This window comes from Porites lutea, chromosome 7, assembly GCF_958299795.1.
Source record: "Porites lutea chromosome 7, jaPorLute2.1, whole genome shotgun sequence".
Classification (NCBI taxonomy): Eukaryota; Metazoa; Cnidaria; class Anthozoa; order Scleractinia; family Poritidae; genus Porites; species Porites lutea.
In genome coordinates, this window is record NC_133207.1 from 12,142,911 (window position 1) to 12,246,821 (window position 103,911).

General features: G+C 38.6%; 8 protein-coding genes across 12 annotated transcripts in view; 6 read left to right on the plus strand and 2 right to left on the minus strand.

Annotated features, from left to right (window-relative positions):
* Positions 1-9,061: 9,061 nt before the first annotated feature.
* Positions 9,062-17,663, plus strand: LOC140943765 (XK-related protein 6-like). 2 transcript variants are annotated; one of them, XM_073392878.1, is made up of 5 exons: positions 9,062-9,209; positions 9,992-10,053; positions 15,556-16,035; positions 16,612-16,765; positions 16,879-17,663. In XM_073392878.1, the coding sequence occupies exons 2-5, from the start codon at positions 10,013-10,015 to the stop codon at positions 17,569-17,571; spliced, it is 1,368 nt and encodes a 455-aa protein (XP_073248979.1). In that variant the 5' UTR covers positions 9,062-9,209; positions 9,992-10,012; the 3' UTR covers positions 17,572-17,663. The 2 variants fall into 2 exon arrangements, with proteins under 2 accessions (XP_073248979.1, XP_073248978.1); XM_073392877.1 differs by lacking the exon at positions 9,062-9,209 and having other exon boundaries at positions 9,823-10,053.
* A 4,148-nt stretch (positions 17,664-21,811) lies between these two features.
* Positions 21,812-46,873, plus strand: LOC140942657 (malate dehydrogenase, cytoplasmic-like). 2 transcript variants are annotated; one of them, XM_073391603.1, is made up of 8 exons: positions 21,812-21,915; positions 27,513-27,607; positions 32,322-32,418; positions 37,066-37,241; positions 44,004-44,126; positions 44,494-44,673; positions 45,370-45,480; positions 46,507-46,873. In XM_073391603.1, exons 1-8 carry the CDS (start codon positions 21,909-21,911, stop codon positions 46,717-46,719), a joined length of 1,002 nt encoding a protein of 333 aa, XP_073247704.1. In that variant the 5' UTR covers positions 21,812-21,908; the 3' UTR covers positions 46,720-46,873. The 2 variants fall into 2 exon arrangements, with proteins under 2 accessions (XP_073247704.1, XP_073247703.1); XM_073391602.1 differs by lacking the exon at positions 46,507-46,873 and having other exon boundaries at positions 21,817-21,911; positions 27,509-27,607; positions 45,370-45,582.
* Positions 46,874-46,968: 95 nt separating this feature from the next.
* LOC140942658 (small ribosomal subunit protein uS10m-like) lies at positions 46,969-58,496 on the minus strand. Of its 2 annotated transcripts, none has more exons than XM_073391605.1 (8): positions 58,409-58,496; positions 56,818-56,879; positions 53,561-53,604; positions 51,633-51,706; positions 50,792-50,931; positions 48,032-48,140; positions 47,621-47,710; positions 46,969-47,022 (listed from the first exon to the last, which is right to left on the minus strand). In XM_073391605.1, exons 1-8 carry the CDS (start codon positions 58,457-58,459, stop codon positions 46,984-46,986), a joined length of 609 nt encoding a protein of 202 aa, XP_073247706.1. In that variant the 5' UTR covers positions 58,460-58,496; the 3' UTR covers positions 46,969-46,983. The 2 variants fall into 2 exon arrangements, with proteins under 2 accessions (XP_073247706.1, XP_073247705.1); XM_073391604.1 differs by lacking the exon at positions 46,969-47,022 and adding an exon at positions 47,185-47,453.
* Positions 58,497-60,842: 2,346 nt separating this feature from the next.
* LOC140943989 (5-hydroxytryptamine receptor 7-like) lies at positions 60,843-62,481 on the plus strand. The gene has a single exon (XM_073393097.1). The coding sequence runs from the start codon at positions 61,094-61,096 to the stop codon at positions 62,279-62,281; it is 1,188 nt and encodes a 395-aa protein (XP_073249198.1). The 5' UTR covers positions 60,843-61,093; the 3' UTR covers positions 62,282-62,481.
* A 4,712-nt stretch (positions 62,482-67,193) lies between these two features.
* LOC140942995 (retinol dehydrogenase 13-like) lies at positions 67,194-69,267 on the plus strand. Its single transcript, XM_073392021.1, has one exon. The coding sequence runs from the start codon at positions 67,198-67,200 to the stop codon at positions 68,176-68,178; it is 981 nt and encodes a 326-aa protein (XP_073248122.1). The 5' UTR covers positions 67,194-67,197; the 3' UTR covers positions 68,179-69,267.
* A 952-nt stretch (positions 69,268-70,219) lies between these two features.
* On the minus strand, positions 70,220-71,864 carry LOC140943390 (phosphomevalonate kinase-like). Its single transcript, XM_073392469.1, has 2 exons — positions 70,564-71,864; positions 70,220-70,513 (listed from the first exon to the last, which is right to left on the minus strand). Exon 1 carries the CDS (start codon positions 71,857-71,859, stop codon positions 71,254-71,256), a length of 606 nt encoding a protein of 201 aa, XP_073248570.1. The 5' UTR covers positions 71,860-71,864; the 3' UTR covers positions 70,220-70,513; positions 70,564-71,253.
* Positions 71,865-71,945: 81 nt separating this feature from the next.
* On the plus strand, positions 71,946-91,966 carry LOC140943608 (dipeptidyl peptidase 3-like). The gene is made up of 17 exons (XM_073392728.1): positions 71,946-72,248; positions 73,356-73,445; positions 73,755-73,892; positions 74,267-74,341; positions 75,867-75,957; positions 79,640-79,788; positions 80,372-80,502; positions 80,979-81,037; positions 81,527-81,721; positions 81,973-82,079; positions 82,632-82,724; positions 82,814-82,876; positions 83,178-83,302; positions 85,412-85,532; positions 90,142-90,321; positions 90,642-90,792; positions 91,758-91,966. Exons 1-17 carry the CDS (start codon positions 71,958-71,960, stop codon positions 91,892-91,894), a joined length of 2,196 nt encoding a protein of 731 aa, XP_073248829.1. The 5' UTR covers positions 71,946-71,957; the 3' UTR covers positions 91,895-91,966.
* Positions 91,967-98,604: 6,638 nt separating this feature from the next.
* Positions 98,605-103,911, plus strand: part of LOC140944127 (transient receptor potential cation channel subfamily M member 2-like) — a 21,040-nt gene continuing 15,733 nt past the window's right edge. The window contains exons 1-4 of one of the 2 annotated variants that reach the window (XM_073393250.1): positions 98,605-98,661; positions 100,468-100,539; positions 101,100-101,145; positions 102,827-102,894. In XM_073393250.1, the coding sequence (XP_073249351.1) occupies positions 100,479-100,539; positions 101,100-101,145; positions 102,827-102,894 (175 nt within the window). In that variant the 5' untranslated portion in view covers positions 98,605-98,661; positions 100,468-100,478. Of the gene's footprint in view, positions 98,662-100,395; positions 100,540-101,099; positions 101,146-102,826; positions 102,895-103,911 lie in introns of both variants that reach the window. The other variant, XM_073393249.1, reaches the window with a different exon arrangement.

A 103,911-nucleotide genomic window follows, 5' to 3' on the forward strand; every position in this document is an offset into this window, starting at 1 on the left:
GGCCAAGACAAAGACGTTTTTGAAGGGGAATTTATGTATTTTTAAATGTTTCATAGACGTTTTATAAATTTTTCTCTTCGGCGCTAAAGAAAAATTACAAAATATGCCCTGATTTGAGATGGATTTTGTGTTGAATTTTGCGATGTGCTTAGCCGATGTCACTTGCGTGAACGGATCCACGATCCAGATAGTGTTTTCCAAATTGCTTTAAAGGATTAACTTTTTGGACTTTGAATAAACATTTTCAAGAAACGGCTTCTCTGTCTATTGTTTTGAGTTTGTTCAGTCATAAAATTAGCTCAAAACGCAAAACACGATCGTGACTACAGCATCCAAGTTTAATTTAAGCTTTTAAAATGCTTCTCACATTCATTACAAGCATCACTTTTTGCGAAGATGTCAAGTTCAGGTTTTGGACACTTTCGATACGCAGCTAATGAATTTTATTCGAAAATATTTTTCACTGTTTATTCTGGACTTTTAACATAAGAATTTTAAAAGCCTATTTGCAGTATAAGTTTACTGTGAGGAGGGTCAACGAGGCATCGTTTTTTGAAGTGACAACTTCAAGAAGTTGCGAGGCCGTCAATGGGTTTCATAATGTTACGTTTGGCCAGGGTGGTAAGGCAATAATATCCTGCTCAGTGTTTCGGTAATATTCCTGGTTTCAACCTTTGAAAGCTTTCTCGGCTTTCGGCTGTTTTTCCCCCGTTTGTCGGCCATTTTTTTTAAGCGGGTGCGGGAACCTGAAGGAAAATTACGTCACGTTGTTTACGAAGTTTGATTGGTCAGTTATCTCTTCTTCTTGTTTCAAATATGGTACTTTCGAAAATGAATAATCACGAGTATCGGACAAAGCAAACATATGAGAGTTACACGTTTCAACCCCTTATGAGTTTCTGGCTCACAAGAATTCAAGGTATAGTTTGATTGACGTCATCAGCGTGCTCAATGGCAATATGAAGTACGCTCGCACTATTGAATTTGTTTTGGCGAATACTCTAGCTTTTATAATATAAACTGAAAATGTGATAGAATTTAGTTGTACTTATTTAGGTAAGGCAAATCATATATCTTTAATATAGAGGAAATAAACTTTGTATGGAAAACAGCGATCACATCACAATGTCTCTTTTTCCAAATCTAAATTCTGACAGACACTCGGCAGGGGCACCCAACGGCAATTTTGGGGAAAATATCTGTTCGGAAGACGCTTTGAGATCTAGAATTTTCGGAGCATTTGTTGTAAAATTTCTTGCTTGCCTGCCTCTCCTAGGATTTTCGAACATCTACAAAATGGTATAATTACCCATTTTTAACGGATTTAGACCCTAAAAAAAGGCCACCTAGAATTTTCGGGAGCCTTTTCCTGGCTGAAATTTTCGAGAAGGTAAGTTTTTATCCCTACAATTTTCGGATCACTAGACTTTCAGCTAGGAAATCCGAACAGATGAAAAGTTTTTCGGGGATAAAAACATGCCTATATCTACCGTTTGAATACTAAAATACGTTCAACAATGCTATGTTAAGTGGTTTTGAACTATATCCTCGTTGGGTGCCCCTGACTCGGACTCGGTTATCTCATTCAGGTTGAAAGTTGAATAATCTTCGTACGGAAAGCAGGTGTTTTTCCACTCGAAAAGGTCAGACAACACAAAAAATTCTTCATCGTCGATGAAATTAGACGTACGGCTTAAAAAAGATAAGATCTTGCATTGTTTTAAACAACAAGAAAAAACAAGAAAAACTTTGTTGCGAACAAGCATCGCAGTTTTACATTTATGTTTACATTCATTGTCGTCGTCGTCGACCTACCGACGAGATTTTTTCCCGCCGAAACTGACGTTCTTGTTCCAGTCTTTTTCCAGTCAACAGACGTCGTTGTCGTGAACTTCGTCGTACTTCTTAAGTTTCCTATTGCCTCGTCAAAAGCCTTCTTGCCTGCATAACAGGCGCTTTATGAGCCAAGCGAGGCGAACGCGGCTTCTTGCGCGAAACGCGAAACGAGTGCGAAGCGCGAGACGAGGGGAGGAGAAAAATATCGTTTCGCGCTTCGCGCAAAATGCCGCGTTGGCCTCGCTTGGCTCATAAAGCGCCTGTTATGCACGCTAAAAGCCTTCTTGTTTGTATTCGCTTTTAAAACTTGTTTACGTCCCCAGCCAGTTACGCCCTTCCTTTATAGTGGTGCACACCCTTTAAGAATAATCCTGGGTCCGCCCCTGATCAGCATCCAAATCTTGTCTAGGCCGATGAACTACATTAATATCAAGATCAGAGCGGGTGTTAGATATTTTCTGGATGGAGAAATTTTTTATATCGTTTGCAAGTTCGTGGTCATCATTATAACTGGGAAAGGACAGCTCATCTTTCTGTACTAGCAACTTTTTAACTTCATGAAAAAGTTTGCCTTGATTTGAACTGTATACATTGATAACGGCAACGTTCCTATAAAAAGAAGACTAAGTGGGTAATTACACTGATTACATAAGACCGAGACGAACTCAGACCGGTATGAGTTCGTATCGCTCTCCATACATTTCTTTTCATGCGCTTACATGGGACTGGCCTAAAAACGAACTCAGACCGTGTCGGTCGCTGACCCGACACGAGTTATTTTCGTACCGGTCTGAGACTGTACCGTTCTCAGTCTTCTCATGCAAAACGGAAACGAATCTCAGACCGGGTCCATGAATAGCATGTTTGTTTGTATGGCTCCATCAGTTTTGCTTTTTCGTAGCAAAATAAGAACACTTCGATGAATAACTGTAAACAAGACTTGGAAGTAGGTTCAATTGAATATATGCTTTGGTTTATGTGAGGGATTGCACCAATTATTTTGAGAAGCTGTGCATTTAACATGCCACCAGATGAGCGTAATAGATGAAGTTTCTGGGAGCAGCAAAATCCACGGTTCTCTACTCACTGACTTAATTGGTGTAAATTGTGTACCAGTTAGGACAGTTAGTGAATAATATGTTAAATAATCGACTTTAGAAAGTTATTGCCAACGAAGCAACCGAGCTAAGAAGCGAGGTTGACTCGGCGGCAGATTATAACGCCGCGCAATGTAGGCAAAACCCCTCAAATTCTGCATAACCCTCTAAAATTTGCATTTTTGACTATATTTGGGTGTAAGTAAGACCCCATATTTGGGCAGTGACGTCATGGTCTTGTATTTATAACTCGTGGTTTGAGATTGCGTGGTCCAGTGTGCAGCTGTTCGTTGTCCATCAGAGAAGGTGGATGACCTAACAGTTGAGCAAGTTTTAATACGATTTCTAGTTTGAAAAGGCTATTAGTGGTTTGGTTTGCTTTATAAATTGCGTTTGAAGCAGCAGCTGATCAAGGAATAGGGTTTTACGCTCAAATTTTTGTCAGAGCCAGCTTGTTCTTCGCAGGCTTACATTCGAACCAGCGTGTTTGCTTTATACATTCTCTATTCAGAACCAGGGTTTGCAGTGCTCTCTTTTTCTTTGTAAATTGAATTTTAAGCGGTAGCTGATCAAGGAATAGGATTATACGCTCAAATTTTTGTTAGAACCAGCGGGTTCGCACCTGTGTGTTTGCCTGTCAATTTCGAACGGGGTGTTCTTTCGTCGACTGAGACGTTCTGAAGACTTACGAGAAAAGAAGCGAAGTGATTTATTTTTACCTCTTTTAGCAGAAAAAAATCCTTAAACGCCAGCGTTGCGTATTAAATCAAGACAAACACGTGGTTTCCTTTGCTTGATCACTGCGAGCGTTCAGTCGCATACCAACTTTGTCATGTTTCATGTTTACTGCTTCATGCTGATTGTATTTGTGGAAGCAGTTGCTCCATAATTAAACCTCCGCGTTCTTGTTTAAGTGACGATTTACAATTACACAAAATTAGATGTTGTGGCCCGTGCTTATATACGGTCACCTATTACAAACGGAAATATTTGTCTAGAAGAATTCCGTATGCTTCAAATGGTAGTTTTAATCCCTACATAATAACAAACAAGGAAGCACATTTGGTCAGATCAATGGAAATCCAGCATTGTCAAAGGATTCAAACTCCCGTAAATCTTCCCAAACCAAACCACATTTACAAGAACGTTTTGGTAAAGAAATATCGCAGTCATTGCCTCGTTCATTCCTCCCCGTTGAGCAAATGCATTTCAGAAATTACTGCCTTGATTTTCCAGGAAAATTCTCATGTGCAGTTGATTGTTTTATGGAGTTAAGCTGTTACATTTTTAAAGATGCTATTGAGTCTGTGGAACGTAATGAATTTTTTTGAAATGTTATACACAGCATGTGTGCAAGTAAATAGTGGTGAAATCCTTTCCAACCAGTTACATTCAGTCCGAGAACCCATTTGGGCCTGGATGAGACAGCACTGTGCCTCTTTTACAGGTATGTCAGATAATGCTGTATTCAGTGACATATTCCAAATCAATACATTTGGAGAATTAACGTTTGGTTTAAAATCATTATTTCTTATTCAACATACCAATCATTCCATTTGTTCAGAGTGTAACCAGGAAATCACCAAATCCACAGATGTTTTTGTCTTGTATATTACCTATCGCCATATAAATCAGAATGGTTTTGAAAGTTCTGTATCAGAAGCTATGCTGCCAAACATCAATAGACTTTTTTGTGTTTACTGCCAAAATCATTCTGGAAGTGTTGCTTCACTTCGACACTTTGTGTGCCTGCCAACCTTTTTAATGATAGAATTGTCACCTGATTGTATAACTCAAATGTTTTTTCCACATGATATGGAAACCTTAGGAGTTTGATACTGCCTCAAAGGAATTGTTAGGTGTTTAAATAGACATTTTACTGTTGCCTTAAAAAGTGAGAGCGGTTGGATCTATATTGATGAATTGTGTGTTTCTGTAAGGCGTTTCTTATGTTTTCAAGAAGTATTGTATAGTTATCCGGATGGCTGGTTTTTTGCCATATTTCAAAAGTCTGAGTCTGTAGACATCAATTTACATGAATCTGCAAATCAGGTTTCCACTTGTATAAAAATATTATAACTTTCTGAGGTGATTCTCACTGTGGTGCTTATTTTATGTGTAACTGAAAGATGGGCTTATTTGTAAACTGAGTTGCTAACACGTTATTGTTACTTTAAAACATTACAGTTCATGATGTCAGCAAGAAAGCAGTCTAAGGGTAAGTTGTAAAATTTTATTCAAGTTGATGTTCCCTATGAAAGAGCTTATATGTTTGATATGATGGGAAAGTGGGGGCAAAGATGGAAAACCTTTTTTAGCTCAAGACACTTGACAAATGTTCAAGCAAACTATGCTAAGATAGCATAGCATGTGTTATTGTGTTAACTATAATGATGATAATAGGGTTATTGTTGCTGTCACTGTAAGCGCATTGATGATCATGCATCCTGATTTTGTTTGCTTTTCTTTCGTTTAGTAAACATGTATGGGTACAATAAATCCAAAAAATATCCCCCGTCAAAACCGCTGCAAGATCCAGACATGATTGGTTTGACTTTCACCTGCAAGTTTCACCGACTAAAGTGCAAAAAGAGTAGTTGGATTTGACAAAACAAAACATCCCAAGATCAAGCACTTCCAAGAAACCAAGTCTCCCGTCTTGTTAAAGAACCTTCTTATACTAGATCATGAAGACAACAACTGGCTTTTCAACCAGCAATCTTATGTTTCGCAGTGTGCAAATGCTGATGTACCATTCTCCTATGTACCAAATTTTGTCAAGTCAGAACGTTCCCAATCAACATCACAGGAAGCGTCTGATGTCTCTTTACGAGAACTGAAAGAAATGGCGCCCAATCAGAAAGTCAACGTCCATGCAACTCTGTCAGTGGGAGCCCAGGAGCCAAACAAGATAGAAACCAAATCCAGTCAAGCTTTATCTGTCAAAGAAGACTGCATATTGGAAGACGAAACGGAGCTAAACGGGCCAATGGAACTCCACATATGGGAACCGTTATTTACACAACTGAAAAGCAACAAGGCCTATTACTTTCAAAACCTCACACTACAGTATTATCAAGGATCAAAATTCCTTAGCACTAACAGGAATACAAATTACAGTGAGGAAACCACAACTCTCAAAAATTAGTGGGCCCAGAAATATTGACAAATCCAGAAAGAGAGATCATTGCAAGTCAACTAAAATATGTTGCCAGTTTAAGCATTTTTAGTACATGCCAAATTTGCAAAAAACGAATTGGGGATGAGTCGGGCGAGTCAGTGAGATGCCAAAACTGCAAAGTGCGACAAAGGATCATCAACTGCAGGCGGGAAGGCTCTGTCAAGCTGTGTATTCAACACAATGAATCGGAATTGTGGCTCACTGCATTTACAAATGAAATCGAAAACCTCCTGAAGAATACAACAGCAAGTATGAGCAGCACCATAGATGAAATAGAAGATGCCCTTATGAGCCTAAAGGATGTCAAATTGAAATACAACTCCCAACGGAACATTGTCAAAGAAGTACTAAACTTGTAATTTCCACAGGAAGTACTGTGTTACTAAAGAAATCAACCATTTTGTGGACAAAGTTAAAAGAATTTCAAAAAAATGACATGTGAACTCTAGTGAAACAAAGTGGAAAAGAAACTGTTATTTAAGTTCGTGAACAGACCAATACAATCAAAGCGTTCATAGTTTTGTTACCTACATTTTTTGCTATCTATAAGAACGTTATAAAACTTTGATATTTATTACTGAGACGTGCTACGAATTTAAAAAAATTCGTTTGTACAAATTCAATTGTTGTATTTGTTGTTTCATACCATGAAAGAAAACAACCATTTAGGCACTTAATACATTGATTTCAATAATTTCAAACAAAGCACTGCTGAGGTGTAGACAGTAGACACAGCTTGTTATTAACTTGTTCAAGTTCAATTTTCGAGGATTGTTTACCTAACGTTTATCGTTTAAATAAAATGAAATTTGCAGTGAAGAGTTGCTACCAAAGACGCTTTAAGCTTCTGTGACCAGGTTAACCTAGAATGTACCAAAGTTGTTGTTTCAAACCCCTCAGGGGGTTACTCAACCAATATTTAGGTATAGGTGAACCGCCGAGGTTTGAAACCCTGACCCTGTTTAGAACAAAAATATCCTTAAATACATACCCTTTTAGGTCAACAACGCCAATTATATACTCCGTTTAGGATAAACGAAAAAAAGGGCCGTCGTGTTTAAAGCTATTTATGAATTGATTGGCAATTACTGTAGAGCAAAAACAAAATAGGGGACGGAGAGGTCAAAAACCATACCCTGTCCAGCGGCACATTCCCGTATAGGCAATATAAGGGCGTACCACCCCACCCTTTTACAGTCCCTTTACAATCTCCTGTATTAATTCTTATTTTGGCTTTATTAATAATAGACAAATCAATTTAAAACCCCTAAAATTGTTCACCGATTCACGAAGGACCGTTAGGCACATCCCACAAAAGGTTATCGAATTCGCCTCGTTGGCACTTGCCGGAAGGTACCCCTAGTTTAGCTACAAGAATCTCCTATTGGTGGGTTTGTACCCGTCTCATGTAATGAACGAAGTGTTTCATACGGGTCTCATGTAAACGACTGCAAAACGGTCCAGGTCTCATGTAATTACCCCTTAGAGCTTTAAAGTAACGTAGGTCAGAGTCTTTGTTAGTTTGTCGCCATTTCCTTTCAGCTTTCCTTCTCAGCTCATCGTTAAACCATGGCACGGCAGGTCTTTTTGTAATTTTCCGCGATTTTAGCGAAGTATGGTGCTCAAGTAAATCAGACAGTGTGATAGTATAGCAGTGAGCCATATCATCAAGCTGTTGAGGCATATTTTAGCATAACGGAGAAGCAGACAAATCATCCAAAAGAGACTGGTCATTAACCTGGCGAGTGTTGACATTCAGACATTTACGATTCCCCTACAGCAAAAAAAGGAAGACAATGGAACTTTAACCGCGGAAATGCGGCGTTTAATCAAGTAGTCTTGGCAGTGTTATCTTCACATCATCAACAAACTGTTCAATACACTATTCTTCCCAATTTTAACGTATTGCTCTGAAGTTTGGGGAATCTATGATAAAAATGATTATAGCCGCTGGGATAAAGACTTGATTGAGAAAACGCATATACATTTTTGTAAGATGTGTTTAGGTTTAAACAAACGTTCACCGAATGTTGCATCGAGAAATGAACATTCAGTATTACCATTTTGTACAGGTGTTACCGATTAAAATAACAATAATAAACAGCTAAGTTTAAGGAAATACAGGTATGATGGAATGGTAGAATTAACTATGTTTCTTTTGTCTTTCAAATGCTTGAAAGATGAAATTAGCAGCTAGCCTGCTGATATGTGAATCAGTATTGTTAAAAAGAAAACAGACTTTATCATGGATATTGTAATGTGTAAATAATGTATTTCGGTCGTTGATTTTAATAAAAAGAGTCTTTCTCAAATCATTTTATTGATCACAGTGAAATAATACGTGCAGTTCATTTTCAACCGAATTTTGGTTGCAATGATCACAGATTCTAAGGTCCTCAGGCGTTTTGGGGATTGTAAATCTTCCACTTTCTATTTTTAAATTATGATTTCCTATCCTAAATTTGGAAGCTACACGCCTATGTTCAGGATTCCGGATATGATTGATGAATTCAGAGTGATTTGTTTCATTTTAAAAGATGGAGTATTATTTTAGTTTTTTCTTTGTTCTTATCAAATTTAGCTGGTGGCTTTTCAGATGTTTTGACAAATTATTCTCAGCTTTGGATAAGAAAGTAGAAGGGTCAGTTTAAAGTTAACTGACTGTTTATGAATATTAAGTTGTGAACTCAAAAGATTTATTTTATTTATTAGACCTGATTTATTTTCTTCGGCCATTTTATCCGATATGTTTAAGCAGAGTTTAGCGATGCTGTCAGGGGGTTGATTTTCAAGGTGAATCCAAAATTTGAAAATGTTTATTGTTATTTGTAAATTTAGAGATAATCTACCAAATACTTGTTGTTGTCGTTGTTGTTGTGTTGTGTGACATAAAAAACCGCCTCGTGACATTTGTGAAACCGACAGAGCGGAAGTGTTACTAGCTTTTTTAATCCCCCGTCGAGACCGAAAGGAAGTTTGGTTTTCGCTCTGATTCCGTAATTATCAACCAAATTGACCATCTATTCTTCACAGCAATTCGTTTCAAGATTTTTAATGGAATTAGCCAAGAATCATCGTGAAACTGGTAAAGTAAGGTAAGTCTCGAAAAGGTGAAAAATGTGTGTTGTCTAGTTAAATTGATACCATTGCATTGCCTTTGAACCGAAGATATCACAGTCTTGCCAGTCTGACATCATCGTTAACCTATGGCACGGCAGGTCTTTTTGCAATTTTCCGCGATTTTAGCGGAGCATGGTGCTCAAGTAAATCAGACAGTGTGATAGTATAGCGGTGAGCCTAATCATCAAGCTGTTGAGGCATATTTTAGCATAACGGAGAAGCAGACAAATCATTCAAAAGAGACTGGTCATTAACCTGGCGAGTGTTGACATTCAGACATTTACGATTCCATTACAGCGAAAAAAGGAAGACAATGGAACTTTAACCCCGGAAACGCGGCGTTTAATCAAGTAGTATGGTTATAATAGGGAGCTTAAGCGACAGCGTTTTTGAGCGACGGACGTCAACCGGAAAAGTGGACTTTTTGCATCATTGGGGAGTGGTTTCGTTGAAACTCTCGGGTAAATCGTCTTTCAGCAATACAAGTTTGTTAGCGTCGAGGCATATAAAAAGGGAGAAGGCCTCACTTCCGGTTGACGTGCGTCGCTCAAAAACGTCTTTGCTTAAGGTCCCTAATATTCGTGATATTCGTTCTTGGCAGTGTTGTGTGACATATAAAACGGCCTGGTGACATTTATGAAACCGACAGAGCGGAAGTGTTACTAGCTTTTTTAATCCCCCGTTGAGACCGAAAGGAAGTTTAGTTTTCGCTCTGGTTCCGTAATTATCAACCAAATTGACAATCTATTATTCACAGCAATTCGTTTCAAGATTTCTTATGGAATTAGCCAAGAATCATCGTGAAACTGGTAACGCAAGGTAAGTCTCGAAAATGTGAAAAATGTGTGTTGTCTAGTTAAATTGATACCTTTGCATTGCCTTTGAACCGAAGATATCACAGACAGCCTTTCTCTGTCTAAACGATCGTTAACACGAGGCGAGTAATAAAGTAAAGACGATATTTCGGTCGGAATTTGTAGGGTACGCTTGCCAGTTAGGCCTTTTTCAAATCCGTGCAGATGAGCTGAGAATTGAAGCCCAATGTATGAACTTTACCTCAACCAAAAATGAAAACAAATGATCCCAAATAGCATACAATGACATTAAATGGAATGAAAATAAAGCTCTCTGGAGTAAAAAAATCAAGAGCTTATTGGAACAGATAGGAATAGGAGAACTCTGGATGAAATTAAAGCGCACTATGAGGACATAGACGGTCATGACCAGGCAACGACTTAAGGATATCGAACTACAAAGATGGCTAAGTGAAATAAATAACGACACTAGAAAAGATGCTAACCAAAGCAACAAAATGAGAACCTACCGGTTATTCAAAACGATAGACAATTACAAATGTGAAGATTACCTATATCAGGTCACCAATACGCAACACAGAATAGCTCTAACAAAACTGCGACTTAGCCATAGAGACAGGACGTTATTCGAGACCGTTTAAGAAACCCGCAGAAAAAATTTGCCCAATTTGTAAAATAGAAATGGAGGACGAATACCATTTTCTAGATGTATGCCCTGCTTACCAGGAAAAACGATGTTCGTTACTAGATCATTTGGAAAAAGAATATAGAATAAAAATAAGCAGAATGTCACCTTAACAAAATATACCCCCTAGCTAGCGGAAAATGCTAAAATACAAAAACTATTAGCAAAACATATATTCGAATGCTTTGAAAAAAGGAAAGGGAAAGACGGCAAAAAGTAAATACTCTAGGACTTAATTAATTAATAACTTATTAGCCATATATGGTTAGGAATTTTTTGTTGTTTGTAATGTTAGTTATTTGGAAATAGTTGATATACTATTTATTGTATAGGACTCCAAATAAATAAAACATGTACGTATGTATGTATGTAGGTAGGTAGGTAGGTAGGTAGGTAGGTAGGTAGGTATGTATGTATGTATGTATGTATGAGCTGGCTCGACTGTAGCACGACTGTAACTTGGGCAGTGACTTGGTTTCTGACGTCGAATTTAATTTAGTTGAATTATATAGCTGTTGTCGAAAACAAGGCATATACTTATTCTAATGCGTATTATATATGAATTGAGTTCGGCACGGTAGTAGTACGAAGTTTGAAACACACCAGCGGGTGCGGGGGGGGGGGGGGGGGGGGGGGGGGGCGTTTGGGGTACTCCTGGGAATTCTTGGAGGGGGTATGCTGCCCGGTTCTCCAAATCCTGACCCTATTTAAGACCAAAAACTGTCATTTTCCACACCCGTTTTCAGACCAGTAATCAGCGCAGAAAAGTTATTGACAGCTCGCCCGCTTCCAAACATCCTCGGAGACCAAGGAGCAAGTCAGTCGGGCCGGGTTAAAAGGCGCGACGAAAGTTTTCAAGCTTGGGCGGAAGAGCCCCTTGGTACCGACTCTCACCGGACCATTTCCAAACGGTCAAGCGAATGCTTGCTCCTGATTGGGCACATAAAATGCTTTGTATTATTGTGCTCAATCGGCGAACAGCATCTCCTGAGTTCTTTTCGTGAGTTCGTACACGACGGCTTTTGACTCGATCACGGCTTGTCTGGCTCATGCACCAAAGAAATGCACGCAGCCAGGAGTCTTTCAGTTTGACATAAACGCTACATTTCAAAATACTGGTAGTCTTTACACTAGAGCCTAAATAAGCTAACAAATATTTCAAGACAAGTAAATTTTAAATTCTTCAAGTAAAAGAAAGCTTCACACATAACCTATCTTTTTTACTTCAGCTGAAGTGCTTGAAAACTTTTGTCGCGCCTTTTCTCCCGGCCCGACTGACCGCCCCTGGGTCTCCGCGGATGGCTTCCGAAAGCTCCGCCCCAAGTGAGACAAAATGTCTCACTTCTCCGAGTTTGTCTAGGCCTCAAAAACTTTCTCGGACCACGAGACCCGAAACGCATCGGCCGCAACATCATGCAACATCATGCCGAGAATTAAAAACTCTAAAAAGAAAATTGCCGGGGTGTGGAATGGTATTCGGGCGAGAGAGGAAGTTCACGGAGAAGAGATTGTGTAGCATTTCTTGATTTTTTTGCAAAGGCACAAGAAGCATGAGAATTGATTAAAAATCGTGAGTTAAACCTATTTGAATCACGCGATCGCCTGTCTCACCGTATCAAAATTATCATATCTCGGTGAGAATTCGGAAGTCAGCCAAAAGCGGTCATTGCACGCGTGCTGAAGAAGAATGCTGTATCATGACAGACTAGAAACAATAGAAACCTCCCAAAGCACAAACTCAGCCAAAACGCTAAAAATCTTCAATGTTTACTCAAGTTTGGGCTCATAGAAGATAATGTCACAGTTTTTCAGTGACCATGAAATTCAGAATCCGGGTAATTAGTTAATCAATTGTGGCCCTGAAAAAATTTGAAGGAAAAAAAACTACGAGTTTTTAAGAAAATGCTTTTTTCGTCAGAAGGACTCTTTAACGCTAACAAACGTCAACAAATTGCTAAAACTATAATTTCTATATGTTTGCATTGCTCCAAATCGCGCGCATTTACAAGGCCCTAAATCTTTTAGACTTGCAAGGACCCATCTGTTATAAAGATCCCAAAAATAAAGGGATAAATCTCATAGTTTACTAGATATAATCGTGTAGAGTTTGCTTATCATTTTCACATAAATAATGACCTAAAATTGGAAACCGCTGAATTTCTCGCATGGGTCTTTGCGATTTTGGTGAAACTCTGTTCAACGTAAGGCACTAATGCAAACTATATGTAGCAGAGAGATTTTCACGAAAAAAATGCCGGCAAGAGTAGAATTTCGACTCAGACCCCAAAGAGGCGTGGTACTATAACCACGTGACATTTAGTCCGATCGCCAAAAATTTTATGCTATATTGTAGATTGATCAATATGTTATCCATGCTATATGTTGGACTTACGATCAAATTAAAGGTTGGGATACCAGAGAGCTTCAAAGTAGGATGGTACCCTCTCAAAATAACTGGGTCGAGTCACCTTAAACGAACGAAACTGTGGTCAGCTTTTATTATCAGGATTATGGGCTCCTCATCCTCCTTCCCATCGTCCCCTCCCTCCCCCCCCCCCCCCGCGCTTTCTTTTTCTTTCTCCCCAGCCCTCCCTACAATACAAAATTAAGCCTCTGCGGAGGAGAGATTTATTCCCCCCAAAAGAGAGAAAGAGTGTCTGGTAAATTGTTTCCACTGATGAAAGATTTGTGAACTCGTGTCTGGCAAACTCGCCAAGTGTTTATATATACACAGTTATACCCACCTGATAACTTCATCTGCGCTGAACGCGTGTCTTTTGGTTCATATTTTCCTGCTCCACAGATTGTCACTGATGACACGCAAAAGAGTATCGAAAGTATGGCTGTACAATAAATGTCACAAAATCTACCTGAGCGGTCCCCTCAGGATTTTCTGTTTTACGTCATTCTAACCATCTCTTACTTGCGGGCGTGAACAAGAGAAACGTCATCATTACCCAACGATTGCATGTCGCCCCTGTTTAAGCAAATCGCATACATTATTGCATACTGACGGTATATTTCAACTGTAAGTACGGCGAAATGCCTCCGGGGGCACCAAAGTGAATCTGCCATAAAAAATCGATTCCTCTAAACAGGATTTTCTTGCTGTAAGTCTTTCATGCCTTTTTTATCGACGGTCGAGTAATCTTCAGGGTATTTACTTTTTAAATAGTTTTCGGCAAAACGTGATCAACTTGGCGTGTCACTTCAATCATCGCCAAAAATAAACTGCATGCTTATCACAAGACTCATTTGCATAAAATGAATATTTACCCAGCCGCACCATCGACGTTTTGCTCATTTAACATCCACATCTACATTAATTTTCGTTTGTAAGGTCGTTAGACATCACACCAACGTTAAATGACAATAATAATAATAAAAGTTATGTCTACTCGAGCGTGAAATGAAAGAATAAGAAAAATAAATAAAAATAAAAATGGCTGAAATTCATAGATTATTCTGTACAATACTTGGAAATCTTAGTCTTAAACGTCCGTAAAGAATATACTTTCAACAATGTCTTTTGGTAGTTTACTCTACATCCTGAGGGTTCGTGGAAAAAAGGAATAAAAATACACATCCTCTGTGGCATTTACGTTTAAAAATTGATACAGTTATGACAAAAACAGCTTGACTTGAAGTGTAGCGAAGAAAAAAAGCCCGGAGGGGGGACTCCGCATATGAAAAGGGTTGGGATGCTTGTCGTCTCGCTTAGGGGTGTAAATTTCGGATTTTGCTCTCACTTAGGGTGTTCTGGGCAAAACGCCATCATTTTTAGCCGTGAAGGTCTCGTTTAGGGTCGCACGTGAAAAAGTATAAAAATATCTATATTGTCTGTGTTTTAACATGGTCTCTTTTAGGGGTCAAAAAAAGCTTGGGCCACGCCCAGATCGGTCTCCTTTACGGGTTTAATTCAAAATTTCCGACGAGCATCCCCACCCCTTTCATTTGCGGAGTCTACCCCCGGGAAAAAAAGGACCCAAAGTAAAATATTTTACACATAAAACATCATCAACATACACTGATCCCATGAGAATACGGCTAAACTAAAACAGGAGGATGGGCTCCTGGGCGAAAGCATTACCATTTCTATCGCTAAAACACACAAGCCAAAACACACTTACCTCCATCGATGTCAAGTTCATCTTCGATTGTGAGTGGTTATCGGCAAGTTTCAGTGGCGAATCCAGACCTTCAGATAAGGAGGGGGTGGGGGCGGTCATCCACTCAAAAAAACTTTTTGGCCCTTCGGATCGGGCGTCAGTTTGGTCCAAAAATAAGAAGGGTGCACCCCCACCTCCCGGGCCCTTCCCCTGGATCCGCCACTGAGTTTAAGGTTGTTTAGTTCTGCAGATATTCTCCAAATACCAGATGTCGTCCGTCGAGTTGTCTTCTTGCTGTTCTTGCTATGTTTTAAGCCAATGGTTTGCCTAATTCTTTCTCGTGAAACGAGTGAAATGTTCCCCCATTTTGTATTCACTACCAAAACTTCTCGACGTCGTCCCGAGGTCTCCTTGGTTAACCGTTCAATAGTCTGGCAATTTTGCTGCACGATTGACGTCATCAGTTAACATATCACAAAGTTCTTCCAAATTTGGTCGACATAAAAACATCGAAGTGAAGCCAGTGCTGAATTTTAAAATGAACTGATTGACATCGTTTGCATGATCTGTATTAGAGAGTGGGCAGGACGATGGGAAATTGTGGTACATTATGGAGTACTCACCAATTATGAAAATACTCTAACTGCTTGCTTTGTGCCAATCCCATGGTTTAATTCTAAAACCTCTTGACCCATATTTTTATTTCCCATAGCTCCGTGGTCTGCAGTCACAAAGCAGGCACAGACGCTCCTACCCAAGATACCAAAGAAGTAAATGAGCCGTTTTGTAGAAAATTCAGCGGCTGTTTTCGTGAAATTTGGAAAAATATTTGTGATAACAGGCCACCCTTAACAGGTGCAGAAGATGAAGAGACACTATTCTGGAGAAAACGTGGAAAATGTGGTCGACAACAGCTTCTCGCCCCTTTATGCGCTCTTTTTCTAATTCTGTTTGATGTCGGGATGGACTTTAAAGTAGCTGTAACTCATTTTATGCAAGGGCATTATAACTGGGGCGCATACACAGTGGGCGTCGTGATTTTCTCCCTTGTTATGATTGAAGCCCTCTCAGCAAGCTTTTACATATCCGACCAAAGAGATCTTAACAAAACATACTGGCTAAAGCAGAACTCATTGGAAGTAAAGAATTGGTTCTATTGGTTGCATTTTGTATTTTGCGGACGTATTTTGAGGTAAGCGCTCTCTTGATCGACAAGTGAAATACCAGAGGAACCCTTCTCTACGGACACCTGTATATGACGGACAGTTTCGTTTGTCCCGACGAAGAAAAAGCTCATATATTATTTGTTTCTCTAAATTTTATCTACTTAATACGGACACCCGGTAAATCCGAACTCTTTGGGATGCCCCGTCGGTGTCCGTAATAACCGGATTCCACTGTATCCACTGTATGTAACAACGCGCATATTTATTAAATTTTTTGCTTAGTTTATCGCCTTAAGTATTTTTCCTCGTCACTTCAGAACGCCAGCGCGTACGTCACCGAAATCACTTGTCGTAGCGGCGTAAGAGAAAGACTGAAATTAAGACTTTAAACTTTAAATCTGGGTGTGTGGTGCGTCTAAAGAGATTTTAACGTAGTTGGCTTCACCCTTGTAAACCACAGGGAGTCAATAAACAGAAAGTTTAGTTGCAGACTACTACTTAAATTCATACTATCTATAACTGGAATTTCCATGTGACGGTTTAGTAAGCAAGACTTGTAGGTATCATTTCTTTTTATTTGATTTTCTTTGGTTTTTTATCAGATGCTCTCAGATCTTCAGAACTGTTCGACGTATACGAAGAATCCAAGTTCATCATCCTGATAATCAGATTCAGCTCTATCGCTTGTACATCTCCCAGCAGCGGCAGTTGAGTATACTGGGTGTCGTAGAGGCTTTTACTGAACAGGCCCCTCAGGTAAAGAAAAAGGTGATACAGTTGCAAGAGCTTTATGTTTTATTAGATCTTATTAGAGGTTCTGTAGATATTTTGCAATAATATACCTTTTCTGTTTCTTTTTTTAAATCTAGATTGCTCTACAACTATATATCCTTCTCGCAAAACGCGGTTTTGATTGGACTTCAGAGGATATCATGGTGTCATTAAACATGGCCAAGTCTTTGGCTCTTTTTTCTTTCAGCCTACTGACTTTCATAAGATATCTCCGTCTTGGAAACGAAGAAAGCAAATTATTGGAGCTGTTTAGTTGGGCATCTTTACTTAATTTCTTATGGCGCCTGTTCATGCTCGTTGCTAGGATACTGGCTTTAGTACTTTTTGCTTCTAGTTTTAAACACATGGTTTTTGTAATTGTCGCAATTCATTTTCTGTTTTCGTTTTTCCTTATAATTACACAGCCGGATAAGTATTTCGCTGAAGGTTCAGCTCGAGATAAGCTCCTAAGGTGCGCTTTCACCTGCATTAATACATTCTGCTTTTTTCCTTTGGCCGGTAAGAATACTTGGAAATGGGCTACTCCTTACTATTTTGTAACCTTTATCGAAAATTCCATAATGGTTCTTATCTGGTACTTTTATAGCGATTTCGGTCAAGGCTTCAAGAACGTTATGTTGGTAACAGAGTGGAGTGCGTTTCTGCTTGGTTTAGTATCAGTTTTACTATATTACAAAAATTTCCATCCTTCTAAACGAAACCGGAACAACACTGAATGCAGCCGACCAGTGGCCTGCAGGACAGTAGATGAAGAACGGTGTGTAGTGTAGCAGCTGAAAAACGAACTTTTCCCACAATGACTCAACAAGCAGTACAACAAACATTAGATGTAGAAAATGAGGAATAAACAAGTCTGCATGAACTACTGGTACAAAACTGTTATAACAAGTTATTAGTATTATTTTTCGTAATTGTTGAACAGTTGATTTTGCTTTGCAAGTAGAAAATTATCTTAGGCGTATAACCACATCCTATGACGGAATAATAGAATTGATTCGGTTTGTTTTTATCAACCTTAGTGGTTTTGATTGTAATCGGTTTATGCGCGGTAAATAATAATTAAGGTAGATAATGTGGGATATGTTAAGGAAATAGGTATCACGCTCATGTTTGAGATCGCAAGAAATAATAGTGAGCCTTTGCCAAGTTCGGTTTGCGGCCGGACATACGTAGTTAAGGCGTTTACTTGTGGTAACCATAAAACTAGTGAGCATTGTAATTTTGAGTAGAACGTTTAGAACGATTGTGATGTACGAATAAACGAACGAAATAAAGCGAAAAAAGTGAAAGATACAGTCCTGATTGTTTGTTGAACCAGTACCACAGCGGACGCGGAGATATTCCAAACGCAGTGGAAGATTCCGCAACAAAAACATTGTTGAAAAGAAACAAAATTATTGTTTATCATAGTCGGATGTTGTTATTTGTTTAGACTGTATACTACCTTTTATAACAGTGGTTCTCCACGATACTTCGAGATACGCTCCCCTAAACTATATATTTCTTGATAGACATCTTCCTCCAACCCTTAACAATCTCCGTGCAAAACACGTTAAATTCACGAAAATATTATCATTTTCAAAAACATTATCACTGTGTACAGTAAATATTAATGTTGTTCAATGATTCAAATTTAGCTCAAAAAATTGGATAACTCCATTCAAATCAGTTTCAAGTTTACTGGTCACTCATGACGGAGCAAAGTTGTCCCGGGTCATAGGCGGGTAAAGCGAGTTATCCCTATATTTTAGCAGAGCGTTTACAAGGGGGTAACCCCCCTAGCAACAGGCCCTTAGCTTGAACAGGATTTTTTCATCATCATTGTTGTGGTTGTCGTTTTTCGTCGAGCTTGCTTTAGCAGAGCGAGACTCTAAAAATGCTAACCTGTTCACAGACGCTCAAAATCCGTCGGGCGATAAAATAAACCGCGCTGGCTTACTACCTCATCGAATGCTGTATTCAGATAATCATTGGGCGTAGATATAGGGCCCAATAACTCCACGCAACAATATTTGGGGTTCGTTCCACGCCGAAGTGTACTCTCCTATAGCGTCTTGTTTTATTCTAAAATGGCAATGTTGTTTTAACTCGTGGGTACGCGCGAGCGTACCACGAGTTATTGCAGGGACAGGGATATGCAAATGAGTCACTCGCTCACTCGTAGTAGACGCACTTCGTAATTCATCGGGTCCGAACTCGAGAGCGCGAAGATCTATCGTTTCCAAAGAAGCACGCGCTCGCCGAAGTTCGGTGGCATCAAATTCCTCGCTGACAGCGTGCATCGTGCGCTACAGCACTGCTAGAGGATAGAGGTCTTACCAAATTTAAGACACGTAGGAATCTTTCAGATTAGTACGATTCAAGTGCATTTTACTCGTCCAGGCGTTAATCTTGACGAGAAGATGAGCATTTGCTCGTCGACTCCTTCAACTTCGACGCTGGCTTGATCTCCTACCTTGTGGTAACGAATTTTTTTCATTCAACTTCTCTCCGCAATGTAGTAGGTTATGGGTATGAATGAATGTAAGGTAAATAAAGGCACTTCTTCTTCTTCTTCTTCTTGAGGACTCCCGAAGATCACGGGGGGAAATGGAGGTGATTTTGAGCATTAACTTTAAAATGACAGCGGAAATCGAGATAAGAAAACATAAGCTTATGTTTTGCTTCCTACCTCGCGGAGGAGTGTGTCGGCTTTGTATCGCATATATTCTTTCATTGCCATGAAATGCGTTTACATTGTTAGCTCATGACGTAGTCATGCCATGGGCTTTTGGAGGCACTCGAATGGCACTCGATCACTCACTCACTCACTCACTCACTCACTCACTCACTCACTCACTCACTCACTCACTCACTCACTCGATTCTCATTAATTTATTCATCAAAGTCAGATTAAACACGTTGCTCCAACCTCCCTTACTTAGTATTACTTTTTTTCCAAGTGCCTTTTACGTATATGTTTGGAATATTCTAGAGGGTACTAGTAAGGCGATTTTTTTTTTCCGATACATCAATTATAGAGATGTATAAATGGAAATATTCTAAAGAACACTGATAATATCATCCGCAAGAAATGGACTTAGAATTGTTAAAAGGACATTGAAATAATTGAGCGTGGATCATTGTTGTATATTTGGACGAATTGTGCACATTTGTTCCCGATATTGTACTTGATATGGAGAAGATGCGATCACGGCAGGAGTGTGAAAGAGCTATTACAGCCTGACGATGGGATTTCGTTCAGCGAAAAGCGAACAAGCCAAAGAGCCTTACAATCACTGCAAAAAAACGGTCCTCGAATTGTTAAAGCGACATTGAGGAGTATCCGTTGAGGTTTATTGAGTTATTTGGACGAATCCGTTCGACCATTTGTCTTCGTATGCAAACAGGGAATGAATTAATGTTGTGTCTACTAGAAGCACAGGTTTCAGAACCAACAAGCGTTACGCTATTTCGCTTGAATTCTTAGGTGATCTTTGCCTTAACGTAGGCTCTTGTTTGTCGGTGATTCCATTTAGCAGTGCTATTAATGTAATTTCTACAATAAATGCTGCGCTGGTATAAACAGGTCTCTGGCGAAAGGCAATCGGATACTTCGACTGCGTTTAGGGTATGTGCCGCCCAACGGGTCGTGATTTTGAAGCTCCTGATTTAGAACGGGGTATCTATTTCAGAGGCGTTTTCTAGAACGGGGTATAAAAAATTGTGGATCACGGCTTTATCTTCTGCTTAAAATTGTTGCTGATTATGAAGAAGCATTTATTTGATGTATAAGTCGAACAAATAAAGAAATATCTTTTTTAAAAAACAGGGCTATTTCAAATTACAAACTTTCTGGAACGGAGTGTAAAAAATTGGCCCATTTCTAGAACGGGGTGTCAGTTTTAGGGCGAATTCTAGAACGGGGTATAGAAAATTAGCTCATTTCTAGCACGGGGTATCAATTTTAGAGGAAATTTTTTTTAGAACGGGCACAGGTAGCTCAAGCTCACTATGAGAGCCCTGAACAACTTATCCTACTTAGCTAATTAATTATTCATACAGCAAAAAAATTATAAGACGTTGTATAGAGAAATATTCTTTGCTCACTTCAAACTTCCAATCCGAACCTCGTCACCTTCTTCACGTATTTTGGGAATAGCTTGATTGATCAGTTGTGAAATTTCTTAGTTTGTTACGGCAGCAAACCGGGAAGGCATTTTGCTCGCAACTTACGCGAGTTTGGCGTCGTTCGCTCGGAGGAAGTGGAGGTGAATCAGTGAATAGTATCGTGTTTCCAGAACAAGGATAGTATATTTATAATCTGAATTTCTATTATTTCCTAAAATTTACTGTGGGAAAACCAGAGGTGATAACTAATTGATTATTTTCTAAACAACGTACCCACGAGTTGACGATAGTCTTTTTTTGATAGTTGTTTTCATAGTAAGTATTGTTGTTGTCATATTATATATCATATTATATACCTATATAGGTTTTTTAAGTACAATATTTGTAATTTTAGTTAATAGCACTAGTTAGAGATGCAGGCGAAGAGCCTCATAGAAATATTCAGAAAACATGATTGATGGAAGGCCTCCCTGCGTTTGTACGCTTTTTCCTGGCACGGATTTCGCATAATTCGCCATGAAGGTGCAGCTGAAATTTCAGACGGACAGAAAAAGTTGACTCTAATCTTTTAGGGCTAGGCATTGTCGCACGTCGGATAGTGCTCAAGGAGAGTGGGGCGTACAAGCGGACATGCTTCAAAATAGCCAGGAATCTTCTGAATAATACCGAGAGTAAATCAGAGGCGCGCCTTTCCCGGCCTTTCCCAGTGACATAAACAGACCACTTGTTTTTCACATACAGACTTTCTTATCTTACCTGCTATGAGATTTTTTTTTTTAGCGTGAATATTGCCGACATGACCGTGACTCAATCGATGTTACAATCGATGTCATATGTGACAATTATGTGATATACCCATAGTTCCTTACATTCGTCCCCAGTCCCTGTGTCTCATTTCAGGGACGTGCGGACGTGCAGCGTGGCACGAGAAGGGTTTTAGTATCCACGAAGCCAACATCGTCGGAACTTGCTGCTGTCTTTTGTACTTCCAAAAACCATGGTAAGTTATAATTAACACGATTTGTTAGGTCATCTGTTTTGTTGCTCACCCGAGAGCATAGTTGGCAAGTTTCGCTGCATTTTAAAATTTGGCCGAGAAAAGTTAACTCGGTCGTTAAAATGGCTCGATCAACTCTTTCGAATGTTAAAAGCTCAACTTAATTTACACTATCTAGACCCAAGCTTTCGTATGTGAAAAAGCGGTGACTTGTTTCGTTATTTGGAGTTAGAAAATCGTTCTTTGTATGATTCGTTAAATGAAAGAAGACATGCAAACGTGCCGAAAAGAACTGTGCTGCCATGCACGAAGGGCATTATCTTTTCGGGTGGTAGTGGGAGGGGGTTGGGGGTTGGGGGTTGGGGCGGGGGGGAGGGGGGAGGAGGAGAAAGGTGTACAATCCGAAACTCTTTATTTTTTTAACAAAAAAGCTCCACTTTTGATGTAATTTTGGACCATTAGTTTTATCACAATGCTAAACACTTTTTTCTTGGTTTTCAAGTTTTTCAAAACAAATTTAGGTTACCTCTATTTTTTAATGTGTCTTGTTTCACAACGTCGTCACTTGTGATGAGAATCACAAAGTCAGATGGTTAAGCCTAACCTTGTAAGGTAAGATGTTCTGCTGTGATTGGTTACTATTTTACTGTTGTGATCGACTGGTCTATTCCAATCGTCGCTGTTCCAGTTGGATGGTCAATACTTCCCAAACTGTGGCAGTCGAACCCTTGAGCACCTTTGAGCACCTTTGAGCACCTTTGAGCACATGCCTCCCATCAATGTGACCTGGGTTCCCATTGTTGAAGCCATATGTGGGTTGAGTTTGTTGTTGGTTTGCTCCCTTGCTCTGAGAGGTTTTTCTCCATGTATTAGTGGTATGTCGATCATCAATTATATAAGTGATCGTTGATCGAAAATCTGTAAGTGACGCGACAACCAATTATAGATGATGCAGGGGTTTCGTTAAGCATCGGACATTGGAGAATTCTCCGTCCATTACACATAATTCTCCAGCTAAATTTCAATGAAGTATAGTTATTTCATTCAGACAAATCACATGTGGATAAGTTATGTAAAAAGAAATTATTTCCAGAAATGCGTAGTTTTAATCACCCTCTTTACATTCCTAAATAAATAGCAAATGCATAAAAAGACCTTATTTAGATTCAAGCAGTTTTAATCCCAACAAAACTAACAGAGGATGTAAAAAATATAAGACAGTTTGCTGAAGTGTGGAGAGGTGATTGTATGCTCGATGCTTTTTTATTTGCACGTGAAAAATTATAAAACAAATAAATACTAATGAAGGCAAAACCGGAAACAAAATAAAGTAAATGATAAACAAATTCAAGTGGCAAAGTTACGACAAGAAAAGTTTAAACGATAAGAATCAAATTCCTTTATGAATAAAGAGAACGACTTCTTGGTGAACTGCCATGGAAATAAATTTGGCGATATTTCCCATATATAAATGAGAGATTATCAAATTACTATGAAGGAAATGCAAATTTTGAGATTTTTGTATTTTAACGATGACTTCTAAAACGGCACATTATAAATTGTAACTGCAAGGAAACCAAAGAAAATATATTCATCGATGTTTGACAAATCCTCTATTAAACTGGACACGCAAAGTTTTGCGCTGAGAGCGAATTTGTTCAAATGTGTTCTGTTTGGCACGAGCACATGTCGCTGACAGAGGCGGGGAAAGTTTTTTATGTCTCGTGCTTTCACTATTGAAAACATCTTTAAAATATTGTTGAATTGAAGTTAACCCATTCGCTCCTGGAGATTTTGCCCAAAAACGCGTTTTGAAGCTAGTCTAGTGGTTTTCTGGTCACTGTCGTGCTATAAAGAGCTAAAACTTACCACAAACCGGTTTACAGGTCGTACACTTCACAGCCTTCTGATCCAGATGCAAAATATCAGCTTGCGAAGTTCGGGCATGCGCAGAAAGCAAAATTTAGAGATAGTTTTTGGGTTTAAAAGTGACACAGCAGTCTTGACTTTTACTTTTCGCTCTCTCTCCTCCCCTCTTTTTTCACTTTTCTTGCCTCATTTTTTTTTTCTCTTGCTGGGCATTTAGTAGGCTTCATTTTGGTGGGACTAGTTTTTAGGAAAGCTTTTAGGATCTTAGGATTAGGTGAAAGGAAAGGTAGGTGGGCAATGGAACACGATTTTCATGGAGATTTTCAGGTCAATGTTACATGGTTTTTTGCCTCTTTCTGGGGTGTCCTTGACTGTATTGTGCTCATTCTGGTATGGTTTGAAAGATCTCTTTACTCTGCACAAGTTAACGGAGGAAGTTGTCCTTGACCGTTAAAACTGATGACGTCACAAAGGGTAGAAAGGACGTGGATCTGCACGGGCAGTTACGGGCGGTTCAGGGGCGAATGGGTTAATCAAAAAACCTAAAAATGGCCTTTTACCAACTTTTTCACCTGATTTGACATGAAATAAACAGATTTGGTTGTTTTATCCTGTAAAGTGGATTTTTTTCAAAAAGTTTGGTACTTTGCTTAACCATTCGCTCCTGGAGATTTTGCCCAAAAACGCATTTTGAAGCTAGTCGAGTGGTTTTCTGGTCACTGTCATGCTATAAAGAGCTAAAACTTACCACAAACCGGTTTACAGGTGGTACACTTCACAGCCTTCTGATCCAGATGCAAAATATCAGCGTGCGAACAGGGTTGGAAGTTGATCATAATTTAACAATATGCCTGCTAATTTGAAGAAAAAATATTTTGAAACCTTGTGGAGTAGAGGTATGCAGTGTTTTTTGTTCCCTGAACCAGCTACAAGAAATAAAATTTGCTATCAGACAGTAGGTTTCCAAATATTCTCCTGTTACAAGAGTAGATGAAAGCAAAACAGATATAAACAGCCTGCGAAGATTGAACTGAAACTCAAGTTTGTTCCCATGGTCCTCTCCTTGTTGTCTCATTTTCATGTTGTCCACAACAAACATGGCGGCTGATTTTTTTATCAAAAGATTTTTATCAATAGATTTTCTGATTATAATCAATGATCGATTGGTTGGGTCAATCCAATTATTTCCAATGATCAATGATAAAATCTCAGCCAATTCCCATCATTACCGGGTACTCCGGTTTTCGCGGCCCTCTCCTCAAAAACCAACACTTCCAAATTCCAATTCGATCTGGAATGCACAGAAACATTTAAACGAGTTCATAAGAAGTAAGATCTCCTAAGTGCTTTGTGGGTAAACAAAATACAAATTACCAGTTACAATTTTTTTTTTGTCATCTATAGGCCACTTGCACTAAGAGGTCACGTGACCAATGCTTCCTTTAAACAATGAGTTGGAATCTTGCTGATGCCAAAAATTGACAGAGCACTTAAAAATTATCTTACACTCGAAATTTGAGAGGAAACGCATTTAAGGGAGACATTTTATGACACTTTGATTTTTCAACAAAGTAGTATCATTTGTATTGGCCGCCATGTTGGAGGGCATACTCTTGCCCTCCAACATGGCGGCCAAATTTACTTTTTGCTTAGATCTTGTTAAACGTTTGATAGCTACGCTCAGATGTGCTGTAAACATTCCCACATCAACTTTTCAACATTTTCCATGAAGTTTAAGTGCAAAATTTGTGTTCAGAAAGAGGTAAGGGAAAGTTCATTTAATATGACAAGGGGGGGGGGGGGGGATGAAGATATTGAAACTCGAAGCTTGAAATTTTAGCAGTCCCCCTCGCTAGCGGTTCAATTTTTTAGGAGCCCCCTCCTTGGTAGTCGAAAAAATTTCAGAGCCCCCCCCCCCCCCCCTCCTCCTTCAATTCCTTTGCTCCCCTGAAAAAAGATCGCTAGACTGTATTAAATATATTTACCGTTATTGTCTTCAATGGTTTATACTATGACAAACTTGAGATACAGTTGTGATACAATTTTCTAAAGCATTTTTGGGATGAACAAGAGTATAATAATTACTGAGACTACATTTGTTATATCTGTAAACCACGTGATATAGCTGAGGTGCACAGGTCATTAAATTGTTGAGTTGAAAACCATCCGATCTGTATGATGATGTCATGTGTTGGTTTTGAAGTATACAAATTTTCGGAGCCTCCCCTCCTAGCGCAACAATTTTTTCAGAGCCCCCCCTTCGGGTGTCTAAAAATTTTCGGAGCCCTCCCTCAATATCTTCACCCCCCCCCCCCCCCCTTGTCATATTAAATGAACTTTCCCTAATTCATAATTTTAAAAATCACATTTTGGTCACGTGACCAGCTACGAACTCACTCATTTTAAGAAAATGGTGCAGGTTTGAAAAACCAAATCACTATTATTTTGTTAAAAATAGGACCCACTAATCGTTTTTTGAAGAAAAAATCACATAACTTTCATTTTCATAAAACGATGTCACATGACCTCTTAGTGCAAATAGCCTATTGACACTCTGTTGTATAAATCTTCCATTCCAAATCCCTATTCCTCAGCTTCTGAACCTTTTGATTGGTGTCCAACAAGAAAAAGAGCTTCAGAAGTTAAGTGCAGTTCATTACAGCTATGGAACCTTGCCTCATCCTCAACACCATCATTCCCGTCACTTTCATCTGCATGTGTCAAATTTAATATTGTCATCTTCATCTTCACTTGTATCACAGTCTTGCCATAACCTTGTCGTAGCATCACCCTATTGAATTGGTCAGCTGGTTTCATAACAAGCGAATGGTAAAGTTCCTGCCTTTGTCATGGGTGTCTCTCGGCTCACGGACCTCTGCCTGACTGCTCTCCTGTAAACTCTTGTGAATTCTGTCAGCTTCTGGCAGGTCATGAGCAGGAAGGGATTTCATCTAGTATGGGCATTTCTTGAAACTGGATCGTGCCTTCTGGTAGCAGATACCAGCTCCAAGTGGGTAAAGAAGAATGCACTCCACCTTGACAATCTCTTCACACTCTCTTTCATGCAGTCTCCGAATGAATGACACTTTGCAACATGGACAAACCGCCACCAAACATACAAAATCTGAAAACCGTGTGATAAAGTTGTAATTTTCAGCAGCCACATGATGATTTCTTAACTGTAAATCGCCACATAAATACGACTGTGACCGCCAACCGCCAATCAAAATTGGCTAAAACTGCCAAACCAACAGAGTATAATAGAACCTCTGTGTTGTGCTCTTACCATTTTTTATTGGCTTACTATGTCATAAGCATGAAACATAACCTAACACACAAGATGATGCTTATTTACGTACCTGAAGCAACAAGTTACGCTGTGACACCCTTATGTCATATAGCATGCCGATGACCAGCATTAAATTGAGCAAAATAATTTTTGGTCGTTAACAGCACATGCTTATTTTATCTGACGCAAGAGGTCACACTTTACCGCTTTTTTGTTTCGTTTGACTAGAAAAAATAAATTGATATAATGACCTGCAATGACTAGAATGCTATAGACTCTCCTTGTTTATGACCTGAATCATACAGTATTCTGTATCTGGCCTTCAGAATTATTGCAGCATTTCCTACTCACAGACAAAACAGCCACAATATGACTGCATAGTGTCTTAGTTTCTTTAGAAACTGTAAACACAAATAATATATCAGCTGTTTCTATGTTTTAGGCAGAACCTTTGCGTGTGTGTATCACTGGAGCTGCTGGCCAGATTGCTTACTCTCTTCTTACATCTGTTTGTAAAGGAGATGTATTTGGACCCAGTCAGGTAATTAGCAGGGCTCGAAATGAAAAAGGTTACATTTTGGCAACCAGCTGGAGAAATCTAGTTACCGGAACTTGCAAATTTTTAGTTGCCAGTTTCCATAGGTGCTCTTCTCCCTCCAGCTTTTTAATTGACTTACGATTGTAATTCCTCTTCTCTAGGTTGAAAAAAAAGCCGTCGGCTTTTCACCTCGTTCAATCCATTTGGAACATATGATGCTACCTTTACCCTTTTGATAAATGAGATCAATTTCTTCTTTTAACTTATTATATTTGTTTATTTCATTCTTAATACAGTCTGTATTAGGACTGTTAGAAATGCCTCTGTCAAGCACTTGTAGTCTATTTTGAATGTCCCTTTCTTTTTTGTGTAACTGTTTAGCTTTATTTTTAGAGAAATGAATAGTGATACCACATATTTCCATCTTAATGAGTTCACATTTCAGCCTTTTGTCTTCAATTCCTGAGTATTTGTTTTGGATGATGGCATAGCTGTCAGTGATCAATTTGGCAAGAAGTTAAAGTTTATAAACAGCTTTCCATTGAATATTTTTTTCTGGCTGTAAGACCAAAATAAAATTAAAATATGAAAAATATGGCTCAAAATGGGACCATTTTTTAACAGCTTGTGTAACATTTACAGTCAGTAACCACGCATATTGTGGGATTTCTCTGTTTCTGTTAATGGTACTTTGGGAAAATTTCTCCACAGAGGTCAGTGACTTATGAGTACTAACTGTATTAAGAATAACTGAACATAATGGCAAAACAACAAGTTTAGGGCATTTTCAGGAAGATGTTCTGTCTACATCCAATCTCTGTGTAGCGCGAACGTCAATTTAAAAGGTTGCTTTTGATTGACTTTCTTTTGTTGTTAAGAGAAGAAATAATAATTTTTGGAATGCTCAACCTTCCTCAAAGACAAACTGTTAAGACTTCAGGAAACCCATTTTTACTCTAAGATCAAATATCTAAGGTTAGAAAGCATTTTTTAACGTGAAAATTCATAAACTGTGTGTTGGACTGAAAATCAGATTCTAGAGTGTGCTTTGGCAGAAAGATTTTGTGCCTAAAATGTGCGGAAGATGTGCATAAAGTGTGCATTTAGGTTTTGAATAACGTGCCTAAGCTGTGCCTCACTTGTGCCTAAGTTGTGGCCAAACTGTGCCTAATCTGTGCACAAGTCGTGCTAAAATATTGAGTCACTCGGAAAATCATGTCCAGCCTATGGAGCTCCACAGCGCAAGAAAAGTGCGCACGGCGATTATGTCAGTTTTAAGGGTTACGAAGTGTAGAAACACGGTCTGACGACCTTTTTTCCCCTAACAAGAAATAACATGACTCAGTATACGGTTAGAGACAGCATACCCTAGGTACTAGAGGTTTTTTCTCGCGTGTGACGGGGAGCTTCGATCATTGAGTCGGCCAAAGGCCGAAGACACGAGAAAAAGCTTTTCGTGCGGGTCACTTTTTAAGACTTGACCGAAACCAGAAACCGTGTATGAAAAGCCTCTGGCACCCAGGGTAGAGACAGCAGGGAAAGCCCCGACAAACAGCAAACTGGAATCTTAAACAGGTTAGCATATTTAAAATAAGTGCTCAGCTCAATTACATGTCTATGTAATTTCATTGATTCAAGAATTTCACTGATGTTAAGAAATTTCCAAGTGGGTTTCTTCTCCCCTTCTTGACAGAGCGTTTAGTTGGAACAAAATATTTGTTTTCTCAAGAGGGCAGATTTGTATTAAAAAAAAGAATTTACTCGTGATATGACTTATAAAATGAAAACGAAAAAACTGATTGAATGCTGATGAGTTTGAAGCAAAATTGGCACATCTCATCGATTATTATAAGATCAAAGCTTAATTTGCTAACAAAGCCAGAAAACAAAAACAAACAAGCAGCTTGAATTATTTTACTACTAAGTGTAAATTCTACCTTTTTAGTTAGAGAAATATTTTTAAAAAGAAGTAACCTGAGATCAGGCGTTATTTTTTTTGCTTCGTTGCTTCCTTGGCTCGAGAGGGAAAAAAATAACGCCTGATACATTTATTTAACAAGCCATCAACCGCCCCCTAATTTACATAATCTAACGTCTGCTTGACCTGTCATGTTATTAGCCAATCAGCGTTTGCCAGAAGGGAATAATGATGATAATAATAATAATGTCTCTTTCGATTGGAAATTAAGGGCGCGATCCATTCAACCAAAATTTCCGGAAATTTCGGTCCAAAACTCAATGGATCGGTTCGGTCCAACCGGAAAAGTTTCGAAAAAACAGGTCCACCTTTTGAGGTGGTCCTCTTTTCCCGGTCGGACCGGTCTGAATGTTGGTTGAATGGATCACTCAAAGTTTAGGGAAAAGAATTGTTTAAGTACGGTCAGATGGCGCTTACTAAGAATAATTTTTTAAATGTTTTTTTTTTTTTGTGATGAAATACTGCTAGTTGGAGCTGCTGTACCTTTATTTAACAGCTACAAATAATAAAAATTTACTAGTAAAAGCTCGTTGACTTCGTTCTGTGCCGAAAGCTCTGAGAAAAACATTAGGCTGAAGCACCATATTTCACGAACTAAAAAGTGTTGTGAAGGCGAAGATCGCTCAGAGTAATTCGTAGGTTTCTGAAGGAGGAATGACAGGAATTTCAGTCAAACCTGGTCAAGATTCCATTCATGAATTAATTATTTGAAAAGTGAACCCGTTTGTCGCTTCCGTAACTTGTAGCCAGTATCAAATTGCCTTCAAATGATCGGTGAATTTTTGACTGCAACTTTTAGTATAAGATGAAATGGAAAATATTTCAATGGATGAAATTTCTATTGAGACATTTTTCAAAATGGCGAGAAAACTGAGCCGGCAGAAATTTCATAACGAACTCGCGTGTGTATTAAAATATTACGCAAGCAAAAATGCAGACTGAAATCAACAACAACTAACGGATGGCGGCGTTTTGGCCAATCGGAACGGCGCAAATTGTCCGTATTGTTTCTTATCCAATCAGAAAAAAGTCCAGATTCTGGCATTTTTGCATGTGATCTGTGAAAGAAATGTATCATGCCCTCCTTCTGAAAACAGATTACAGAGATAGAGGGAGAGGGCATGATCGCAGGCTAAAAAAGAAGCTGCATTTTGCATTAAAAAAACAACATGCGTTGGCATGAAGGTTTCAAATTACCACTTTTCATGTTATTATGCAAATTCAGGCCAATTTTACCGCAATCGCAAAAAGCTTTTTCTACAACTTTTATCACCTATTTTTGTGCCTTACTTCTTAAGCTTTGCTTTTGTTATTATAGCTTTGACTTTCTTTCATGATTTCTTTTAGAAACGAAAGAAAGCTCTGTAAAACTGCATGGTAATCGAAAAGGTTCAGACCATATATCGCGTGTGAATTTCCACTTTATCCTCAGAGTAAACACGGACTATCGAAGAATACTTTAATTTTCCCGACTTTCGCCATGGCTCAAAACTTACACTTCCTATACTTCTAACTCTATCGTGTTTGATCTGAATTATTTTTGTAATTCGTACCAAGTTTGTTCCTTTTTCCAAGTCGGGTTACAAAGATTTTCAAAAAAGTGCCCAATGTTGAATATTGGTGCCTAAACCGTACCTAAACTGTGCCTAAAATGTGCCTTAGCAATCTTTAAAACATGCCTTAACTGTGTCCAAAGTGTGCGTAGTCTTTGCCTTTGCATGTTTTTTTTTCCTTGCTTTGGCACAAAAAGCATGCCTTTTCTTGAGCGTGAATAGTGCATAAGGCACTGTATTACGCTTGTGTACACCAGTAGTGTGCACCAAGCCATGAGCCGTACAATGTGATTGTTGCAGTGGTAATTTCCAATTTGAGCGATTGCAAATTGACCCCCCCCCCCAAAAAAAAAAAAAATGGGGGGACTTCAACAGAATTCAAGCCCTTGGCCTCTGCATTATTACTGCTATGCTAATGCAGAGGCCATGGGTTCAAATATTCAAATCCTATTAAAGTGCTGAAATTTTTTTTTTTTTGGCAGGGGGAGGGGGGGGGGGGTTCAGTTGCAATTGCTTAAATCACAATTACCACTGCAATGATCATATCTTCATTTAAAATTTGTTTGTTCGCATGAGTTCACATCATCTTCATTGAGCCATACATTCTTTGCAAACTTTTGAGTTTTTAAAAGACAATTTCTCCGAAACCATTTGGTATACCGGGCTTAAATTTTCAAAGATAATTGAACTTGATTTTATCAGCTTTGTCTGATAACAACAAGCATATGTTAATGAGGCAAAAAATGTAAACAAAGATTCATCTATAACCAAAAGAATAATTATTTGAGGTTGGTTGAAAGTGTTGAAAATATTGTTTGATTATCCTATATCTGCATGGTTGCATGGAACACATTCACACTACACGTAGTAAGTACGAAAATACAAAACTGGCTTTGTTAATGTAATTTGGCATTTTTTTGATGATTGCAAAGCAAGATAAGATGAAATGTTTGTCTTAACTTTACTCTCTTGATTTAAATCTTAATCACAGAGAAATCTGGTTGCCACTTTGGCAACCAAACCTATTTTTTTAGTCGCCAACAAGAAGCTGTTAGTTGCACTAGGAACCGTATCGGTCACAATTCTGAGCCCTGATTAGTTTTTCTTTTTTGAAAAATCAGGAATCTTTTGAAGTCTTTGTTTAGGACAGACAATAATATTGTATATTATGCACTTATTCTTCTAGCCATTGGTCCTGACATTGTTGGATATTGAACCAATGATGACTGCCCTAGATGGTGTGGTTATGGAGCTGCAGGATTGTGCCTTTCCTTTGTTACAAGGTACTGTATTGTGTTACTTATCTCTTGTCAAGGAACCGGCCAGAATTTTAACCAAAATACAATCATGGAACTTGTGCCAAGCTTTGAAAATTCATTCATTTTGTGGCAGGCTTCTATGCTTATTCACCATCACTACGCTCAGCTGAATAGAAAAATTTCTGTTACGACTATAAACATGCAGACAAAACAACGCAATAGAATTATACATGGAGAGTAATGTAGTTTATTATAGAGTTAAAGTTACAACAAAAGCACCAAAGTGAAGGATTTTATATAAAGAATGGTACATTAGCACTATAATTTTCTAAAGAAACAATTTACTAAGTGAATGGAGTAAGACAGCTAAGAGCAATGCAATAGTACAAGAACAAACTTAGGTATTACAGATATAAGCCTTTGTTATATGAAAACAAAAAAAGCAGCCTCAAGTAAACTGGTCAGTGTCAAGTGGTGTGAATTTCACACGTAGTGGCTTATTAAGGGTCTTTAGTCTCAGTGGGAATTAACTTATATAACTAAACAATTAATCAACAACTAAAAGAAGTCCATTAGCTTGCTCCTCGCTGTTAGGGTTGTTTGACAGACGAGATGTGTGATCTGGTAAGCATGGTGTTCCAGATATAAATTGGTTCAAGTTTTTCCTGGTCTATTATCATAAAATTTTGGGTGAGGATAGAACATTGACCCAGCGTACGTCCATTGACCCTCTGGCCATTTTGGACCAGGTCCATGGTCACTTTTTTTGGTCTCCCACCCCAAGAAAGAAATTAATGAAGGACAAATGAACATTGCGATGAACATTACGCAAATAAAGAAGATCAAACAATGGTGATAAACTGTATTTGACAAGGTTTAGTTTGGCCTTTCATATTGACCGGTTAAGTGCATGGCTGTCAAATAAATAACTTTGGTAAAATCCAACTAGTGGTCTATTATCAATGCTGCATTCTGATTGGTTGAGCTACTACTAGGCTATATGTTATAGCCTACTAGTAGCGAAAAGCGCGCGCTTTTTGGCGGCAAAAAAGGATTTAAGTCTACAATCTTGGACAAAATAAAATGGAACAGCAAACTCCCATCCCCCCCCCCCAAAAAAAAAATCAAGGATGAAGCCACGCAAAGGGCAAAAACGCGCCATTTTCCCATCCTTGATTTGGGGGGGGGGGGGGGGGGTCCAGGTTTTCCATTTATTTTGTCCAAGATTGTATCAAAGGTGTCTAGGTCACGAAATAGTGGTCACTCCTAATTAGTGAGTCATCTTTCAATGCATTTATTGCTAGAAAACACTGGTTTCTGACGCAGTCACGCACGTCACCGGTCTATCCCGGGTCTAAGTGTAGGCATTACAAAAAAGATATTCTCGGTAACACAGAGCATATATAATGCGTAGTTTAACTTTCCCAAGAATTACAAGAGGTGAGAAGAGATATTCAACTAGTTGTAGCTTTTGCTAAGTGCCAACGAAAGAAAAAGAATTTGCCTACATCACCGGTTTTAGTTCCAGTGTTTATAAAACCATTTCAGCTGCTGAGGCGAGAATTTCCACTACAAGCACTCCTCATTCCTACATTTCTGCCAGGCCAAGATAAAATCGCTCTTATTCTTCTGCTTAGACATTTTTGAACCTTAAACTTGTCGAGTTTTAAACAGTGAAAGGGAAATAACATTTATAGGTTAGCGCAAACTTGAAATAGCAAGTTGTGGTTTGTACAAGTACAATAGTGTGGCAGAGAACAATGTCTGAACTTTGAAGGTTTGTTTACAACATAGGTCATTAAAAGTCACGTGAAACTACACATGAAATCTAACGTTACTAAAATCCCTAGGGAATCTACACCTTACATTACACTTACATTACACTTTTTTACAGCACGATCGATAATTTTTCGCCTGGTGCAATACTTTGCGTGGCTTTAAGCTGGCCGCCTCGCAAGCTGACTGTCTTCACTCGGCTTGCTCGTTGGCAATAATTTGGGCAAGGCAAATAGAACCCCATAGCTAAAAAAATTTGGTTATCTATCTATCGAAGAAATTTTGGTAGTGATGTAGTCACGTGACCATACACCCTTCTGTCGGTATCACAGGCATACCAATGTAAAATAGCTTCAACAGGTATGGCAACCCAAATGCATTTCATGTTTTTTTTGGCAGGAAATCGCATGGCCACCTGCGTCTTGTGAAGCAGAGACAATTAAAGAGAAATATAAAGTATTGACCCTTTAAGCCCTAAGAGTTATCAGCATCATAATTTCTCGTTGTATTTATCAATGCTTGGTAAACGGAGTGGTCATAAGAATTACAGACATGATCACACAAGATAAATTTTATCCTCTTCTCCCCTCTACTTCTGTAGGAAATGAATAGGGGCAACAAATGAGAATTCAAATTTTGATCTTAGGGTTGAAAGGGTTAAGCCTAGATTAATATTTATTGTCATGTCCACAAAATTTGGAATATAGAGAAAGAGAAAACAAGAAAGTAGGCAACAGGCTAGCAAAGCTCAACGAGAAAAAGAGCGACAGAGAACTAGAGTGAGAGGTAAAAAGTAAAGGAGATGAATTTTGTTGGAAGAATAATATGAACATTTTGTAGCGGTGGTGAGAAAAGGAGAAATGCTAGCGGCCAGCAAGGTGAAAAAGAGCAGCAGTGAATAAAAAGGGAACCTGAATTTAAGCAACAAAATTTTTTGTGAGCACATTTGACTATTTCTCCGTAAAATTTGTGACTACTGTAGGAAGTTTCATATTGCCACAACAATGGCAAAAAAATGTACAACAAAGTGTGCTGCACGTGTAAAGTTGGTTTTTGCTAATTAGACCTATTGATTTTTCTTTGCTGTTCTTGTTGCAATCACTGTTTAGCATTACACTATTTTGGTTTTTGAGTAAATTGTAAGTATATTGACGAGAGCTTCACTTTTAGCCCTGGCTATCATGAAATTTACGATTATTAATTGTGTTTGGCAGGCTTCGTAGTTCCCAAGGTTGTCAATTTCTCTGGAAAAGCTAACTTCAAAACTAACAGCCACCATTACAGAGAAGAAAACAAACACAACCCTGTCTTTTCAAGGGGATTGTTTTCACAAAAATACATTGCAGAAAACTTTTGAGAGGTCAAAGGTTCCATTCGCTGTCATTTTTTATCGAATTTTTTGTCTACAGTGGCTGGTTTCTTTTTCTCCTCAGGTAGGCCACCCCATAGGTATCACTGGAAATTGGAATCAAACTTTCAGGGGTTTCAATAATGAGCTACTTTGCTCAGAGCAATAGGCTACTTTTCCCCGAAAGAAGCAACTAGTTTTAATAATGTCTTAAACAAAAAAAATATCATAAAATCTGAATGAAAATGTTAGCTTAATTATGATGTGTTTTCAAGGACCTCTGGTTTTATGTTGTGCTTCAGTTTTTTCAAATGCTGTATTTCAGTCAATTTTTCTCATGTTTCTTCATAAGTTTACACAAAATTGTTTATGTGCAAATGTACTCAATTTCAAATATTGACATTAATTTGTTCATTGCTTGTAAGAATTATTGATAAAATTTGTGTGGCTATGAAACCTGAATGAAAGCTATATTTTCTTGAATGAAAAACACACTATTTTGTACTCAATTTAGTCCCCAGAAAATTGGAAATCGCATTTTAGGGCTTTGAAATTCCAAAATGTTCTTGCAGAGCATGCCCCCAGACCTCCCTAGAAGGAGGGGACCAACGGCTATAGATTCAGCTACAGGCAGTTATTCTATTCAAACCTGCTGGCTTACTTCAATATAGTTATTGAAACACCTGATGATTTTAAATTTTTGTCTGTAAAGATTCCTTGGGCTGATTTGTGTAAAATGGGTGTTAAAATGAGGAAATGATGTTTTAGAGAACTCAGCTTCTAACACTTTCTTAGCAAGAGCAGGGCCATGTCCCTCACCCAACCCAACCCCCCCCCTCCCTCCCTCTCTTACTCCCTTTAGGAGAGTATGCCTCACATATTTTTGCCACCAGTCAGCAATGGTCCCCTACCTGCTGAGCTAAAATTTAGGGATCGATCGTGCCTATAGGCATGATGGATGGATAATAAATGATCATGAGTTTGTGTACTTGATGGTAATGTATCTAGGTACATGAAATTTCTTTTTTGACCTGGTACTATAATTAGAGCTTGTATTGAAGGGAGGCAGCAAGCTAAAGAACTTGTGTGCCCCCTTGGTCCATACTATATCTGATTAAAATTAATAAAATAAATCATTATTAACAAAGCTGTTCCCACCGGTCATAAACTCACTGAGATGCTTTGACCACAACTATATGTATATGATCGTTTCATTAATTATTTTTAAGAGCTTTGTTAAATTGTTCAATAGAAGACCCCTTTTGTACAGGCAGGACATGTGGGAAAACTTTACGAAGCAGCAAGGAGATATGGTTGCTATAGCAGCCACCCTCACTGTTATTGGGTTTGCTGGGTAACCGTGCTATATACATAAAGGTCTATGAAAAAGGACATGTTATCATTTTTACAAATTCTAAAATTCTTTTTTACAGGATACAAAAATTATTGACAGTATTGCAATAAACTACATTTTGAAGTTATGTTGGTGGCTTTCTCCAGCTATTTTGGCATCCTGTTCTATCAGTTGTTTTATTTTTTTCTTTTAGAGGTAATTCCAACTGCTGACCCAAACGTAGCTTTTAAAGACATTGATGCTGCAATCTTGGTTGGGGCTATGCCACGAAAACAAGGTATGGAGAGAAAGGACCTACTTAAAGCCAATGCCAAGATTTTTGTTGTTCAAGGAAAAGCTCTGGATGAGAAGGCTAAAAAGACTGTTAAGGTATGTTTAAATTAATGTACATATTTTTACCTGGTCTCAACTCCCAAATAGGAAGTTACTGTTAGTCCAGTTCTTTTAGTTCTTTTGTACATGTAGATAGTTCACTTTTACTGAAGTAATAGACTATTTTCCTTCTCTGTAGTTATAACGATTTGAAATAATATTTCAAATTATTATATTTTGCTCTGCAAAATCTGAAATATATAACAATTATTCACCGAAGTGGAGGTGGCTAGTCGTGAATATTTACCGAACTGCGAAGCAGTGAGGTAAATATCCAAGACTAGCCACCGACACTGAGGTGAATAATTGTTTTAGTATATACTAAAACAGTGAGATAATTGAACACAAAAATGACGATTTTTAACTCAAATACTGTTGCCAACGATTACAATTGGCGCGTAATGACCGGGCGGCTGCGGCCGTCGCTTTTTCTTGCCGACAATTAAAACTTTTGAAGGCATTTGTTTAGCTCTTGCGGGGAAATTTCTTCAAAAGGAGTTGTGAATTCTTTTTGTATTTAAAATCATTCTATAAAAATAGATTATTAAATTTAGTTTTAAGCTTATTTATGAACAACTCAACTAAATAAAGTAAGCAAGACTTAAACTTAATTTGCATTTGTAAACAAAAACTTTTTCACCGGTTTTATCGATAAATTCGTGTCAAAAAGACAAAGCTTTACCTGTTAAAACTTCCAATCCGAACTTCATCACCTTCTTCGTGTATTTCGGAAACAGCTTGCTTGATTAGTTGTGAAATTTCTTTGTTTGTTTACGGCAGCAAACCGGGAAGGCATTTTGCTCGCAACTTACGCGAGTTTGGCGTTGCTCGCTCGGAGGAACTGGAGGTGAATCAGTGAATAGTGCAGGATATTCACTGAGTGAGTAGCCAATCAGAGCGCGCGAAAAACACTATCCACTGTTTTAGTATATACTAATATAAATTATTCTTCAAGACTCAATATTATTATTGAGTCAAAGTGTTATAATATTGTTTTAGATTTTTGCAGAGCAAAATATTTTGAGGGCATCTCTCAACACCTTCCACATCAACAGTTTATGAGAATTGTAAGGGTGTTACAGTCAAGCCAATAGATTCTATTATCGAAATGATCATTTGGGAATTAAATAGTGTCAGTTGTTGTCAGTGCTGGTGTTAAAAGAGACCTTTATAGTCAAGGACAGGAAGACTTAAAAAAGGGGAAGATTTGACTTACTTTGTAAAAGGTTTCGCATACAGTGAAACCTGTATCAAGCAGATACTGTATTAAGCTGACACCTTTGTTAAGCACATGCGGACACCCACAATGGAAGAATTGGATGTAGTGGTCATTCCTATTGTTACAGACCTGTATTTAATAAAATGGACACTTGTCATTACATTCCACCAACAAGATCAGTCACTTTGTGATGTGTACTTGAAGCCCTCATTAACCTGCGGATCAGTTTCACAGTTCTTTTTCTCAGTTCTTTTTGTTTATTGTAGATAGTCCGAGAGCATGTGTAATGCCATGGGAATTTCGTGAAGAAAGGAAGTCACTAGTCTAAAATGTGTTAAGGGGACCCTAAATAACGTGAAAAGTTTTGGTGGCAACTTAGTAACTTGCTCAGACGGGATTTACATGTACATATAGGGTCAAAAATGTGATGTGTATATCCCAGCATGGAAATGATACTCCACAGCTTGCCATTATTTCCATACTAGTAATTAGTTGACACTACAGCTGCCCCCGTTCTGTATATTGTCGGTCAATAGTATTCTTGCTGGTTGTGTAGCTCTTTGAAATATACCAATTCATAATGAAGATTTTCACACATTCCATACAATAGGTGAGATAAATACAGGAAACGCAAGGTCCCATGCACAGTTTCAGCTCGATTTACACAGCTTTGATCAAAACATTCTCAGTTTCGAGAACAGTTTATTCTAAACCATACGAAAAGATTTAATTGGAAGTTGAATTTTTCGCTATTTCTCTTTCACTTTTTACATTCAGTTCATTTTATTTGCTGGAAAGTAAGCCCTAGAAATTAAAAGGACATTTGATCGATTCACGCTCGCGCATTCTAGTCTTATTTGAAACTTTATAACGCAAGGACATCTGTGAGCAGGGAAAAAGTCAGCACAGAATTTGATTGGCGGCGAATTCATGTAATTGTCCATCAATCTTCTAGTGATATGCTAGCCGTTGTTCACTCGTCTTCCTTGTTTGGGGCTGAGTCTTATTCTGGTCAAAGAGAGAGAAAGAGTGTCTGGCAAGGTTTCCAATATAAATCAAAGATTTGTGAACTCGGGTCTGGCAAACCTCCAAGTGTTTATATATACACAGTTAAACGCACCTTATAACCTCATCTGTGCTTAATGAGTGTCTTTTGGCCCATAACTTTAAAAACAACTGCTCCACAGAATGTCACTGCGTAACGCAAAAGAGTATCAAAGTATGACTGCACAATAAATGTCACAAAATCTACCTGAGCAGTCCCTTCGGAATTTTCTGTCTTTACGTCATCCTAACCATTTCGTACTTGCGGGCGCAAGCTCTCAGGATTGCCTGGTGCAATGCTGCCTGTGTTGGTGGCAACCTGTCTGATTGTGCTTGTCTTTTCTTGAAAAGGCTACATCATAGCTCTTTTTAATTAACAGTCGTAAGTTTTGTTCTTGGTTGGTATAGCAGACAGACAAACTTCTCAATGGCTGCAACAATTTCTTCATTTGGATGAGCAGCTTGCCCAAGTTCTGCAAGGGCAGCACTTGATAATGGATGAATCCACTTCTGCAAATATCTTCAAGCAGAGAAGCTTTCCCTGTCTTCCTTTGTTGTTGGCTCTGCTTAGGGTGTGGAATGCTGGAAGTGTTGCTATCTTATCTGGCCCAAGAGTTTGAACAGTTGGTTTCAGCTCTGTCAATAATACGATGGTGTTGCCCTCCTCCGGTGTCAAACAGAGTTTTCTCACACAGTTCCAGATAATGGTTGAACCTGTATACGACAGCCCTGCATTAAGCAGCCACTCTGTATTAAGCGGCCAGTTTTCAAAGTCCTGATTTTCCACTCATGCAAAGTTGATGTTGGTGATGTATCAGTGTCAGAGGGAAGCTCAACAGCTGCTGAACAGCTCAAAACAAAAGAGAAACAACTAATAGAAAATGTCACTGGAAAATTCAGATATGATTGTTTTGGATATCTTTGTATGGTCTATTTATATGTTACTGTTTTCAAATAATTTGTCATTTTCAAATTCATAACAAAGTTTGACGAGGTTTTTCTGGACTAACACAGGTTTTAATTGGAAAATTCTAGTAACATGCGCATGGCTGAGCATGTAATGTGACAAAACCAAAATGGTGCTCCATTGAAGTTACCGCTCAAAATAAACCGCCTCCTCATCACAAGGCTGATTTGCATACAATGAAAGTTTACACCAATCAACCAACCAACCGACCAACCAACCTTGAGTGCTTCCTATAACCCCCACAGTAAATTATATCTGTCAAAAATTAATCCCACTTCATTACTTCCAGTGTACCTCTGCATAACAAAGTTGCTGAAGTGGTCAGCTAGCTGTGCACAATTTCTGATCCACTCGGGCTTGCCAAGTGAGTGGACTTTTGCCATCCCATCTACAATAGCAACTTTCACTTGATCTTTGTTTGGACCAGCTACTCTCCTGTTGTTTCTGTTGTCGTTCACCTTCTCTAGAATGCTCATTAGATTACTCTTGGATAAACAGTGAGCGCCATCAGCAGCAAACAATGATCTATCTAAAATTCAGCTGACTATGGAAAATTCGTATTGGCCTACAGTCTCCTTGATATTGATTTGTGGCCTGCTCTTGCACACCATCATCATACTTGCGAAAAGGGACCTATCCTCTTGAAGCTCCACAATCTTGTCTGGTGCAGTCACCTTCACGGCCTTTGCAGTGGTTTTCGATGTTAGGAGTTTTCTCTTCTTCATGGGTGACCAAAGATTAACTTTGCCAGACTGGACTCGTTCTTTCAGAAAACAGTCGAACAGTCTCTGGCCAATTTCACTTTGTTTACCCAAATCTTTCTTTACTGTTTCTGGCATAACAGCCTTGTTTACGAGGTTGAACAGGTCAGTATGTGCATCAGAGAATGGATTCATGAACCTTTCAATAGTGGCTGTTAACTGTGCTCTGAAGCTATCAGAAAAGAATTTTGTCAGAGCGGTTTTATTTAGGGTGATGCCAGCCAATCCTCCAGAGACTTTCATGGAACAGTCCTCATGTTTGAGTGCATTGTTGGCTCCTGCGCAGAACGGTACTTGAGCATTCTTGTTCACTAACCAATTTCCTAGGATGAGCTCTTTGTGGATTTCTGGATCTCCTTCATTTAGGGATGACATCTCAGCAAGGTACACAGGAATCATAAGTGCATGGTCTCTTCTGTTATGGGCAAAGAAGTAGTTGGTGAACATCTCTACAGCAATCAGAAAATAATTATCCTTTTTTATAACTCCTTCGAATTTTTGTGCCAGCCTTGAGCAATATCCAAATCAAAACATTATTCACAATCCTTGGGTATTAAAGTGACTGAATGAAACACAATGCAAATGCACTATGTGGGCAAGGTACAAAAATATTACTATTCATGCAAGGGAAAATCGTGTGAAATAATATGTGAGAACATCGTTTCTCAGTCCCAGACCTCGTGTCTTCCTTCCTCCGGGTGTTAGTTTTTCTACACAGATGACCGAAAACCGACTGGCCTGCCATAGGCAGCATAGCCCAGTAATAACTCTCAACCTTATGATTAGGTTCAGAATTATTTCTGTAATCCCCCATGTTTTGCATTCAATGTTAAGTAGAATGCAACACATAATCTTGCGATTCCTTTGGTACTCGGGTATCCTGGAGTACTCAAGGGTGACCTTTTCAGCAAGCACTTTTTATCGTTTGTCTGTATTTTCTACACCATTTTGAATAATTTATCTCGCACTACTTACATCATATATAATTATGTAAATGGCAGTCGCACACCTTGTGGTGAGTACTTTTACGTAAGATGCAAGTAGGCAGTATTTTTGGTTCCAGCAGGAGGATGCAATGTGTTAAAAGTTTGGCAAATGAATATAAATTTTGGAGGTGTTTTACTGCTGAGCTGACCATTCTGTTAAACCTTTCTTAATGGTGAATATTTCAGTCAAATCGAGCTAAAATTTCGCAGAAAGAGACAAGTAAACACCTGGTAACATTTGTACTGTAAGGAATTTGGTTGGCATTTGAGTCTATTTATTTATCTATTTGTAGTTTCACTTTTCACATGCACGAAAATATTCTGGAAAGAAGTACATTTGAAAAAAACAATTTTACCCCCATATCAGTGATTATGCTTATTATTGCCCCCGCGGGGATTTCGTCCAGAAGGCGAAGGGCGAAATCCCAAGGAGGCACTCTAGTAACTCGCGTGTTTTTTAAGGAAAGTACTTACAGTTGAAATATACAGTCAGTGTGCCAGAAAAAATCTCGATTTGCTTGAACAGGGGCCGCGAGGAATCGGTAGGTAATGATTACGTTTCTATTGTTTGCGCCCGCATGTACAAAATAATTAGGATGACATAAAGACAGAAAATCTTGAAAGGACTGCTTAGGTAGATTTTGTGACATTTTATTTCTTACGCTTACTTTCCGGCAAACAAATATTCCATACAATAGGTGAGATAAATACAGGAAACGCAAGGTTCCATGCACAGTTTCAGTTCGATTTACACAGCTTTGATCAAAACATTCTCAGTTTCCGACAATAGTTTATTCTAAACCATAAGAAAGATTTCATTAGAAGTTGAATTTTTCGCTATTTCTCTTTCACTTTTTACATTCAGTTCTGAAAATCTTTATTATGAATCTGTATATTTCAAAGGGCTACACAACCAGCAAGAATGCTATTGACCGACAATACACAGAGCGGGGGCAGCTGTAGTGTCAATTAACTATTACTAGTAGTAATACATGTCATGCTTTATCTACATCTGATATAATGTACACAGGAGTTTGTTGGCATGACCCTCTCACTTGCCGGGCAAGATAAGATTAAAACATGATGAACTGATCATAAACTATACGGACTGAGATTATGAAGATGAACAGTTTTACAGAATGGCAAAAGATATTTTCTGGTTCACTGACATCCTTTTTTCGCAAAAACCTAATACGATTCTTTTGCTTCTATCAATGATGATTGTTTTTTCACTTCAAGCTGTTATCTTTTGGCTAGATTGCAGAATACCCAGTAACCAAATATCTAACTTAAAAAACTACTTTCACATTTCCCCAGTCATATGATTTGCATAATAAATTCTGACATTGACTGCGGGAGTGCGGGACTGAGAGAGCACTAGTTGGATGCCCACTTAATATTCACTTTTCAGAGATTGCAGGAGTGTGGGACTGCAAGAGTACTCATTTTACTCATTTAGATTTAATAACAGAACACGACTGCCAGGTATTCTGCAAGAGTTCCTATTTTTTAACAAAATAAAACTTTTCACGATGTACTTCACATTTTTATCAACCATACTTGAGGAAAAGTGAGACATGTTAAAATTTGAAGCTGGTCTTCCCGAAGAGCAAAGAAAGCATGTTTACTCTGTAAAAAAAAATTCATGATTTCCCTATTTTGAAATGACTAATGCTTGATGGTAAAAAAGCTAACCTGCAACTAAGAAAACTTGAACGTACACATTAATTTAATGTTATGATTACCACCAGTTTAAGTGTTTTATGTTTTGATGATTTAAAGGTCCTAGTTGTTGGTAATCCTGCCAATACTAACTGCATGATCACACAAAGGAGTGCACCATCCATCCCAGCATCAAATTTTTCATGTTTGACAAGACTGGACATGAACAGAGCTAAGTCTCAGGTAAGTGCAAGCACAGTTATACCATTCTGTGATGACTCTGTTCTTCTTCAAAAGAAAATAAAATGGAAGCTCTGTTTTTTTTATAACATTCCAAATTAAAGTCAATGTTAATGTTGTCTTGCTGTGCGAATTCTACATGACCAACTGAAATTACAAGTGTATGACTGAGAATGACTTCAAAAGTTTCTTGCAATCCACTTGTAATACTGTAGTGGTTCTTTCTTTAGCAAGTACACCACCAGTCCCACATCAAAATGTAACCACCAGATTGTACACGCCATGTTCAAGTTCAGAAGACAGTACTTGTATTGAAACCATTGTTGACATTTACCAGGTAAAATAGATTATCTTTTCTGTCACATTGAAGATTGCATCAAAGGCTGGAACTAGTGTGGAAAAAGTGAAAAATGTCATCATCTGGGGAAACCACTCATCAACTCAGTACCCAGATGTCAATCATGGTACAGTCATTTTGCCTGATGGCCAGGAGTCATCAATCAGAGCGACCTTAAAGGACGACAACTGGCTCAATGGAGACTTTATCAAGGTAAGAAAAAAAAAACATTTCTTTTACTGGCATTTGTTTGTGAGGTGTTACTGTACTGACCTTTGCATCAGTCATGTAACGTATTGTATAATAGTATAATCATACTAACCCTTATGGTTTAATATTAAAAGTCAAAATTAATTGCATGTGTGCAGTACTCACATGGATGTTTGGGGTCTGTTTTATTACCTGCAAGAGAGGGCCGGTCATTTTGCAGGAGGCCATTTTCAAAATCTTGAATGGTTTCAGAAAGCATTGCCTGGGGGGTGATTTATTAATAAATTTCATGAAAGTAGTACAAAGCAGTAATCAGCTAATGTGAATTGAAATTGAATGTAATAGCCGTGAATAGTAAATGCCGATTTTATAAACATGACTGAAGATAAGGTATATGGTGACCTTTGGCATTCTTTGTATCTAGAATAATCATAGTTTCCACAGCAATTAGGTGGGGATCACTTTCAAATCTGTATGTTAACTTTATGTGGGGGTTAATAAATATTATAAAAAGCTAGGATGAAGTGGGGGGTCGATTTGAAAATGCTCAAAATGGCAGGCCCCCCTTTACAGCTAGAATACATGACCAGTACCTTGGTTAACCCATAGTCCTTTTGTAGGTGTTGAGGACTTGACTTTTCTTATTCTAATCATTTTATATCGTCTTTGTTAATACTACTATTTTGATGAATTTTGTAGACTGTCCAGAAGCGGGGTGCTGCTATCATTGCTGCCCGTAAGTTGTCCAGTGCCATGTCAGCTGCGAAAGCCATTTGTGATCATATGAGAGACTGGTGGTTTGGAACTGAGGCAAGGAAATTAATATGCCCCTTTCTACTTCATTTACACACTGCTAGGAATTTTTTTGTTAGCTACCCAAAAAAGAAACATCTTTAGTAGATAATAAAGAAAACCAGAATTAAGAGACATTTTCTGCAAATGTATGCAGTGCATCAAAGACACAGTTATACAGAATGCTAAAAACTATATCATCACAAAAGCATGTAGTAATTTCCAAACTACTTTCAACTGCTCACATGCTTTCTTTGAACCAATTGGGGAATAATGTGACAGGCAAGACAAGAGGGAAATTTTTATTGACATAATGATAGGAAGGTTGAAAAACTCTCATTTGTAGGTTAAACTCTCCTTTCACCTGTCCTTGTAGCAAGAAATTCAATAAAGCTTGTGCTGATTTAGCAGTGCTGCTATTTCATTTTGTTTCACATGGTTAGTAAAAACAATTGTGTCTGAGTACCAATATTACTGTCTGTGTGGGCCATTTTGCTTGTGTTTTCAAATTTCTTATTCCCCTACTTTTGTTTCCATGGAAACTTCCTTATAATAAATAATACTGAACAATAACTCTAGTTTGTACTTGATTTTGCTTTCCTCATTGACCAATTGGAAACTTCATATTATTTTTGTTGAGTATATTAATTTTATTAACTAATGGTACAAAATAATAGAACTTGCATTGAAATAAAAACCATTGATTCTTGCCAAAAGGCTAAGTAATGGTTCTTTAATAGACAAGGAAGTGGTTCTTACATAGAGTGTATGTGGTACCTATTTGGCCATGTTTTAGCGTGGTTCTTCACCTGCAGTATCTAATAATTATACAGTTTCTTACTGTATTCATTCTGACCTTACATGTACTTCCCATTATATTGGTTACAAGCAAAAGCTTTGCTTTGGTCCAAAGTGTAAGAAGACCAAAACATCTCCCTTTAGCAGTATTCTACAGTAATGCTATTCCACAGGTAGGGCAAGCTATAACACCAGTTGAGGGTTGAAGATGATTTCATAATTTTATTGGTGTTCCAATTTTGCTAGGATGAATTTGTGTCCATGGGTGTGGTCTCAGATGGATCATATGGCATTCCTGAAGGAATTGTGTACTCTTACCCAGTGACGATTAGTAAAGATAAGAAATGGCAGATAGTTCAGGGGCTGACCATTGATGACTTCTCTCGTGAAAAGATGGATGCCACAGCTAAAGAACTCTTGGAGGAGAAGGAAAGCTGTGACTCTTTTATGCAGGAATGACTAGTTTCTTCAAGGCTGTGAGCAATATAATACAACTGTGTGAATGCTGAACTTAGGGTAAATTGTTGTGCACCACAAAGAATATAGGCAGGATCATTTTTGTCATGTTTGATTTATTTTTAATGAACTGAAATTAAAGTGAAACGAGTCAAAATGTGTCATGTTTGCTTTCACCAGTGGTAAACAATGATGCAAAGGCAAGCTGCTGGGTTGTGATTTTGTCTTACTCAATACTGTTCTTTCAGTCAGCGATGGTGTATAATTTCACCATTGTCTCCTTTGGAATGCATTTTCTACTGGATACTTGGAAAAGATAAGAACATTAGGGCCATTTATACGAGGAAAAATAAGACGCATCTTACATAAGACGCGTCTTTTAGACGCGGCTTATAGCTAAGACGCATCTTATTAGATAAGACATGCTCGTATAAATGGTACACTTCGCGTCTTATTTAAGACGCGTCTTCCTCGTATAAATGGCCCTAATGTGTTGCTGGTCATTCAATAGTTTATTTGGTATAAGTTACACTCTTAGTACTGGCAATCAGATCCATTTTTTCCTGTCGTGTAACTAGTTTACTCCATAAGTTATTCCGCATCTACGTTAAAGGTGTTAAAAATGATTTTTATGTTTCTTGTTTCTTTCGTTTTCTTTCTTTCATCCTCTCATATTGAAGTCTTTTTTCTTCCAAGTAACGTGGATCCGGGGGACACACGTAATCTTGCCATTTTTTCTGTGGATGAAAAGCATTACAGCTGTATGTATGAGATCAGAAACAATGTACTAAAAAAGCCCCTACCATGCATGACCATTTAATTAATAACTCAAAGGCTTAGGTACATTTATTGAAGCACTGAGATTGAGTGTTCAGTGAAAGGAAAGTATAAATCCATTCCCTACCAGTTCTAGTTGAACTGTCACGCCTACTGGAACATTGTCACGCAAGTATTGAACAAAGATGTCTGACTTCTCAACAGGAACCTCACCAATCTGCAACAACAAGAACAACAACAACAAAAAAACAGCAAGACATTTGTAGTTCAGCTACCTGTAATCACCTGTGACATTATCAGTTTTAATGGTCATAGACAACTTTTATGCATATTGAAATTCTACACAGGAATAAGATCATTTGAACCAATTTCAGTGCATGGGGGGGGGGGGGGGGGGAGTGTTGCATGACTTCAGCTTGAGCAGCTGTGAAGGAGACTAAAAGTGGAACCAGAATAAGACTAAACTACAGGTAGCTTTGAAAAGCAATTTTTGGTAAAATGGGTTACTAATCCTTTTTACTAAGCCTTGTGTACTAACCTCAATCATTCTTCCATGTCTTTTAAACTGATATGTTTCTTTGTGTTTTTTGTAAGTGTCTGGAGGATGGGCCAGTGTCTGACTAAAGGTCTCAGTTGCAAGGTTGAATCTAAATTTAAAACATTCCATACCACATGTATACACTGTATCATCAATATTTTGCACTAATAACTGATTTTATCCACATTAAAAATACTTATGTTTTTTTCCAAACAACCCAAGATTATGATTTGATGAAACTTTTCCAATTTTTTCAACCCTTCCCTGCATCTCCTTGAGGAAGTTACTAAAACAGGAAACAGGGAGGGAGGAATGAGCAACGAGCACTGGAAACTGGGAACCAAACTTTAGCTAAAACCTAGCCCTATCAGTGACTTCATTTTTAATTCTTTGTTTTGTTCCCATGTTTCATTTTTCTGTTCCCTGTTCCCCGTTTTAGTAACATTCCTTTTAAAACCACACAGGAATGCTTTTCACATTGTTAATCTTCGAAGGAGGCTCATCCTCGGTGTAAGGACCTGTAAGGCTCAAGGGTAAAAATAAAGAAGACAAAGAAGTGAACACAATAGGAAAACAAAGAAAAAGTTCACAGGTTCTTATACCGAGGTAAACCCTCGAAGTACAAGTAGGTGTACATGTACATGTACCCTCAGATTACTAAAATAATAACCCCCTCCAAATGTAACTCCCAAATTCATCCACAAAAAAGTTTCCAATAATTCCCTCTTTATGTAAGCCTGGCTATAGTGTGTTGATCAATAGGCTTGAGGGTGAAGCTACCAAGGCTTTGATCTGATGTACAGAATCTTATTATGGCGGCTTCCAGACCCTGCTGTTTTAGTAATATCCATTTAATCCATTTGCGTTTGCAAGCTACTGTTCCAGTCAACCTTCCTGATAAAGTAATGATTGAACCACAAAATGTAATAAGCAACACAATCAATGGTCATGACATTCAAAGCACAGAGGGCATCACACTTCTCGGATTTAATATGATGGTCAACTTATATTAATGACAAGAACGTTCTTAATATCGGCGTTAAGTCTTGCTTGCCTGGAGATTAGATAAGAAATGAGGAAGCGATTAATTTTAGACGAAACTGGATTTACTCACTAAGGGTTTTTACTCATCACTTTATTGACAGTCAAGTATTCTTCAGGATGTTTCCTTTTTATATCGTATTTGATGATTAATATTATTTTGTTTCAGAATTGATTTAGTACGTGTGCTAGTGACAGCCAGAGATACGTCTGCGTCTATAATAATAATAATAATGATAATAATAAAGGTGCTTAGTGTACGAACAGAATGATTGACTTGAGTGACTGATGCTCCAGGTGCATGGTTTGCGCCTGGCTGATGTACAAAAAGAACACCAGCAAAGACTGTGACAAAAGAGACAATAACATTAATACTAAAAATAGTATACATAATCTCAGCGTGCTTTACAAATGTAAGAAATAAATCATAAGAAAATTGATTGAATAAAAAGGAGAGAAATTACATCATTGCCAGAGATCAAAAACGTAATGAGAACATGGCAGGTGATTTCAATCATCGCCAGAAAATAGCCTGCAAGCTCATCACAATATTCATTTGCATAATAAAAGTTTACAACAACCGGCCAGTTAAATTACCTTTGCTAAATAAGATTCTTCTTTTTTTTTTTTGACCACTGAAGTGTTCACTTGTTTCACTGACTTAGAGCGATATAACTCGTGGACCGACCCGTTCCAGATAAGCTCTAAATCGCATTTATTAATCTTTCCTAAGCTTTCTTCGCAAAACAGGTGTGGCTTCAGTCATGCAACGATTCTTATTCCCAGTCTCCACTAGGAACGCCTGGGACCCCAAAACCCCTTTTGTGTCCTAAATAAAGATTTTATGAGTCTCACTGCTTACGCAAGCAAGACTAATAAACATACATAATGTAGTCACTAATTACTCCTGAATTGTATAATATAAAACAAAATATTAAAATAGGAATAAGGAAAAAAGAACAGAAGTGAAAAGTTTTGCTGTCAGGAATGGTGCGTGTTTGAGTATTCAATATTGGTCTCTTTTCCTTGGGCGGCAGCATCTCATAAAAAAGCACTCACTCAGCATTATTTTGTACTCTTTTCAGCTCTTCAAATTCCATAACTTTCCAGTGTTCCATGACCTTTGGAATACCTGGCACTTTCGAAAATTTTCAAACCCATTGTTGTTTTAGGGTATTTTTTACCAACGGTAACTGATTTCAAAAGACATGAAACTCTAGATCTGGTGTTCAAATAAGGAGTCCACTAAACTAGTGCTGTTCACCCTATTTAATAAAATTGTTACTTGTCTCTATTTTAATACTTCGTTGCTTTGACAACCTGCAGAGAGTGACTTATCTACCAAACATAACTTTAATTTTCCATTACTTTCAGGTTTTCCATGACCTGTACAAACCCTGTCACTTAAACTTTCCACAGCATACATGTATTAATTTTAGGATCTGAAAACCAAGTCATGTTAACCTTTCAAAAAAAGCCAGGAAGACACTATCATCATTTTTGTGGGCATTTTTATTAAAACAATGTTTCCACTCACACTTGTTGGATACTGGATGATTATAGCCAACTTGGCACTGTGCACCTCAATGGCTATCTACCATCTTATCCAACATGCCCTCATTGAATAATTTGTCATCACTCAAAGGAAAAAAGGGCTTTTGTCTATTTCACTGTTGCTGTACAGCTTGTTCTCAAGATTTGAAATAATTTCCCACTTACTTTTTTGTTACTTTTAGATCCATCATTCTGCTTGCACTAACCACAAACTGACAGAAGTTATCAAGAACTGCACTATCCAAGCCCTCCAACTTGATCAGCAAATTAAAATAGGTCAAGTAGCGTTTAAGGAATTGTTTACTCTACAAACATAGCAAGAACAATAAAAATAGCAATAAGTTACAGCATGCAAAGCTTGGGCTGATCATGAAAGTTGGGAACATGTTTAAACAACACTACAATGCTAACCATTAAATTTAATACACAAGATGAGGTTGATCAACAGTTAAACTAGTGAAGAGGTAATTGAAGTAAGTCTGAGGTTCTTAAGGGTTCTCCCGGAGTTCTGAGAATAAAGAACAGTGGCTAAAAAGATGAATAACCAGAAACTAGCAGTGGTTAATTAACACTGGAGATTAATAATTAAGTGTATTTTAACAGCCTGAGTTGGTGGAAAAAGGTAATCTGGCATCCAATAAAATTAATTTATAATGATGGACACCTGCCATAGATACTGTACAGTGGTGGGTCCAGACCCTCAGACAAGGGAGGGCCTGGATCTCAAAAAAAATTTTCTGCCCTTTGGGCCTCAGTTTGGGCTAAAAATAATGGGGGAAGCCCAGGCCCCTCCCCTGGATCCACAACTGCTGTATGGGACTGACATGAGGGGAGAAAGGTGAAAACAGCACAAAGTAAGGCATTGCCCTCGGTTACTCAGATTAGAATATTTATTTATCAGCAATACTATGAATCCAGTTACATAGTTTGCCCAAGTCAATAATATTATAATGTCTGTCAAGCTACATAATTGAATAAATTTTTTAAAAATCACTTTCCTAATTACCTCAATTTCTGCTAATGTTGCCAGCTTACAGTTGTTAATGGCTGCTACTTGTGGTGATAACTTGTAAGGCACATCTGAAAACACAACATACTGCATCATCATGTTTTATTTGATGTGGAATTATTATTACAATCTCGCAAACTTTCAGTTTTGCCTTGAATTATTTTAGAGAATCTACTGTTCATCTGAGAAACTTTACAGTGTATCACAGGCAAGTTTACATCTAATGTCATTAACCAAATACAATGGAACCCCATTGTACGGACACCTGCTTAACACCCATTTATGTGGACAATGGACACCTGTTTCTAGCCCGATCAAGAGATTCTCATAGAGTGTTAACTTCACCAGGGCAGGCAAGTCATTTTCAGCTGTCTCCTGTAATGAGCCTTTAGTTTTACAAGAAGTTAAAAAAACCTTCTGGCGACTGTGCTACATGACAATACACTGGATAGGATGGATTGAAGGAATCCGTGCAAAAACGCCATGTGATATTTCTTTAATTTTCAAATGTGCGCTATTTACCTGTGACTTTATTTTTTTGGGGGGGGGAACATACTGTTAACATTTTCTTTACAGTTTTCACTTTATTTGGCAGAAATCACATTAAACATTCTGCTTTATGCACCTTCCTGGTGGTTTCCTTGGTAACACATCATGGTCTTGCATAACAAAACAATGTGTTTCTTTCACCAAACAATGAAGAAACTTTACAAGTAATAACTGCCCATATCTGTGGCTAGTATGCAGCTCAGAGCTTGAAAGTGGCCTGAAAATGTTTCATGTCTTTTCTCAACTAGTCACTTTTACAAATGGAGTCCCCCTCTCCTGTCTCCACAGCACAATGTTGTAGAATAAGTGTAGTGGCATACAGTAACTCAAGCTAAAAACCTTGTTTGATCAAGAATATTATGCCAAATGATATTCCCAACATAATTTTTATTAACTATCCAAACATCAAAGAAGAACACTGTCTGGAGGTGAGAGGGGGGGCTGTGCTTTCCCTTGGAGAGGGGGGATCCATTGTTGCTGATCGATTGTGAAATGGATAGGTTTTTGCACAAGTTATTTCTGGGAAATGAGACAAATTGAGGATGAAAATGTTTGCAAAAGTAATTCTATAAGAAAGGAGAAACCATTTAATAATAATTGTGTACCATTACAGCACTTTCCAAAATCACCACGTTTTCATAGTGATGTTCAAAATTGTAGACGTCAATGTAAGACTATTTTGGCATCAAACAAGTTATGCAGAGAACATGAAGTGTTTCTACAGACGCAGTTGACCCATGCAATGATGACCTTGTGAGGGCCAAGTTAACTATGTTTAACTTGACAATACTAATGTCCTGGTAATTATTTCTTTTGTATTTAGTTCAAATACAAGATTATTTTGGACTTAAAGGTGCTGTGTCACGAGGATATTGCTGTTTTTTGTTAATTCATTATTCAGTGCCTTTAACCCTACACAAAATGCTCCTGTAGAGTTGTAGCTGTAAGAAAAACAATCATGTCAAACAAATTTCATCAGGGAACACTAATGATAGAAGTTTTGGTGATTTGTGCAAGATAGCATTAAAACTTGAAAATGTTGGCCAGAAACAGATGTCGGGGAACAGTTTCAGTGCTGAAATAATTATAGTCTTAAAAACAAACCAGGACCATTATGTTTGGAATTCAATTGATGTGAAGATATGTTTTACAGCTCCTTTAAATAATATGACCTGCTTAATACACTCCAGACACCTTATTTACAAAGTATACGGTCACTTTTTATTGTCCCTTCAGTGTCCATAACAACAGGGTGTGACTGCACCTGAGAGTAGGTCCAAAATACTTGAATGCACTCTCTTTTATTTTTGCAACAACTACTTTTGATAAGTGCCTGGATGGTGAGTTTAAACATGTGTAATCATTATTTTTTGTACCTGATTTCTGCCAACACATCAGAGGAAGTATCCGTGAGAATAGTCTGTTAACCAAACATAACTAGAATCAAGCTCGCATGTGAGTGATATACAGTATTATAATCTTCACTCAAGCTCTTATAGCGCTTTGCACTAAAAATAGGTTTTGTCACCTTACAACCCCGAAGTGACTCAGACCAACTTTGCATTCTGCTCAAAGGCTTTGTATGAGCAACATGCGTTTCCAACATGAAAATTGTTCACAAAATTCGCAATAATTGAGCTTTGTTTTGACATATAAAAGGCATTAGTACCATAGGGAGCAAAACCTATGGTACTAAAACCTGGTCCAAGTAACTCAGATAAACGGTTAACATCAGAAAATAAAGCAACCTGGTCAAAGAAGGCTACTGAAATTAGATCCCAAGCTCTGTCTTGGTCAGATAGCACTCTATGCACTAAAACATGACATACATGTATCATTATTTCTGGCTGTGTAATACTCCAAAACCGAATTTGCTTTAAAAGAGGAAAAAGAGTTTGTTTGTGCCTCTCCCAAGTCTGTGGCAGAATTTCTGAGCTGAAAAGCACACCAACAATAGCACAAACCGAGAATTGTATACAGTTTTAAGTTTGTTCTGTTGCTGTGTGGCCAGGTAGGTACCATATAGTATTTTATTTACATCCTATAGTACTAAGTAGCATGTAACATTAGCACTCGAAAAAAAAATTGAGCAACATTTGCCTACAAAACAATAGGGCATCATTCTCAGGTTTATTAACAACAGTTTATGCTACCATAAACTTGAACTGAACACTGTTTTGGCAGCTTGTGAGTATATGTCATTCGCCAAATCATGTCAAGAAAAGGTTGCAGCTCACAAGCTGAAACTTGGCAAGTGAAAAATATACTGATGAAAGATTTTTATTGACAGGTAAAATTTGACAATTTTGTAGTTTCCATGGCAACTTGTACGATTGAATACAACCTTTAAATTTCACTTTCGCTCAGTTTACATAAAATTTGCTCATTAGATTTTCCCATAAACTTGCACACAGCTTACTATAATACTATTATTAATCATTTAAGCAATAGAAAACGTGTTCCGTGTTTGCATAGCCTGATATAAACACGAGAGGGGTTGGGAGAATTCGAGACAGTTATGCAAACCCGAGATGAAGTCGAGGGTTTGCATAACGGTCGAGAATTCTCCCAACGCCTCGAGTGTTTATATCAGGCTATGCAAACACAGGAAAACGTTTTCTATTGCTTTTATAAAATAACTTTCACGAGAAAAAAAACAAAACTGTTTGTATGGCACTGATTAAAAGAGAAATTCTTCCCAGTCGCAAAATCTTGTCCACGAAGTCTTGCATGCGTAATCAGTTCTTGTTTTGCAAAAAGATGCTTTCCAAAATATGGATTTTTCTCGCAGAAAATGTCAGCTTAAGCGAAAAAAAATTGACACACCTTCTTTGTAACGATTTTCCATGTTTCAGCCAACGAAGGAATGAGTAAATAAAGTCAAAACTTGTCGAGTTTTGAACTTGAAAACTTTTTCAAATTTGTGCTTGCGTGATTAGCGTGTGAAAAGCAAAACATCTTGACGCCACAACCATGTTTACATACTCTCATGCAAACACTCCTCTCAGCCAATCAGAGCGCGCGTACTATCTTAGTTATTTTATAATACCATTTGAAACTTATAACAGACGGGTTTTTAGATAATCAATAATATAATAAATTGTACTGTAATTATTAAATGTAACACAAAATTCGTCTTTTCAACTCCCATTTAAAGTTCTCATTATATAAAATATGATAAAAGTAAAAATTCTGCCAAATATCGCAAAATTTTAATGAGTAGATTTTGAGAAATTGTCTTCTGTGTACCATTGCTTTTTTCGCTGCCATGTTTGTTTGTCCAATTTGAAACACGTGCTAGCGCTGACCACCCACAAAACTGTGTTCAACCACCTTAATCAAGTTTACCGTTTTATGAACAGCTTTGAAACCCCCCTCTCCATACATTTCTGAGTAAACTGCCTGTAACATAATTTTACCCTCAGTAATGACACGGCATTAGTCACTCATCTGTACAGTTTTTTCCATGTTTAATGTTGTCTCTGCACACAATGATTATTTTCTGACAGGATATATGTCATCGAAACCAAGCTGGATTTTGTTTCTTTTGACGATAAAAATCTTCAAAGACAACAAAAATTTGTTGGTGAACGTGGCTTTCCCATACAAACTCTTAAACTGGTCAGGTTCAATGTCTGAGTCACAGCATATGGACCAGAAATTTGTGATATTATTACTGCAAAGTGCTATTTATTATTAGTCTAATGCCCACTACTTTTGACTTGAAAGCAACTCAGATAAACTAGAGAAGCTGAATAAACAAGCTCTAGTGTATTCCAGGATAAGACATCCAGCAATATACAAAACTCTGTGACTTTGAAGAAAGCAAATATTGCTAGCAGCTCAAACACACATTTTAAAAGTACTTAATCCAATTGCATGTTCCTAACAATGTTATAAATGAGATTTTTAGGTGGACTTACATCATAACAATGCCCTGATAAATGTAAATTACCAACTAAAATCTTAATTCTGTTAGATTCTTTAACAGGTCTTAAATAAAATTAGAATCAACTCAAGAATAAAATAATTTACATTTGAAAATCGGTCAGTATCTGCAGACTGGGTATACAACATGGACTAGGTATAAAAAATGGACTAGAAACTACACTCTGAACTCGTATAAAACATGGACTAGGTATGAAACCAGGAATATGGACCATGTGGGCCCTCAATGTAAACTACTGGATTTATAGTAATTCTGACAGCCATTAAAGATTTATTTATTTATTTATCTATGTATTTAAAACAGCTACAGAAATGTAAAACTGAGAGAAACAGATAGCAGACGAGCATAAAACAGAGGTAGTCCTAGTGCCTGCCTCTCAGACAAACATTTCTTTGGCTTGTCCCGGAGTCTCTTCTCCCTAATGTTCATGGAGAAGGAAAGCATAATTGGATGGGCAAGCACGTGTTGTTCAATTTAGCAGTTTTTACAAACATAGTCCGTCGTTCGCATTTTATACCCAGTCCATGTTTCACACCCAGTCCGCAGTCTCTGGTCTGCAGTCCACAGTCCATGTTTTATACTGACTGTTTGAAAAAAACTTTTTGCAGAATTAGCTCATTCTAAAGAAAAAGGTTTTGCTGTTGTTGTTGTTGTATCCCAACATGTATAGTTATCACACCTAACCTGGAATTATTATGATGCAGCATGAAAAATCCACGGAAAAGAAACTTTCCAGCAAATGACATCTGTTGAGATAATTCAAAGATTTAGCACCTAACATTAATAAATTTATGGCATAATATGGACATCGGACTTGCCAAGTCTCATTGTCATGAGTCTCACGATTTCATGACCTGCTCTGTATCTCACACTCTGACGAGTTGGGTACTGATTTCTCCACTTTCTCAAAAAGTCAAACTCCAAAAAAATTTGGAAGCTGTAGAGCTGGCTCGTTCCAAAGTTTAATAGATACAGCCGACTCCTGATAACTCAAACCTTCAAGGGAAATCCAAAGAAGGTTCAAGTTATCGGGAGTTTGAAGAAAATAGCCGAGAGTAAGGTAAAAAACAGTTTTTACTGCACAGTGAACATTTTAATCACACGAAATTGTAGAAATGTCAAGTGAAAATTAAAAGATACTTGACTTCTAGATTATAAATCAGAATGTAACATAACAAAACATGGCCTAAAATAATAGAACATGCGTTTTACTGTTTTGAGAAGAAAAGCCTCTTCACGTTAGCCTGTGACAATCAATGTAAGCCTCCACTAGTAAACTATACTCCCACAACACGTCAATAGGAAATCCAAAATTCAATGTTTCGGACGCCAGTAGACGGCTTTTTCCCAACTTTTTAAGGGTTCAAAACATGGTTCGAGTTATCGAGGATAAAATTATATAGAAATGACCTGAGGGGAAATGAAAATTGGTTCGAGTTAGTGGGAGTTCGAGTTATCGAGGGTTCAAGTTACCGAGGGTAAAATTACAGTGAATGTATGATGGAAATCCAGGGGAAATTGATTTTGGTTCGAGTTAGTGCGAGGTTTGAGTCAGCAAGGGTTCGAGTTATTGCGAGTCGACTGTATTAACAATAGATAACCAGCTCAATCCAAAGAAAACACTTAGCGGTCACATTTGATTACATTCTTTTTAGCCTACTTTTAGCCTTCTTTTAGCCTACTGGCGAATGTGCAATGCACTTTGACTAGGAAGCGAAGTGTGTAACTGATACCGGCTAGCTATTTCACCGATTTGGAGAAGAAGGAGCAAAAAATGTTTAAAAAAGTCTACAATCTTTATTCTGCATTTTGCACCCAGCCTGCGTTTGACTCTCAGTCTGCAGTCTGCATTTTACACTCAGTCTGCAGTTTACCCCTGGTCCGCAGTCTGCAGTCCGCAGTCTGCGTTTTACACTGACCGATTTTTTAATGAAACGGGCGCTGCATTTTGCCTCTAAACTAAATGTCAGGGATATTATATATTTACTTTAGGGCGTGGGAGAGAAGTAATTTGCCACAAAAAAGTTCAACAGTCCTCTCTGAATCAAATTTTGGACCCCCCTTCCCCCCCCCCACCCATCAAAAATTCCTGGATTCGCCTCTGAGTAAAGGACTCTCCTAAAAACGTCTGCGTGACTAACGTAGTTCCGACAATTTGCCGTCTGTCCCCTTTGAAATGCAAAAGAGGACGTCATTGAATATCGTAGTTTAAGGATAGCCATTAACGTTAGGTCTAACTTCATCCACTTATTTCGGTGGATTTTCCTCTACTTACTTTGAAAAGTTGACATTTTGAGCAGACCAGACTGTTCACAGCAGCCGCCATTTTCTTTTGTAAGTGCTGAGTAACCGGGCCTATGGGACACCTTTCTTGGGCAGCGGGGCGGGCAGTGAGAATGCCATATATGCGTCCACTATATAAGGCACGATCAGGCCTGAAGCACGATGGTATTTTCAGGAAATCTACCACCATTAGCTTTCATATCCCTTCATATTCCATCATTTACCCCCATTGGCTTCCATTCTCCTTTATCGGCCTTCTTTACCTGCATTACCTTTCATCGGACCTCATTTACCGCTATTAGCTTTCATTTTCCTTCATTCCCCCTTTTTTTATTCACTTTTACCTGCGTTCATTTATTTTTTTTATTTTTTTTTGTGTGTCTTTTAAATGAACACTAGTGAGCAGCACATAACAACGCGACCGTTTCTTGTTAACTTGACTTATTTCTCTGACCAGTTTCCGCTTGATCACACAGACATCATCAAGGAGTTTAAAACTTTATACCTTATGATTAAGGCAAAATCACGTTTCTGTAAGGGTGTGAACAGCAAAAAAACACCGACAAAATACACGTGCAGGATATGACTATAATTCTGCGTTATAAAATTGCAATGTTTAATTTTGGGGCTCACGGATTTAGGGTAAATACGTGAGCCCCAAAATTAAGCATTGCAATTTATCACGCGAAGGAAGGAGTGCATTACGTTAGCTAAGGGAAAACCCTACGGAACAGAACAGAACTTGACTCTCTGAGAAACTAAGTCCTTTTGGCGCCATTTTTAATCCGAAGGCTTTACATCGTGATCCTCACACAACAGACTTGGTAACTTTTTTTATAGTAAAGATAAAATGAAAGCTTATGGGGGTAAATGAAAGCCGATGAAGGAGAATGAAAGCTAATAGGGGTAAATGAAGGAAGATGAAGGAGAATGAATGAAGTAAATGAATGAAGATGAAAGAGAATGAAAACTAATGATGGTAAACGAAAGAAGATGGAAGAGAATGAAAGCTAACAAGCGTACACTGTTTGGAACAATTTAGGTTTCTGGGAAACTGCCCACCTACCCCACCCCTAATCCAACATTTTGCCTTAAGTAAGAAGTAAGTGTTAATATTGACTTAGGGGAAGGGTAGTTGGGCAGTTTCGGGAGACGATGTCATTTAATCAGTGAAGATGCGTAGGAGTTGAGCACTAAGTAAACTGAATCTTTTTTTTTTATGATCTTTCCCTTTACCTAGAACTACCTATAGATGTTCCCCGAATCGAATGAATTTTGCAATAAATCCCAAACACCAAATAAAATTCCTTTAATAATTTTAAGTCAAAAATATGCACACTGCGAACATTTTTAATCGCTTCCATTTTTTTCTTTAACAATTGTTTAGGGTGCCTGGCTTCATCATCGCGCGATAGGTTTTGAGTGAGGGAAATTAGTCACTCTGGCAAAAGACAACGTCCATTGCCTGAATTATTTTCTATCCGTATTCGGCAAGCAAAGATTTTGACCAATTCGGTAGCTCAGTCACCTTAATCAGCGTCTAGCTCCAAAGAACTGAGTCAACGGGTCAACCAGCCAGAGACAGTAAAGTGCTAAAAGATATTTAGATATTTGCAGGTTGATTGTTGACATATATTATTCATTACATAAAATTAATTATTGTTTTGAGATCACGATCTGTTCTACAAATAACAAAAAGGATCTACAGTGAATACCTAATTACAAGTTTTATTTTCATCCTTCATGAATTGAATAACAAGCACCCGGATTTGTGCGACTATTTCACAAGTATAATAATATAGTCAATTTTGAATATGCCGTTTGGTGTTTAAAAGCAAACAACTGAAAAACTAGCAAAGCATACAGCGTTCTCTTGATTTAAAGATTGTCGTGTTAAAAACCAAAAGTTCAGTTGTAAACAGTTGGGAAAAAGATACTTTTTGTTGAAGTAAAGTGCGATCCAGTTGTCATCAGTAATCTGAAACCGGTACAAGAGGATCAGTAAACTCGCGGCTATAATTTTTCGGGCTGCGGTACAACATATTAGGTTCTTAAACTGCTTAAGACAGACTAAAGAATTGATTGGTTAGCTGTGTTTAAACATCCTGTGCTTAAGTTTCCTCATCTAAAATTAAGTGCGATTTAACCAATGATCATCTCTGTTTTCCCGCATTGACTCAAATGCAATAAAACAAATGCATGCGAACACACTTAATTCATTTGTCTTGGCATGACATTTCAAGGCGATAAAATTGAAAGAAAAGTTGTCGGCATGTATCCGTTTGTCATCAACGAGTAAACTTTCAAATCTGAATTGAAACACAGCAGAGGTTTTGAATTGTATAATTTTAATTTCTAATTGGAAAGCAGCTTTTACCGAACTGATCACTACCCTCTTAGTATGACATCATTGAGGGAAGATAATATCTAGAAAACCCCCCGAAGGCTATGGGATCTGATGGGATTTATTTAATTTATTTTCGAGAATAATTGCTTCCAACCGGTCATTTTACCAACGCACTACATTTACATTATTTTGAACTCCGGTTAGTGTTACAGCACAACTCATTACTACAAGTGAGCAAAATTTTCTTCTTCATCATCATCATCACTTCGTCGAAACGCACTTGATAATTCTAGTGTGTGTGTTTACATACAATCTGCCCAAATCAGTACAATGGTGTTTGGAGGCCCTTTACAATGCCGAAATTCAACAGCCCCAAGCACACTTTCCTTTACCACCGCTGCGGTGTCTTCGATTCTAATGTTAATAACAGTGCCAGGGAACCTCCTTATTTGTGTTGCTGTTTGTAAAGATCCGTGCAAAAGTTTGAGAACACCCTTCAATCTCTTCTTGTTAAACATTTCAGTGGCAGACCTTGTGGTGGGTGTTGGAGTGCTTCCTCTGTCCATAGTATACCACATCATAGAGGGATTGGGTTCGTTTTCAGTTGCCTTGATTAAGATTTTACATCTTCTTTTCTTCATTTCTTGTACTGCGTCTGTAGTGGGAATCGCTGTTTTGAGTTTAGATCGCTACATCTGCGTCACGTCTCCGTTAAAATATCGCTCAAGGTTGACGTCCTCGCGAGTGAAGAAAATATCTTTAGTCGTTTGGTTAATTTCAACTGTGGGCCCTTCTGCTTACCTGTATATAGATTTCATAATATACACCTTTGTGTTTGCGAATAGCACCATTCTTTTTACTTTAATCGTTTTAGTATTTGTCCATCATATGATTTCATGTAGTCTACGCTCTCAGCGAAAACTACTTCATTCTCTTACTGACAGCGACAAGATGAAAATCAGATTAATCAAACGCGATGAGAAAGTTACGAAAACATTTCTAGTTTTTCTTTGCTCCTTTGTCGTTTTAACTTTGCCACCTTTGTGCTTTAGCTATGTGTTAAATTTCAGCACAACTTGCAGCTGCAATACATTTCATGTTATCAGAGATTTTCAGTTCATATCGATCTTATTTCCCAGTTCCGTGAACCCGTTTATATATGCGCTGAGAATGGTAAACTTCAGAAAGACTATAAGAGTTTTGTCTTTCAAAACGGCGCGGAAATTTGTCAGTGTCCCTCCCACATGGGATTCATATTCAAGCGATACTTTCCCTGGAGAGCTCAGACAGGAACCTGATTCAGAGGCCAATGGATGCATCATCAACAAAACGAACCAAAAACCGAACACTTCATCAAACCCTCTTCTGGCAGACACACTAAATTCCAGCTTAGATGTTGAAAATGCTGCGAAAGAAACTTTGGTTGGTAATGATTCCTTAGACTGTAATGTAAAACAAACTATCAAGGAAGAACAACTCGGAATATCTCACTTTTACAGAGTTACTACTAATTTATGAAGAACTGATTTCAAGCCCTGTTACAGAAATTTTGTGTATCATATATGATTAACGCTGGGATATTAGACTCCCGTTTTCTGGTGGACCCTGGCCGAGTAATAATACTAAGTCGATAAAGGTAATCGGATCTTCAGCTATCTTCGTACGTAAGGGAGCAATAATATCAGTAGAATTTTTTTAGTATATTGATTTATTTATTGTTTGGGCGATTTGCTTCAGCATTATTGAAATTTAAATATTAAAATTTCAATCAGGGCTCAAAGTACAACTGACAATTTTATTATATTCCAAAATAGCCTGAATTGCAGATTTCTCCTCTAGTCGCCACCTCGTCACGCTCTCTCGGAGGTTTGGCTCGAGGCCGAAATGCAGGCTAATACCGAAAGACATCGCTTTACTATCATTATGCAAGCTCTGGTAACGAATTTTGAACATCTTTTAATAAAATTTCAATCCGCAAGCCAGCAGGGACGTAGCTGCCTTTAAGCCATTAGCACAAAGCTTAACAAAAATCTGGGTTAAAATAAGCTCATGGATGTAATCGCTTGTTAACACGGCGTGAAATTTTACCTAATACAGGCAAACAATGTCTATCGTTGTGATGGGCATGCAAAATTGGCTCATTATTCACTAGGAAATCTAAATCTGCTGCTCAACGCCATCTAGGTTTTTCAATGCAAGTAGATACGTTGAGGGGTCCCCTTTGTTTACGTTACCGGATTACCTGCTTGAATCATTCAGCCTGAATAATTTAGGTTAAAAATTCCTAGTTTTGAAGAATCTCAGCTTAAAAAAAAACATCTATTTAACCTTTTTTTCCTCCGGTATAGTTTCCTTTGGCCACCACTTTGAAATATGATGAAGCCAAGCGGCTCTTACAAAAGAATAGTTAATTTCATACCCTGACAATGTTATTAAAAAGCTATACTTCGAGGAAACCAATCCATCTGAACGGTTCTTCGTATTAGTTTTCTTTACTTTTAAAACTCTTTTTTGAAACTAGCCTCACTCTTGATCTGCAGTCTATTTCAGTTGTTTCAACTAAAATTTCAGAGTAAGTAGAATCGTATTTCTTCACCTAAAAGGTTTCATTTAAATGGCAATATCACCACCTTATTCTTCCTCAGACAACTTGCATGAGCGAAATAGCTGAACGTGTGAAAGAGCCCTCGCCACTTTGCTCATTTTTCTCCTCACCATGCCAGTGTTCACTTCGACTCTAGAGAGATGATTCTGCACTCTGATAAGGGTGAAAACCTAGTACGAGTCTTCTTGAAAATCTGTGCATCACGCCCGATCACAAACTTTATGGAGCAGAAGAGGTACTGCTCGCAGTCTACGATACTGAAAGAATGGCTGATCCCACGTAGTGCCCAAGCCAGACATGGAGAGTGATACTCACGTCTCTATCAGTTGACCTTGAGAGATGATGGTAATACAGGTTTTCTATAAAAAAGATTCTAGTCTAAACTCAGTCATATATTCCTGCCCTTTGTTAAAACTCACTGCTAAATTACTTGAGTCAGCTTAAATTTGTTCCGCTACTGTCCTCAACCCCCCCTCACTTCTTCAGAACTTCTAGAGCCCGTTCGTTGATAACTCACTGCTAATGAAAAGGTGAAAAGGAGCTGCCGCTACGTCAAAGCGTATGTCATCTTGTCCTGCTTTTATGTCCTCACTGCCCCCTCTCCGTCTCCGCCCCTTTAGGACTCCAACAAATTGGGCTAAATAAAAGGGGAATTAAAAAAATGGCTGGCTACGCCTGATTGGTGGATTTAGTCCAAAATCCTAGGACGACTTTGTCCGTGGTGTCGATTGGTCCTATCTCTGTAAGACCCAGGCCATACGGAGCATGAGCGGAACCAGCCAATTTCAGGCTCCAAGATAGTATTAATGTACACAGATCTTGAAAACTTCTAATAGCCTGCCACAGTATAGTGACGAACCTAATTGCGTTCGAGGTAGGAGAACGCAACCCCTAATTTGTGTTGGGTGTTCTGAGCATTATTGGGTGACCTGTGCAATTAATTTTCGTTCGTCGTCGACACACATTTGCCTCGCTTTGGGGCGCTTGCTTAAGTTTTGCCTCGCTTTGACGCGCTAACTCATGTGGTGATTCTCGTGTCCTCGGCGTTCATCGTTCAAAGGTTTGCTGAGGTCTGATGTTCTTCGTAAAGCGTTCATCTTTTAAAAAGTTTGCTGAATCTTCGTAAAGCGTACATCGATCTGTGATTGCTGAATCGTCCAAAGCGTTCATCTTTCAGGAGTTTGCTGTTAAATTTTACTTTGGATTAAGCCTTAATATTTTTCAGCATGGTTCGTCACTGTCTTTGGAAAATGTCTGCAACTACTGGTGCATGCATCAAGCCGGGTTTAGTTTGGTTGCCATTATGCCACAAATTAAATTACCGAGTTGTGTAGGTCGGCGGCCGTTTTGTCACAAAGTAAATTTACGAGTTGTGTAACTCGGTAGCCGTTGTGCCACAAAGTAAATCTACCGAGATGTGCAGCTCGGCGGCGCCATTTGACCATGACTTGTGATATTTTCGGCACCGGACAAACGAACACTTTAACTCTTAATGTTATTTATTAGGAAAAACTTATAAATCAGCCCATAGTAGCGCCACTCTCGAGTCACTGAAATCAACACGCTCGACCAAATTACTGGAAAAGTTATTGACGTGAGCCGCGCACACGTTCCATTGAAGGCTTTGATAGGGTTAGTGCGAGGTTTGAATTCAGATGTGAAAGCTTTTAAACCAGTAAATTCAATGTAATTCATTTTGTCAACAAGTTGATGATTGGATGCTGTTGAAAATAACAGAGAAAGTTATCCGAAGAAATGTTTTTGAAGAAAGAAAAAGAATCCCGGGTTAAGAACTAATCGGCCTATGAGAAACTGCGCCCTGTAACTCGCGCCAGTAAAAAATGTTCCATTTACACGTCCGACGCTGGCCAATGTCTCCTACGATTAAAAGCACTTGACACCGAGCAGGCCCGTAACCAGGGGGGGTGCAAGGAGTGCAGGAGTGCAGTCGGTTAAACTGAAGTTTCAAACTTAACAGTGATATTTACACAAAATCAAAGAATGGAAAAAGCAGTAGTGTATTCACTGGGAAAATAAAACCAGCTCCACTTTAGTAGCCCGAACCATTCAGAACATTTCAATGAGCGCACAGATGTCCGAGCTTATCTAAATGAATAATGAAATTAACGTGCGCACGCTTTTCACGGGAGTTTAGGGACGGACCATTAGAAAAGTTATGGGGGGGAGGGGAATTTTCGAGCCGCAGGAATTTTTTTTCGTCATCAAATTGTTTGTATGATTATTTTTTAGGTCGTGGCATGAATATTTTTTAGGATTAATTGGCGTGCACGAATTTTTTTCCTTTAATTTTCCGTTGCGCGAATATTTTTTTGGTACTTCGCCCGCCCCCCCCCCCCCCCATAAGTTTTCTAATGGTACGTCCCTTACGACGAGCGAGCCAGTGACAAAAGCCAGAAGCGATCTCACGTTTTTTGTCAGACACGTCCGCTAACCAGATAACGCGTCGGGTAGTATTCTCTATTTGTACGAGCGCATGAACGCCCGAAGATGCAAAATTAGTTTTTTGTGTAAAACGTTACGGGTAGGAGAGAATAGGAAAATAGAAAGAGGAAGGCTGCAGCTAAATCTTCCCAGTCTCTCGATACATGGGTCAGTAAAGTACCCCGTCAAGAGCCATCAGACGCTGACAATAACAGTGCAGTCTGCGATGATAGCCCAGCTGAAACCACGACTGCAGATCTTTCTCAGGTGACTACAGTTTTACAGCGAGATGAGGGTAAATCATACTTTTCGCAATGTCCACCTGTCTTGATCCCATTATTATGCTCTGAGGTTTAGTGGCTGTTCCTCGATATGAAACAAACTCGCTTAATAAAAAGCCAGTGCCAATTCGGAGAGGGACTGGGAGGGTTAATCTAAAGCAGCAATCCACAGGCATCCCAAACAATCAAAATAAAAGTTTTCGAGACACAAAGAGGGAAAATACATTTTATGTTTCTCTTGGTCTCTTATCGTCATTTCCTGATGTCATGACAATATTCGACAAATGTAATATTCAGTTCCTACCGTGTATACTTTGCCGTTACAATTTCTCATGTATTGCTACTTTCCTAAATAAACGGATCAGAAAATAAAAAATACATTTCGGTAATTTGGTCCACTTTGGCCTCGTTAGCACCCCCCCCCCCCCCCCCCCACATAAAATGCTGGTTACGGGCCTGACCGAGCCATACGATATCTTTTGAAAACGTTCTTAAAATGATACACAGTTTAAATAGAGGTTTCGCTGTACGCAACCCTTACGTTCAAAATATGCCATAATCATATTTATCTACATCGCTACCACTCTTCCGCCTCAACAAACATATGGAACGCACTCTCCTAAGCTCCGATTACTCTGAGTTATAAATTAATGAGCCAAAACCTTTATATTGTTCTCGCTCATTAGCATTCAGCCTGGAGACAGCTATGAAGTTACTTTCCTTGAACCTCCATATAGCCTGCCCGTGAAAAGAATTCCAGTTGTTTGTCTCTAGCTGGTTTATAGTCAGCTGCACAGTCGTTTTTAGTGTCGTCACGCAAAGCGTTGCGTGACGACACTAAACATGGCTATGTAGCGGACTGCTGGTTCATTGACTCTTGGCTTTTAGAATTACAAATGTAATGCAGTGCGATGAGCCTCGGGCCTATAAAGACTATAAAAATTCTTTACGAAATTTCAATTTTAAAAAAGCCTCGAAAAAAGTGATTACTGACTGGCAGGTTCAGTGCAATTTGCTGACAGTTTGCGGACCTACAGTATTTCTTGAGATTACGCATCTTTTTGTCAGCGGGCAACAGCCATTGGCAAATATTCTACATATGACATATGGCGACCCCGGAAAAGATATGGAGGGTGGCTGGCCCTCTGTCCACTTTAGCTGCTTTAAGTGGGGGAATTTTCTTGCTAAGAAACTACTTTGGTGGTGGGGTATGCAACTGCAAAGCGAAACTAGAAGGTAAGAAAGTAATCGTGACCGGAGCAAACACAGGAATCGGACGAGAAACAGCTTTGGATCTTGCAGGCAGGGGTGCCCGAGTAATTTTGGCTTGCAGAAATATATCGAAAGCTGACGTAGCGGCCAAGGATATACAGAACAAGACCGGAAACAGCAAAGTCATCGTAAAAGAACTTGACCTGGCTTCGTTGAGGTCAGTGAGGAAATTTGCTGCTGAAATCAATGAAAGTGAAGAAAGATTAGACATTCTTGTAAATAATGCAGGAATCATGAGATGCCCCTACGGGACAACTGAAGACGGCTTCGAAATGCAGTTAGGTGTCAACCATCTGGGCCACTTTCTTCTCACAAATCTCCTCCTAGATAAGCTGCAGAAATCACAGCCAAGTCGTATCATCAATGTCAGTTCCTTGGCCCACACTAGAGGTAAAATTTGCTTTGATGATTTGCAAAGCAAAAGGGAGTATAGCCCAGGCCCTGCCTATGCCCAGAGCAAACTCGCTAATGTGCTGTTTACTCGGGAACTGAGTAAAAAATTGGACAGCACTGACGTTACAGTTACTGCTGTCCATCCCGGTGTTGTGAAAACAGAATTAGGTCGGCACTTGGCCTTGTCAAAGTCCTATTTAGCCAGGTTTTCTCTTGCACCAATTGTGTGGCTGGTTTTCAAGACCCCCCGTCAAGGTGCTCAGACCACAATTCATTGTGCAGTAGCTGATGACATTGAGTCTGGAATGTATTACAGTGACTGCAAATCTAAGGATCCAGCTGAACAAGCAAAAGATGATGGTATTGCCAAGAAACTGTGGGAAATTAGTGCAGCTTTGGTTGGACTAGAAAGAACTGTTTGAAAAAATATCAAACAAACAAAAAATCAAACAACGAACAACAATAAGCAAGCAAGAAATCTCTATTCTAATAATTAATTGTGGGCTATTTTTTTAGCTTTCTCCTATATTTAATATAGTAGAAAGGTTTCCAAGAGAGTGACCACAGTGAAACCTTTATGAAGCAGACACCCTCGGGGATTGCTGTAGTGTCCGCTTAATACAGGGTGTTCGACTAATACAGGTTTCAATAGATAACGTCATATGAGGTGTCAAATGCCATTCAAATGAACAGTGGAAATGTTTAGCAGTACTCCCAGAGACTATGACGATATCAATTGCATTAATTTCTTTATTTAAGTGGACCAATAAAAGTACCATAAACATAGATTGCAACTCAAATTTGAAGAAATCAGATGAGTGAAACAAGCTCTATACAAACAAAATGAAATAGAAAACAATACTGTACTATGAAACTAATCAAATAAGTTCATCAAGTCACGTTTTTTTGATTTAAAAATTGAAAAATTTGTTGGTGGCAATCTTTCACATTTCTGGTGTCTGGCGTGTTGGGTGGTGGAATTCAATTATTACAAGTGTGCATTTAATACAGGTTGGAAACAATAGAAATGACCATTTCAGGTACTTTTTAGGTGTCCGCGTCCACTTAATAGAGGTGTCCACTTAATAAAGGTTTTATTTAAAGTAAATAAGGGAAATAAATTTCGGGACTTCGGCTACTGTCCGCTTAATAGAGGGTCTCCCCTTAATACAGGTTTCACTGTAGTTTATCAATTAACATTTTCCTATGGAACTACTAAGTATACCAATAAAGCAGAGTTTACAACAGACTGGCAATGCTGAGTAGCTGACTTTTCTAACTTTACTAACAAGATTAGCTCAGTCAATAGAGTGCTTGACTACAAAGCGAGAGGTCGTGGGGCGGGACCAATGCGGGTACTTTCTTAGCCCTACGGATAGCTAGACTTTCATGTGGCTTGGATGACTACCTACAATGTCAGTCCCATCTCCAGAAGGAGGCATGAAACTAGTGTCCTCAATTAGTACGTTTGTGCTAAATACATTGACACTCAAATAAAGTACTTTTTTTGAGGGGGTGTAATCTTTTAACCTTGACCAGTGAGTTGTTGAATTTGATGGGGCTAAAAAATTAATACTTTTATCAGCAGTCACAAGATTGTTTCCAATGATAGAATCTGTTTTTAAGTTGAATATTTAGTTTCATTTTCATGGAAAGAACTGACTAAGAATTATCTGTTAGAAGGATACCCGTTCTGGATATGATAGACTAAAGCCAGTACACTTTACTAACTTATCCTGAGTTATTTCTTGACACTGTTTTCCTCAAGTCAGACAATCATTCTAGTTTCAGGTGAGATAATAATCATGCGGGCTGCTACAAATTTCTGACATTATATGATCAGATCTGTTTGTCTTCCCCAGACCCATTTTTGAAAAGCTAGAGGGAGATGGTAGCTTTTGGGAACAAACAAGAGTCAATGCTAGTTCTGAGTAACCACTGTTAGTCAAACGGAACATACAGTCTGTTTCAGACGCTAAATATACCACTGTAAATGATTGCATTTTTCGGATTACTGTATAGGCGGTGGAAGTGGGGGGGCTTCAGCTCACCCCACTTTTTATTGTGAAGGGGCAGAGCCCCCCCCCAACTTTTGTAGAATATCAACTATTTTTGGAAAGTTCAAGTAAACGTCTAGTTGTTTGACAGTTTAAAACCAAACAACATACTTAGCCGGTTGGATTAGGACGTTTCATTTTTTAATCTGCACTCCCTCCCTCCCCCACCGGACTATGGAAGGCTATCCTATATAGTTTTTGTTGTTGGCGCCATTTAAGATAGTATTGGTCCAAAATGTTTGTAGCCCGTTCCCAGTACTCCATTATCCGAACGCCTGGACAATAATGATGTTGTCGGCGTCTTACAAAAAAAGATGGAAGCCGTCTTTTATTGCTTATTGGGGGGGGGGGGGATGGAATGTCCAATTTTATTTTCAGCCTCCCCCCTCCCCCACTTTTTAAGAAATTATGATTGATTGGCAATATCTCCTACTTGGATGCTCAGAACGGGAGGAAATTTTCCCTGACTGGAAATCGTTAGGTCCTCTTGTGTCATGGCATAATACATGCAATACTGAACTTCTGTTGTGCCCAATGAGCATTTTAGAAAAATCAACAACTGCAACAAAACTGCAAACTGCCTGGGAGATAAATTTTAGTACTTTGTTTAGATTTTTTAACCATTCATAAAGTATTAACTGCCATGAGAGGAAACCATTTTATTTAGCCCTCTGATCATTTAGCCCTAGTTACTTAGGTTCTTATTTTTTTAGTCGCTGAGACCTTAATGATAAAGTCAATATTATTAGCCCCATAAATGGAGATCAGCCCCCAAGACATTCAACTTGTATTTACTAATGCTGTACGCTTTGTCTTTTCCCTGGAGAGGCAAAGGATAAACAAAGCCTTCCATACAGAAACCACAATCACTGGTACCTTTTCTCATAAATTCTATAACATGTATACAAAATTTTCCCAAACTGCTACTTTTTGTTGTAATTTTGGTAATTGTGAAGAATATAATAATAACTCCCCTACGTCAACTTTCAGCCAAATGTCCGCCAACTGTTGCCTGACAGTTAACCGAGACATTACCGACATTATTACTGACACCTTACCTACATCTGCATTAGGGATGCTACCCTAACTCTGCACAAAGAATTGTTAAATATATATAGTGTCAAAACGCCAGGAGATTATGAATCAGTATTAGTGTAATGTTTTTTGGCTATATTTCAATTCTGTGCTCAAAATGATTATGGTGAGAAATACACAAGTTTTATCAAGTTTTGAATGAAGCAACTTACCAAAGGGTCACTGACAGTCTAAAAAATGTGCGTTGTGAGAAAACTCGGTAGACAGTCGACCGACTGACAGTTGGCCAACAGTTGACCAACTGGTGGTTGACTGTTGGCCAACAGTTGGTCTGCTAGTCAACCATTGGTCATCTGTCAGTTAGTTGCTATTCACAATTACGGTCATTTTTAAGACACTATTAAGTTAGGAAGAACAAGCATAGGTTCTTAGATAGTTAAGATTTTTTTCCAGTTGCTGTTCATCGCCATCATTTTGAATCACAACATCAAATATCTCATTATCAAGTCCACATTCAGACTCAGCGTCATCCACACCGGGTGTAAATACCCAACCTCTTGATCTTCTTGTCTCCTCTGAAGCATTTATCCGCACACTTACAACTTTGTCGTAATTTTCTTTGAAGTAACGTACATCGGTTTTTCTCCGTGCGTCAGATATTATCCACACTGGTTTGGGAAGAGAAAGAGTTTCGCCACAATTTTCAGCGAGAATCATTTCTACTGCTAATCTGCAAAAGTAATATGAGTCAGTGTTTCTTTTCTCCTCTCCCCATCCAATCATTTTCTGACGGTATAGTTCCTTGTAAGTCGTAGAATCCATCAGTCGATCAAAATCCAGTCCGTTTTGTTTCGCATATTCACGTTTCAAAGGACCGGAGAGTCTGATAATATTACATTTGTCACAACCAAAGGCGTATTTTAGTTTGCCTGCAATAAAATCTTTTCCCGATTTTCGTTTTCCACTCAAGACGAAGATTCGGGGAGATGCAACTTCTTTTCCATCAGCCATATTGAAGAAGAAAGCTTACATACCACAGTTATTCCTCATATTACTCTCCGCTGACCAGCTGAGCTCGTGCCAGACCTCACCCAGCTGCTTGTCTCAAGATGGCCTCCGAGAAGGATGACTTTTCTCAATACATAATTTCTCGCGAGGTTGATATAAATCTTTTAAACTGCGGCTCTGCCTTTTCTGGACTAACAGAAAAAGAAAAGCTTTATGCTCATTACCTGTGTCGAGCGTCATGGGAGGGTTCTCTCATTTGCTTGCTTCAGACTTCTCCTGAGTCACCAGGAATCTTTTTACTTTTACAAAACTTATTCCATGCGGAACCTATAGAGAAGCTTGTAGAGAGACTTTTACGGATTGAAAATGGTCCTTCCAAGGATGAAGTAGAGGTAAGTTACAAATAAGAGGTGGAGTACTTGCAGAATATCCGGCCCACTAAATGTCTTGCTTGGAATTGAAAACTGCTCCCGCGGTCCCACAGTCGTGTTCTATTGTTAAATACTTAAATAAAAGTGTGTAAAACGAGTGCTCCTACAGTCTTGCACTCCTGCAGTCGCTGAAAAGTGATAATCCTGCATATTTTCTGGCCTGAGACTATCTCCAACCAAGAACTTCTCTCCCGTTGTAACCAAGAGAGCATGGAGACCATCATCATACGAAGGCGATGGGGATGGATCGGAATGTCACCCGCAGAGAGCAGGGCAGCATCACAGCCCTACAGCATTGGACACCAGAAGGAAAACATAAGTGGGGACAACCCAAGAACACCTGGAGTCAGACAGTGAAAGGGGAGCTCAAGACCCTACAGCATACCTGGGGAACCATTCAGAAGCTTGCCCAGAACAGAAAGGAGTAGTGATCCTTTGTTCCTGCCCTGCATGCCTGAAGGCATTCATGGGCATGAGTGAGTGAGTGAGTGAGTGTGAGTAAAACGAGTGCTCCTACAGTCCCGCACTACTGCAGTCGCTGAAAAGTGAATATTAACTGGGTAAACAACTGGTGCTTCTGCAGTCCCTCACTCCTGAAGTCAATGTTAAGTAACTGGTGTACTCTTAGAATGAGGTATACTAGTGCTCCTGCAGTCCCGCAGTCCCCTAGTAGACGTCAGAATTTATTATGCAAATTGGATGACTGTGAGACTGCTGGAGTCTTAGTTCACTTTGATGAGAGCGGTGTTTAGAGGGTACTGTCATATAATTTATCAGCATACACAGGCTTGTCTTTTACACCCTTGAAATCTAGGCGTGAGGATATTATTTTTAGAATATTGATATATGGTTCATATTTAGTCTGCAATATTAAATTAGGGGATTTTTGTGCATTCAAAGTCTAGAGTAGCAAAAAATCAGGGTCTGGTACAATAAAATTTGACCTTCAGAGGTAAGTGATCAAGATATCTGAAACTATAATGTACAGTGTGTAAGTTGTGTTGTAGTTTATTCGTTATCAGGGAATTTTTTTTATGTACAAAAGAACATCCTCTCTTAATCTCTTAGAATTTCTTGATATATGCTGCTGCTTTCTATGGTAACCTTGGTAACTACAAGTCTTTTGGGGATACCAAGTTTGTTCCAGATTTACCCAAGGTAATTATATCTGAAACTGTCAGGCTCATTTCTCTAGTTACCTGCTGATTATACATAGTGTTTGATGTTAATAGACATTCAGGCTGTGATGATATTGTGTCAACAAAGATGCTAATCTTTTTCCTCTTCATTGTTTTCTTTTTCTGCCTGATCTTGAATGATTTCTTTGGGCTGTAGTACAATATACCTGACTTACTTGTAGTCTTGAAGATTGGGATAGTTTAATTATTATTTTCATGCCCCCAATTTACAGGTGGGCGTTTTTTTCCCTCTGAGTGGGTAAAACCTTATTTTGCTTGGATCTTTAAGGAAAAACTTCAAAGCATCATCTTCTCCAGCAAGGCCTATGAAGATGATCCTAAGAGAATGGAACAATTATGGAATGCTTGTGAGGATGCAATGTTCTCTCTCAACCCCAGAACACAGCAGCTAGGCCTTGGAGAACAGGTATTCAAAAGATTTGTCAATCCACCTGCCTTATAATTACTTTAAATTACTGGTAAAATAACACAGCCCTGTCAAAGTGAGCTGACGCCCGGCAATTTTTCCACCTTTAGTGGAACGTTTGCTTCCTAATCAACACTTGAGTTTATTAATACTAAATAAAAACTACACAAATTTAGGTCTTTGTTGCCTGTTTCTGTGTGGCTATGTATCCTGCTGAGTATTGTGAAACGCGTTGACTGGTTGGAAAATAGTGTCAGTCATATTACTTGTTATGGGTACCATGTTGGAAAAAGAACTTCTTTTATACCTCTGTGGTTATTGTTGACCACCACTCATTTCTGGAAAAGGTAATACCTTCAACCTATTCTTTTTAGGGCCTTTCAACATACTATTCTAGTAACTGTACCAAGACTGATGCTGAATTTGCTCAAGAGTTTATGAAAGAAAAGGTATGATTGATGCTTTCTTACAATGTAAGTTAGGTGTATAAAAATGTTTTTGGTCAAAATTAAATTCACAGGGCTCGAAATTATAACTCTCTGGTCGCCAGTGGGACTAAAATTTGAGCGATGGCTGCTACATTTTAAGACATGGTTGCCAATAGGCCAGTCACCTTATGTTTTAATAAAAAACCTCCAATCACATCTCTAATTAATAGAGTAATGAGTTTACTGGTGGTAAAACAAAGTATCGTTCTGTGTTTTCCAGCTACTCAAAAACTTGCGCGAACAAATTACCTTTTGTCAAGGAGAAGCGTAGATAACGCAAGACTTACAATGTACAACTTTTGCCATATGTCAGATTGTTTCTTCAATATATGTGTATGATGTTAGGCCCGGTTCAGACGCCATACCTTTCATAAACCAAACCTAATACTTTGAATTAGGTACATGAAAAGTTTCGCATCTGAACAGCTCAGCCGTTCTTTTCATCTAGCCCAGCCGGGAATTTCCTTTGAGCTTCTTTGGAAAGGCTTTGATTTAGATGCTGAACTTTTCTTGTACCGAACCTAATGCATAAATTATTATAATGTATTTTGTAAGCAGTTTGACCGAAATGAGCATTTTCTCCTTTTGAATTAAGTTTGGCTGGAATTAAGATCGGCATCTGAATCAATTCAGCCGGTCGAAATAATTTGGGTCGGCCTTAATTTGAATTAGGTTTGGCTCATGAAAAGTTCAGTGAACCGGGCCTTAGACTGAGACAAGGGTAGTGTTGTATGAACAAATGTACAGGTGAATAAAAAATAAAAGCAAAGAGTAAAATTGTACAAACTAAGGGAACTGATTGAACATATTGTTGGACACATCAAGCATCATTGAATAATCGAAGTAGTTCATGATTTGGCAAAGAAGTGAGCCTAATAAATAACCCAACATGTAAGTTTTAGGAGCCATGCATGGAAACCTCTTCCACTGGTGTATGAGGATTTCAGTCTGAAAAAGTCTTTCACAGATTTTACTACTACTCCAGGAAATGAAGAAGTAACTAAAGGAGCTCCTTCATTGTACTAGTATTTTCTTCTGACATAACTGTCATACTGCCTTGAAGTCATAAACTGGTGACCAAAAAGTTCGCCAGCTGGCGCCTGAATGAAAAAGTTAATTTTGAGACCTTATTCATGTTGAAATGTTTTAACCTAGGTTGATTCTCAGTTTCCTCTGTCTCCTAGTCATGATTATTCATGAATTAGGGCTAGAAGACAAAGGAACTTGAGAATTAAACTAGGTTAAATAATACATTATTTGCATTTACCGTTAGTGTTTGTATAATACTGTCCCCACATAAGAGCCTTTGTTTTCGTAACAAGATGTCTCCCTCACGCTTATCTTTGCAAAGTGTGGCTAAAGATAATCTATGTTAATTCCTCACCAGGATTTCCATTGAAGTTATTGAGGGATATCTAAGAATATTTTTTAGTAGCCACTCAACATTAAAGCCAGGGTTAAAGTATCTGTGGATTTATTTTTTCAGGAAATAGAAACATACAATACCAGACTGTTTAAGGACGAAAAGAATGGCCAAGTAACCTACATTCTTCGTTTGGCATCAGTTGTAGGTACTGGTAAGATAAGTTATTTTTCTTTTACAATTTGTCATTACTTTTTTTTTTAGAAAGTCCATTGACTTGTGTTAGTCTGTGTAATCAAATGGTGACAAGTGGAATAAGAAAATACACCTTTTGCTGTTCATTACGAGAAAATACGCATTCATTTGTGTGAAATGGCGACCAACAGCGCGGAGATACATTCATTAGCACGAAAATACAAACATCTCGGCATAAATCAGATTCAATTACAATTTTTGCATTTTAATCAACATTCAATAACACTTTTGGGCATTCATATGCATCATTGGGCATACAAAAGAGAAAAATATACTTTCATTAATGCCAACATCAAAGTCATTAACACCATTTTGAAAGTCAATAGGGACAACTGACATACATTAAAGTGCAAACACTATTCATTAACATTTTTATGACACTGTTTGCAATTCAATAGCATTTCTGGACAACCTTATGATGGATAAGACAAACATTAATTAAATGCGCTTGTACAATCAATTGAGTGATCTTTACATTTAAATATATACAAAAATCGATTTTCAATTAGACAATACAAATTCAAACAAATTTGGCCTGAATTTTAGTCCGTTAAATGTATATCCCTCAAAAACCTCACTATTTAAACATTTTGGGAGGTAGGTTTGCATGGAATGGTACCCCTTAGCACATTTAGCTGCGGTCACAATGTCATGTTTCACTGCAGAGCTTCAGCAAGCACTGCAGTTGTTGTTTCCAAACTCCGCTAGTGGGATTGCTGGGGCTTTGCCCTCTCATTTCTGATATACATCTTTAAATTTCCGGACTCGAGATGTCGGCCTTTGGTATCACTTTCATACAACTTAAATCTTTTTCAACGATGTCGAGTTGGGAAACATAAGTTGTGTACATATGGGGTAGGAATGGCCAAATCTAGGTGGGCTGGCACCCCGTCATATTCAAAGACCACCGACTTATCGGGATCCATTTTTTCCTCGCCCGTGCCAGAAAGTCACCGAAAAACTGACACAGTCTTCATTACTCCAGCAGCTGCCAAGGAAAACATTTGATAGGTGATATTGCCATGCGCATATTCAAGTTTCACCTTGTTGGCCGCACACTTGGCGGTACACCCTCCACTCCCTGTCGCGCCCCACCATGACTTCTGGCCGAATAGGGTAAATGTATAGCCGCAGCCGTCAACGAACACACAGTGGCGAAGTACGGCGTGATTCTTTGAACAAATTCAGGCCAATTTTGGGGAGAATTGGTATTGTTTAATTGAAAATAGATTTTTGTCTATTAAATGTAAAGAACGCTCAATTGATTGTCCAAGCGCATTAATGTTTGTCTTATCCATTCTCAAGCTGTCCAGAAATGCTATTGAATTGCAAACAGTGTCATAAAAATGTTAATGAATAGCGTTTTTCACTTAAATGTTTGTCTATTGTCCCTAATGATTTTCAAGATAATGTTAATGACTCGAATGTTGGCGTTAATGAAAGTATATTTTTCTCTTTTGTATGCAGAATGACGCAAATGAATGCCCAAAAATGTTAGTAAATGTTGATTAAAATGCAAAATGTTTGCTTTGTCGCACTAATGAATGTATCTTCGCGCTATTGGTCGCCGTTTCATGCAAATGAATGAATATTTTCTTGTAATGAACAGCAAAAGGTGTAATTTCATGCATGTTTTGTCCAAATTCTGATTGATTATTAGGATTTGGACAAAGTGCAAGTGAAATAGTCCCTAATTTCACAAGTATATGTTGTGGTTCAATTTTATCCTTGGTTTAAATTTTATTTTCTTTTGTTTCAAACTCATTATCATACATTACCATACCCAAAAACAAAGGGAAAAAAAATTTAAACCAAGGATAAAATTGAACCACAACATATACAATAAAGTTACCTGTTAAATATCATGGGTGACAAATTATGCTCACAGTTATAGTAATTGTAGGTTTTTGACTTTGTTATAGTTAGTATCGATCCAGAACTCCACACACTGAAAAGTTAACTTTATAGCTTAACGTCTGGCTTAAGTTGATGCTACCTGTATCTTGGCACTTAGATGTATGGAAATTTTGTAACTTCACACTTTTTCTCCTCAATTTTTAAAGCACTTATTTAGAATTAATCACATTAATGTGCAATAATGAAGAAACCCAGGGTAGGAAATATGAGATCTTCTTATGTAAACATGGTTCTTGTTGAGACTTGAACGAATCAATGATCAAAGAGGTGTGAGAGAGCAGGGCACTCTACAAATAACAAAAAAAATTGAATAAAAATACTAATATTGTACAGTTGTAGTGGAGCTCTCACGCGCCCAAGTGTGCACAGCGGAGCACCATGGGCAAAATTTGGTTATCTCTGCATCCAAGAAATTTTGGTTCGTCTATACATACGTCCACCACCACATGTTAGGGGATGTGAAATGGTGCACTTTAATACTAGCTAGGAGTCCAATAGGCATATGCTACAGTGTACCTGTGTAAAAGGAGTGTAGCTAAATGTCATGGGGCATGGGTAGTGGGTAGAGATCGTGGGTCATGGGTGTGGGTGGTGGGTGTGGGTAAATGTCGTGGGTAAAAGTTTTTTCATGAAACAAAAATCTTCACATACCACATACATACCAGGAGTCCTATTCCTCTTTCATCAGCAAAGCAAATAAGCGAATCCTTTAGTACAAATGGACACTAACAACTAAAAGGCATTTAGGCAACAAATAAAAGAAACTCTCTACACTATGTAAGTTACCTGAATCAGGCTAAAGAAAAACTGGAGACTGAACTGCTTTTTCTCAAAGGTGTCAACATTCATGACTGAAACGTCCTTTCATTTTAAGGAATGATATTCAGAATCGTTACAGCAAAGATTTTGTACACAAAACAAAACAAAAAAGAGTTCGGAAAATTACATTTCCGTAGGGCAATAAAATTTACATACAGTCTTGCCTTAACTTGAAAGGTTGAGCATGAAGGTGGTTCCTTCATAAGCTAAGAGACCTAAAACTTCTTTAAAGATTTCTACCCCAAAATATGAAATAGCTCAAAATTGCCTTTTTTTCCCCTCACTTCCCCTCCGCTTTCCCATGGTTATCACTTTTTATTGTGTTTAAAAATCTCGCTTATCATTGGAATTGTAGATCGAATAAAGCATCTATTTGACATTTAAAGTAAGCTTATTCACCTTAAGCCGTGTCTGAATTTTGTTTAGATCAGAATTTATTTCAACTTGTAATTATAAGGTATCAGCATCTTCGGCTGTACGCATTTAAGTGATGTCGTCCGCAAACATTCTGGGCCTTGAGAACGGTTGACATTGGGGAAAGGCCATTTATGTATAAAATAAACAACTGTGGACCAAGAAATGATCCTTGAGGAATTCCACATGCTAACGTAAAGAAATCACAAAGTTCACTGTCAACAAAAGTTTTCTGTTTTTGCCCTGTAAGATATGATTTAAACCTTGCTAACGTTTGGAACCTAACTCCATAAAACTTGAGTTTCTGGGAGAGGATAGAGTGGTCCATGGTGCCAAAGGCTTTTTTTAGATCCAAAAAAACAACACACTAAATTAAAAGACTGTTGTTGTGTCCACTTTGAACCAAACAACCAGCCAATTGTGAGAAAATAAAAATGCAAATGAAGCCCTAACAGTGCGCTGTGTGTGATCTCTCCATGAATTTTTTTTAGCGGAACCATGTCTTGGTGCCAGTGGAGAGGAAGATAAAATGGCATCTCTTCTTGGCTCACATAAATTTAAAGGCTGCTCCTTTAGGGTTGAGAGAGGCGATTATTCTGGAATTCTGAGAAAGGTTGTAGAAAATTTGGAAAGAGCAAAGGTATAAACTACATGTATACTACCAAAAATAATATTTATTGTTTTATAGTAACTTAATGAAAGAGTTAGTTTCAACTGAAAAGAAACTGGTGCTGCATTGTAATACGTGTAATTAATTTACCACACTTTAAATGGATTGAGTTGATTACAAAGGGCTAGCTCCTCAAATGTCAGCTTTTCAATCTTTTTACAGTTGGTGAATTGATTTATCAATTCAGTTTGTAAGCCAATTTCTGAAATACTCATATGCTTGGATGTAGCTAAGGAAAAGCTAAGCAGGTTATTTTATTAGTCAAGCCAGCTTTTTCACTCGACTGTACCTTCGAAATTAACCTGGGCAAGGTTCGCACAGGTCATGAAAAACCTGGAAAAACATGAAATTAACCCATTCGCCCTTGAGAATTTTGCCGAAAAACGTGTTTTGAAGCTAGTCGAGCCATTTCCTAGTCACTATCTGGCTGTCTGGCAGCATAAAATGTGGCGTAATCAATGGTTGCAGCAAGATAACGAGATATCTTTGTACACAGAAAGAGTACATCAGCAAAGATGTTTGTTGTGTTAATCTTTACGTGGTCTTGTTTCAGGAGTTTGTTTCTAATGACAATGAACTGTCCATGTTAAAGAACTACATCCACAGCTTCAATACGGGATCTATTAATGCGCATAAAGATGGATCTAGGTTTTGGATAAGAGATAAAGGACCCATTGTAGAAAGGTAAGAACATAACGGAATATAAGTCTACATTGTTGCATAATTGCTGGAGTTGAACTTTTTATTTTCACCATGAAAGGAAACCAGTCAACTGGCCAGCTTTGCTAGTTACTGAAGAAATTAAAGAAGTTTTTGTATTTCTTGTTCTTTAAACGCGCTTCGTTGAAGGTTTGAGTATCCCTCTTATATTTTTCACCGTGTATCAAAGTTTTTTGAAGTAGGCATGCAGGTTGACCGCAATTTTGTTTTATAGTAATTTTAATGATCAAGCTTAATCAGTCCCATCTTATAAGAATATTAATGAGCAGACCTTTTTTCTTTTCAAGTTAAAAGACAAATTCTTTTCTCTACCGCCGCGAGGTTTTGCTTATTTTCATTTTACTTATTCTTTAATTACCATTCCAATGCTCTCATTCGCGTATAGTTGAAGTTTACTTATCAGACTGAAAAATTCAACGTTTCGTTTTTCTATACTGTAGCTATATAGGGTTCATTGAGACATACAGAGATCCTTTTGGTGTTCGAGCAGAATATGAGGGTAAGCCAACTTCTCACTTCCTTCATCCTGTTTCCTTATTTAGTGCTACATTCATTCTTTCACCTTTCCGCTTCAGATTAGCTCGTATTTTATAGGCATCTTTTTAGTTTTGTTTATTTTAGTTTGCGGAGTGAACAATGCTGCCATTATTGATTCGTGATGACATAGCCTGCTTTAAATAGTTAATGTCGCTGTTGTTGTTTTTATAGCTCAGCACCCGTAATAATTACAAACGCCTGTGTAGCGGCGGTGGGACAGTAGGAAACAAACAAACGAGTCAAAAGACTGGAACCCAACAAACAAAACATTGACAATTGTAGAAACTCTGCAGTCCCCCTTCCTCCCAATTTGCAAAAGAAGAAATCAGTGGACTTTTCCAAAAAACTGTCACAAGTTTTTCTATTGACAACTGAATGTAGTGCAAAGGACTGTTCCACTACACTGTAACTCATAATTTTCACCTATATTTTGAACGCCGTCTTCCTGCAGGGTTTGTTGCTGTCGTGAACAAAGAAATGAGTGCCAAGTTTTCGACACTAGTTTCTAGTGCTGAGAAGCTTCTTCCAGACCTTCCGTGGCCTCGTGAATATGAAAAAGATACGTTTTTACGCCCTGACTTTACTTCACTTGATGTAGTTGGCTTCGGCAGTAGTGGGATACCGGCTGGAATTAACATTCCTAACTGTAAGTTGGCTGTAAACCTTCATCACTTTAATTAATGGGTGCATTTTATATTGTGCGCCCGGGTAAACTACTTCTTTCTGTCGATCTCCATGTTCGAATAGTCATGCCTGATAGCTTGCAGCCAATCACAGTCACTTCATGTTTGAGCGTAACTCTCCTAGGCGAACAGGAATGATTTCAGAGGTTTTTTTAACACTAGTTTACACACTAGCGTCAGTTAATCGTATTTGGTTATTTCTATCCTTTTATAGATGATGATATTCGCCAAGAGGAAGGATTCAAGAATGTTTCTTTGGGAAATGTACTTGCAGCTCACACAGTGGATAAGAAAGTTACATTCCTAAGTGACGAAGACCAAGTAAGATGCCATTCTTTATTTCAATGCTACTGCATATAGTATTTCGGCACCATTAAGCAGTACAACATGAATCGAAAAACCGTTAGGTTTATTTTGGCTGTTTCTTTCGAGCACCAAGAGCTATAACAATGCGTTAAACTACAACTTCTATTTCATTCAAATATGTGGTAGATAAACTAGAAAAGAGCTGAGCGACAGTTTACAACGAATACTGTCAGAACGGAGGCCAGAAATACCCCGCCGAATAAAATCCCAGTATAGGGAAAATACTCGTGCCCACGTTTACTAAACATGTTTTGCAGTAAAGCACGACGAACTCCAAACAATTATTCGAAAACAAACGAAAAATAACGAAAACAAGCTAAAACCCTCGGCAAACTCGATTTGCCACTTAATGAATTAAATAAATAAAAAGTAAATAAATAAATAAATAATAATGTGGGCTAAAAGAGGTGTCGGCATTTTGCTTTAGTCTCTTTGCATAATTTAAAAGTTAGCTGTCGTTATTGCCTTTGTTTGTTTGTTTTTTTTTTTTTCATCTAAAAAATCCAGGAATTGTTTACGAAGCTTAAAGCGCCAGCTTTTGAGGTTCAGGTTGGCCTTCATGAACTTTTAGGGCATGGAAGTGGAAAACTATTTGTTAAGGTAACTATCTTCAAATGCATGTCTCTTGCAAGATGACGTGTTGTTTCGTTTGAAATCTATTTTTATTCGGTTTTGATTTTCTTTTTCAGCGACAAGATGGCTCTTACAACTTTGATATTGAAAACGTGAAGCACACAGAGACTGGAGAAAAAGTAAGGACGATACTTGCAATTTTTTCACCTTTATCGCTATTAAACTATGAAAGAAAAAGGTTCTATCTTAAGATGTGATCTTGTTTTAATAGTTTTTATGTCGCAAATAAATAGTAACGTGCGCTGAAAGGTTAAATATGAATGTCTAAATTGACAATAATAACGCAGTTATTGTTGAGGATGAACGAATCCACGTTTATGGGAATATTTGAAAAATTTGAGTTACATTAATTCCAAGTAAAAGTTTTGTTTTTATTTCAACATAACGAACTCCAATCTTGAAAATTTTTGTCGTTCCCAGATCACCAGCTGGTACACTGACGGAGAGACCTGGTACACGCGGTTTGCTGATCTAAGCTCGTCATATGAAGAATGTCGTGCGGAGTGTGTCGGGATATATCTTTGCACAAACAGACAGGTCCTGAGGTCAGTGGCCTTTACCTCTAGATAAGGCATTGAGCATTTTAGGGAGTAGATTGTCTTAAGTAGAAAGAAGTTCCTGAAGTGATGTGGCACACGTCTTTTGGGAGTGAAATGGTAAATAAATGGACAGGTATCCGTAGATATTTAAGCAATAGTAAACGTTTTCCGTGTTTGCATAGCCTGATATAAACACGAGAGGGGTTGGGAGAATGCGAGACAGTTATGCAAACCCGAGACGAAGTCGAGGGTTTGCATAACTGTCGAGAATTCTTCCAACGCCTAGAGGCCACAGCAAAAAATTTTTCTATTGATTTTATAAAATAACTTTCCCTAGAAAAAACGCAAAACTCTTTGTATGGCACTGATTAAAAGAGAAATTCTTACCAGTCGCAAAGTCTCGTCCACGAAGTCTTGCACGCGTAATCAGTTCTTGTTTTGCAAAAAGATGCTTTCCAAAATACGGATTTTTCTAGCTTAAAATGTCAGCGTAAGCGAAGAAAAATTGACACACCTTCTTTGTAACGATTTTCCAAGTTTCAGCCGACGAAGGAATGGGTAAATAAAGTAAACTTGTGGAGTTTTGAACTCGAAAACTTTTTCAAATTCGTGCTTGCGTGATTAGCGCGCGAAAAGCAAAACATCTTGACGCCACAACCTTGTTTACATACTCTCATGCAAACACTCCTCTCGGCCAATCAGAGGGCGCGTACTATCTTAGTTATTTTATAAATGCTTGTATTCCACCCTCTGCTTGATGGCCTCATTAGTAGCGGCAGCTTTCCGTTGATCTAGCAAAATAAATTCAATATTGCGCACTAAGTGGAGTTTGACACGTTAATACTAGACTGTTCTCAGTCCCCTATTTTTCCTTGCGATAACTGAGGTCGAGAAGTCGCCATCTTGGTTTTAAATGTTCAGAGAAATCTGGGGAAGGAGACAGCAGCTTGATGAAAGAAAGTGTATTGTATATAATGTAGCATCGCTTTCTCAGAAGTAAATGAAATGGTTAAAAATAGATTCCATGGTGCTGCGCGTCTGTTCAGTTCAGCTCACCAAAGATGTCAAAATGTAAGAAAAAAAGTGGCACACGATCCGCAGGGGAGGTGTGGCGTTGATAGCATGTTTTGAAGTCTTCTGTGATCTAATTCTGTACAGAAGCACGGCAACATGAAATCTATTTGTCTTATCCGATGGATAGGAAACATAAACAACAAACTTGCTTCTTGGGGCTCGCTTTTCGAAGATTTGTGCCAGTTTGGACATTTTCCAAGTCATCAACGGGACTTTTCGTCTCGTCTTTTTTATCTTTGTTGTCCTGGTAAACAGCTTTTTCTGAGCTTTTTACGAGACCTTCACTTTATCAATTTTTAAAACCGTCGCTTAGCGATGACAATTATTTTGAAGAATTCTTCCAGTTCAGGCATTTTCAGGTCACAGACAACGCCTTTTGTCCCAGGTTTTCTTTTTCCTTACTTTTTTGAGGCCTTCACTGGCTCAATCCGATATAGTCTAACCAACACTTCTAAAAATGAAAATGAAGAAATGATCGTCGCAGTGAACGCAATTTATGCAATTGCGTAAAGAAGCCTGAAAAAAAAAAATCAGAACTTCAACGGGGCTTGAACCCGTGACCTCGTGATACTGATGCGATGCTCTACCAACTGAGCTATGGGTGAATTGTGGGTTCATATGTCCCCGTGAAAGAATTTTTTTTTCAGGCTTCTTTACGTTCAATTGCGTTCACTGCGACGATCATTTCTTCATTTTCATTTCATTTCCGCAGTTCATATATGATTTATTACACTTCTAAAAACTCCGCGCCATGTTGTACACAACAGAGAGAGAAAGCAATTTTTCGGACGTCATTCGTGTGTCTGTACCCTAATAAATGATAGGAAAGGACCAAACACCAGGCGCGTAACATTCTGTACCTTGTATTAACTCTAACAGATTTTAGGCAAGGACCAATCACAGCGCGCGTAGTATTCATTACTTTGTATAAATTGAAATGGTAGTCGTTATCGTTACATTGAGCCGTGAGATAAGCTATGCAAATAAAGGCATATTGCTTTTCTGATGGTCTCAATTGGATGTGGTTATTTGTCCTTGTAGAATCTTTGGTCATGAAGGTACAGACGCAGACAGTATAGTGCACATTAACTGGCTTAACATGGTACGAGCAGGGCTTCTAGGACTGGAATTTTATACCCCTGAAAACGACAAATGGAGGCAGGTTGGTGTTAGTAGTATATCGATTGTTTAACAGGTAATAAGCGCAGATATTTTTTCGATCCCCGAAAGGGTAAGAAAAAGAGCGAACAATCAAAAAAATGTCCGGTGTTTTTTTTATCATTATTTGGGCGTCGCCCAGATCGCTTGTTTTGATTCAAAGTTGCAATAGGCACGCAACACGTGCGACCGTAAACAAGCCAAGCGACGTGAATTGACTCGTACAAAAGCATGCCGGAAAGAAAGCTTTCCTAGCAGGGTACTTGATCCCACTTTTACGATCTCAACAACCTTGCAAGAAAGAAACACAGTTCCGAGCAGTGCGGGTACGGAGAAATAAAAAAGCGATGAACATGCTAAAGCAACGCCTCCAGACCCTACAGTACAGGTACCGGTCATTGCCCTTTTTCATTGTAAAGACTATTCATTACCAGTAAGCACATGTCCTCTCAGAGAACGATATTTTTGCGCGGAAAAGATAAACTACAATAAATCTTAAGCTTACCGTACTTTTATCTTACCGGGAAACCGGGCAATTTTTCAGAAATTTGAAGGTAAATCTTTCAAAAATAATTGGTTTTGATAATATTTTAGCCCTCAGTTGTCGACAGCCAAAGAAGATGTCAAGCAAAATTCCATGATCATGCATGAGATAAATAAGAGATTGTTTCAGTGAGGAGAATGACATGTGATGAGTGGCCACATATAAAGTTTTTCGGCAGCTTGATAATTTTATTGGAACTCATTGTTGTTAGCCTGTTAATCTTAAAGTTGAATGATGCGTAATTTCATTGCAGATGTTCGGCGTGCAGATTTTTTTAAAACCCTTAGGTTACCTAGATTAAGTCGTATTCTCTCACACACGAACCACGAAAGCGGCAAATTCTAAAGCTTTCACGTGCAAACTGCGTGACAATACAACTCACAGTAAGGGCCTTATTATACATGAGCCGGGCTGGCTGATTCTGCCGAGGTGACTTTTATCCCGGTATTACATGAATAGGGCCAGTCCGGAGCGGCTATTTTTATATAGAGATTGGAAGCAGTGCGCATGAGTATTGTGTTACCCGCTGTCCTGTTTCTCGCTTGGTTTATTCGCCGGGCTCCATGGCAAGCGTGATTACTTGTAACATTTTCAGGCGGGATTCCGGCATCACAATACTGGGATCCCAGCTAACCGGGCTGACTCGGTTGCCATGTAGTCGCAAAGCTGATTTATGTTGCGTTTATCTAAAGGTGCCGGGATCTCTGCAAAGCGAGCCAGCCCGGCTCATGTAATCAGACCCTTAGTTCTATAGCCAGATTTTTCGCCCTTCCCCTTGACCTCACCGATTTTTCAAAGCCCCTCGAATCCATACACCCAAAATTTCAGCCCCCACAGACATCTTCGTACCTCCTTCTCCATATTAAATGAACTTTCCCTTATCCACGCTCTATCCATCTGATCTAAACAGAAAGCGTTACAACTTTTAAAATAAGTACAAAATATATGTTTTCGACTATTGATAAGATCTTTCCATCCTCGGAGACCCAGGGGCAGTCAGTCGGGTTGGGAGAAAGGACGTGACTAAAGTCTTTAAGTACGGGCGAAAGAGCCCCTGGGTACCGACTCTCACCGAGCTATTTCCAAAACTTCAAGCGGATGCCGGCTCCTGATTGGGCACAAAAAATGCTTTGTATTATTGTGCCCAATCGGCGAACAGTTTCTCCTGAGTTCTTTTCGTGAGTTCGTACACAACGACTATTGTTTTGCCATACTTGCACGGTTCGTTCACCAAGCATGTGCGAGCAAGGGAAACTTTTATTTTCTACTTTCCTAACAAGAAACGAAGGAACTACCGATGAGTCGAAAAAAACTTTTGGGATGCTATCAGCAGGAGCAATTCAATTTGCCCCGAGAATATTCTGTTTTTGACTCATCAAGACGCGGCGGCGACGAGAAAGTCAAATAAGCAATAGCTTGACAAGGCAAAACAACAACTTTGCAAGGGCATCACACTTTTTTGTACATTTCTTTGCCGTCAACTGCACGACTACCCGTGAAAATACCTAATTTCATGTTTTGTGAAGGACGTAAACAAGCAATAACAAAATTCATTCTCTTCATGTACTTGGATATGGTTGATAGAAATTCAGCTCCAGAAGAGTTGGATAGAAACTGAAAAAAAAAGTGAATTCCATTTTCCATGCGACGATTTGGTGGTTGTCAGCCGTCGTGGCAATTTTTAAAAATTCCCTAGTATTTACGCAAGACGTGACCGATGCAAGCGTGAATACCTGTTGTAAGCCCCAGCTTGTATTTATGGAAAACCGTCTTTAGTTTTCGGGCAGACAGTATTTTGAAATCAGATGGGGATTTTATATCAAACTGAAAGTTTCCTGACTGAGTGCATTTCTTTGGTGCATGAGCCAGACAAGCTGTGATCGAAACAATAGCCGTCGTGTACGAACTCACGAAAAGAACTTAGGAGCAACTGTTCGCCGATTGGGCACAATAATACAAAGCATTTTTTGTGCCCAATCAGGAGCCGGCATCCGCTTGAAGTTTTGGAAATAGCTCGGTGAGAGTCGGTACCCAGGGGCTCTTTCGCCCGTACTTGAAAACTTTAGTCACGTCCTTTCTCCCAACCCGACTGACTGCCCCTGGGTCTCCGAGGATGAGATCTTTCACAACCACCACGTCATTCCAACTGACTGTAACTACACTATCCCTGCATAACCAAATTAGCACTCCCACAGCTACCTCACTGCAACACGTAAAATTAATTTTCCGTCCAAAAAAAAATATTTCTTGTTACTTCATATCAAATTCAGTTTCACTGATTAACAAACTACAGCCATTTTCTTACTAATCCACGTTCAATATGACTGACTGATAGTGCGGTAGCCAAACAACTTCATCATCACATCAACATTGTCTATGCTAGTACGATATTTGAAATTGTGGCAAACATAATTTAGAGATCCATTACTATACTAGGAGGGTGAACCAAGTAGGGGACTACGTGTCCTATTGTTCTCTCCCCTGTACATTGAACGAATCTATAAATAAATAAATAATAAATAAATAAATATGCGGACGATAGCCAACTCTATTTATCATTCTGTCCTAATGATAATGCAAATCAAGAGGCCGCCTTAGCTAGGGTCGAAACATTGGTAATTGGATGCTGAACGACAAATTGAAACTGAACGATAGTAAAACTGAATTCATGATCATTGGCACATCGCAGCAACGAGCTAAAGTATCTATTAATAGCCCTCGTGTCGGGACTGCAACTGTCACCTCTGTGTCGTCTGCAAGGAACTAGGACTCATGGTTTGATTCTAAGCTGGCGATGGCAATCCATATTTCAGTCTATCTAAAGGCAACACCAAGTGCTGGTTGATGCCTTTATTTCATGCAGAATCCATCACTGTAACAGTCTTTTATATGGCCTGTCGGAGTATCAACTCAATAAGCTACAGCATGTGCAGAACGTGTGCAAGATTAATATGCAGTGAAAGTAAATATTGTCTCATTACTCCTTCATTAGTTAGATTTACATTGGCTGCCTGTAAAATTCAGAATTGAATTTAAAATCCTGTTGATTGTTTTTAAGATTTTTAAGAGCTTGGCACCTTCGTATTTAAGTTTGTTAATTACTCCTAAGCCTGTATCTAGATATAACTTAAGAAGTTCTAGCGACAGTACTCTACCTAGTTATCCGAATGTTAAGCCCAAAGCAACTCTCGGTGAACGGGCCGTTCTGTTTGCCGCACCTAAGTTATGGAATGTTCTGCCAAGATATATCAGGGAATCCATTTCTTTTGACACTTTTAAGAGAGTGCTGAAGACTCACCTTTTTAAAAAGCATTTTGAACCACTTAGAGTATAAGATTGTATTTTTAGCTTAGATTATAAGTTGTTTTTAGCCTATAATTTTCAAGAGTATGCTAACGGATTTTTTCTTTTTAACTTTTAGCCATTAGTTTTTCTATAATATTATACATGTATATATATATGTATATTATCATGTTTTATCATTTTTGTTATCAAAATTATTCTTTATTATTATTATTATTATTATTATTATTATTATTATTATTATTATTATTATTATTATTATTATTATTATTATTATTACTACTACTATTGTGTTTTTTCCCTATGGCGCATTTGAATATATTGATATTTTCGCTTTATAAGTTTTGAAATTAATTTGAAATTAATATAACTCCACGCCTTCCACTTCACTCATCTCAACCAACCCCTAAAATATACACCGCTACTGCACTACTCACACAGCCCTATACACTTAAAAAACTTCACATACGCGTTGTACAACGACGCCCAAATATACGCTCCCACAGTGTCTTGTTTTGTTTTATTTTGTTTTGTTTTGTTTTTTAATTTGGCTATGCATAGCGAGTAACCAAATGAGTTACTGCAGGTTTTCTTTTCCTTGTGCTGCAAAAGGCTCAAAAATCGATTACGTTTTTGTTCCAGCAATAAGTTGGTAACCCTGTGGCATTAGATATACGATAAAAGGTAGCTAAATTGCAGCTTCGGTTTGGACAGAGAAAATAAGGTTGGCAAGTCATAACCATTAGCCATATTTGCCTCTTTCCAGGCTCACATGCAGGCACGGTATGTCATTCTGCGCGTGCTCCTTGAAGCTGGTGAAGGACTGGTACAACTGACCAGTGTCACGGGCTCAGACGGCAAACCGGATGTGTTAATAAAGCTAGATAAAACAAAAATTGAGTCAGTTGGCAGACCAGCTATTGGAAAGTTCCTCAAAAAGCTTCAGGTGAGTCGGTCTCTCTCTACTTATACATCTTATCACATTTGCTTTTTGCCTCTGCGTTTCCTTTCTTCTGTTTGCTCTCGCTGCTTTTTGCAGGCTACAGAGAATGAGATTTTTCTTCATCAGTGTACTCATGCATCGATCAGTGAGGGTAGACTTAAACTCTGTCCGCAAACTACTGTCCCCAATTTACCCAGCAACCCCCTGTTGACACTGAGTATGAAGTCTAGCCTTGTCTATAGATTAATACGTGGTTAAATGAGGGGAATACTACTAATCATTAATCAACTCATATATTTTACCATCCATGGTGTTTGTGGCAGGTTTTCAAGTCGACGGCGGATTACGTTTCCGGAAAAGGTTTGTACGATCGCTACTCAGTAGTAGATGATGAATTTCTCGCTCTTCGAAAAACAGTTCTGGCCCGGAAGACGCCGAGAAGGATGTTTGTCCAGGCCCACACTAGTCTGACAGGTAAAAATGTATTACACAGGCTCACCCCAGGTTTTTTTCAATGTGAAAAACGTGAATAGCGAGTAAAATGTACGTCGGTGCGTCCAGTATGCTTCTCAGAATTTTAGGGAGAGATAACGAGTGTTTGTTTGGAAACCAATAGAAAGAAGTGAAAAGTTTTATACTTTGTTCCTAAACAGCAACATGTCCTCCAATATAACTTTTTACCTTTCATACTAAATGCCACACAAACAGATGAAAATAACAGTTTTGTGTAGTGAAGTAGCAAGATGTTTAGAGTGTCAATCAGATGGCCATACCAAAAATTTACAACTGTTTCTTTCACTCATATTGCACCCACTTTGTTATATTTCTCCCCTTCTCCTTAAATGTCAGCAACCGTTCTATTAGGCCGTCATTTACTGGAGAGATTGGGAAGCATGAACCTGCTTATTATTGGGGTAAAAATATCCAGGGATACTGAGAATTGCCAAGCAAAACCAATTAGAGGAAAACTTCTTGACTTTGCAATATATTGAGGGGCGGTGGGGAGCAACGGTTGGCGCCGTGTCGAAAGCGCTTGCCTCTGGTCAATGTGGCTCGGATTTAAATCCTGGCTTTGACTTTTTATTTTGGTTGATATCGTTGCTCTTCCCGTCCAGTTCTTTTCCGAGATGTTTTTTTTTTTACCCGGGTACTCTAATTTACCCTAACTATCCTTAAACTCTTGCAAATTCCTATTCCATCCGGGAGACACAAATACCGCAAAACGAATTCTTTAGAGCCCCTAACGTTTTACCAGTAAATAGCTAAGTTACTTTTACATTATTACTTGCCAGTGGTGTTTCAAGTCTTCGACGTCCACGCTACTTATTCCAAATTTAAACCCAAGTTAAGGGGGACGTTGACGAAGTTCTCAGAGTTTTCATTTGCCTCTTTAAACTTGAGTTTTCCCCTTGGTTTATTTATTGTTTTCGTTTTCACAGATGACAACTGTGTTACCCTGACAGAGTTTGAGCCTAGTCCTGCTGGGATGATCAACTCGTTTACTACTCGTTTTGCTAGACACGACAGTGTGTTGGAAGATCTGTGGAAGGCAGAGATGCCCTACCATAGGCTGTGATCATTAATAAATAAATGATGGTTTTTCTTTGCTTCCAACCTTTACTAGGAGTTTTGAACCTGGTAGCTTAAGGTGACTCGACCCAGTTTTTTTTTTTTTTTTTTGGGGGGGGGGGGTACCATCCTTCTTTGAAGCTCTCTGGTATCCCCACCTTTACTTTTATCGTAAGTCTAACACATAGAATGGATAACATATAGATCAATCTACAATATAATAACATAAAATTTTTGGCGATCGGAGTAAATGTCACGTGGTTATAATGCCACGCCCCTTTGAGGTCTGAGTCGAAAATCTGCTGTTTCCGGCATTTTTTCGTGAAAATCTCTCGGCTACACATAGTGCGCATTATTGCCTTGCGCTGAACAGAGTTTCACCAAAATCGCAAAGACCCAATTCGAGAAATTCAGCGGTTTCCAAATTTAGATCATAATTTATGCGAAAATGATAAGCAAACTTTACACGGATTATATCTAATAAACTATGAGACTCATCTCTTTATTTTGGACATCGTTATAACAGATGGGTCCTTGCAAGTCAGCAAAACAATTTAGGGCCTTGTAAATGAGCGCGATTTCGAGCAAAGCAAACATATACAAATTATAGTTTTCGCTATTTGTTGACATTTGTCAGCGTTTAAGAGTCAATCTCACGAAAAAATCATTTTCTTAAAAATTCGTAGTTTTTTTTTCTTCAAATTTTTTCAGGGCCACAATTGATTAACTAACTACCCGGACTCTGAATTTCATGGTCATTGAAAAACTGTGACATTATCTTCTATAAGCCCAAACTTGAGTAAACATTGAAGATTTTTAGCGTTTTGGCTGAGTTTGTGCTTTGGGAGTTGTCTATTGTTTCTAGTCTGTCATGGTACAGCATTCTTGTTCAGCATGCGTGCAATGACCGCGCTTGGCTGACTTCCGAATGCTCACCTAGATATGATAATTTTGGTACAGTGATACATAGAGGTTTAACTCACAATTTTTAATCAATTCTCGTGCTTCTTGTGCCTTTGCAAAAAAATCAAGAAGTGCTACATTCTAAAACTACTTACTATTAAAAAAATATCATTTTTCATAGGTTTATTGCAAGCCAATGATTAAACCAACTCGTGACGGGAATCCCTTCTATTTTCTTACACTAAATTATCATATCTCGGTGAGCATTCGGAAGTCAGCCAAGCGTGGTCATTGCACGCGCGCTGAACAAGATTTTCGACTCAGACCTCAAAGGGGCGTGGCATTATAACCACGTGACATTTACTCCGATCGCCAAAAATTTTATGTTATATTGTAGATTGATCTATATGTTATCCATTCTATGTGTTAGACTTACGATAAAAGTAAAGGTGGGGATACCAGAGGGCTTCAAAGTAGGATGGTACCCCCCCCCAAAAAAAAAAACTGGGTCGAGTCACCTTAAGGAGATGGCCAATCAATAAGCCGCACAAGACGCCGAGTGGTTGGGGCAGGGGCGGGAATTTTACGAAACTGGGAGAGGCCATGCCGCCCAGGAAATCTCTAGTTTGTTTTTTTTCTTAATGTAGTGTAATTTTAGCAAGTAGTTTCTATGTGAAGCTATAAAGAAAGTAGCAAATTACCGCCAATGTAATTGCCTTTCTTCAAGGCAAATAAAATGTATACAAACCTTCTTAGTTAAATCGTCCAGCATTTAGTTCTTGTCATTCAAAAACAAACTTCTCAAGACAAAAGTGCTCTTGCTTTACCTTTTAGAATTTGGTTTTGTTACCCAGATAGGGAAAAAGTTGATTTTCAACCCGGGAGGGATTCAAAAGTTCGTGTTTCAAGCGTAAGCCCAGCACTGGAGCAATAAGCTTCCGGGAGCTGCAGGTAACATTTGGCACGCAACTTTTGAATCTCTTAATGATTATAATGGTTAGTCCCATTTGCCTAATGGAAAACGTTTCTGTAGAAACTAACTCCTTTTCTTTCGCTTTATTAAAAACAGCATTCGTCTAATTTGAACAGTTATTGTTTTCATTCATTACCGTACAGTCTCAGATCAATTGCACCAGCCTTTCTAAGCAGACACTCCAAAAACGTAACAAATTAATGTGGAACTTTTCCTATGTATTGTTGTAGTGAGTATTGCCAGTCGTTTTTTTCCACGCGACATCATTCGTCCATTTCCCAAGCTAGGATTCCTCTCGCAATAGCGCAACTTTCTGAGCAACCTCGCTCGGCTTTAGGGCCGGGTAGGAGAGGACCCTGGGAACGAGGTTGCTTTCTACGCACGTGTAGCCGGCCCCGAGCCGGCCCTAGGACATTACCAACCTTATTAGTCTCGCTTGCGTAAGCAGCGAGACTCGTAATCTGCCACGCGTTTTTCGCCCCGGGGGTTAGTCCCTTATATAGGCTATGTAGGTATGTGCCGCGCCGTTTTGGTCTGAAAAAAGGGTATGGTTTGTGCACTCTAGTCTTGAATTGGGTATGTTTTTTAGAAGAATTAGCTACTTCTTCATCATTTGGCGATAAGACCTTTTCCCTTTTAATGTTTACTCCAACTACCGTGGTTGTGTCTTAATAGCTTGTCACGCGCTCCGGTCAAGCTCGGGACTCCAGGGCTTCAGGTCTGAAATAGGGTATCAAATTTTTGATCAGGTCCGAAATTGGGTAGGGAAAATCACAGATTTTGGTCTGAAATAGGGTAAGGGTTTCTTGAAGCGTGCAGCACACCCCCACCCAACGTTTCTGGAAGTACCCCCCGGAATTTTTAGTCGAGGTTTGGGTCACAAAAGGCAGGTCATTTTGTCAGGCGTTCCTTGCGGACACCGTGGAAACTGGGACTAAGGATCGTTGCATGATCGAAGCCACGCATGTTTTGCGAAGAAAGCTTAGGAAAGATTAAATTTAGAGCTTTTCCGAAACGTGTCGGTCCACGAATTTTATCGCTTGAAAGCGTTGATTTCTTTGGAACAAGTGAACACTACTGAGTGGTCGAAAAAAAAAAATAGGAATCTTATCTAGCAAAATTGCGATGGCCGGGTGTGGTAAACTATGAGTCTTGTGATTAGCATGCGATTTATTTTCGGCGATGATTGAAATGACGTGCCATGTAAATCACTTTTTTGATATCTGGCAATGACGCAATTTCTCTGGAATCGAGGCCCTTGAATTTTCGTGTATTTATACACGCGTATAGCCTGCTACTGGAGAGGTATTTCTGGTCGTCGCTAACACGCGTACTAAATCAATTTAGGAACAAATAAAAAGTATCGACGTCGATAAAGTAGGAAGTAAAAAACCTTCAGCGAGTAAATCATGTTTCTTGTAGAATAAATCGTCTCCTCACCGATCATTTCTCGATCTAATCTTCAAGCTGGCGAGACGGAATGCCGCTGTAAGCGTGTTCTTGTTCTGGTAGAAATAGAGGAACAAAGCTTGGTTCATTTTTTTGGATGATTTGTTCAGTTCCATCAGGTTTACTTACAAAGTGGTGAAAACTGAGAAAACATCATGAAACGAATGAAGTCTGACCACATGAAATAAATGAAATAACATCATAGGTGACGAAATACTCCTTAATTTTGGCGCGAAATTTCAGCGTTTATACTACTACATGAGAAATGTCTGCAATTTGATTGGCTTAAAGCAGTGGTATTTCAGCTTAATTTGAAATACCTACATGTGAAAATTACAAACCTTTTGTGGGTAGTAGTATAAACAAATAATAGCATGATTTGTACGTGATATTTGGCATAAATACCACTTGTGATATTTCAAAATTGTCTCAAATTTCACTCGCCTAACGGCTCGTGAAATTTCGCATAACAATTTTGAAATACTAATTTACAATTTCACATGTGAAATTACAAAATTGCTATGCAACCTAACGTACGTCTCAGTGTCAAGATGGCGACGAAGTTTTAAAATGTCATGAATGAAGATGTCAGGGCAGAAAAACACGCGTTAGAAAACCTGAACACATGAAAGAGCACATCAAGAAGGATTTTAACAGGATGGTATTTTGTCGAAAAACTCTGAACTTAAGCCAAATTTAAGCTCTAAACGTTCGAGAGAGTGCAGGAGTTCTCGATCGATACGATCCAGGATAAACATGTCAAAAATCCAAGATAGCTAACGTAACGCGTTTTGTTCAAATCCTTATAATTTCCCGAGCCTTTAGGCGAGAGAAATTATTAGGATCTGGACAAAACGCAAGTGAAATTATTCCCTAATTTCACGAGTATACCATTTGATTACCTATTAATATCATGGCTGCCACGGCAGGACTTTTCCGCGGGTAGCGGGTGGCGGGTGGCGGGTGGCGTGTTAAAAATATATATGAAAGTAAAATATTATAATAAAATATGATTATTGATATTGATATAACTGTATGTTGTTATTTTAAAATAATTTCAACGTTTATGTACTACCTACCAGACTCCAAATAAAAGTATTGTCTTGTTTTGTTTTATCTACTTACTACTTGTCGTCAGGCTACACGCGGTGTGTCAAATGAAAATGGGCTATGTCAAGCAAGACACATGGCACGTGTCGATCTTGTTTGTCTAGTTTGCTTTTTCTTCCAAATCAAGACGAAAGATGATTGTACTTCCCCAACTGGTACACATTAACATTGACAGCTTTGTTGCTTTAGTCTTAGGAAAATTTCCTTGTTTTCTCGCAATAGACATTTAGTTCGTTTTAAACTACAAGTCGGGAACCAAATTGGCAAAGATTTATCCCGCGGGCAATGCAATGTTTATCCCAACTTATAACAAAAAAACAAACCCACTCGTCAAAAGGAAAAGCCCTGGGGACGAGGTTGTCTGAGACACTGTTCAAACATGTCGAGAAGGGAATGCGATCTTACTTGTCTGGTCGCAGGATGAATATTACTCGTGCATGCGATATCGTGTAGAATAATATTGCTAAAATATCGCTTTTTGTAAAGTTTATTATTATTTTTCTTTTTTTGGTTTCCCCTTTTTATTTTTATTTTTTTATTTTTTACGGCCTGACCCACCACCCGCCACCCGCTACCCGTCACCCGCTACCCGCTACCCGCCACCCGTCTACCCGCTACCCGTCTACCCGCTACCCGCCACCCGTCACCCGTCACCCGTCACCCGTCACCCGTCACCCGCGGAAAAGTCCTGCCGGACAAATTACGTTAGCAGTCTTGGATTTTTGACATGTTTATCCTGGATCGTATCGATCGAGAGGCCCTGCACTCTCTTGAACGTTTAGAGCTTAAATTTGGCTTAAGTTCAGAGTTTTTCGACAAAATACCTGTTAGAATCCTTCTTGATGTGCTCTTTCGTGTGTTCAGGCTTTCTAAAGCGTCTTTTTGTCACCCTGACATCTTCATTCATGACATTTTAAAACTTCTTCGCCATCTCGACACTGAGACGTACGGAAGGTTGCCATGAATTAAGGAGTAATTCGTCACCTATGATATTACACTAATAAAAAACATATTTTGTGTGAACATCTATTTCCATGTTGCTTGTCAAATAGCGAAGCCCTACTGTCCCTAATGTAAAAATGATCATGCATGTTCACCGGCCTCTTTTCAAAAAAGGAGTTAAATTTGATAAAGCTGGAAAGTTTATGCGAGCCAACCTTTCCTCGGAGTAGACTTTTAAAATTGCGTGATGAGAAAATCACACTGCATAAGTCACATGTGGTTATTCGTTTACGATGGCTAATTCTTGAGGTCTGAGATCCGATTGCAAGGTAAACCACAGGTACCGTATTTATTCGATTAACCGCCCTGGGCGCTTATTAAATTTTTGGACCTTGAGAGTGGGCGCTTATTCGAGGTGGGCGCTTCTTCGAGGCTGGGCGCTTATTAAATTTTCACCATTTTCAGCAAGTGAAGTATGTCTATTTTGCAACAAAACAATAAATCCTAATAACAAAACGCGAAGAAGTAATAAAGCAAGGTTTCTATAGAATACTCTGAAGAAAACTCCGTCCTCGGGAAAGTCTCTTATTAGAATTTATTCACTCAAGTGGGTGGGGTAAGGGTGAGCGCTTATTGGAGTTTGATTGGGAGGAGGAGGGGGTGGGCGCTTATTCGAGGCTGGGCGCTTATTAACTTTTTCTGCCTTTCGGATGGGCGCTTATTCGAGGTGGGCGCTAATTCGAGGTTGGGCGGGTTGGGTTATTCGAATAAATACGGTAGCCCAAGCTCGAAATACGACCATCGGCGAGCTTTGGCATTGTTGCGTAACATTTAAAATATAAGGACTTCTATGGGAAAAAAAACCTATCGTTTCTGTAACCTACGAAATTAAAGGATTTCAGTAAAAAACAGCCTACCTTACTTAAAATGTGCGTTACGTCTCTCCTGTGTGGTCCACGGGCCGATTTATGGCCCTTTTATGGGTTTTTATGTAAACGGTTTTCTCTCTATATGAAGGTTTTAATTAAAGGTTACGTCAGCCGCATCAAGAAGAATAAATCGCATCGGCAGATGTGCCAAAAAAGAACCTTTTGAAATATTTTGCCATGTTTGCTCGTTTACATTTCTGCTCAGTCGTACGATAGTACTGAATAGTTGAGTGAATTCTTTTACATTTCTTCTCCGTGAAAATGCGGTTGCATGTTCCGTGTTCTCGTCCTAATTGACTCACATGGCTAGTAATCCACCTTTGGCACGTGTCCCTGGGGCAGTCATCCTCTACCTACTACATGAGCGATAGAAACTGGGCCCTAGTTTGGTATCAAATGGCGAAGAAGATGGTGTATTCATGCGTTATATTCGGGAAGATTTCTTGATCACTTAGCTCTTCACTACAGGTGAGAAACTGATGTAGTCACTACTTAAACGTATGTATAAACAAAATGTTAGAAAGAACTCTTCAGCTCCTGGTTTTAAGTAGTGCCCGTGGATGTCTTTGAGCTGGAAAGGTCTAGCATACAATCTTTAAACAGAAATCAAAACGTGTATTGAAACCATTTATGTCAAATTCAGTTTTGTCACGGAAACAAATTGAGCAGCGAAATTATCACAAACACAACTCACGAGTGGCTGGAGCCAGGGAATCTCCAGTGCGTCTTCGTCTGGATAAGGAAGAAAACTTTGTCGAAAGCTCGTGCACGGTAGAACTTTGAAGACAAGAAATCATAAGAAATCATCGAATTTATAACGTTTAATTTATACAGCTGCAAAAATGGATCTTCCTTCTTAGGGATGATAAACTCATTACGGCGTGACGTGTAATATAATGGTGTATTTGTTTACATGTTGTAATTTTGCAAAAATATTCGGCATGAAGAAAAGTATGACATTTAAATACTGCAAAGCTAACTACCTTCAATTCTTTCGCTCTACTCTACATAAAGGCCAGTTTTTCTTTGTCCATCTTAAACTTCATTCTGGCTTTTAATAAGTTCGCAGATTGTAGAATTTCAGATCATGGCTAACGATAAGTCATAGACAAAGGATCATTGAACCGAGTACAACATCAGTTCGCATAAATATGACTAAGGCCCCAACATGTGGTTTAATACATCCTCCGGACCCAAGGGGTATTCAGTCGGGTGGGGTAAAAAGGATTGCCCCTGGGTCTCGTGGGACAAGCATCACTAGTAAAGCAGAGATTCGTTCAAGGAGCAAGGAGCGATTCATGTCTGATATATTTAAATGGCCAATATTAAATAATATACAATGTAAATAAGGGAAAGCCAGCCTTGACGAGAGAAACCTACTGGCCCCTTTTAATCACTTCTTATACGAGACTTTTTGGAAGAGATCTCTTTTACTCACTGTACAAAGACTACCAGTGAGAAAGAGCCCATATCTTAGAACAATACAAATCAGCGGCAGCCTGCGCCGTGACGGGCGATCAAAAGGGAAGGGAAAAGGGAAAATATTAAGGCGGCGCGCAGTGGGCGCGGTGGGCGCGATGGGCCCTTCCCCTGCGTTCTTCCTTAGTTCCGTTCCCCTTCCATAGGCTTTGCCAGCCGCAGACGTACCCTCGTATGTGAGTTATTACTGAATCACTCACCGGTCTAACTCTATGCCATAGCTGAACAGAACTAACGCACTAGCACACAAACGATATTACTAATTCAAGTTGCTGTCGGGTTGAGTTTTCTACGCGTCTAGTTAAAGAGTAAAATCCCCCTGACAGTATCACAAAGGTGCGTCGACGTCAGAGGATCTACATGAACCAACGGACGAGTTCACCGCCCAGCTTTATTGAAGGAGGCTACAATTCCAACGAAGTTTTCAACCTGATATTCGTACTTCCACCGCTTCCAACCCCTTCCCCACCCTCTTCTCCCGCCTTTCCATCCCGAACAACAAGAACATTAAAAAAAACCTCCAGAAAAAAGATTAACTAACATTTGGTTTGCCATACTATAATGTGAAGTGAGTTTTTTACTTGGAAATTTTTTTTCTTAGCTGTTAATTGGAACCTTTTCATAACTCAGTTTGGCACGACAAAAACTTAATATTGGGCTTCCATGTCTGTGCATTGGAGTTTTGCAATGCTTTGATTCCATTATTTCCATTTTCCGTTTCACTCAAAAATAGCCCACTATAAATTTAGTGCTAGTATTCGGAGTAAGGTGATACTACGGAAACTTGATACACAGATGTTGACGGTATGGCTGAGAGTAAAGAACAGCAAGCCTTTGTGGTAGAATTAGACGAGGGACAAGACACAGGTTTGTTGTCATATTAAAGTACTAGAAATAAATGAAGGTTGAATTTAACCAGTACAATCACCATGGAGCTAAAATAAGTCACATGAATTAAGGAAATATCCGAAATGATGGAACTAAGAAACGTTTTTTTTTTTCAACGTTATGTCCAGATGACTCAGCTGTAATTGTTTGGGTTTTTCGCCTTCGGAATACACCGTAAACTGACTCTTATAAGCTCTGCAGAGCTTACATCCCATGGGGAGGGGAGGGCGGGCGAGGGGGGGCTTATAACCGGAAGAGAAAAATCGCTTAGAAAAAAATGGCTGATCATAACAAGTTTTGCACTTACTGTAGTCTGCGAATACAGCCGTTTCTCCTTGCTCCTAGCCGCTAAGGACATTTGCTAGCGAAACGTCCCTGCGGCGAGGAGCTAGGAGAAACGGCTAGGGGGGTATAAGTGGTGTGCTGCAGTTTATGTTATTTCATAAAAGCATGAATCCGGTACAACAAACTTTTACCGGCTCTACACAGTTTAAAGCAGATTATCCTATTCAAATATTTCAATAATGTTTCCTCCTCAGGATCTATTGATGAAAAACGTGCGAAAGAATCAAGTAGCAATGAAAGGTTAGAAAAACATGTTCTCCTAATATCTGGGCTTGAAGTGAGCATGCTCAATGTAGACTGAACAGACTAAATATAACTTATGGACTGGTCAAAAAGTATAGGGGGGAGGGGCGGTGGGCTGGAGCATTTGGAAATGTGGTTGATAAAAAACACATGGCCCACCCCCTCCCTTTGGTACAAAAATGACTGACCCACCCCTGAAGCAAGGTTGGAAATTCCATGACCCACCCCCTTGTTAAAACATGAACGTTTGGTTTCCTCTTAATAATCCAATAAAACCTTGCTCTGTGTTTGACAAAATTTGTTGATACCTTTCACTAAAAAGACAAATGCGAAAAACCGAACATTTTTTGTTTCGATGGACGTTATGAGGTCTTGACACAAATATACCACAAAACGAGGTTACAGTTGAAATTGTCTGTCACAAAGCATATGAAAATTTCTACAAAGACAACCCATTTCTACACATTACTTGCCGGAAATGCTTAGAATAGTCCTCAAAGAAAATTTCTTCCGCTTCAATGGAAAGCACTACCTACAACACCATGGAAATGCAGTGGGCACAAAGAGAGCAGTTTTGATTCCTTTGCCAACAAATCATGGCATATATTGAAACAACAACTCTAAGCAAAACCGTCTTTACAACAACAGTTTGGAAATCCTACAAACACAATATCTTTTCCCTATGGGACATGAGTAAACCAGACATCGAAGTTAAATTCACGGCCGAAACATTTGACACTGAGACTACGTTTTTAGACACGGCTGTATACAAAGGCACAAGATTCAAGGAAAAAACTATATATCCTTGATGCAAAGACAGATTTTAAACAAATGAAAACCTTCTTGCACATACATTTCACCTCACCTCGTGTCACCCTCCAAGTGTTAAAAAAGGATTTGTCAAAGGAGAGGCCTTGAGAATCCTACGAAAACAACCTTTGAGGAAAATAATTCAAATTAAAAAAAACGCTTGATGGACGGAAATAAAAGAAATAAAATTTACAAAAAGGAGTCTGAACTCCTAACACAAAACAAGGAGGAAAAAGAAATATTGCCATTCGTGACACAATACCAACCCTCAGTGTCTACTATAAAGGAAGTTAAGCTTGAATGAAAAAATGGAATCTTATACAAAACCAACCAATTACCATAACTTCAATAATTTTTTAAAGAACCACCAATCATTTCCTTACAAAAAAGGAAAATCATTAAAGGACATGCTCGTTAGAGCCAAAAAAAAGGTTAACAAAGGGTTTCATGCCCGTATAGATGGGCGGCCTGTCACCTTTTGCATTTTCCCGCACAACAGGTTTGCGAGTATTTTAGCAATAATTCCAGCTGTGTTTTATATAACAAGTGTGGTTAACTGTCTCGTTAGTAGTTAGTGCCTATCTATGTAATAAGATAGGCTAACCCACCCCCTAAGGGTAGCTGAAAATTGCACGACTCACCCCTTGCATAAGGCTCAAAACCTCATGACCCACCCCCTCTCTGCTCCGGCCCACCGCCCCCCCCCCCCCTCCCCTCTCCCTCTATACTTTTTGACCGGTCCCTTAACCAAAACACTCATAGTGATTGTATTTATTAAAATAAATTTAGTTAGGCTTCTGGAAATATGTACAAAGTGCAAGACAAGATTCTGAAATCGTCCACTCTACTACTTTTCTTAACACTTCAGGCGCGCTAAGGAAGACATTGAACTTAAACGGATGGCTTGGCCGGCAGAAACTGCTGCTGCATACAGTGGTATGATAAAACAATTCAAATGCTTCAAGGCTGGCGAAACTGACATGGCATAGGCTTTGTGTAAAGGCAAATGAATACTATATTTTAGTAGAGACTCATAAGGGGTTGAAATGTGTAACTCGCTTTCAATGCGATATTCATTTGTGATATCATATATAGACAACATAACCCTCCCAAACTCTCGTGCTGCAAAAACGAGTCCTTCGTTTGATGTACTTTTCTGAACCCAGAACCCATGCTGTGCCTTTATTTATTTCCTCAAACATTCTACCTTTACAAATGTTATATGCTGAAAAAGTCGGGGCAAAAGTATCTTCTATAATATTTGACGTCTCCTGCATGAATGCTCCGTCTAACATCTGTGATTTCTTCAATAAAGCCAATTCAAAGCACAAGCATGAGACCAGGTTTTCTTCGTCTGGAAATTATTATGTCCAAACTTCAAGACTGAATCTAAATCAAGATTCTTTTTCCAGGTTTGGAGCTAAACTTTGGAACGCAATTCCTAACGAATTTCGTGACCTCTCCAATGGAGCTTTTAAAAAAAATTTTCATGACTTTTTGCACTCGATAATGGAAGAAGAGGACGATTATGTTGAAGTGCTCATTCTCCTAGAAAAAATGGCAAATTCTGCATCCTTAATGCACTAATAATTGATAGGTTCTGTTAGTAGTAAATTTGTAATATTCTGTAAGACTATATATTTTGTAACTTTAGTTTGTTTTTCTGTAATTCTTATTTATCCACGTAGTTTATGTAGTTACTTTACAATATTATCTGTTATGACTGCTGTAACCTTTCCTCTCCGCCCGCCTCGTCTAGCTTTGCTATTTGCGGGCGGAGATGCATGGCAAATTGGTGTGTATGAAAATAAAGTATAGTGCGGTCTACATTTCACTCCCCAGGTTGGGCTATTTTTCGTAGCAAAAGGAAACCTAAAATTTTCGGATTCAAAAATATGATGGAAAGAGGAATAAGAAAAATTCTCTCCTTCGTAATACGTTAAATTGCATCTA

Excerpts from the sequence above, each read along its gene's own strand:
- LOC140943765 (XM_073392878.1), top strand. The coding sequence starts at position 10,013 with ATGGAATTAGCCAAGAATCATCGTGAAACTGGTAACGCAAG. Across the intron at positions 10,054-15,555 it reads CGTGAAACTGGTAACGCAAG|CTCCGTGGTCTGCAGTCACA; the intron begins GTAAGTCTCGAA and ends TATTTCCCATAG. Across the intron at positions 16,766-16,878 it reads TTACTGAACAGGCCCCTCAG|ATTGCTCTACAACTATATAT; the intron begins GTAAAGAAAAAG and ends TTTTAAATCTAG.
- LOC140942657 (XM_073391603.1), top strand. Across the intron at positions 37,242-44,003 it reads AGGCTAAAAAGACTGTTAAG|GTCCTAGTTGTTGGTAATCC; the intron begins GTATGTTTAAAT and ends GATGATTTAAAG. Across the intron at positions 45,481-46,506 it reads ACTGGTGGTTTGGAACTGAG|GATGAATTTGTGTCCATGGG; the intron begins GCAAGGAAATTA and ends CAATTTTGCTAG.
- LOC140942658 (XM_073391604.1), bottom strand. The coding sequence starts at position 58,459 with ATGGCGGCTGCTGTGAACAGTCTGGTCTGCTCAAAATGTCAACTTTTC. Across the intron at positions 50,932-51,632 it reads CAACATTAGCAGAAATTGAG|AGTAAACAATTCCTTAAACG; the intron begins GTAATTAGGAAA and ends CTATGTTTGTAG. Across the intron at positions 47,454-47,620 it reads TGACAGTTCAACTAGAACTG|AAAAAATGGCAAGATTACGT; the intron begins GTAGGGAATGGA and ends TTTCATCCACAG.
- LOC140943989 (XM_073393097.1), top strand. The coding sequence starts at position 61,094 with ATGGTGTTTGGAGGCCCTTTACAATGCCGAAATTCAACAGCCCCAAGC.
- LOC140942995 (XM_073392021.1), top strand. The coding sequence starts at position 67,198 with ATGGCGACCCCGGAAAAGATATGGAGGGTGGCTGGCCCTCTGTCCACT.
- LOC140943390 (XM_073392469.1), bottom strand. The coding sequence starts at position 71,859 with ATGGCTGATGGAAAAGAAGTTGCATCTCCCCGAATCTTCGTCTTGAGT.
- LOC140943608 (XM_073392728.1), top strand. The coding sequence starts at position 71,958 with ATGGCCTCCGAGAAGGATGACTTTTCTCAATACATAATTTCTCGCGAG. Across the intron at positions 72,249-73,355 it reads CTTCCAAGGATGAAGTAGAG|AATTTCTTGATATATGCTGC; the intron begins GTAAGTTACAAA and ends TTAATCTCTTAG. Across the intron at positions 83,303-85,411 it reads ACAAACAGACAGGTCCTGAG|AATCTTTGGTCATGAAGGTA; the intron begins GTCAGTGGCCTT and ends TTGTCCTTGTAG.